Here is a 144,179-nt window from a genome sequence, read left to right as displayed (position 1 = left end):
CAGATGCTATTCAACAGTAGAGTGGGTAAATGGATTTATTTTCATGCAATGAAGATAAATTAATTTCATCTGCATATAACAATATGGATGCATCTCAAATGTGATATTGAGCAAAAGAAGCTGAACACAAAAGAACACATACTGTGAGATTCCCTGGGTGTGAAATTCACAAGCTGCAAGGCAAAACTCAAATTTGGAGATGCATATTTGGTGATGGATGATCAAAAGGAACAGGGGAGTGATTACCTTAAATGTCAGGGTAGAGGCTACCTTTGATGGGGAATGAGGGGTTAGTGAGAAGGGGGGACTGGGTAGTTTCTTGAGTGCTAGCAGTGTTGTGTTTCTTTTTTAATTTAGGCAACGCTTATACGAGTGTTTGCTTTGTGATAATTCTCTCAGATGCATATTTTTGTTTTGTAAACTCTTTCTGTATGTGGGTCATATTTCACCACAAAAAGGCTAAGAAAAAGAAAATACATGTAAAACTTTAGCACGGTGTAAGTTCTCATTAAATAAAGTAGTTGTTGCTGGGGTCATGATGGGCAGCAAGATGGCGTCTGCCAGCAGGGTCGTTCAGGTAGTCAAGCCACATACTCCATTAATAAGGTTCCCTGACAGAAGAGACAATCCTAAACCTAACATATCAGAAGTTTTGAGATCACAGGGCTACTGCCTCACTCTTCTTCAATTTCACAGCATTCTAAGGGAAGTAAATCCCCAGATTTGCTGATGCATCAGGGTCCACCAGACACTGCAGGAATAATAAAAACATTACCTCAGAAATACAGAAGGAAACTTGTATCTCAAGAAGAAATTGAATTTGGGGCGCCTGGGTGGCTCAGTCGTTAAACATCTGCCTTCGGCTCAGGTCATGATCCCAGGATCCTGGGATTGAGCCCCGCATCGGGCTCCCTGCTCTGCGGAAAGCCTGCTTCTCCCTCTCCCACTCCCCCTGTTTGTGTTCCCTCTCTCGCTGTCTCTCTCTCTGTCAAATAAACTAATAAAATCTTTTTTTTTAAAAAAAAAGAAGAAATTGAATTTATCCAACCTGGAGGTCCAGAATAATCACTGACAGTGTGGCTGCTGTTTGTCATCAGACAAAAGACTAGTCTTTACAATAAAGGACTTCCAAAATGGCATAGGAGAAATTATATAGTAAACAACTTGAATAAATACTCTGCAAAAAAAAAAAAAATCTAGAAAATTAGATGGACAATTGTATCTCCTAATATATGTATCTTGGTCTGCTTCTCCACAAGCTTACCTAATTGTTTATATGCTTATTAAAGTATACACTTTTAAATGTTAGCCTATTAATTTACTCTTGATTATCAAGTATTACCGGTGTTGAGCTACTAAAAGCCCACAATATCTAGTAAACTATCACAGGTTTCCCATGATTTCCCTTTTGTTTCAGTTTCTTTTTAGACATGGAAAGATTTATTAGAATTGCTGCTTTTGGAAAGTGATTTTCCTGAAATTGGATGAGGATCAGTGAAAGAATGACTCCATTATTTGTTCTTAGTTTTCTTCCCCTTTTTTCATTCACAAAGTTACTGGAGTATAACTAGTTTAAAAAGTGTATCCTACACTAAGTGATAAAAATATAGTCAAGTTAAAACAGGTGACTTTGTGGTATTAAAACCGGGAGTTAATACAAAAGATTATTTGTAACCTATATTCAGAAGAAAATACCAGAGTAAAATGGAAAATAAGAGATCAAAATGAATATAACCTAGAAATAGGTGTTTGATTAGAAATTGCAACTTACTATGTTATTAGGGGTATTAAGAAAGTTTTATTCTTTATTTTACTTTATTCTTTATTTTATTTGTTTTGATTGTCATCATCTGTGCAAATTCTGGAAACCACTAACTTTCTCAAACTTAATGTCTGAAAGTCTCATAAAATCAACCTAAATATTTATCTTATTAAGGCAATTTGTGAAACTTTAATAGGGTCTTACAGTGCCAAGGGTATGTATTATTGTGAAAGTAAAGCCTCACAAAGCTAAATAAATTTTCTTCCATACCTTGAAAAAAAAATAAAGTAGTTGTTGGTTTTCTTAATATTAATTTGAAGATGCTTCATTGGAACTGCAAAACTAGATGAAATACTTCAAACTGACAACTCTCTTTCTAGTAGTAAAAGCTAAGACAAAAACAGAATGTGCCTAGCCCCAGAGTGCATCAGGAGATGCAGCTGGATAGGGACTTTTTCCCTGGGTGTTAACCAAGCCAGCAGGCTGCAGGCAACTGCAGAGCACAGAGCCTTTTTTTTTTTTAATTTTTTATTGTTATGTTAATCACCATACATTACATCATTAGTTTTAGATGTAGTGTTCCATGATTCATTGTTTGTGCATAATACCCAGTGCTCCATGCAGAACGTGCCTCTTTAATACCCATCACCAGGCTAACCCATCCTCCCACCACCCTCCCCTCTAGAACCCTCAGTTTGTTTTTCAGAGTCCATCGTCTCTCATGGTTCGTCTCCCCCTCCGATTTCCCCCTCTTCATTCTTCCCCTCCTGCTATCTTCTTTTTTTTTTTTTTCTTAACATATATTGCATTATTTGTTTCAGAGGTACAGACCTGAGATTCAACAGTCTTGCACAATTCACAGCGCTTACCAGAGCACATACCCTCCCCAGTGTCTATCACCCATTCACCCCATCCCTCCCACCCCACCCCTGAGCACAGAGCCTTTTAAGGCCGTGTTCAGCAGAAGCCAGAATTACCTAGGCTGTGTAAGCAAGATTTTCTGAAGGTAGAGACAGCTATGGACATTTTATGAAACCTTCCCTGGTGATTCTAACCTGCAGCCAGAGTTGAAAAATCTGTGCCAGTGCTGAGGTGGAGGATGGCAACTGCTGTCAGAGGAACATCGGCTCCCAAGAAGAATAGATACCCCAGAGGTGGAGCAGAAGAGTCCTCAGCAGACCCCACGCTCTTAAGGAATTTTGTGTAAGAGGCCGAGAAGAGTAGTGGTGGGAGTGCCTCCTCTGAGTAACAAGTTGGGAGAAGTTTGTTTCTTAAAGCAGCATAGCTTCTGTGTTCACAGTAGTACCTTATGTCCCCTTCAGTGTTTGATCTTAGAATTAATTTTTCGGAGAAGGACATTGGCATCCCTTGGGTTCAGCATCATCCTGGATAACAACAGACACCAGTTGTTAAAAATATGATTTTCAGACCTCCTAAGAAATTTTGACTTTTTAATCACTTAAAAAGTTATAAGCTATTTCAATGCTCTAACAATAATCAAAAATGTCAACTTATATATTTATGAGTCTCTCCCAAGACACATGTGCCTCTAGAGACAAAAGACATGAAATGAAATGAAGATAAGAGAAACTGAGTTTGGGGCGCCTGGGTGGCTCAGTCGTTAAGCGTCTGCCTTTGGCCCAGGTCATGACCCCAGGGTCCTGGGATCAAGTCCCACATCGGGCTCCCTGCTCGGTGGGAAGCCTGCTTCTCCCTCTCCCACTCCCCCTGCTTGTGTTCCCTCTCTCGCTGTCTCTCTCTCCTTGTCAAATAAATAAATGAAATCTTTAAAAAAAAAAGAGAGAGAGAGAGAGAGACTGAGCTTACCTGAGGGATGTGACTCAGAAACAATCCAGAGGACACCAGGACAGTATAGTTATATCTCTGCCCCTGCCATGAGTACAGCCTTTGTGTATAGCAATTCAGTTCAAGTCTGATGCAAACACTTGGGAGTTAGCATCAGACTCCACAGGCTAGAAGGCACAGTTCCCAATAGGACTGTCCCCACTTTAGATGCCAGCCACAAGTTCAGGGATCCCCAGGCCATCTGCATTTCTGACCAAATGACTACAAGTCCAGGAGGTTCCCATGCCCACCTCCTCACCTTTGTTTCATTAATTCACTAGATCAATTTACAGAACTCAGGAAATCACTGTATTTAAAAATACAGTTTTATTATAAAAGATTCAAGTCAGGGTGAAACATGAAAAGATACATAGGACAAGGTCTGGAAGAGTCATAACACAGAGCTTCCATGACCTCCCAGAAACCAGGACAAAGGCCAGGCAAATTCTTTATTATACAACAAGCTTCATACTTTGGGACACTATGTTGTAGAAGAGGTAAAACAGGATAGTCACACTGTGAAGACTGAGCTTTTGTCTAAGACAAATTCCCATATGGAATGGGATTTTTTTTTTTTTTTAAGATTTATGTATTTACTTGAGCTAGAGAGAGAGACAGAGAGACAGAGCATGTGAGAGCATGGAGGGGAGTGGCAGAGGAACAGGGAGAGAGAGAATCTCAAGCAGACTCCCTGCTGAGTACGGAGCCCAGCTTGGGGCTTGAGGAGATCATGACCTGAGCTGAGATCAAGAGTCAGACACTTAACCAACTGAACAACCCAGGCACCCCTGCAATGGGACTTTAAATAAACCAAATGGTCAAATTCAAAATGTTCTTTTTAAACCAAAATACTGCTAACTGGCAAGTCTAAAATGTCCTGCCACCCCACAGATTGTAGGCTCATGAGCAAGATCAGTTTAAAGGTTATGGAACTGATTAGCACCAATAAAACTTACCAGTTTAAATAAATCAGAATAACAAGGTAGAAATTTACAATAAGGAATATTTTGATTAGGTGATTGAGAATCATTGTACCAGGTTTTTGGCACCTCTTCCACCTGCAGCAAAGCCAACATTCAGATACAAATTAAATAAGAGAATTGTGCTTGGTGACTGTGGAATTGGAACAGAGGCAAAACCCCTCGTATTCTCACCTTTTGACCCTTATCCCTATACTCCAGGTGTACCATCACCCTTCTGTTTTCATGGTAGAATGCTTTCCTTAGACATGCTTATAATTTTTATTTGTTTATATATAACCTTTATTTACATCATATTGTATTTTCTCAAGGACATACAAAGGTCACCTTAATTGACATTTGTCAACCAAGACTTAAGTACATATTTACCATCAAACCTGAGGGGTTATCTCATAGTCTTATCCACTTTAAAATCAGTTATGACCAGTCACTTCCAGAACATCAATTTCTGACCTTACCCCAGAATTTGGCCTGTACACTTTTGTACACTATGAGGGAACTTAGTCTGTGAGTATACATCAAAGTTGCCATTCAAATTAGCCAACATTTACTTCTTCAGGCATGTGTGATTAATCATAGGCATTTATTACATGCTTAGTTGCCTAGATGGTATGTCCTAAAGCAAGAGCCTTTAAAAAACATTGTTTTCTCGACATTTGATTATTAAATTGAAGCTTTTACCTATCTTTCGTCAGTGGGGCATGAATAAAAATGGAGTTACTTCAGAATGAGTCTGGGACAGTCCCAAGATTATGGAGAGGCTAGAGGCAGGAAGGAGAGCTCAAGAATGTTACTTCTGCCTACGGTGGATCTCCACTGTGTATGTTTTTTATTTTCCAAAATTAAATGAAAAAGCAGCTGTTCTAAGGACTCAAGCCTGCGACAGGACATCACATTAATCTTCAGTTATTCATCGTCCAGCTTCTGTTTTATATGCTGATGTTTCAGAAGCACTCATGATGGTTCATCCTTGGATCTAAAGACCAGAGTAGGACACACACATGGCATCCCAGCTGTGTATACTCAACACCCACACCACATACAGTTCAGTCAAGATTCTGTCACAAAGCCAATGTGTCTTCTTTGAGAGCAGCCATTAGAAGAAGAAATTGTTTTTGTCAGCTGCCCAATGGAGCAGGCCAACCTGCTGCATGAGGCAGACTGGGCGTTCCACCTGTTTTCTCTTGGGAGTGGTCCTGATGCTTCCCATGTCCACTGTGAGGCATGTGACAGATGTGCCTCAGGGAACAACACTGTGCTGTGAGCCAGGTAGTAACATCAGAGACTCTGCCAGAAATTAGTGTGGGCCTCTGTGAACTCTGAGTCAACACCTATGCATGGGAGCCCCTGCACTGGCAACTGGAAACCTCCCAAGATCCACAAACTCTGCATGACCTAAACAAGAATCGTGATACACCTCTACAAACTCCTTCTCTCTGTGTTTCCTGTCCCAGTCACTGACACCACCATCCATCAAGAAACATGGAAATCTCTCTTGGGTCTCTTCCCTTGCCCCTGAGGAACCCGTCATGTTTAGCCATTTGCTCCCCAAATCTTCTCAAGTCTATCCATTTGTCTCCATGCCTAATGCCCTAGTTCAAGTGGCACCCAATCTCCCTCCTGAAGAACTCTGACACCTTCCTAACTGCTCAGCCTCGTCTGTGGCTCCTCCACCTGCTCTCCACCCCAGTCCAGGGTGATTTTTTAAAACACAAATACATCACTGCCCTGATGAAAGCCCTCCACAATCTCCCACTGGTTTCAGGACATCAATATCCAGGTTTGATGTGGCCTCTGCCTGCAACTCCAGCTTCATCTTGGGCCACACACCAACCCCCGAATCTTGACAAACAAGTCCTGCTGGCTTTGTTCTCATCCACGCTCCTTCCCACTAGACATTTCTCCCTGCTATCCCCTCTGCCTGCAGCAGGACCTTCTCAACACCACCCCCCTTTATTTTATTACGGTAAAATAGACACAACATAAAATATACCATTTTAAGTATACAGTTGTATGGTATTAAATACACTCATGTTGTCATGCAAAAATGCAGAACATGTCACTAGTTTGCATGTCACTGTTATACAGGGACTATGATAATCTTCTCTGTATTGTTCCAATTTAAAAAAAAAAAAAAAATTTTAGTCTGTGCCACCGAAGTGAGTACTCATCTTCTTTTCACTATAAAGTCTGACTCATCCTGCAGATCTTAGCTTCAACTCACTTATTCAGGGAAGTCTTCCAAGACCAGGCCCATCCCCTGTCAGATAACCCCTTGACTGCACAGTACCCAGCATGAGTGACATGAGCTCCAGAGGGCAGCACTCAGGACCTAGAGGAGGTAGGCACACAGTAGCTCAGTGCATCCTAGTTAAATGAATAAGTGAATGAATGAATGAATGAAGAAATGCAATTCTACCCACAGTAAAGACCACCTTGGCATTATTGTAGAAAGCCATGTAGTTCTACATTGTCTTGAACTCCATTCCAGTATAGGATCTTGGCTTCATCTTTGGAAAACTAAACCAATAGTGAGATAATTTTTTTAACTTTTCTCAAAGAGAAAAATTGCAATTCAGACTTTACCTTTCATAAAAGAAGAAAACACCTGATAGTCTCTAAATTGTGTGTTTTCCTTTAATTCTATTTATCAAGATTTCAAAAGTATTGAATCTAGACTCAGAGCCCTGCAGCAGTTTATAATTTCTAAAAACTAATGTAGAGTAGAGCTTATTTTGCATAAGCTTGCAAGACAGTAAGCATGATCCTGCCCCACAACATCTGCACAGAAGTCTCTATCATCCATCAGGGCTACTAGTGAGGTCTGGAGATGGCTTTCCTCGGAACCCGAGGTTGTCTGCACCCACCATGAAAAGCTTGTCATGCTCACCTCCAGGAAACCCTGCTATGGGCCAGAAATAGCAGATCTAGGATTTCATGGGACCAAGGACTCCAACCCTGAGTTACAGCTAGAACAGCTGACACTCACATTACCCTTCACACTTTATGTGTTATTCATAACAGCAGGAGCTAGGGATCAACATCATCATCAACAACAGTATCCTAATTTTATAGATGAGGGGAAAACATTCAGAGGTCAGGCAGCTGGCCCAAGATCTCTCAGCTGGAGCTGGACCAGATTTGGCATCTAGTTTTGATGCCAAAACCCTTGCTTGCTCTTTCCATTTCTTTTTGCTCCATACAACATTAACTGCTGCATTTTTAGAGGCAACTTCTATTATAATGGTGTTCTTGAAATGGTATAAATAAAGATTCTCTGGCCAGTGTGCACATGGGCAAAGCCCTAGAAAGTAGAAAGAAATGTGGCCTATGTTATAAGACCCTCTATTTTTTTTTAAGATTTATCCATCCACTCAGAGAGGGAGGGAGAAAAAGAGACAGAGCTTGAGGGGAAGGGGCCGCAGGAGAGAATCTTCAAACAAACTTCCCACTGAGCTGGGAGCCCACCTCAGGGTTCCATCCCACAACCCATGAGATCACAACCTGAGCCGAAAGCAAAAGGTGAACACTTAACCAACTGAGCCAGGGGAAATTCTTACATATCCATGTCAAGGTGCCCCTATAAGGCCCTTTAATATGACTGAACACTTAACACTAATAGCACCCTGTGGTTATTCGGTGTGTGTTGACTCACTGGCTGATGAAAAGTCTGAAAGGAGGTATCACATGATGACCAAGACTGTCTGGTAACACACAAAACCCTTTTTTAGGGGCCTATGAGCTGTCCCCCAGGCTCTGCCTCCACTGTAGAGAATGTCCTTGTGCAGACACAGGCTGGGAGCTGGTTCCTGTCCTGGGTATCTGCAGTTTCACTTTATCTTGGGGGAAAAGTTAGAATGCTCTCTGCCTCTAAGCATAGTAGCTTGTAAGCAGGTCCCCCGGGTTTCCTCTAAATCCTGTCTGTCCCCACTCTCTTCATGGAGAACGTGGTGAAGAGCACACTAATCTCTTGGATCAAAGCAAGAATAAAATGCATAACACTCCCACTGCAAGATCAGAGCATGCTTAGATAACCCCATGGGCTCTTGGCTGAGGAGGTGATGAGAGAGAGGCCCCTGTCCTGAGGTCACAGACTGAAACCTTCTGACACCTGTCCCCTTGCCACCACCACCCCTGTCCAGCCTTGGCCCCACTGAGCCAAAGATTCCAGTGACCAAAAATGTCCCTCAGTCTGGCATCTCCTATCTCCCCATTAAGTTTTCCTTTTTTTTTGTATCTACAAATCTGCCTTTCATCACCTCTGCCGAGTGTTCTCAGCACCACACTCCCTGTGACCCTCACCTCCTCTTCCCTTGGCCACAGCTCATTTCTTTTCGTGTCGACCATCAAAACTCCAACTAGAGCAGAATATAGGTGACGTAGTTTTATTAACACAGCAATGTGTACTTACATCCATCCAAACTTTATTATTTACCTTCATCTTACGTTTTCCAAAGCTCCTTTAACAAAGAAATCTTTCCAGGGTTCCTTCATCTTACTTCAGTGGTATCACCTTCCACTTAATTCTGAAAGTACTTCAAATTGTGGGGGGGGGGGGGAGGGGGCAAAGGGAGATGTTTTATATTATTTTCATGATTTTTTAAATTACTGTCACTATCATTATTATTATTAAGCATTAATTCCCACTGTGATTCTTACTTATAAAATTCTCTCCTGACAAAAAATTTCTGCTTTCATATTTCTTGAAATTAATGGTTTTATGGTTGAATCTTAACTTTGTCAGCTTAAGAGTAATTTCCACTGAACTGCATATTACCATCCATACCTGCTCATTTTCCCCCTAAGGTGTGTGTTTTCATAAAAGGACACACTGTGTGTGTAAAAGGCATCAAGAACATGCCTGTGGTCAAGACATGCTTGTTCAGGTATTTATTCCTGTTCTTTAACTTTTCCTTGCTTTTCAGAGAAAATTGATGCTCTGAGAAAACCACAAGTAATTGTAGGGAAATACTAATGATCTTTTGAGGGGAAATTCTTACATATCCATTATCAAGTGCTTACTTGTTTCTAGTACTTATAGTTTAAATCACTTAAAATTATTCATTATCATGAATTTTGAAGGGCTCATTTAACAAACTTACTGTTGAAATTATGGACTGAATGGAAAAGCCGCAGAAAAGGTATTGAAGACTGGCACACTGAGTTGGAAACATCTGTGCTGCTTTCTTTCCACTAATACTGAAAGGACTAATCTGAAGAAGTCCTGGGGCTGCAAATTATGGCATTTTGTTGAGAATTAGATTTCTTACTTTACTGAAATCTAAAAGGATTGCCACACACTGCTATGTGTGATCATTCAGTGTGTGTAGAAGGATTTATGCCTTGTAACAATAACAACAAGCTGTAAATAGTTCTAAAAGCTGAAGGTTGAGGGGCCCATAAGCACAGGAAGCTGGCTAGGGAGGCAGCTGTGGTGATGGGGACACTGTCTTAACCAGACATTTATCATTGTGTAAGTACCAACCTGACTTCTTGGTGCTTCAAAAGTATAAACAAGAAGATGATTTATAGGGACTTGAAATCTAATTTATAAGAACAAACTTAGTATAATGAGATCAACATGCAATTGCTTAGAGACTAAGAACTGTTCCTGGAGAGGAAGCAGTTTCCTTCCACTTCTTTCTCACCCTGTCACTTTGACAAGAGGGGTCCTCAATATATATGCCATGGTTTGCTACCATGGAAAAATTCCCCGAAAGCAACTTTAGTATGATTCTCTCATTCTTGCTCTAGTTTGTTCTGTTACCCACCATGGCTATAAAAAACCTATTCTGAATATGTAGAGAATTTGTATTCATCTGGAGTCCAAAAGTGGGACGAGGCAACTAGAATTTTTTTTTATTTAAATGTTGTTAGTTAGGGTGCCTGGGTGGCTCAGTTGGTTGGGTGTCTGCCTTCGGCTCAGATCCCAGGCTCCTAGGATAGAGCCCCGCATTGGGCTCTCTGCTTGGTGAGGAGCCTGCTTCTCCCTCTCCCTCTACCTGCTGCTCTGCCTACTTGTGCTCTCTCTCTCTCTGTCAAATAAATAAATAAATAAATAAATAAATAAATAAATAAAATCTTTTAAAAAATAAATAAATTGTATTAGTTAACATACAGTGTAATATTGGTCTCTGGAGTAGATTTCAATGATTCATCACTTACATACAACACCCAGTGCTCATCACAACAAGTGCCCTCCTTAACACCCATCACCCACCTAGCCCATTCCCCATCCACCTCCTCCCATCAACCTTCAGTTTGTTCTCTATCATTAAGAGTCACTTATGGGCTTGTTTCTCTCCTTTTTTTTTCTTTTTCCCCTTCCCATATGTTCATCTGTTTTCTTTCTTAAATTCCACATTGAGTGAGATCATATGGTATTTGTTTTTCTCTAAATGACTTACTTCAGTTAGCTTAATACATTCTAGCTCCATCCACATCATTGCAAATGGCAAGATTTCATTCTTTTTGTTGGCTGAGTAATATTCCAGTGTGTGTGTGTGTGTGTGTGTGTGTGTGTGTGTGTGTGTGCGCGCCATATCTTTTTTTTTTTTTTTAAAGATTTTATTTATTTATTTGAGAGAGAGAATGAGAGAGAGAGAGCATGAGAGGGGGGAGGGTCAGAGGGAGAAGCAGACTCCCTGCCGAGCAGGGAGCCCGATGCGGGACTCAATCCTGGGACTCCAGGATCATGACCTGAGCTGAAGGCAGTCGCTTAACCAACTGAGCCACCCAGGCGCCCTGTGCCATATCTTCTTTATCCATTCATCAGTCAATGGACATTTGGGGTCTCTCCATAGTTTGGTTATTGTTGGTAATGCTGCTATAAACATCAGGATGCATGTACACCTTTGAATCAGTATTTTTTTTTAAGATTTTATTTATTTATTTGACAGAGAGAGACACAGTGAGAGAGGGAACACAAGCAGGGGGAGTGGGAGAGGGAGAAGCAGGCTTCCCACAGAGCAGGGAGCCCGACACGGGGCTCAATCCCAGGACCCTGGGATCATGACCTGAGCCGAAGGCAGATGCTTAACGACTGAGACACCCAGGCACCCCTGAATCAGTATTTTTGTATCCTTTGGGTAAATACCTAGTAGTACAAATGCTGAATCATAGAGTAGTTCTGTTTTTAACTTTTTGAGGAACCTCCATACTGTTTTCCAGAGTGGCTGCACCAGTTTGCATTCCCACCAACAGTGCAAGAGTGTTCCCCTTTCTCTACATCTTCACCAATACCTGTTGTTTCTCATGTTGTTAATTTTAGCCGTTCTGACAGGTGTGAGGTGGTATCTCATCATGGTTTTGATTTGTATTTCCCTGATGATGAGTGATGTTGAGAATCTTTTCTTGTGTCTATTAGCCATCTGGATATCTTCTTTGGAAAAGTGTCTATTCAGAGACAACTAGAAATTTAATAACAGTATTACTTGCACATTTTACTATCAGACCTAGATATGTTCTAATTTAAATAATGTCTTATACACAGCACTCAACACTGGTTTTCCAGATTAGAACATAAGATATAAAGAACCTCAAACATTTCAATCATTTATAGTTGTGAACTATACTACTCAAATATAACCACTAACCCTGGAGACAGATATTATCTATTGCTGTATAACAAATTACCCCAAAATTTATTGGTTTAAAACAAGAATAAACATTAATATCTCTTGCAGTTTTGTGGGAGCAGCTTAATCAAGTGGTCCTGGCTCCAGATCTCTCACAAGGTTGTAGTCAAAATGCAGGTCAGGGCAGATCTGATGGTGTGATAGGCTGGAGTCATCATGTCCAGTCCACATTATGGTGGCGAGGCATTAAGCTCCATATATTGAAGGGAGGAGTGTCAAATAATTTGCAGGTATGCTTTTAAAGTATACATGGTTATAAATAAATGTAAATTATTTTTAAATCCTTATAGCTTATTTTTAGGTACAATTTATATAAAATAAAATTCATAAATCTTAAGGGTACAGCTGAGTGACTTTTTACTTGAGTATCTACCTCTGTAACCACCACCTAGATCAAAATACATATCATTTTCAGCTCCATCATGTGAATTCCTTTGATTTTTTTATGTACACAATCACCATCTACAAATAAAGACATCTTTAATTCTTCCTTTTTGATTTATATTTTTCATTTCTTTTTCTTGATTTCTGTACTATCAGGACCTCCAGTACAAGATTGAATAGAATGTGATGTGAGTGGACATCCTTGTCTTTTTCTTGACTTAGAAGGAATACATTTGATATTTCACCATGTTTATCTCTAGGTTGTTTTATAGATAACTGTTATCAGATTGAGGGATTTCCACTCCTAATTTGATTAAGCTTTGGCAGGTACAAGTGTAAATGGAATCACAACTTAGGATTTTACAACTGCCCATAGCTTTAAACATTAGTCAGGGTATATCCTTTATCTAATTTAGAGAAAAATTATGCCAGGTCTTCACATGAAAAAATATTGTGCAGGCAGTCCTCAATTTCCAAATATATTGATCTTCAAATGTACCTTTTTTCGTCAGTTCTTTGGAAATTGCAAGACTTTTTCATATGGAAGCTTAATTATGCTTGGTGCTTAATTATAGAGGTCAACTACAAAAATGTATATTGAATCTACCTTAAGTGCAAGGTATGGTCTGTGCTACTGGTGGGGGTGGCCTTGGGGTTTTGAGGAGAAATGGGAAGGAGAACAGATGAAACCCACCAGCAGCAGCAGCACGTGGGGAGGGAAGTGCTCACCACCACAGGCTCCCAGAAATGCCCCAAAGCTAGATGTGGTTGACATTTATGAATCTGCATCGTGTGAATCAGGGCTCTCTGAACCCTGCCACGTGTGGTAAAGAATTTTTAAGTGTCTCAGTACACAACTCACATAGCTCTAAAAGCAATAAATTCTAAAATGAGACCATTTGAATAGCACTGACAAAATGTTCTCAAACTTATTGTCACACTTAACTCTTCAGAGCAGTCCTGTGAGGTTGACATTTTACAGAAGAGGACACCGAAGCTTAGAAACATTCAGTGACTTGCCCAAGATCTCCCAGCTTGTAAGGACTGCACCCAGGATCTGATCCAAGACTCAGGACATGCAATCTTTTTGCTGCATTCTTTTGGTAACTTTTAATATTTTTTTAATTGGGTATTCATGCTTAAGGTAATTTTGCTTAGCATAAATTGAAGGAAGTGTTTTCTTTTTTTTTCTTTTTTTTTTAAGATTTTATTTATTTATTTGAGAGAGAGAGAATGAGAGAGAGAGCACATGAGAGGGGGGAGGGTCAGAGGGAGAAGCAGACTCTGTGCCGAGCAGGGAGCCCAATGCGAGACTCGATCCAGGGACTCCAGGATCATGACCTGAGCCGAAGGCAGTCGCTTAACCAACTGAGCCACCCAGGCGCCCCTGAAGGAAGTGTTTTAGATTCCCAGCTCTTGATCATAGTTCATTTAGCCATTTGGTTGAACAAATAAATGAATTCTTTCCTCCTCCTCTAGCACATGCACCTTCGTCACATTTTAAGAATTCTGCTCTAGGCACCCAGGTATGAGAGTGTAACAAAGCTGATAAGAGAATAATTCTATAATTTAGCAATTACTCTAAATACAACCCACCTAATAATGAATGAAATGAATAATAATGAATGAAAATCACTCAGCATTATTATTTCACTCATGTCAGTGTATCTGTTTCCCTGTCTTGGCCCTGTTAGAGCCATGACTAATTCTTCAGATAACAAGTCTCAATTTACTAATACTTCCTAATGTAGATGTTGACATCATCCTTGTTTTTCAAATTAAAAAAAACAAAAACAAAAACACACAGAACACACACAAGGACACTGTAGCACATTTTAGATGTCAGATTGATTTTCATAGTAAGTGGTAGTCTGCAGTGCTGCTCGAAGGGCTCCTTTTGATACCAGACAAGCAGGCAGTGGTGAGCCAGGTGAGGATGTCTCAGGTGTCCACGTAGAGTATAAGTCTTGTTTACCACAGGACACTCACATGAGGAGACAGAGGAGAATGGCATCAGGGTGCAGAGGGACCTGGTGAGCTCATCACTAGGTGACCCTGAGGTTTCTGAGGTGACTGCAGATCCATCTGAAGCGCTGGTCAGAGGGTACCTGGCTGGGCTGGATGTGTGCCAGGGGAGCTGTGAGGTACAGACCCAGCAAGGACAACAAAGGGGGCTCTCAGTGTTTACATAATAAATGGTGACCTCTAAGGAAGACAGACTCACATTTTCTCAAGGTTTTCTATTTGTATCAGATGCACTCAGTGTCAAATATGAAAGGGCATCTTTCCAAAGGCCATTAATACTAGTCTTGTTTGCTCTGTAAACAAGGACTAAAGGCTCCAAAGTCATTTTGTCATTACTCCTTGGATTCTGAATGTTCGAATAGAGCTGATTCCTCTGTTTTTATTACTCTTATTCTTAAATCAATGATTGGATCATCCCATGAAACCTCAGGGTTCGTAGCAAAAATTGAGTTTTCCAAAAGTTGCAGCAAGGTTTGAGTTTGGCTTTCACCTCCTTAATTTTCTGATGTTCCCTTAGGGATGAAACCAGTGATCTAAACAGTTGGTAGGTAGGATTTAGAAGGCTCTTTCAGGGCTCTAGATAGTCTGAAATCTTTTTTTTTTTCCATTTCAACTCCTCCAGACATTTATATTGAAGTGTCCCTGATGTGGCTTTTATGACTATCTATCTAGGTTTCAGACTGCTCCCTTGTCTAACATGCAGTCAGGCATAAATCACTTCCCACAGGTAGAAGGGTGACAAGTACCCCAACCCCCTACCCCGGGAGGATCAGAGGATGAACCCTAAGGAGGATTTGGTCCTTACTGGAGGTCATCACAGAAGAGTCTGTCCTTTCATCATTCTCTGACAGGTGATTTCCTGAGCTAATTACTTTCTTTTTAAAAAAAGATCTCTATAAGATATCAGGAGAAATGAGTTTTAGACTCTTCCACCAGGCATTTTTTCAAGTGCTTTCCAATAAAATTTTCATCATTTATCACACTCTCATCTATTTTCAGTTGGTGGAATTCTCCGAGCTCCAGTTTACATTTCTGCATGCTCTATTTTTGTCCTTTGAGATAATGCTTTCAAAGCTTTGCCATTCTGCTGTCAGGGTTATGTCTTACTCATATCAAAAGAATTAATGCCGAGGGAGGCAAGGTTCCGGTTGTTTAATTTGGAAAGGCTTGTTGTTGTTCATTCCTCTGAAGCCCTGCTTGAGACCGGTTTATCAAGTTCCTACATGTGATTTCTTATGCCTCTTACAACTGAGTTCAAAAGTAGGCGTCAGTAATCGTTTTATCAAATAAACTGACTCAGAACTTCAATAAAGACCAATACAAGTATGTTAAGACCTGAATTTTTTTGTACTCTATTACTTTGTTGTTTAATTACTAACTTATAGTTAAGGAGCAGATTAAAAAAAAGTACTATAGAGTCAGATAGTAAAGAAAGTGGTTAAACTCTGGCATGGGAAACCTCTCAATAAACATTTTAAAAGGGCACAGATTAAGACTGAATGATGCAGAGAAAAAACCACAGGCTTTGATTTTTCTCATTATTTCTCAATCTCTTTCCATTTTTTACTGTTTGGGTCTCCTTAGCAAAGGGGTTTTGTTTTGTTCTTCTCTAATTCTCACTCATCCATAATTTCACAATAGTTAAGTCAGAAATGTCTTAAATGAGAAAAAGCTCATGTCTATTTAGATTTCTACTCACTCCACAGAACTTGAGTTTCATATAATTTGAAAGTCTTCTATTACCTACTACTCTGAGTGTTCTCTAATCGCTAATAATGGCTCACTAAATGTCAGATGTTCATCTAGTGATTTATGTTCTTGTTTCACAGATTTCCTTAATCACTTTTACATAAATCCAAGAAATAGTAAGTTGAAGTATTGGATGCTTTGGAAGATTTATCATTAGTTTATAATCTCTTCTGATAAAACCTGAAGTGCTCAACCAACAGAAATGAAGCAGTATGCTTGTCACAGGACCCCGCCTTAGAAGAGGCCATATTTCCTGTGTCAGGCCAATAGATGCAAAAGAGTCCACCTACTTCCTAGGAATGAGTGCTCTGCAGCAAGAAAATGTGTTACTCTCTCAACCTTTCCTGGGGTTTCAAATACGCTAGTTACAAATAACAACATGATATCCTTTTCTGCTTTATTTTTTTTTTTGAAGTATACTTGACATACATCATATTAGTTTAGGTTGTACAACATAATTATTTGTCACTTGTGTATATTGTGAAATTATCACCTGGCACCATACAAAGTTATAAAAAAAATTTCTGTGATCAGAACTTTTAAGATTTATTTTCTTAGCAACTTTCAAATTTGCACTACAATAATATTGACTATAGTCACCATGGTGTACATTACCTCCCCATGGCTTAATTATTTCATAGCTGGAAGTTTGTACCTCTTGATCCCCTTCACCCATTTCATCCACTCTCCCAACTCCCTTCCCTCTAGCAATATGTTTTTTTGTGTGTGTCTATGAGTTTGGTTTCATTTTGTTTTGTGTGTTCATCAGTTTTGCTTTTTATGTTCCACATACAGGTAAATCATATGGTATTTGTCTTTATCTGAGTTATTTCACTTAGCATAATGCCCTCAAAGTCAATCCATGTTGTTGCAAATGACAAGATTTCATTCTTTTTTTATGGCTGAGTAGTATTCCATTGTGTGTGTGTGTGTGTGTGTGTGTGTGTGTGTGTGTGAGTGTGTGTGTATCACACCTTCTTTATCCATTCATCCATTGATGGACATTTAGGTTGTTTTCATATCTTGGCTATTGTAAATAATGCTGCAGAAAACATAGGGATACATATACCTTTTCAAATTAGTATTTTTATTTTCTTCAGATAAATACTCAGAAGTGAAATTGCTGAATTGTATGGTAGTTTTGTTTTTTTTTAATTTTTGAGGAACCTCCATACCGTTTTCCACAGTGGTGCACAATTTATATTCCTACCAACAGTGCAAAAGAGTTTCCTTTACTCTACATCCTCACCAACACTTGTCATTTCTTGTACTTTTGATAATAGCCATTCTGACAGGTGTGATGTGATATCTCATTGTGGTTTTGATTTGCATTTTCCTGACAATAGGGGATGTTGAGCACCTTTTCATACCTGTTGGCTGTTTTTATATCTTTAGAAAAATGTCTACTCATGTACTTCACACCCATTTTGTAATTGTTTTGTTTTTCTTTATTATTGAGCTGTATGAATTTTTTATATATTTTGGATTTAGCCCCTTAACAAATATATGGTTTGCAAATATTTTCTCTTATTTCACAGGTTGCTTTTTCATTTTCATTTTAGATGCCCAGTATGGGCATTGCAACATTGAGTCCCTGGCAGCCCTTCCAATCAGAATACATGTGCCTGATGTTTCAGCAACAACACAGACATCACTCATGAAATTAAATTTTCCCCAAGCCCAAAATACCTTCTAGTTTGGAAGCACCTATACCATTCATTTCTCTAGAGATGTGGTTCTCAATCCTTGTGTAGGATGTTACTAAACATCCTACAATACGTAAGATGGCTCCCACAACAGAGAATTATCTAACCCAGCTAGCTCTTTTAGCTGTGCAACTGCATGCTGCCCACCCAACTCTCATCCAGCCTCCACTGCCATATGCAAACTCATGGCGAAGCCCTGCAGCCAGATCAGTGCACAATGACAGTGTCAATCCTCTGACTTTGGTCGTCTTCAATATTGTGTTGACTATTCTGTGTCTTTTGCCTCTCCATATAAACTTTAGAATCAGTTTGTCAATACCAACAAAATAACTTTTGAGATTTTTTATTGGGATTATATTGAATTTCTTAACCAAGTTGGGAATAACTTACATTTTGACAATATTTAGTCAACATTGAGTTCATATTCCAAACTATGAACATAGAATTTCTCTCCATTTATTTAGATTTTTCATTCCTTTATCAGTTTTTTTGTTTTCCTTCAAATAAATCATATACATATTTAATTTGATTTGTACCTAAGTACTTCATTTTCTTGATGCTAATGAAAATGGTGTCGTGTTTTTTTATTTCAAATTCCAGTTGTTCATTGTCAGTAAATAGAAAAGCAATTGACTTTTGTATATTAACCTTATATACTGTAACCTTGCTATAATTGCTTATTAGTTCCAGGAATGTTTTTGTCAATTCTTTCAAACTTTCTACATAAACAATCATGTCATCTGTGAACAAAGACTGTTTTATTTCTTCCTGTCCAATATGTATACATTGTATTTCCTTTCTTGTCTTATTGCCTCAGTTAGGACTTCCAATACAATGTTGAATAGGAGTGATGAGAGGAGACCTCCTTGCCTTGTTCACAATCACTAAATATGATGTTATGTGTATGTTTTTTGTGAAAGTTCTATATCGACTTGAGGAATTTCCCTCCATTCCTAGTTTGTTGAGAGTTTTTAATAATGAATGATTAAAATCATGGTTATTAAAAGATTTTTCAGCATCTATGTGATCATATAATTTCTCTTCTTTAGTCTATTGATTACATTAATTAATTTTTGAATGTTGAATCAACCTCACATACCTGGAATAAATCCCACTTGGTTGTGGTGTATAATTCTTTGAATTCCCTGTTGGATTCAATGTGCCTATATTTTGTTGAGGATTTTTGCACCTATATTAATGAGTGATATTGGTCTGTAGTTTCCCTTTCTCATAATATCTTTCTTTAGTTTTCGTAATAGGATAATGCTAGCTTTATAGATGGATTTTTTTTAAAGATTTTATTTATTTGACAGAGAGAGAGTATGAGCAGTGGGAGCAGCAGGCAGAGGGAGAAGCAGGCTCCCCACTGACCAGGGAGCCGATGCAGGACTCTATCCTGCGACTCCAGGATCATGATCTGAGCTGAAGGCAGTCACTCAACCAACTGAGCCACCCAGGCATCCACCTTATAGAATGGATTAAGAGAGTCCTCGAGGTGCCGGTGCTCTGTGGTGTTGGAATCTCGTTGCTTGTTGGCCTGTGCGCACATTCGCGGACATGGCCTCAACCGACTATACCCAACAAGCAACCCGAAGCTATGGGGCCTACCCCACCCAGCCTGGGCAGGGCTATTCCCAGCAGAGCAATCAGCCCTATGGACCACAGAGTTACAGTGGTTACGGACAGTCAGCAGACACTTTAGGCTATGGCCAGAGCAGCTATGGTTCTTATGGACAGACCCAGAACAGCTATGGCACTCAGTCAGCTCCCCAGGGATATGGCTCAACCGGTGGCTATGGTGGTAGCCAGAGTTCTCAGTTATCTTATGGGCAACAGTCCTCTTATCCTGGCTATGGCCAGCAGCCAGCCCCTAGCAGCACCTCGGGAAGTTATGGTAGTGGTTCTCAGAGCAGCGGCTATGGGCAGCCCCAGAGTGGGGCTATGGCCAGCAGTCTGGCTATCGTGGACAGCAGCAAGGCTATGGACAGCAGCAAAGCTCCTATAATCCCCCTTAAGGCTATGGACAGCAGAACCAGTACAACAGTAGCAGTGGAGGTAACTATGGCCAAGATCAGTCCTCCATGAGTGGTGGTGGTGGCAGTTATGGCAATCAGGACCAGAGTGGTGGTGGCGGTGGCTATGGGGGAGGCCAGCAGGACCGTGCAGGCCACGGCCGGGGTGGTGGCGGTGGTTACAACTGCAGCAGCGGTGGCTATGAACCCAGAGGTCGTGGAGGTGGCCGTGGAGGCAGAGGTGGCATGGGCGGAAGTGACCATGGTGGCTTCAATAAATTTGGTGGCCCTCGTGACCAGGGATCACGTCATGACTCTGAACAGGATAATTCAGACAACACCACCATCTTCGTGCAAGGCTTGGGTGAAAATGTTACAATTGAGTCTGTGGCTGATTACTTCAAGCAGATTGGTATTATTAAGACAAATAAGAAAATAGGACAGCCCATGATTAATCTGTACACAGACAGGGAAACGGGCAAGCTGAAGGGAGAGGCAACAGTGTTGTTTGATGACCCACTTTCTGCTAAAGCAGCTATTGACTGGTTTGATGGTAAAGAATTCTCTGGGAATCCCATCAAGGTCTCATCTGTTACTCGGCGAGCAGACTTCAATCGGGACGGTGGCAATGGTAGTGGAGGCTGAGGACAAGGAGGACCCGTGGGCCATGGAGGCTATGGAGGTCGGGGCAGTGGTGGCGGTGGCCAGGGAGGATACCCTAGTGGAGGAGCTGGTGGCAGCGGCCAGCAGCGAGCTGGTGACTGAAGTGTCCTAATCCTATATGTGAGAACATGAACTTCTCTTGGAGGAATGAATGCAACCAATGTAAGGCCCCTAAACCAGATGGCCCAGGAGGGGGACCAGAAGGCTCTCATATGGGGGGTAACTATGGAGATGATCGTCGTGGTGGCAGAGGAGGCTATGATCGGGGCGGCTACCAAGGCCGAGGCGGGGACCATGGGGGCTCCTGAGGGGGCCGGGATTGTGGGGACAGAGGTAACTTTGGCCCTGGCAAGATGGACTCCAGATGAGCACAGACAGGATCGCAAGGAGAGGGCGTATTAGCTTGGCTCCTGAGGTTCTGCAACAGCTTTTCATCTTGTACCCAGTGTTACCCTCATTATTTTATAACCTTCCAACTCCTGATCAGCCACAGGTTTTTTGTGTAGGACTATGTAATTGTAACCATCCCTCTGGTTCCCATTAAAAATCATCGTTTTAGTTAAAAAAAAAAAGAATGGATTAAGAAATATTCCCTCTGCTTCTAGTTTCAGAAAGCAATTGTAGGGAATTGGTATCATTTCTTTCTCAAATATTTGGCACAACTCAGTGAAACCACCTAGACTTGGTGCTTCTTGTTTTGGAATATTATTAATTATTGATTCAACTTATTTAGTAGATGCAAGCCTAAGCAGATTATCTGTTTCTCCTTGTATGAGTTTTGGTAGAGTATGGCTTTCAAAGAATTGGTTTATTTCATCTAAGTTATAAAACTTATGGCTATAGAGTTTTCATAATATTCCTTTATTATCCTTTTAATGTCCATGAGATCCGTAGTGATGGTCCCTCTTTCATTTCTTACATTAGTAATTTATGTTTTCTCTCTATTTTTCTTGGTTAGCCTGTATTAAGAAGTGATGGGTATTGAGGAGGGCACGTGTTGTGATGAGCACTGGTGTTATATGCAACTAATGAATCACTGAACACTACATCCAAAACTAACGATGTACTATATGTTGGCTAACTAAACATAATAAAAAAAAAAAGAAATTTAAAGTTTATTTTTACATAAAAACAAGCATAAGTATATTTATTAAAGCAACTCATTTGTGGCAGTTCCAGCTCTATCATCAGACTCCCTGGGGCCCAGGCTCTGCTCTTGGGTAGAAAACTTGAGCAGTACTTCAACATGCACCCACCAAAAGTATTACATTTCTTCTTTCCCCTAAAATGTGGCACTGCAGGAAATCTTTCCACTGAAAGACAGCATTGTCTAGGCCTGCGAATTAACACAGAGAATATATGACATTTCATACTTATTTTGTGGCTTTTGTGATTTTATGGCACTTGATGCAACTGAGAACATTTTGCAGTTTTTGTGACTTTAAGAATCTGGCAAGATTACACAGGCTTCTCACTGAGCATTGGTGTAACAAGCCTTCAACATCCCCAGTCTCAAAAGTCAAAGAAAAACCTGGGTAGGAGGCAGGGTGTATTGGTTAGAAGGATGAAAAAGGAAGTGAAAATCAATCTATCTCACTGCTGGGTGATGAAAGAGACATGCAAATTTGAGCTTATACAGACACTTCCTCTCCACACATTGCTGTAAATACACACAGAGGCTGGACAGAAAACAAGATTCACACAAACCCCAAGAGGATTGGAAAAGTCATCTCTTATCCATTTCATCTTTTCATGTAAAGATAAAACTATGGCATAAAGTTACATCAGCAAGTATTTAAAAAAATTTAAATATTGATTAGTAACATATGGTCCATATATTACTAATATTTTATATGAAAGTGAACATATAAAAATTTATATGGTAATGACTACAACATTTCACAAATATTAAAAGGATCTCATTGTTTTCTTCTTATAATATAATAAGAAATTCTAATATAAGAATACTTTATTACCTGTCTACTGCAATAAAAAATTTTTAAGTAAATTTGAATATTATGAATTAAATTCTGTCTTCAAAATCTTAAGATTTATACAATGAAAGCTTACTATACAGCACTAACTTGCAACCATTAATATAAAGTGATTTCACTGTATATCAGGAATTATTCAGTTATTTGACCTTCTCTTACTTGGAAATTTTTTTTTAATTTTTTATTATTATGTTAATCACCATATATTACATCATTAGTTTTAGATGTAGTGTTCTATGATTCATTGTTTGTGCGTAACACCCAGTGCTCCATGCAGAATGTGCCCTCTTTAATACCCATCACCAGGTTAACCCATCTGCCCACCCCCCTCCCCTCTAGAACCCTCAGTTTGTTTTTCAGAGTCCATAGTATCTCATGGTTCATCTCCCCCTCCGATTCCCCCCCGATACTTCCCCTCCTGCTTTCTTCTTCTTCTTCTTCTTTTTTTTTCTTAACATATATTGCATTATTTGTTTCAGAGGTACAGATCTGTGATTCAACAGTCTTACACAATTCACAGTGCTCACCATAGCACATACCTCCCCAATGTCTATCACCCAGCCACCCTATCCCTCCCACCCCACCCCCCACTCCAGCAACCCTCAGTTTCTTTCCTGAGATGAAGAATTCTTCATATCAGTGAGGTCATATGATACATGTCTTTCTCTGATTGACTTATTTCGCTCAGCATAATACCCTCCAGTTCCATCCATGTTGTTGCAAATGGCAAGATTTCATTCCTTTTGATGGCTGCATAATATTCCATTGTATATATATACCACATCTTCTTTATCCATTCATCTGTTGATGGACATCTTGGCTCTTTCCACAGTTTGCCTATTGTGGACATTGCTGCTATAAACATTGGGGTGCATGTACCCTTTCGGATCCCTACATTTGTGTCTTTGGGGTAAATACCCAGTAGTGCAATTGCTGGATCATTTTACTTGGAAATTTTAATACGAATTTTTCCACCTAGGATCAAAATAAGCACATAAATCTCAACTACATTATAGTTGTTTTTATTTTATTATATTGTACAATCTTTCATACTTTGTTTTTTTTCAAAACGACTTTAAAGTGTTTATTTGCCACTCAAAACAGCTCAGTGAAATGAATATCCTTCATATTTTTTTCCACTCTTGAATGCTCTTGGAACTGAAATACAGTGAAGAATGTTCTCCTGGAAAAAAACAAATATTGGAGAGATTTTTGAATTTTCTGATTTAATTCATTTATTTTACAACAAGAAACTTGAGACCAACACAAATGATTCTTTCTGATGGTCTTCCTACTCTAATCCATGCTTTATTCACCACATTTTGTTAACATTTGTTCCAAATATTTTAAATGTGTGTCATTACTAAGGTGTACAACTTCTATTCCTTATCTAATACATAAACTCTTGATTATTTGGAAGATGATTATCTAGCTTGTATATTTTTCAGGTCTTTTACTTCACCTGTTTAATCACTAATAGTCTTTTGGTCTTTTAACAAAATCTTCATGTTGCCAATTGAAAGGTAAGTTATTTGTTGTTAGTAACACTCTTTAAAGGATTGAGTATAGAAAAGTTTTTCAAACTGATAGCTCAGTAAAGTTTTAATCTATATATGTAGGTTTCATTTAAGTATGATGTTGTCTCTGGCCCCCATTTTCATAGAAAATAGAGTTGACTACAAAGATAACAAATAGTAAACCAAGATATCGGCCTACTGTGAAACACAAAAGCCCTTTAAAAAAAGATGTACATTTTTACTTGCCAAATTAACAAATTGAGAGATGAATGAGTATGGTTGATTACATTAACTCATAAAAGGTATCAATAGTCAACAATTACAATTGTACACTTATATAAAATTGGATTAAAAATCAAACATTAGGGGTGCCTGGGTGGCTCAGATGGTTTAGCATCTGCCTTCAGCTCAGGTCTTTTCTGATTTGTTTAGTGTATATTTTCTGGGGATGTTGTTACCCTGTTAGCATTTTCTTCTCCCATTCATCGATTCTCTTCTGGACAAAATGACAAGAATGAAAAAATCACCTCAACAAAAAGAACAAGAGGCAGTACCAACTCCCAAGGACCTAATCAATATGGACTTTAGTAAGGTGTCAGAGCTAGAGTTCAGAATGATGATTTTAAAGATACTAGCTGGGTGAAAAAAGCATGGAAGTTAGTAGAGAAACCCTTTCTGGAGAAATAAAAGAACTAAAATCTAACCAGTTGAAATCAAAAAGGCTATTAATGAGGTCCAATAAAAAATGGAGGCTCTAACTGCTAGGATAAATGAGGCAGAAGAGAGAATTGGTGATATAGAAGACCAAATGATGGAAAATAAAAAAGCTCACAAAAAGAGAGAGAAACAACTACTGGATCACAAGGGCAGAATTCAAGAGATAAGTGATGCCATAAGACGAAACAACATTAGAATAATTGGGATCCCAGAAGAAGAAGAAAGAGAGAGAGCGGCAGAAGGTATATTGGAGCAAATTATAGCAGAGATCTTCCTTAATTTGAGGAAGGAAACAGGCATCAAAATCCAGGAGACACAGAGAACCCCTCTCAAAGTCAATAAAAATAGGTCAACACCCCAACATCTAATAGTAAAACTTACAAGTCTCAGAGACAAAGAAAAAAATCCTGAAAGCAGCTTGGGAGAAGAGATCTGTAACCTACAATGGTAGAAACATTAGATTGGCAGCAGACCTATCCACAGAGACCTGGTAGGCCAGAATGGACTAGCATGATGTATTCAGAGCACTAAATGAGAAAAACATGCAGCCAAGAATACTATATCCATCTAGGATGTCATTGAAAATAGAAGGAGAGATACAAAGCTTCCAGGATAAACAAAAACTAAAGGAATTTGCAAACACGAAACCAGCCCTACGAGAAATATTGAAAGGGGTCCTCTAAGCAAAGAGAGAGCCTAAAAGTAACATAGGCCAGAAAGGAACACAGACAATATACAGTAACAGTCACCTTACAGGCAATACAACGGCACTAAATTCCTATCTTTCAATAGTTACCCTGAATGTAAATGGGCTAAATGTCCCAATCAAAAGACACAGGCTATCAGATTGGATAAAAAAAATAAGACCCATTGAAAAGCTGTCTGCAAGAGACTCATTTTAGACCCAAAGACACCCCCAGATTGAAAGTGGAGGGGGTGGAAAACCATTTACCATGCTAATGGACACCAAAAGAAAGCTGGGGTGGCAATCCTTATATCAGACAAATTAGATTTTAAACCAAAGACTGTAATAAGAGATGAGGAAGGACACTATAGCCTACTTAAAGGGTCTATCCAACAAGAAGATCTAACAATGGTAAATATCTATTCCCCTAACATGGGAGCAACCAATTATATAAGCCAATTAATAACAAAAGCAAAGAAACACATCAACAACAATACAGTAACAGTGGGGGACTTTAACAACCCCCTCACTGAAATGGACAGATCATCTAAGCAAAAGATCAACAAGGAAATAAAGACTTTAAATGACACACTGGACCAAATGGACTTCACAGATATATTCAGAACATTCCATCTCAAAGCAACAGAATACACATTCTTCTCTAGTGCCCATGGAACATTCTCCAGAGTAGATCACATCCTAGGTCACAGATCAGGTCTCAATCAGTACCAAAAGATTGGGATCATTCCCTGCATATTTTCAGACCACACTGCTTTGAAACTAGAACTCAATCACAAGAGGAGAGTCGGAAAGAACTCAAGTACATGGAGGCTAAAGAGCATCCTACTGAAGAATGAATGGGTCAACCAGGAAATTAAAGAAGAATTAAAAAATTCATGGAAACAAGTAAAAATGAAAACAGAACTATTCAAAATCTTTGGGTTACAGCAAAAGCAGTCCTAAGAGGAAAGTATATAGCAATACAAGCCTTTCTCAAGACATAAGAAAGGTCTCAAATACACAACCTAACCTTACACCTAAAGGAGCTGGAGAAAGAACAGCAAATAAAGCCTAAACCCAGCAGGAGAAGAGAAATAATAAAGATCAGAGCAGAAATCAATGAAATAGAAACCAAAAGAACAGTAGAACAGATCAACGAAATTAGGAGCTGGTTCTTTGAAAGAATTAACAAGATTGATAAACCCCTAGCCAGAATTATCAAAAAGAAAAGAGAAGTGACCCAAATCAACAAAATCATGAATGAGGGAGGAGAGATCACAACCAACACCAAAGAAATACAAACAATCATAAGAACATATTATGAGCAACTATATGCCAGCAAATTAGATAATCTGGAAGCAATGGATGCATTCCTAGGGATGTATCAACTACCAAAACTGAACCAGGAAGGAATAAAAAAACCTGAGCAGACCTATAACCACTAAGGAAATTGAAGCAGTCATCAAAAATCTCCCAACAAACAAAAGCCCAGGGCCAGATGGCTTCCCGGGGGAATTCTACCAAACATTTCAAGAAGAATTAATACCTATTCTTCTGAAACTGTTCCAAAAAATAGAAATGGAAGGAAAACTTCCAAACTCGTTTTATGAGGCCACCATTACCTTGATCCCCAAACCAGACAAAGAGCCCATCCCATCAAAAAGGAGAATTACAGACCAATATCCTTGATGAACGCGGATGCAAAAATTCTCCCCAAAATACTAGCCAATAGGATCCAAGAGTACATTAAAAGGATTATTCACCATGACGAAGTGGTGGTGCAAGGTTGCTTCAACATCTGCAAATCAATCAATGTGATACAATACATTAATAAAAGAAAGAACAAGAACCATATGATCCTCTCAATAGATGCAGAAAAACCATTTGACAAAGTACAACATCCTTTCTTGATCAAAACTCTTCAGAGTATAGGGATAGAGGGTCCATACCTCAATATCATAAAAGCCATCTATGAAAAACCCACAGCAAATATCATTCTCAATAGGGAAAAACTGAGAGCTTTCCCCCTAAGGTCAGGAACGCGGCAGGGATGTCCACTATCACCACTGCTATTCAACACAGTACTAGACGTCCTAGCCATGGCAATCAGACAACAAAAAGAAATAAAAGGCATCCAAATCGGCAAAGAAGAAGTCAAACTCTCACTCTTTGCAGATGATATGATACTTTATGTGGAAAACCCAAAAGACTCCACCCCAAAACTGCTAGAACTCATACAGGAATTCAGTAAAGTGGCAGGATATAAAATCAATGCACAGAAATCAGTGGCATTCCTATACACCAACAACAAGACAGAAGAAAGAGAAATTGAGGAGTCAACCCCATTTACAATTGCACCCGAAACCATAAGATACCTAGGAATAAATCTAACCAAAGAGGCAAAGAATCTGTGCTCAGAAAACTTAAAATACTCATGAAAGATATTGAGGAAGACACGAAGAAATGGAAAAACGTTCCATGCTCATGGATTGGAAGAACAAATATTGTGAAGATGTCAATGCTACTAGAGCAATCTACACATTTAATGCAATCCCTATCAAAATACCATCCACTTTTTTCAAAGAAATGGAACAAATAATCCTAAAATTTGTATGGAACCAGAAAAGACCCCGAATAGCCAGAAGAATGTTGAAAAAGAAAAGCAAAGCTGGCAGCATCACAATTCCGGACTTCCAGCTCTATTACAAAGCTGTCATCATCAAGACAGTATGGTACTGGCACAAAAACAGACACATAGATCAATGGAACAGAATAGAGAGCCCAGAAATGGACCCTCAACTTTATGGTCAACTAATCTTCAACAAAGCAGGAAAGAATGTCCAACGGAAAAAAGACAGTCTCTTCAACAAATGGTGTTGGGAAAATTGGACAGCCACATGCAGAAGAATGAAACTGGACCATTTCCTGACAACACACACAAAAATAGACTCAAAATGGTTGAAAGACCTAAATGTGAGACAGAAGTCCATTAAAATCCTAAAGGAGAACACAGGCAGCAACCTCTTCGACCTCAGCCGCAGCAACTTCTTCCCAGAAACATCACCAAAGGGAAGGGAAGCAAGGGCAAAAATGAATTATTGGGACTTCATCAAGATAAAAAGTTTTTGCACAGTGAAAGGAACAGTCAACAAAACCAAAAGACAACCGACAGAATGGGAGAAGATATTTGCAAGTGACATATCAGATAAAGGGCTAGTATCCAAAATCTATAAAGAACTCCTTAAACTCAACACCCAAAGAAGAAATGATCCAATCAGGAAATGGGCAGAAGACATGAACAGACATTTTTCCAAAGAAGACATCCAAATGGCCAACAGACACATGAAAAAGTGCTCAACATCACTCGGCATCAGGGAAATCCAAATCAAAACCTCAATGAGATATCACTTCACACCGGGCAGAATGGCTAAAATTAACAAGTCAGGAAATGACAGATGTTGGTGGGGATGTGGAGAAAGGGGAACCCTCCTACACTCTTGGTGGGAATGCAAGCCGATACAGCCACTCTGGAAAACAGTATGGAGGTTCCTCAAAAAGTTGAAAATAGAGCTACCATACGATCCAGCAATTGCACTACTGGGTATTTATCCCAAAGATACAAATGTAGGGATCCAAAGGGGTACATGCACCCCGATGTTTATAGCAGCAATGTCCACAATAGCCAAACTGTGGAAAGAGCCAAGATGTCCATCGACAGATGAATGGATAAAGAAGATGTGGTATGTATATACAATGGAATATTATGCAGCCATCAAAAGGAATGAAATCTTGCCATTTTCAACGTCGTGGATGGAACTGGAGGGTATTATGCTGAGCGAAATAAGTCAATCAGAGAAAGACATGTATCATATGACCTCACTGATATGAGGAATTCTTCATCTCAGGAAACAAACTGAGGGTTGCTGGAGTGGTGGGGGGTGGGAGGCATGGGGTGGCTGGGTGATAGACATTGGGGAGGGTATGTGCTATGGTGAGCGCTGTGAATTGTGTAAGACTGTTGAATCACAGACCTGTACCTCTGAAACAAATAATACATTATATGTTTAAAAAGAAGAAGAAGAAGAAGAAGAAGAAGAAGAAGAAGAAGAAGAAAGCAGGAGGGGAAGTATCGGGAGGGAATCGGAGGGGGAGACGAACCATGAGAGATTATGGACTCTGAAAAACAAACTGAGGGTTCTAGAGGGGAGGGGGGATGGGGGGAGGGGTTAGCCTGGTGATGGGTATTAAGGAGGGCACGTTCTGCATGGAGCACAGGGTGTTATATGCAAACAATGAATCATGGAACACTACATCAAAAACTAATGATATAATATATGGTGATTAACATAGCATAAAAAAAAGAGCTACAAAAAAAAATGCCAATAGCATTTTTCACAGAGCTAGAACAAACAATCCTAAAATTTGTATGGACCCAAAGACCCTGAATAGCCAAAGCAACCCTGAAAAAGAAAAACAAAGCTAGAGGCATCACTAGTCTGGACTTCAAGTTATATTAGGTAGTGATCAAAACAGTATGGTACTGGCACAGAAACAGATACATAGAAAAATGGAACAGAATCAAAAACATAGAAATGAACCCACAACTATATGGTCAATTAATCTTCTAAGAAGCAGGAAAGAATATCCATCCAGTGGGAAAAAGACAGTCTCAACAAATGGTGTTGGGAAAACTGGACAGCCACATGAAAAAGAACAAAATTGGACCATTCTCTTGTACCATACACAAAAATAAACTCAAAATGGATGAAAAACCTAAATGTGAGACAGGAATCCATCAAAATCCTAAAGCAGAACACGGGCAGCAACCTCCTTCACCTCGGTCACAGCAACTTCTTGCTAGACATGTCTCCAGAGGCAAGAGAAACAAAAGCAAAACTGAACTATTGGGACTTCATCAGGATAAAAAGCTTTTGCACAGCAAAGCAAACAGTTAACAAAACTAAAAGTCAACATACAGAAAGGGAGAAGGTATTTGCAAATGACTTATCCGATAAAGGGCTACTATCCAAAATCTTTAAAGAACTTCTCAAACTCAACACCCAAAAAACAAGTCAAGAAATGGGCAGAAGACATGAACAGAATTTCTCCAAAGAAGACATACAAATGTCCAACAGACATGAAAAAAATGCATCAACATCACTCAGCATCAGGGAAATACAAATTCAAACCGCAATGAGATACCACCTCACAACGATCAGAATGGATGAGATGAACAACTCAGAAAAGAACAGATGTCGGCGAGGATGTGGAGAAAGGGAAAACCTCTTACACTGTTGGTGGGAATGCAAACTGGTGCAGCCAGTTTGGAAAACAGTAGGTAGGTTCCTCACAAAGTTAAAAATAGAACTACCTTATGACCCAGCAATTGCACTACTAGGCATTTAGCCAAAGGATACAAACAGTGATTCAAAGGGGCACATACAGCCCAATGTTTATAGCAGCAATGTCCATAATAGGTAAAATATGGAAAGAGCCCAGATCTTTATCCATTCATCTGTCACGATAAATGAATGGATAAAGAAGAAGTGGTGTATACACACACACACACACACACACACACATACACACACACACACACGGGAATATTACTCAGCCATCAAAAAGAATGAAATCTTACCATTTGCAACAACATGGATGGAGCTAGAGAGTATTGTGCTAAGTGAAATAAGCCAGACAGGGAAAGACAAATACCATATGATTTCACTCATATGTGGATTTTAAGAAGTAAAAGAAAGAGAGAGGCAAACCAGGAAACAGACTTTTAACTATGGAGAAGAAACTGATGGTTACCAGTGGGGAAATAGGTGGGAGAATGGGTTAAATGGGTGATGGGTATTAAGGAGGGCACTTGTGCTGAGCACTGGGTGTTTTATGTAACTGTTGAATCACTATATTGTACATCTGAAACTAATATTATACTGTATGTTAACTAACTGGAATTTAAACAAAAACAAAAAATAAAGGGATGTTGGGTTAATTAAAAGAGGAATAGAAATAAAATTGGAAATAGAATAGAAACCTGTCAGCCCTGTATTCATGAAATTAACTATTTATCAACGCTTACCAGTAAACAAACAACACTCTCCCTTGCATTTCCTTCTCTGTGGACTCAGAAAAACGTTGTGGAATTGTATTTTTGACAACTCTATCTTTGTGGCATTTCTTGCCCTTTATATTGCATGCACATGCACACACATAGAGACAAAAACTGCATTTCAAGTCCTGTTAAGTGTCTCATCTCTGATCAGAATATCTTGAACTATACTCAACATAAACAGGCTTTCAAAACGCAAGCTCACAGCAGTTTTATAGGGCTGACTGAGATATAACAGGAAGAAACACTTTGGATGTAGTTAGTTCTTAGTGGTGGTCTTATCTATTGACTGTTAAACTTATAATAGAAGACATGTTTTAGAACAACATGGGGATTAGGGGCCATCCTCCACATAAATCCATGTTTACTTTTAACTCCCCCAAAACTTAACTACTAATAGTCATTGTTGACCAAAAGCCTTACCAACAACATAAAATTAACACGTATTTTGTATATGTATTATATACTGTATTCTTATAATAAAGTAAGCTAGAAATTGTTATTAAGAAAATCATAAGGAAGAGAAACTACATTTAAAGTACTGTACTGTACTGTATTTATCACAAAATTTGGGTGTAAGTGGACCCCATGGTACAAACCTGTGTTGTTCAAGGGTCAAAGTATATGACTTTGAACCTTAGTTTTCACATCTTAAAATGGCAATAATAATAGTTCTACCTCATAAGGTTGTTGAGTATTAATAAGAAATATTATGTAAAATACCTAAAACAATGTGAGCACAAATAAGTGTTAGAGCTTGCCTCTTGTGGAAATCTTTTTGGTGTGACAAATACTGGGGTAATTATGGGGACAATGGAGCCGTCTACATGAAGTCAGGGCTATTCTGAAATATTGGGGCCTCTGAAGTCCATCTCAGCTTTTTCCTCCCTCTGTTTTTAAGCCCTCTGTACAGCCATGAGAGCTTGATTTCTTTTACCTGAGTAATTTCACTGTGATTCTTATTTCTCTGTATGCTCTATTTATTAAAGAAGAGCCTGTCACAAATGTCATCAGCTTAAAACAGGTTCAGCATGTGCCATCCCAAGCTGGACACCATACAACTAAGTCTTTCCATGAAACTGTGAGTATATTCAATAACTCACTCTCATGACCACCCTCCTAAATACTCTGGCTGTGCTACTGGCAATTGCCATTCTGGAAGACATGCTCAAAATTACTGTTTAAGAAAACAAGGTATTACTGGGCTTGCCCAAAATAAAACATATGGATGCTGAACCCTTGCACCTTTTTTTTTAATTTTTTAAAATTTATTTGAGAGAGAGAGCAAAAGAGCACAAGGCAGGGGGAGTGGCAGGCAGAGGGAGAAGCAGGCTCCCCGCTCAGCATGGAGCCTGATGCAGGGCTCAATCCCAGGACCCTGGGATCATGACCTGAGCCAAAGGTAGATGCTTAACCGACTGAGCCACCCAGGTGCCCCAACCATTGCACTTTAGATTCCTCAACAGCTGCTGAAGGCAACACACCTAAAGTAATTTTCATCTATCTCCTGAATAAGCTTTTAATCAAAAGTAATTTGGTATGAGGCATATTGAAATAACTTGCCTTTGCAGAGGGTGAGGTTGATTTATTCATATGCCTATGCAAAATATGCTCTTATGCAGTGTTTTACAACACTTATAAGTGAATCAGCAGGTAGGCCACTTGTTTGTATTCTCACAGTGCCTAGAGCTGGAGGGTTTACTATTTCTGTGATTCTAGCTTGTGGGTTAGTATGGCTTTTCTTTGGTTATTACTATTGCAAAAGATACTATTTATCAAATAGAAAAGCAATCTTGAAGTGATGTATGCCAATATCATTAAGATGTCATCAAGGATGTCATTTGTAAACCCACATGAATATTTACCCAGCCCTTACTACTCAAGGGCCTGTGGTTCATACACCACCAGCATTGACAGCACATGGGAGTGTGTTAGAAATGCAGACTCGCAGGCATCACCCCAGACTGAATCAGAATCTACACCAAAATCTCCAGATAATTCATAGGCATATGAATTGAGAAACACTGTCTTCAACCACCTGGGTTTAAACATTTTTGGAACCATTCCTCCAGATGCTTTCATAAACAGGATCTAATTCCATCCTCAAAACAACCTAGTAGGGCAGCTATTATTATCTACATTTCACAGGAGAAAAGGAGAGTCAGTTAGATTGACCCATGCAGGTTAGAAGTGCTGACACATGGAGGATCAAAAATTCAACCCAGGTTTCTGAGAGGTTCTCCTTCCTGCCTAAGGATCAGAATAACCTTGGGGTTTTTAAAAAATCAGTTGCCTAGGTCCCTTTGACCTACTGAATTAGAATCTCCAGGGACTGGGTTGCTGACATCTGTTTATTAGAAATTTTAGCCTTACGCAGTCTATCTAGGGTTCTGTATGCAGGAGCCATCACCCCCATCCAGCTACCCAATGGGCCCTCAGAGAAAGCCAGTTTTTAAATAGCTGATAACATTTGATATGGCAGCCTTCACTCTTTGGTTAGGAGATTTAAAAGCATGTCTGTGTGTTCTGTTCCCACACATCCCTGCACTGAGATGTCTAGAAAGTAGCAACTGACTGAGACATGTTCACCTTTGTGTACTAAGGGCCCAGTACAGTGTCTCTTCCAGCAAGTGCTGGGTAAGTGTTTGCTGATAACTGATGGTCTCCAGTGGCCCTCATTCTACATGGCTTCCCAGCAACCTCTGACACTGTTGACCACCCTCGTCTTCCAAAATGCTCTCCAATCTAGGCCTCTGAAATATCCCCAATCATGATTTCCCTATTGTCTCTTTGATCTAGCCCTGCCTCATCTAATAACTTCTTTTAGGATCCTCCTTCAATATTTACCATGACATGTGGGGCTCACCAAGACTAAGTCCTGGCTCCTTCTCTCATTACCTTGAGCTTTCTTCAACCACTTGCTGATGATCCCCCTTTATTTTATTTATTTTGGTTTTTTTTTTTAAGATTTTATTTATTTATTTGACAGAAAGGGAGCACGAGGGGGGAGGGACAGAGGGAGAGGGAGAAGCAGGCTGTCCGCTGAGCAGTGATCCTAGGACCCTGGGATCATGACCTGACCTGAAGGCAGATGCTTAACTGACTGAGCCATCCAGGTGCCTCAATGATCCCCCTTTATTTTTTAAAAGATTTTGTTTATTTGAGAGAGAGAGAAAGCAGGAGCAGAGGAGAGGCAGAGGGAGAGGGAGAAGCAGCTCCCCACCAAGCAGTAAACCTGATGCAGGGCTCGATCCCAGGACTCTGGGATCACTACCTGAGCCAAAGGCAGACACTTAACCCACTGAACCACCCAGGCCCCTGATGATCCCCCCTTTAAATCTCAAAGCTGGACCTCACTTCTGCCTCAAGACTAAACATCCACCTGAGTAACTCAGTTTTTCAGTGAAATGACATCTAGTCTTAAGTTGCTTGCACACAGTTTCTATGTCAATCCATCCAAAATTGAATCCCTGATCTTTCTTCCTTTACTTGTTTTTTCCCTCATGTTTTCTATATACATGAATGGTACTACCATCTATCCAGTGTACAAGGCAGACACCTAAGAATTTTCCATAATATCTCTCTTTTTCTTGCCTTCTTATATTTAATCTACTTGTAATCTATTATCTATCAATTTTACCTTCTGAATATCTCTCCAACATGTTCACCTGGTGTTCACTATCACTACTACTACCAGCTTGGTCCAAGCTACAATCTGCAATCATCTCTTGCACGGACTCCTACAATAGCCTCTGAATTCTGCTCTCTACATTTGCTCTAACTTCAACCTCCTCCACATTGTTGTAGGCAGCCTCTAAAATGGCCCCCAGTGATTCCTGCCTGCTGGTATCCATATCCTTGTGTAATACCCTCCTCTTGAGTATGGACTTCATTAGATGACTTGCTCCTGCAGATAGAATATGGCAAAAGTGATGAGATGTGACATCTGAGATTAGTTTACAAAAAGATTGTATGTTCTCTCTTTTCTTCCCCACTCTGGAGAAATCAAACTGCCATATTGCCATGTTGTGCATAACCCTATGGAGAGGCCCACATGGCAATAAACAGATGTCTCCAGCCAACAGCCAAGAGTGAAGACCTGAAGCCTGACAACAATGATGTGAGTAAGATTGGATGTGGATCCTCCCCTAGACAAGCCCTGAGATATCCACAGCCCTAGCTGACTTGATTTATAGCCTTGTGGGAGACCCCCAGAGGCAGAGGAACCACTTAAGCCATGCTCAAATTCCTGGTCCACAGAACTATGATATAATAATGTTACTTATTTTAAGTTACTAGAAATTGGAATAATTTGTTATGCAACAATAGATAACTGATATATCTATCATGCCATCCTCTGATTTACTTCAAAACCACCCATTCTTGGGGTGTCTGGGTGGCTCAGTTGTTAAGCATCTGCCTTTGGCTCAGGTCATGATCCCAGAGTCCTGGGATCCAGCCCTGCATCAGGCTCCCTGCTCAGTGGGAAACCTGCTTCTCCCTCTCCCACTCCCCCTGCTGTGTTCCCTCTCTCACTGTGTCTCTCTCTCTCCGTCAAATAAATAAATAAAATCTTAAAAAAAAACACACCCACACACAAAACCACCCATTCTTTAAGAATAAAGACTAAAATCCTTAAGGCCTTTCTGACTTGATATGTGCACCAGGCTCCTCTGCTTCCATTGTTCTAGACATCTCATCTTCTTACATGTTTTTAAAGAAGTTCTACTCCCTCTCAGTATAAGGCCTTTGCACAGCCCCCTCTGACTTCTTTCAACTCTCAGCAGAAGTGTCACTTCCTATGAGAAGTCTTAACTGATTCTGCTGATACAGGCTCGTTCCACTGGTAAATGTTCCTTGACTTTACAGGACTGATTAGCTGACCTCAATTTGTAATTATATACCCATGTTTGGGACTATTTCACTGAGGTCTACTTTCCTCACTAGACTGTAAGTTCCAGAAGAAAAGGAACCATGTAGTAGGACCCATATATGTTTATGCCATCTTCATCTCCCCAATACATGGCACAACAAAAATTCTCAATAAGAATCTAATAAAAGAATGAGTAACTCTATGCCTTTGCCATTCTGGCATGCAAGAATTGTTTCCACCTTCCTCTCCTAATCCAGGCATCAACACTTACACCAGAGTCTTTTCCAAGGACTTTGATGATATTGGATGGGACAAAGGCCAGCCATAGAGCTGTGTGAGCCATAGCAATGGTGCAATGAGCACCTTCTCTGTAGCAGTCATTGGGTTGGGTGGTGGGAATACAGTGGTGAGCAAAACAGACCCAACCCTTGTTCTCATAGAGTTTATAGTCTGGTGGAAGAGAAGAGGATTATCAAATCATCACACCAATAATAATTTGTGATGATGGCAATGTACAGGCACTATGAAAACATCATGAGAAGGATTAGCTAATCTAGTGATAAGGGGTCTCCCTTTATAGGTGACCCCAGTCTTTTACCACCCATCACACAAGTTCACTATTCCAAGCACAATCATTATATTGACCAGCTCTTCAGATTCTCATTCCCACACTTCACTATTCCCTTCCTTTTCATTCCCCATCATTACCAATGCTGTAAACAATTAACCTGGCATATTACAGACAGGACACATTTTCCTTGTCCTCTCCATATATTTATCTGGTACTTTTTTAAAAGCTGAAGACAGAGGAAGGGAGGCAAAGTGGCAGAAGAATAAGGGACCTCATTTTGTCTGGTCCCTTGAGTTTAGCTGGATAACTATCAAATCATTCTGAACAACCATTAATTCAACCTGAGATGTAAGAAAAGAATATCTGGAACTCTACAAGTAGAAAAGTGACCACTTTTTGCAAGGTAGGAGGTATGAAGTGAATCTGAGGGGATATATCAGAAAATAAATGGCAGGGGGAGGGAGCCTCAGTAGGCCAGATGCTGGAAAGTGATATAGCACCAGAGCACAAGATCAGAACCCTTAGAAATCTGCTCCAGTGAGAGACATCCCTGCCTGAAAGGTGCCCAGGTGGTAAAATGAGGCAGAATTCTAGGTGGGACAGTGTGGTCTCAGGATCCCTAGAGTCACAGAAAGAACAAGGGTGCTTGAACCTGTAGAATTCCCAAGCATTGGACCAGGGAAACTGGTTACGGTCAGTTCCATCCACCATAAACCATTAGCTGCATCCTGATCAGGTGACTGTTCTCTGTGTGGGAACCCTGCAAAGGACAGGAACATGGGGACCATCTCCTTCCCCTGAGAGGGGCAGAGTGGGTCCACACACGACCTGGGACAGCTCTCAGTGTGGGGGCCCTGTAAAGGACAGTAATGGGGCAACCCTCTGCCTTCCCCCAGGAGGATCAGTGTGGGTGATCACCACAGGAGTTGTCAGAGTTTGACACAAACAAAAGTGAAGACCCTGAGGGTTTACTGAAGAGAGGGGACCATGACCTTTCAGATCTAGGGCTGGAGATCCTCTAGAGAGGTGCAGAAAGCCTTCAGGGAATAAAAGCCACACAGAGCAATGAGAAAGAGCTTACACTGAGCCAGGGCCCCTAGCAAGGGGCAGTGCAACTCTGGCCAGGCAAAGACTCCTGAGAATCAGCACAACAGGCCCTAGGGGCTTTTTGCTCATGATTTGTTTATCTTTCAGTTTAAAATTTTCCATTTCTTTTTTTCCCCCTTTTCACCTAGTTTCTTACTTTATCAACTCTGTGTTTTTAGGTATTTTTTTAACTTCCATTTTTTACATTTTATAGATATAGTCTTCATTTTGGCTTCCTTTCACTGTATTCAATCTCATTTTTGTATATATATAAATTGTCCTATCTTTACAATTTTGGTATTTAATGTCTTGTAACACACAGACTAAAATACACTCAGGACCAAGTGGATCACCTTGTTTTGTTGACCCTGTGAGATTATATTCTCTCTCACCCCCCCTTTGTTTTCTCTTTTTTCTTTTATGGATTCTGACATCTTTGGATTTTTCTGGTGTGTACTTTGCTTGGGTTGTCGTCGATATTTTGATTCTGTTCTCTCGTTCATCCATTCTTCTCTGGGGAAAATGACGAGAAGGGGGAATTCACAACAAAAGAAAGAACCAGAGGTAATACTCTCTGCCACAGATCTAATCGATATGGATAAAAGTAAAATGTCAGGGGTGGAATTCAGGAAAACAATTATAAAGTTACCGGCTGGACTTGAAAAAAAGCATAAAGGACACTAGAGAATCTCTTAGTGCAGAAATGAGATGTAATCAGGCTGAACTTAAAAATGCTCTAACTAAAATGCAGTCTAAATTGGATGCTCTAACAGCTAGGGTAAATGAGGCAGAAGAGAGAGTAAGTGACACGGAAGACATTGATGGAAAAGAAGGAAGTTGAGAAAAAGGAGAAAAATAACTAATGGACCATGAGGGGAGGCTTCAAGAAATCAACGATTCCATAAAATGAAACAATATCAGAATTTCTCTGGGGCCCTCTGGTGGCTTAGTGGTTTAAGCATCTGCCTTCAGCTCAGGTTATGATCCCTGGGTCCTGGGATCAAGCTCCACATCAGGATACCTGCTCAGCGGGGAGCCTGTTTTCCCTCTCCCTCTGCCACTCCCCCTGCTTGTGCTCTCTCACTCTCTCTCTGTCAAATAAACAAATCTTAAAAACTTAAAAAGAATTATTGGGGTCTGAGGGAGAAGAAAGAGACAGAGGGCCAGAAGGTATATTTGAGCAAATCATAGCTGACAACTTCCCTAATCTGGGGAAGGAAACAAGCATTCATGTCCAAGAGGTAGAGAGGACCCTTCCCAAAATCAATAAAAATAGATCAACACACCCCGACATTTAATAGTGAAGCTTACCAATTTCAGAGATAGAAAATCCTGAAAGAAGCTTGAGACAAGAGGTTCCTAATCTACAGGGGTAGGAATATTAGACTGGCATCAGACCTATCCACAGAGACCTGGCAGGCCAGAAAGGGCTGGCATGATGTAGTCAGGATACTAAATGAGAAGAACATGCAGCCAAGAATACTTTATCCAGCAAGGCTGTCATTCAGAATGGAAGGAGAGATAAAGAGCTTCCAGGACAAACAGAAACTGAAAGAATTTGTGACCACCAAGCCAGCCCTGCAAGAAATATTAAAGGGGATCCTGTAAGCGAAGAGAGAACCCAAGAGTAATATAGGTACTATGATAATTATTTCACAACATATCTGTTTATAAAATAATCACATTGTATGCCTTAAACCTAAACAATATTATATATCGATTACATCTCAATAAACCTGGGAGGAAAAAAAGGAAGTCAGAGAATAAGGTATTTCATTCAAGGAAACAATGATTTGAATGACTGTGAATTTCTTACCAGAAACCCTAGATACCAAAAATAACACAACAATTTGAAAGTGCCAAAAGAAAATAACTGTCAACACAAATTTCAATCTCTTGAAAATTTCCCAGTAATGAGGTGAAATAAAGACATTGTCAGATGAATTAATTAACCCGCAGACATGGTAAATAAAATTCTTCAAGTAGAAAGGAAAAAAAAAAAATACCAGAAGGAAACTTAGATCATAGATTTGAACGATGCAGAGAAAGGGGAACCCTCTTACACTGTTGGTGGGAAAGCAAACTGGTACAGCCACTCTGGAAAACAGTATAGAGGTTCCCCGAAAAGTTAAAAATAGAACTACCATATAATCCAGCAATTGTACTACTAGGTATTTAACTAAAGGATACAAAAATACTGATTCCAAGGGACACATGAACCCCAATGTTTATAGCAGCATTATCAACAATAATCAAACTAAGGAAAGGGTCCAAATGCTTATCAACTGATGGATGGATAAAGAAGATGTGGTATGTGTGTGTGTATATATATATATATATATGTGTATGTGTGTGTGTGTGTGTATATATATATATATATATATATATATATATATATATATATAATGGAATATTACTCGGCCATAAAAAAGAATGAAATCTTGCCATTTGCAACAATGTGGTAAGGCTAGAGAGTATTATGTTAAGCAAAATATGTCAGTTAGAGAAAGACAAATGCCATATGATTCTACTCATATGTGGAATGTAAGAAACAAAACAGATAAACATAGGGGGGAAAAGAGAGAGGTAAACCAGGAAACAGAATCTTTTTTTTTTAACATTAGGCTATTTTATTTGTATTTATTTTATTTTATTTTATTATGTTATGTTAGTCACCACACAATACATCATTAATTTTTGATGTAGTGTTGCATGACTCATTGTTTTCATATAACACCCAGTGCTCCATGCAATACATGCCCTCCTTAATACTCATCACTGGGCTAACCCATCTCCCCACCCCCTCCCCTCTAAAATCCTCACTTTGTTTCTCAGAGTCCATAGTCTCTCATGGTTCATCTCCCCCTCCGAATTTCCCCCCTTCATTTTTCCCTTCCTTCCCCTAATGTCCTCCATGCTATTCCTTATGTTCCACAAATAAGTGAAACCATATGATAATTGACTTTCTCTTCTTGACTTACTTCATTTAGCATAATCTCCTCCAGTCCCATCCATGTTGATGTAAAAGTTGGGTATTCATCTTTCTGATGGCTGAGTAATATTCCATTGTATATATGGACCACATCTTCTCTATCCATTCATCTGTTGAAGGGCATCTCGGCTCTTTCCACAGTTTGGCTATTGTGGACATTGCTGCTATAAACGCTGGGGTGCATATGGCCCTTCTTTGCACTACATCTGTGTCTTTGGGGTAAATACCCAGGAGTGCAATTGCTGGGTCATAGGGTAGCTCTATTTTTAATTTTTTGAGGCACCTCCACAACTGTTTCAGGAAACAGAGTCTTAACAGAACAAACTGAGGGTTGATGGAGGGGAGGTGGGTGGTAGGGATGGGTTAAATGGGTAATGGGTATTAAGGAGGGCACTTGTGATGAACACCAGGTGTTGTATGTAAGTGACAAATCACTAAATTCTACACCTGAAACTAATAATTAATACTATATGTTAACTAACTGGAATTTAAATAAAAACTTCAAAAAAATAATAAATAAATATACATACATACATACATACATACATACATACAGAATGGAAAAAGTATGCCATGCAAACATCAATTGCTATATTTGTATCAAAAATGTTATATTTCCTAGTGAAAAAAAGTTCAAGAGATAAGGACGGACATTAATTACATAGTGATAAGATAGGTCATTCACCAAGAAGATATAACAGTCCATACACATTATAATATGTGTATGCCCCTAACAAAATACTTTCAAAAATAGATGAAATAGAAAATAATACAATTGAAAGGAAAACGGACAAAATAAGGTTGAAGACTTCAAAACCTTTTTCTCAGTAATTGACAGATCAAGTTGATAGAAAATCAGCAAAAGTATAGAAGAACTGAATAAAACCATCAGCCAATTACATCTAACCGACATTTTTAAAACATTCCACCCAACAAGGAAAGAATACACATTCTTCTCAAGTGAACATGGTACACTGAGTAAGAGAGACCTTGGATATTGTCATATCATGGGAAGAAATTCAACATATTTAAAAGAGGTAGAATCATACAAAGTGTGTTCTCTAACCAAAATGGAATTAAGTTTGAAATCAAAAACAGAGGGTAGGCAGGTAATACTGTTCATAAAATGACCTCAGTCTACTTTTTCTGCCTACAGATACCTTACACTCCAGTCAAACCTTGCTACTTTTAAACACATAATATATTTCCAATTCAGTCATTGGGTCAGTGGTCCCCAAGACCACTGTCAGGTTCAATGATTTGCTATGAATACACAGGACTCAACATATAAACATCATTTATTTATTACAGTGAAAGGATATAAAACAAAATTAGGAAAGGGAAAAGGCTCATAGGGCAAAGTTTGGAGGAAACTAGATACAAGCTTCTAAGAGTCCTCCCAGTGTAGTACACAGGATCCACTAATTCTTATAGCAATGGGCGTGACAGCATGTGTGAAGTATTGTTTACCAGGAAAGCTCATTAGAGACTCCGTGTCCAAGATTTGTATTGGGAACTAGTTACATAGGCACTGTATGCCTAACACATACCAAAATTCCAGATTCCCAGAAAGAAAGCAGGTATTCAGCATAAACCATATTGTTTGCACAGTCTAGGCATGATGAGCCATTCCTATCATTTAGGGAAAATTTCATATTAATGTAGAGAACTGTTTACCAGTTAATTTCCCAGATAACCAGCCAAGAACCAGCCTTGTAAGCCAGGCTTCCTAAGGAGAGCAATCTCAACACTACTTCATTAGTTATGCATGGTCACCTTTGTATATACTGTTTCCACAGCTTGAATTGTCTTTCCAATCTTCAAGATTTATCTCAAACACCACATTTCCATTAAACTTTTCTTTTTCTCTTAACAGGAAATAACTCTTCCTCCCTTGAATCCCATTGGCCTTTGAACATCACTCATGGTAATGACCTCACTATATTTTGTATAATAGCTATTGATTACTTTCATTCCTGGTGTCTTTCCACTGTGGCAGGGTATAAGATGACTTTATGGGGCCCAAAACCCAGGCTCTCTGGGATTATGTCCTAGGTGAACTCTAGTTATGGGGAGTTGATAAGTAGCTTCTCTCTTCTTGGGTTTGAATTCTAACTTCATTTAAAGCTGTGTGGTCATGTTTCTTAACTTCTCTGAGCCTCAGTTATCTCACCTGCAAATTTGCTAGAATTAAGCAAAATACTGTATGAAAAAATAGCTTGGCAAATAGTCCCTCGATACATTTCATTTCTTTTCTCTCTCCTCTCTACTTTAGAAGGTCACCAGACACAGATTAATATGTCCCTCTAATTTTGAATTTATTTGATTGCAATTCAGCAGTGTGAACCATGGCCCCTCTTGTTGCCATTTCCCTTTGCTGCTCTGCAGTCAACTCAGGTTTGTTGAGTTGAGTAGCAGAGGTCAGAGATATTGGAGAAAGTTTATCTGATCAGCTCATCCTGAAAGCATTCAAAGCTAAATTGCAGAGAAATCAAATATCTTCAGATTCTACAAAGCATATTCAACAAGCCAAAAGTGATGAGGTGGAGAGGGGTGAGTGTCAGGGGAGAGCACAGCCAGGGAGGCATCAGGGAAATGGTGCAGTGTGAGGTCCAGCCTAATGGATGGAGAGATTTGGGTAAGTAAACCAGACCAAAGAGAACTCTAGGCAAGGGGACTTGTAGAAGCAAAGACCCAGAGCGATGAATAAATAACCTATGATATTGTGAGGATGAAAAAAATCTGTGGGTTAGAACAGATAGTTTGTGATGAAGAGCAATGAACAAAATTTGAGTAGGTGATTTGAGGACATTCCCAAAAGGAAAATAAACATTTTCTTCCATTAAACACATTAACTATTAAATAATTTTATGCAAGTGTGTCTTCCTGTAACAATTGAATTTAAAAGGTAATTATGTGCAGAGGGGGGGAAAGATGTTGGAGTAGTAGGGGACCCTATTCCAACCGGTCCCGGAATTGAGCTGGATATCTACCAGACCATTCTGAATACCCATGAAATCAGCCTGAGATGTAAGAAGATAGAGCTGGACTCTACAAACGGAATATCGCAGGCAGTTGGTTTCGAGGTATGAAGTGGGGAGCCATGATTCCGTGGGCAGATATTGGAGGATAAATGGCAGAGGGAGGGAGCCTGGCTGTGGGGATCCTATACCACTGGTGAGCAACAGCCTCCCACACTGGGGACTAGGCACAGACTCCCAGACCGGTAGCAGTGGGGAAGGGACTTTAGAAGGAAACCAGAGCAGCGGGGCCATGTGTGCAAACTGGGGGCAGCTGGCGGTTTTAGAAGCACAAAGGACAGAGAGGAGCCTGGACCTGGAAGTGAGGACTAGGAGCGCTGCTGAGGGACGCACAACGCAATACACTGCAGTTTATAGCAGCACAGACAGAAATGGAGATAGTGTGCCTGGGAGAGCTCATTGAAGAACAAACTGTGATCTCTCTGCTCTGAGACAGAGGGTTGGAAATGGTTTATTCTGCTCTGACTCTTGGAAGAGATGTGGAAAGCCGCCAGGGAAAGCCACCAGAGAACAAAAGCCTCAAAAAACTGGTTTCCACTGAGGCCATCCCCCACCCCAGGGGGCAGGGCAACTCTGCCCAAACAGGGTTGCCTGAGTAACAGCATGGCAGGCCTCTCCCCCAGAAGACAGGCTGGGAGAACAAGAGGCCAGCAACCCTAAGGTCCCTAGAAAACAGGTGCAACTCGTTTGGGTTGTACTCAATAATTTGGACTCTATACATTCCCTCAAACACCCATCAACAGAATGACTAGGAGGAAGAACCCCCAAAATAGGAAAGACTCAGAGACTATGACTTATGCCACAGATTTCCAAGTGAATACAGATATAACTAAGATGTCGGAGATGGAATTAAGGCTAGCAATTGTGATGACAATGGCTAGAATGGAGAAATCAATTAATGGCAACATAGAGTCTCTAAGGGCAGAAATGAAAGCTGAATTGGCAGAACTTAAAAATGCTATCAATGAGATCCAATCTAATCTAAATCTAACAGCTAGGGTAAGTGAGGCAGAAGAACAAATTAGTGACCCGGAAGACAATTTAATAGATAAAAAGGGAAAAGAGGAGGCCAGGGAAAAACAACTCAGAATCCATGAAAATAGAATCAGAGAAATAAGTGACACCATGAAGCATTCCAATGTCAGAATTATTGGAATCCCGGAGGGGGTGGAGAGAGAGAGAGGACTAGAAGACATATTTGAGCAAATCGTAGCTGAGAACTTCCCTAATCTGGGGAATGAAACAAACATTCGCGTCCTAGAGGCAGAGAGGACCCCTCCCAAGATCAAGGAAAACAGGCCAACACCCTGGCATGTAATAGTAAAACTTGCAAATCTTAGAACCAAGGAAACCATCTTAAGGGCAGTTAGGGGGAAGAGATTCCTTATGTACAGAGGGAGGAACATCAGAATAATATCAGACCTATCCACAGAGACCTGGCAAGCCAGAAAGGCCTGGCAAGACATATTCAGGGTAGTAAACGAGAAGAACATGTAGCCAAGAATACCTTATCTGGCAAGGCAGTCATTTAGAATATAGATGGAGAGATGCAGAGCTTCCAAGACTGGCAGAAACTGAAAGAATATGTGACCACTAAGACGGCCCTGCAAGAAATATTAAGGGGGGTTCTATAAAAGGAGAAAGACCCCGAGTGATCTACAACAGAAATTTACAGGGACAATCTGTAAAAACAACGTCTTCACAGGCAACATGACGACAATTAATTCATATCATTCAATAATCACTCTCAACGTGAATGGCCTAAATGCTCCCATAAAATGGCACAGGGTTACAGATTGGATAAAAAGACAGGACCCATCCATACGCTGTCTACAAGAGACTCATTTTGAACCTAAAGATACATCCAGACTGAAAGTGAAGGGATGGAGATCCATCTTCCATGCCAGCAGACCTCAAAGAAAGCTGGGGTAGCAATTCTTATATCAGACAAAGTAGATTTTAACCTAAAGACTGTAGTTAGAGACACAGAAGGACACTATATCATTCTTAAAGAGTCTATCCAACAAGAAGATCTAACAATTGTAAATATGTACACCCCCAGCATGGGAGCAGCCAACTACATAAGCCAACTGTTAACCAAAATAAAGAGTCATATTGATAACAATACGTTAACTGTAGGAGACCTCAATACTCCACTCTCAGCAATAGACAGATCATCTAAGCAGAAAATCAACGAAGAAACAAGAACTTTGAATGACACACTGGACCAGATGGATCTCATAGATATATACAGAACATTCCACCCTAAAACAACAGAATACTCATTCTTCTCGAGCACACATGGAACTTTCTCCAGAATAGACCACATACTGGGTCACAAATCAGGTCTCAATCAATACCAAAAGATTGAGATTATTCCCTGCATATTCTCAGACTACAATGCTTTAAAACTGGAACTCAATCACAAGAAAAAAATCGGCAGAAAGTCAAATGCTTGGAAGCTAAAGACCACTCTGCTCAAGAATGTTTGGGTCAACCAGGAAATCAAAGAAGAACTTAAACAATTCATGGAAACCAATGAGAATGAAAACACATCGGTCCAAAACCTATGGGATACTGCAAAGGCAGTCCTAAGGGGGAAATACATAGCCATCCAAGCTTCACTCAAAAAATAGAAAAATCATGAATTCACCAACTAACTCTACACCTTAAAGAACTAGAGAAAAAGCAACAAACGATGCCTAAGCCACACATTAGAAGAGAAATAACTAAGATTAGAGCAGTGATCAATGAATTAGAAACCAGAAACACAGTAGATCAGATCAATGAAACTAGAAGCTGGTTCTTTGAAAGTTCTGAGAACTTCCCTAATCTGGGGAATGAAACAAACATTCGCGTCCTAGAGGCAGAGAGGACCCCTCCCAAGATCAAGGAAAACAGGCCAACACCCTGGCATGTAATAGTAAAACTTGCAAATCTTAGAACCTAAAGATACATCCAGACTAATGCCAAGACTGAAACAGGAAGAAATTGACAACCTGAATAGGCCAATAACCAGGAACGAGATTGAAGCAGTGATCAAAAACCTCCCAAAAAACAAGAGTCCAGGGCCTGTGGATTCCCTGGGGAATTCTACCAAACATTCAAAGAAGAAATAATACCTATTCTCCTGAAGCTGTTTCAAAAAAGGGAAACAGCAGGAAAGCTTCCGGACTCATTCTATGAGGCCAGCATTACGTTAATCCCCAAACCAGGCAAAGACCCCATCAAAAAGGAGAATTTCAGACCGATATCCCTGATGAATATGGATTCCAAAATCCTCAACAAAATCCTAGCTAATAAGATCCAACAATACATTAAAAGGATCATCCACCATGACCAAGTGGGATATATCCCCGGGATGCAAGCGAGGTTCAACATTCACAAATCAATCAGAAGAAACATATGGTCCTCTCAATTGATGCAGTAAAAGCATTTAACAAAATACAGCATCCTTTCCTGATTAAAACTCTTCAGAGTATAGGGATAGAGGGAATATTCCTCAAGTTCCTAAAATCCATCTATGAAAAACCCACAGCGAATATCATCCTCAATGGGGAAAAGCTGAGAGCCTTTCCCTTAATATCAGGAACACGTCAGGGATGCCCACTCTCGCCACTATTGTTCAACATAGTACTAGAAGTCCTAGCAACAGCAATCAGACAACAAAAAGAAATAAAAGGTATTCCAATTGGCAAAGAAGAAGTCCAACTCTCTCTTTTCGCAGATGACATGATACTTTATGTGAAAACCCAAAAGACCCCACCCCCAAATTACTAGAACTCATCCAGCAATTCAGTAATGTGGCAGGATACAAAATCAATGCACAGAAATCAGTTGCTTTCTTATGCACTAACAACGCAACTGTAGAAAGAGAAATTAGAGAAACGATTGCATTTACAATAGCACCAAAAACCATAACATACCTCGGAATAAACCTAACCAAAGGGGTAAAGGATCTATACTCTAGGAACTACAGAACACTCATGAATGAAATTGAGGAAGACACAAAAAGATGGAAAAACATTCCATGCTCATGGATCGGAAGAATAAGCATTGTTAAAATGTCTATGCTACCCAGAGCAATCTATACCTTCAATGCCATCCTGATCAAAATTCCAATGACATTTTTCAAAGTGCTGGAACAAACAATCCTAAAATTTGTATAGAATCAAAAAAGACCCCAAATCGCCAAGGAAATGTTGAAAAAGAAAAACAAAGCTGGGGGCATCACGTTGCCCGATTTCAAGCTATATTACAAAGCTGTGATCACCAAGACAGCATGATACTGGCACAAAAACAGACATATAGATCAATGGAACAGAATAGAGAACCCTCAACTCTATGGTCAAATAATCTTTGACAAAGCAGGAAAAAATATGCAATGGAAAAAAGACAGTCTCTTCAATAAATGGTGCTGGGAAAATTGGACAGCCACATGCAGAAGAATGAAACTCGACCATTCCCTAACACCATACACAAAGATAAACTCAAAATGGATGAAAGACCTTAATGTGAGACAGGAATCCATCAAAATCCTAGAGGAGAACATAGGCAGTAACCTCTTTAACATCAGCCACAGCAACTTCTTTCAAGATACCTAGTGAAACAAAAGCAAAAATGAACTTTTGGGACTTCATCAAGATAAAAAGCTTCTGCACAGCAAAGGAAACAGTCAACAAAACAAAGAGGCAACCCACAAAATGGGAGAAGATATTTGCAAATGACACTACAGATAAAGGGCTGGTATCCAAGATCTATAAAGAACTTCTCAAACTCAACACCCAAAAAACAAATAATCAAGTCAAAAAATGGGCAGAAGATATGAACAGACACTTCTCCAAAGAAGACATACAAATGGCTAACAGACACATGAAAAAATGTTCATCATCATTAGCCATCAGGGAAATTCAAATCAAAACCACACTGAGATACCACCTTACACCAGTTAGAATGGCAAAAATTGACAAGGCAAGAAACAACAAATGTTGGAGAGGTTGTGGAGAAAGGGGAACCCTCTTGCACTGTTGGTGGGAATGCAAGTTGGTACAGCCACTTTGGAAAACAGTATGAAGTTGCCTCAAAAAATTAAATATAGAGCTACCCTATGACTCAGCAATTGCACCCCTTAGGGATATTTACCCCTAAGACACAGATGTAGTGAAAAGAAGGGTCATATGCACCCCAATGTTCATAAAAGCAATGTCCGCAATAACAAAACTGTGGAAAGAGCCAAGATGCCCTTCAACAGATGAATGGATAAAGAAGATGTAGTCCATACGTACAATGGAATATTACTCACCCATCACAAAGGATGAATACCCAACTTTTACAACAACATGGATGGGACTGGAGGAGATTATGCTAAGTGAAATAAGTCAAGAAGAGAAAGTCAATTATCATATGGTTTCACTTATTTGTGGAACATAGGGAATAGCATGGAGGACATTAGGAGAAGGAAGGGAAAAATGAAGGGGGGGTGGAATCGGAGGGAGAGATGAACCAGGAGAGACTTGGGCTCTGAGAAATAAACTGAGGATTTTAGAGGGGAGGAGGGTGGGGGATGGGTTAGCTTGGTGATGGGTATTAAGGAGGGCACGTACTGCACGGAGCACTGGGTGTTATATGAAAACAATGAATCATGGATCACTACATCAAAAACTAATGATGTATTGTATGGTAACTAACATAACATAATAAAATTTTAAAAAATAGTAATTATGTGTAAATGAGCACAAGGGATCTTTTGCGGGTGATGAAAATGTTCTAAAATTACTGTAGACGGGGCGCCTGGGTGGCTCAGTCGTTAAGCGTCTGCCTTCAGCTCAAGTCATGATCCCAGGGTCCTTGAATCGAGCCCCGCATCGGGTTTCCTGCTCGGTGGGAAGCCTGCTTCTCCCTCTCCCACTCCCCTGCTTGTGTTCCCTCTCTTGCTGTGTCTCTCTCTGTCAAATAAATAAATAAAATCTTTTTTAAAAAAACCTACTGTAGTGATAATTTAATTATACACTTCAAATGGGTAAATTTTATGATATGTAAAGTACCTCAGTAAAGTGGTTTTAACAAAAAGATAACTGGGCAAAAGGGTACATTAAGTTATTAGCTCTGATTGCCAATTCATGTTAGGTCCATGTGATTTCTAGTAATCTCAGTTGTTCAAAGAGGATCCTTGATCCATATTTTTTGAGTGAATAAATGTTTTATAGGCAACTAAATTAAATACAGTGCCAATTAAATATTTATTTTCTTCCTCACCTGTTTTATACTTAAGCTATTGAGGAAATTTTCCCTTTTAAATATGTCTTTTAAATTCCTGTTAAAATTTTGGAAAATGATTTTATTTAAAGAAAATTCTTTTGTGAGAGAAAAGCTTTGAAGGTACAGTCATGGTATCTATCTACACCACGGATGATTCTGGCTCAGATCTAAACTAACAGTCACGTGTATCTGGGCAAGGCAACTATCAAAAATCCTTCCAACCATTTTCTATAGGATGTTCTTAATCATGGGAGAAGGCAAGTAAGAAAAGGAAGAAACCACATTGAAATGATTACTATGTGGAATAGAATGTCATGAGAAGAAAAAAAATCACAAAACACTTATTTAATAAATAAAATGTATCCTCCCAGGCTGGCAACAGATTGCAGAGCCTGATGGGTTCAGACACCATATAAGAGCATAGTGCTGGGCTGTCATCTAGTGGCTGAATTGCAAATGGTAGATATGAACGTTAAGAAATTGAAACAGTATTTCTCATCAGAATCTACTCTAGAATTGACAGGTCTTAAATTATTGCATTTGTTTCTTTGTGCATTTCAGATCCTCTTATGACTGCTGGTTATTTTTCTAGTGCTACAAACCCTGCAGGTCAAATATCCAAATAAACCAAGTTTATCTTTGGAGAATCTTATATCTCCTTTTTTAAATTTTATTTATTTATTTATTTTTATTTGAAGGGCTCCTGGGTGGCGCAGTCAGTTAAGCCACTGACTCTTGGTTTTGGTTCAGGTCCTGATCTCAGGGTTGAGAGATTGAGCCCCCTGTGGGTCTCCACACTCAGCTTGGAGTCTGTTTGAGATTCTCTCTCCCTCTGCCCCTCCCATGTGTGCTCTCACTCTAAAATAAATAAATCTTTTTAAAAAAATTTTTGTTGTTTGAGTATAGTTGACACCCAATGTTACATTAGTTTCAGGTATACAGTTTAGTGATTTGACAAGTTTATATATTATGCTATGTTCACCACAAGTGTAGCCATCATCTGTTCTGTTATATTGTTATTACAATATCCTTTACTGTATTTTTTATGCTGCAGTTTTTATTCCTGTGATTTAATCATTCCATAACTAGAAGCCTGGATTTTTCCCTCCCCTTCACCTATTTTGCCCAATCCCCCACCTCCCTCTGGCAACCATGTTTGTTCTCTATATTTATTCCGATTCTGCTTTTTGATCATTTATTCATTTGTTTGTTTTTTAGATTCCATTTATGAGTGGAATCATAGGCATTTGTCTTTCTTCATCTGACATTTCACTTAGTATAACCCCCACTAGGTCTATCCATGTTGTCACAAATGGCACAATATCACCCCTTTTTATGGCTGCATAATATTTCATCTTCTTTCTCCATTCACCTATTTATGGACACTTGGATTGCTTTTGTGTCTTGGCTTTTGTTAAGTAATGCTGCAATAAACACAGTGGCACATATATCTTTTTGGACTACTAAGTGTTTTTGTTTTCTGTGGGTAAATACCCATAAGTGGAATTACTGGATTATATGCTATTTCATTTTTAATTTTTTGAGGAACCTCCATACTGTTTTCCACAGTGGTTGCACTAATTTATATTCCCAACACTGCATGAGGGTTCCTTTTCCTCGACATCCTTGCCAACATTTGTTATTTCTTGTCATTTTGATTTCAAATCTTTTTTTCCTTCTTTGTCTTCACCACTGAAACCCCATCCTCTGACCCCTCCATGCAGCAAACCCTGCCCTCCTCCATCCCTAATCCCACACACATTTGTCCCCTTGTTACAGAACCTGGACTGGATCGCCTGACCAAAGAACCAAGCGGCACCAGGAGATCTTGGAGGATCGGAGGTTTATTTAATGCCGGCAGGCTCAGAGGAGAGTGATCTCCAAAGGTCTGAGCCCCAAGCACAAAGGGGGCAATTTATACACTTCTACTTCCACATACTTGGCACTTTTGGCGAGTGCGTGAAGCAGAGCAGGAAGAAGAACCCGGAAGAGCCCCAGGGCAAGGACAGGGACTCTCTCGCTGACTCCGTCAGCCATCTTAGGACACAGATTTTCCTTATCTTTCCTTTCCACCCTTACATGCCCACAGGTCAACCCTAGCTTTAGTGAGGTGTTCAGAGGAAAGCTGCTGACCACAACAAAGTGGGTGTTTATGCTGGCTTTAGATTAATTGGCCTGGTTAAACAAGTAAATCCCTAATCAGAAGTTGAGATACAATGATAAAGTGAAGAATTTCAGGGGGAATATTCAGGGGCAGCAGTTAGTTCCAAGAGCTCCTTTTAAGCCTGGCTCTGCCCCCAGAGTGTGTTTAAGGAGAGGTAGGAGAGGAAGTCAAACCTTCTTTTTCAACTTTGAAAAACAGGCACAGGGAAGCAGACACCCACACTCACTCTAAGGGAAAAGTCCATTCTAAACACAACAGCCCAGCAGTTGAACAAGGTAGGAGCAGTTGTCATTGACATCCATGAAAGGTGCCCAAATCTAGGTAAGACCCAGGGCCTCCCGGTGAGCTTCCTAGTTCAGCCACTGTGTGACCCAACAGGCATTTTTATTTTTCTTATTTCTGTTCTTCCTCTAACAGCCCCCATCCCTTCAGCTCTTCTAAACAATATGAATTGTATCATAAGCCCAGAGGATTAGCCCTGCATATCATGCCCTGTCAGTCATGCAAGTAGAGTCTTGTTCTAATCAAATGGCCTCCACCAGCTGCAGGTCAAGCATTGTATTTCCTTTCCTTTGGTTGTTGATCTAAGCGCACATTCCTAAGGCAGTGGAAGGAGCAATAACAAACATATCTGAGAGACAAGTTTGTGGTTGACTCAGCAGTATAGCATCATATTGACAAAAAGGAATGAAATGCACAGATAATCCTGATTTTTAGAAATCACCTAAGTGGGACTCTTCTCAGGGAGGAATCAACCCACACAACTTAACTGACCCAAAGTCACGCAACAGTGTCAGGGGCCAGAGCAAAACTAGAGGCCAGAGCTCTAGCTACACCACAGACTTTATTTTATTAGATACATGTGTGCTTTTAGCCAACCCTTACCTGTTTATTATAGGAAAATACTATATCTAAAATATATCTTAGTAGGGAATTTTCTTTTCTAAGTTTGGCATGCTGTTAATGAAAACACACTTGACACAACCACATCCAGATATTTTCTCTCATGATCTAACATTCTGAGTATTTTCAGGTGAACTCTTGTTTGCAAAAATCACTGCTTTGAATATTAAAGTGTAAATGTATGTACATGCATTTTTGCATCAAGGTTGAGCTTCAGATTTGTTTGTTTTTTCTACAAACTTCTATTTTAAGCAGACTGTCTTAGCTGAATGTATAAAAATAGAAGTGTCTATTAAGTGGCCTTAATTTTCTTGATGAAGTCCCAAAAGTTCATTTTCACTTTTGTTTCCCTTGCCTCTGGAGGAGATTATGCTAAGTGAAATAAGTCAAGCAGAGAAAGTCAATTATCATATGGTTTCACTTATTTGTGGAACATAGGGAATAGCATGGAGGACATTAGGAGAAGAAAGGGAAAAATGAAGGGAGGAAAATCAGAGGAGAGACGAACCATGAGAGACTATGGACTCTGAGAAACAAACTGAGGGTTCTAGAGGGGAGGGGGGTGGGGGGATAGGTGAGCCCAGTGATGGGTATTAAGGAGGGCACATATTTCATGGAGCACTGGGTGCTATACACAAACAATGAATCATGGATCACTACATCAAAAACTAATGGTGTACTGTATGGTGACTAACATAATAAAAAAATTAAAATTAAAAAAAGTGGCCTTAATTGTAATAGTTTTATTTTTTTATGTGTTATTACATTAAACCATATGAAATGGCTATTGTTTCTGGTCAAAAAGAATCACTGAGGGACACCTGGGTGGCTCAGTTTGTTAAGCGTCTGCCTTCAGCTCAGGTCATGATCCCAGGGTCCTGGGATTGAGTCCTGCCTCTGGCTCCTTGCTCAGTGGGGAGCCTGCTTCTCCCTCTGCCTCTGTCCTTCCTCTCTGCTTGTGCTCTCTCTTTCCCTCTGACTAAATAAATAAATAAATAAAATCTTTTAAAAAAATGAATATCAGCAGATTTTAATGGTTCAACCTAATACATTGGGTAAAGAGTAAAAATTTAGAGAAATTACTTTGCGACAAAAATTACAACACTTTTTAGCAGAACTTTTTTGCTTTTATTCACAAAATTTTGCTCTTATTCTGATATTCTAGAAGTTTTACTGGTGTTACCATAAGAATCATTTTTGCAGAAAAGAAGATACAACATAAATAGTTCCCAGTAATCTCTACATGTTCTTTTTCTCCTCCCAAAAGAAAGTAATGTCTTAAAGAGATTGGACAATCATCCTCCCATCACATTGAGGCAAACATCAACAAATTAAGGAAATGAGAGAAGAAATCTATTTATTTAATAAATAAATCTATTTATTTCAAATGATACCATCCCATTATGTAGTTCCAGTTGAGTCTGCTGACCCTGCCAGGTTGGTGTTAGTTTTTACCTATTTATTCTTATAAAAGTCACAGCTCTTCTCTTCTTTAAGCAATCTGACTGGGATGCTCATAAAACCTAAAATAAATCTAAGAGAGAAAGTTATAAAATTCTTAGAATGAAAAGAGGCAAAAGAATATGTTCTCTGAGCAAGTCTAACATTTTCTGTCACGTTCTGGGTAAAAAACCTGGGCAGTTTCTTTTCACATGAGTGTGCATGCAACTATGTACATAAACCATAAAAAACAATACAATTCATTAAATTTTTTTCATCATTCTTTCAAAAAGCATAATTATTTCATGGGCATCCAGCTATACCAAAATATGGCTTAGGCACCTGGGTGGCTCAGTTGGTTGTGTCTGCCTTCAGCTCAGGTCATGATCCCACCGTCCTGGGATCAAGTCCGCATTGGGCTCCCTGCTCCATGGGGAGCCTGCTTCTCCCTCTGCCTTTCTCTCTCTCTCTCTCTGTCTCTCATGAATAAATAAATAAATCATTAAAAAAATATGGCTTAAAGGTTTATTGATTTGGAGGTAGTGACATAGAAGGTAGTCTATTATTTGAGCAAAAACTCAAGTTGAAGAAAAGACATGCAGTATACCATTTTTATAAAACAAAAACTGCACATAACCAAAAGCATATGTATATAATGAAAGATGTTAGAATTCCTCTCTGAGTGTGGAACTGGGGAGTCATGACTTAAAATACTTCTATATTGGGGCACCTGGGTGGCTCAGGCATTAAGCGTCTGCCTTCGGCTCAGGTCATGATCCCAGGGTCCTGGGATCGAGCCCCGCCATCGGGCTCCCTGCTCGTGGGAAGCCTGCTTCTCCCTCTCCCACTCCCCCCGCTTGTGTTCCCTCTCTCACTGTGTCTCTCTCTGTCAAATAAATAAATAAAATCTTTAAAAAAAATACTTCTGTACTGTTTGCATTTTTTAAATGAACATATATTATCTTGATGATTAAGTTAATATGTTTCCATGTTTCAGTTCCACGGCCTTGAATACTTCTCTTTTCTCTGAACTGATGAAATTCTGTTCATCTCATAAGATGCAAATCAAATGTCTCCTTAATGTCTCATCAGTAAAAAACAACGGCTTCCTGCACCAACTTGGTAGCACCTTGTACTTATTCACCCCTATTCTGGCAGTTATTGAAAGCAGCTGTTATATTTCTATTTTGATATCTCTGCATCCCCTGTCCTTAGCACATTATCTTGTCCTTAGTAGAGGTTAATAAATATTAAGGGAAAGTTTATGTAAGTAGTAGGTAGCTGGATGAAATTCAAATTCAACTCATTTAGACTGTCAGACAATATTAAGCACTAGCCTGTGACAACTGCCCAGAGAGGACAGGAATGAAAAATGTCACCTCTGACCTGCAGGAACTCGAGGTTTATTTAGGGAGATGATCACAACAAACTATTGCAATACATTTTAAAGACTTATGATAAAGATGGGCACATATTTGGGCAGCTAGGCTGATGAAAGAAAAAGACTTGAGAGGGAAGAAATGAAACTGAAGCTAAATCACAAAGGGTAAGTAGAATTTCAACAGAGGAAGATGAGTAGGAAAGGGGTTCTAGGCAGAGAGAACCTGAGAACACACACTCATTCCAAGAGTTCACTGCCCCTGGCTGGAGTGAAGGGACCTACTAGGAAATTGGTTTGAGCTTAGGTCAGAGAAGCAGGAAGGACAAAATCAAGGTGAGTCTTGTTTGTCACTCCAAAGAGTTTGGATTTGATGCTGTTGTCAGTGAAGAGGCTGTGATATGCATAATTTATAAACTATGGAAAGCATATTTGACCCCAAACCATTTCCTATATTTGCTGTTGTTGGACAGCATTGTATAAGGAAAAAGAAACAATTTGTATTAATAAACATGATTTTTCTCTTAAACCTGTGAACATGTTTGCTTCATCATGAATAAACACATTTATATAAACTGCTTCCAAAACAAATGGCTACCAGGCCCTTAAAAGATAAGTACCTGCTATTGATTTAAAATGTAAACAACCCACCACATCAAAAACTAATGATGTATTGTATGATGACTAACATAACATAATAAAAATAAGATAAAATAAAATAAAATGTAAACAACCTTAAAGTTATAAACATGTTTATGTAATATATGATTTGTTAGCAAGTAACATCTCTTATATATACCCTGGTTTACTGGGAGTATGAAGACACCAATAAGAATGATGTAAACTTGAAACAGTGGAAAGGAAGGTATGTTAAAAAAAATAACTGATTTCCAGTACTACCTCGATATAAAAAAAGTCATATATGAAAAGCTCAAAGCAAACATAATACCCAGTGGTGAAAGATGAAACTTTTCCCCTGAGGTCAGGAACAAAGCAAGAATGGCCCCTTCCACCACTTATATTCACCATGTTACTGGAAGTTTTAGCCAGAGCACTTCAGCAAGACCAGAGGAATTTGGCAAGAAAAAGAAATAAAAAGTATACAAATTGGAGAGGAAGAAATTATCTCTGTTTGAAGAGGATGTGTTCTTATATGTAGAAATTCCTAAAGAATTAAAAAAAAAAACTGTTAGAACTAATAAATGAATACAGCAAAATACAAAGAAAATAAATGAATACATTAAACTAAAAAAATATTTTAAATAAATTTAGAAAACAATTCCATTTATAATAGCATTTTAAAAAATTAAATACTTGGGAATTGGTGAAGAATATGAATGGTGAAAACTACAAATGATTGCTGAAAGAAATTAAAAAAGAAATAAATAAATGGAAAGACAGCCTACATTTATGAATTGGAAGCCCTAATATTGTTAAGATGTCAATATAACCTAATAGAGCCACAGATTCAGTGTGACCTCTATCAAATTCCTAGTGGCATTTTTTTTTTTTTGGCAGAAATGGAAAAACCCCTCCTAAAGTTCATATGGAATCTTGAGGAACCCCAAATAGTCAAAAGAATCACAAAGTTGGAGGTCTCACATTAGATTTCAAACTAACTATAAAATCTACAATAATCAAAACAGTGTGATATTGGCATAAAGACAAACATATAGGCCAGTGGGATAGAATAAAGAGCCCAGAAATAAACCCTCATATATATGGTCAAATGATTTTTTTATACAGGCACCAAGACCATTAAATGGGAAAAAGACAGTCTTTTCAACAAATGATCTAGGAAAACTGGGTATACACATGTGAAAGAATGAAGATGGACCCGTATATAAAAATTAATTCAAATGAATCGAAGACCCAAGTATAAAATATAAAGTATGAAAACTCTTCAAGGAAAACATGGTAAAATTTTCATGAAATTCTATTTAGCAATGATTTCTTGGATATGACACCAAAGGCACAGGAAACAAAAGAAAAAATAAACAAATTGGACTTCATCAAAATTAAAAATTTTTTCTGCATTAAAAAACATTATCAACAGAGTAAAAAAAAATCCAAATGGGAGAAAGTATTTGGAAATCATGTGTGATATAGAATTTATACCCAAAATACATAGGCAACTTCTAAAACTCAACAACAAAAAAACAAAAAACCCAATTAAGGTAAGACTTAAATAAACATTTCTCCAAAGAAGATATACAAATGGTCAATAAGCAAATGAAAAGATGATCAACACCACTAATCATTAGGGAAATGCAAATGAAAACCACATTGAAATACCACCTTACACCCATTATGATGGCTACTATCAAAAAATAACAAATCATGGTGAGGATGTGGAGGAATTGGAACCCTTGTGCACTATTGGTGAGAATGTAAATGGTGCAGCCATTATGGAAAACAGTATGGCAGTTCCCCCAAAAATTAAAAATAGAAATACCATATGATCCAGGATTCCCACTTCTGGGTACATATCCAAAATAATTGAAAGCAAGATCTCAAAGAGATATTTACAGACCCATGTTCACTGTAGCATTATTCACAGTAGCTAAGAGAAGAAAGCAACTCAAATGGCCATTGGGAGATAAATAGATAAAATGTTGTATATACACACAATGGAAAATTATTTAGTCTTAAAAAAGAAAGACATTCTGTTACATGCTACAACATGGATAAACTTTGAGGACATTATGTTAAGTGAAATAAGCCAGTCACAAAAAAAACAAATATTGTATGATTCCACTTATATGAGGTGTGTAAAGCAGTCAAACTCATAGAAACAAAAAGTAGAATGCTGGGTGGCTAAAGACTGGGGGAGGGAGAAATGGGGAGTTGTTGTTCAATGGTTATAGAGTTTCAGTTTTACAAGGTGAAAAAGTTCTGGAGATCTGTTGCACAACAATTTGAATAAATTAATGTTACCAAAATATACACTTCCAATGGTTAAAATGGTAAATTTTTTGTTAATTTTTTTTTTTTACCACAATTAAAAAAAATAAAGGAAGGTAATTCTGAAACATGCTACAACATGGATGAACCTTGAAGACATTAAGTTGAGTGAAATGAGTGAAATAAGCCAGTCACAAAAAAAAAAAAAAATACTGTATGATTCCACATATATGAGTTACCTGAAGTAGTCACATTCATAGATACAGAAACTAGAATGGTGATTGCTGGAGGTTGGGGGAGAAGGATAATGGGGATTTTTTTTTCAACAGCAGTTTTAGTATTTCAAGATGAAAAGAGTTCTGGAGATGGATAGTGATGATGGTTATGCAACAATATGAATATACTTAATACCACTTAGCTTTATGCTTAAAAATTGCTAAGATGGTAAATTTATGTTATGTATATCTTATTATATAAAAAAATTGGGGGGCTAAAGGTACAACAAGACCATACCCATCATGCAGTATGATATTTCATACCATTATATATTATTTTCTTTTGTTCTTAACTATAACATAAAGTACCTTTTTTTTTTTAAAGATTTTATTTATTTATTTGAGAGAGAGAGAATGAGAGAGAGCAAGTACATGAGAGGGGGGAGGGTCAGAGGGAGAAGCAGACTCCCTGCCGAGCAGGGAGCCCGATGCGGGACTCGATCCAGGGACTCCAGGATCATGACCTGAGCCGAAGGCAGTCGCCTAACCAACTGAGCCACCCAGGCGCCCAAACATAAAGTACCTTTAAAATAATCTTTTGTTTGGTATGTATGACAGAAACACAAGAGCTTTACAATGAACAATATCTCTCACACACACACTCCTAGCAGGTTCCTAGTTAACATAAGACACCCAGTGTAAAATGTTGAGATTAGAACTGAAGACGTGAGAGTTGTAATAAAGTTGGCTCAATGGGCCAGGGGAAGATGATAGGCCTGAGATGTGGATGAGGAGGAGGGGATGAGGTATTTATGTAAATTTATGAGGTACAACTTACATAATTTACTGATGATTCTAAAGTCAAGATAACTTCCATTAAAGTTTGCTAAATATTTGTTTTACCATCATAAATCTGCTGTTGAACCCATCTGCTAAATTTTTCATGTTGCATATTGTATTTTTCATCTTAAATTTTCTTTAGGTATTTTTATGTCTATTTCTCTTGAAAATCCTTATTTGTTGCTTTGTCATATTATTTTTTCTATAATTCTTTAAACATGCTCTTGTTTTATTATTTTTAAAATATTTTTTATTGGGGCGCCTGGGTGGCGCAGTTGTCAAGCGTCTGCCTTCGGCTCGTGTCATGATCCCAGGGTCCTGGGATCCAGCCCTGCCTCAGGCTCCCTGCTTGGCGGGGAGCCTGCTTCTCCCTCTCCCACTCCCCCTGCTTGTGTTCCCTCTCTCAATGTGTCTCTCTCTGTCAAGTAAATAAAATCTTTAAAATAAATAAATAAATAAATAAATAAATAAATAAAATATTTCTTATTGAGGTGAAATTTACATAACATAAAATTAACCATTTTAAAGTGAACAATTCAGTGTCACTTTGTATATTCACAAAGTTGTGCAACCACCACCTCTATCTAATTCCAAAGCATTTTCATCACCACACAATGAAACACTGTTTAAAAAAAAAAAAACCAGTTAAACATTGCTAACCACTCCCTTCTACCCCCAGTCCCTGGAAACCACCAATCTGTTTTCTGTCTCTATGGATTTACCTATTCTGGATCTTGCTATGGTCTGAAAGTTTGTGTCCCTTCAAAATTCATATGTTGAAGTCCTAACCTCCCAAAATATTAGGAGGTGGGGACTTTGGAATTCCTAGCCCCCTCCACTATGTGAGAACACAGAAAGAAAACACCGTCTATGAATCAGGAGGCGTGCCTTCACCAGCCACCACACTGAACCTGCTGGTACCATGATCTTGGACCTCCCAGCCTTCAGAGCTGTGAGAGATTAATTTCTGGGTTTTTTTTTTATTAGTTACACAGTCTGTGGTATTTTGTTGTAACAGCCTGATTAGACTAAGACAAGTGGCATCATAAAATACGTGCGCTTTTTTGTCTGGCTTATTTTATTTAGCAGAATGTTTTCAAAGTTCATCCACATTGTACCATGTATCAGTACTCTATTTTTCTAAAGCTGAATAATATTCCATTATACCAATACACCACAATTTCCTTACCTCCTAATCAGTTGATGGACATTTGGTTTTTTTTCCACCTTTGGCTATTGCAAATAATGCTGCTATGAACATGTGTATTCATATATTTGTTTGAGTATGTGCTTTTAATTCTTTTGGGTATGTATCTAGGAGAGGAATTTTATGTTTAACTTTTTGAACAATTGCCAAACTGTTTCCTACAGCAATTGCACCATTTTAAATTCCCACAAACAATGTACAAGATTTCTTCCAATTTTTCCACATCACTTATTTTCCATTTTTTTATTAGTGTCATTCTAGTGAGTGTGAAGTGGGATCTCCTTGTGGTTTTGATTTGTATTTCTCTAATGACAATCAATGTTAAACATCTTTCCATGTGCTTAAGGGTCATTTGTGTATCTTCTTTGGAGAAATGACTAAGTCCTTAGTCCATTTTTTAAAAAAAATTTTTTAGAGGGGGTGGGGCAGAGGGCAAGGGAGAGAAAGAATCCTAAGCAGGCTCCATGCCCAGCACATGAGCCCAATGCTGGGCTTGATCTCACAATCCTGAGATCATGACCTGAGCCAAAATCAAGAGTCAGACGCTTAACCAACTGGGCCACCCAGATGCCCCCTTAGTCCATTTTTAAATGGGTTGTTTGTCTTTTAGTTGTTGAGTTGTAAGAGTTCTTTATATATTCTGGGTATTAAATGGCTTATCAGATAAATGACTTTGCAAACATTTTCTTCTATTCAGTGGGGGTCTAAGGTTTTGTTTTTTGGGGCTTCTCCTATTATCTACTTCCAGTGCAGTGAGAAATAACTGTTGTTTTTCCAAGGTGTGTGTACAAGTCAAGATCTAGTCAGGAGAAAGAAACTACACAATAATTTGAACAAGAAAAAATATAAAGAATTATTAGCTATAAAAAAAATTGAAGTAATAATGTATTGACTGAAAAAAAAACAAAGAGAACTCTAAAAAATATCAGAACAGCAAGAATATAAGCAGCAACTATAACTGTTAGGACTGAGACAGAGCACCCAATGAAGATCCCTCTTCCCCAGACCTCAGGGTGAAATCCAGACTTGGTTGGAGAGAGCATAGCTTTGGCTCCCTGAATGGCTGAGAAGTCACAGTGGTGTCATACCCATGGAATGTGCTAGAAAAAAAAAATCTGCCTTCTGGAACTTGCAAAAATTCTCCATCTAAAGAATTCGTGGACAGGAGTTTCACTGGAGATACCCAGGACAACTCTATCTAAAGGGGCCGGGGGGAGCTACTGGCTGTTAGCCACTGTACACTGCAGGAGTTGCACACTGGATGCTGGATCCTGGAGAAGCCACACACACTGCAGGGGTCTGGTCCTGTGGAAAATGGATGCACTGCAGGAGTGGATGCTGGAGAAGCCACGAGTGTTTTAGGAGCTGCACACTGGTAGCCTGCCAACTGAGCAGGAGGAAACTGGAAGGAAAACCCCTTCCTCCTGTAATATGTCTCTGATCCCCTCTCCTGACAGCATAAACATCATGCCAAATGGCAAAGGAAAACTTTTAAAGGACCAGAATTATTTTTACAGATCACACAGTGAAGAATGAATTTGGAGTGAAAAGGTAATACATTGATAATGGGCACAGTGGGACTGGCCATAAAAAACAAAACCAAAACAAAACAAAACAAAAAAACCCAGCAAACTTGCTGGTAGAAGGAGCAGACATGATTTTGTACTGAGGGCAAAAACCCACACAGACAGATTTGTCAGTAAAAGTAGAAAACTTCATAGGAAACAGAGAGAAAACCCACAGCTCTACTAGACTGAGGTTGCAGACCCTGTTGGGCAAATGGTGAAACAGAAATTTTATAGAGAGATTCTGGAAATGAGGGAGTTATAGCAGGGCCACATCCAAAGCTACCTGTAAGCCAACACATTTGTTTGGGGGAGAACCAAGAGAGCTGAATATATAGTAAAAGTCAAGGCAGACTTGGGAACTGGCTGAACTTGAATATACTCCCTGAACCACACACAATTAGCAGAGGGTGGGAGCCTATGGGCTTATGGTATAAAACCACAGTCTCTACCCAAATCACTGGCTAACAACTAAGTTAGGCAGTTACCTATGCAAATTCAAGTAAGCCATACCGAAAAATAAAAATAAGAATTTAAAAGATGAGTAGAGGTATCAGCAGCCGCACATTGCCAGGGAAATAGATATTGTAGTTTAAGTCCAGACAAGTAGCTAAAGATAAATAAGAGCAACAATCAGGGAGACAACGATAATACAGAAGTACTATGATATGTTATCTAAATTGTGTGGCTTTCAACAACAATAACAACAAGTTGTAAGACATGAAAAGAAACAAGAAAGTATGACTCAAACTCAGGGGGAACAAAGCAATCAATAGAAATGACACTGAGTAGATTCAAATGTTGAATTTAGCAAACAATGACGTCAAAACAACTTTTATAATATGCTCAAAGAATTAAAGGGTCATTAGTGAAAATGGCAGAGTAGGTAGCTCCATGGGCCTGTCCCTCCATGAAAACACTGAAATACCAAGAAAAAAAAACTGTCAGAATCAACTTTATCAGAACTCTGATCAGAATAATCAGAGGTCTACAAGTAACCTAGGGGAAAAAAAGTAACCTAGGGAAAAGAAAAAGCCAACTTAAAAACAGTAGGAAAGCTTTGTGGCCTTTTTACCTTCCCTTGCTCCACCCCCTTCCCTGGTTCAGTGGCAATTATGAAGACCATGATCCTAGTGAAAAACCCTGGTCTTTCATTGTGGGGGAACCAGAGCAGACTTTATTCTCAAAACATTGTGTTTGTCTATTCTAATCTGTCTGGGGGCTACTTGAAGGACAGATGCAAGGCACTTGTCTTTTTTCCTAACTCAGAACTCAGGATGGCAAAATCATGGGCAATCCTTGAGAATATTGTAAGGCCAATGAACAATCTGCAGGTGACTGGGAGTACAAAACTAGAGTGTTGAAAGCCAGAGAGGAAAATCTGGGGAGAGAGTTTCTTTGAGAAATTAGGACATTCAAAAGTTCTAGTGTATACTGGGAGGATTTAGAAAGCTACTATGCATGCCTGGAACATGATGCATGCTCAGAAAAAGATCTAAGAAAACCCTAAGTTTTTACCTCTACCTGACCTATAGGCTCAGTGCAAGCAGGAACTGAAGAATAAGGCAGAGTTGCAAATGGCCTATGTGTTGTAGGAAACCCCAATATAGAACTAATCTGCAAAGACTGGGAAGGATTCCCTCCCTCTCTCTCTCTCTCACCTACTTATCTATCTCTATATCTATCTTTCTTTTTCCTGATGTTCAAGGAAATCTATCCAATCACTAGCTGAACACAAAGTAAAGGAACAGGGACTTCAGAAACCCCATATGACAAAGAATATAGACTTCACCAACATAGTTTAGAAAAGTCATTGAACAGACAGCTACAGCCTAAAGCAAGCAACAAAAACAAACTCTGAAGAGGGAGAACAATCACATTTCCAGTATTGCCACATTATAGTATTCAAAATGTCTAAGTTTCAATAAAAAAAGTATGAAGCATGCAAAGAAACACTAGCAATGAGCAACCGAAAAGGAAATTTAAATAGTATCCAAAAGAATAAAATACCTAGGAATAAATTTAACCATGTAGGTGAAAGACTTGTACCCTGTAAACTACAACACAATACTAAAAGAAATTAAAGAAGACACAAATAAACAAAAAATACATGTTGTATTCATGGATTGAAAGACCTAATATTATTAAAATGGTAATATTAGCCAAAGTGATCTACAGATTCTTTTTTTAAAAGATTTATTCATTTATTTGAGAAAGAAAGGAGAAAATTGGGGAGCGGCAGAGGGACAGGGAGAGAAAGTCCCAAGCAGATTGCATACTGAGAGCAGAGCCTGACCTCGGGTTGATCCCATGACCCATGAGATCATGACTGAACCAAAACCAAGAGTCAGATGCTCAACCAACTGCACCCGGGCACCCCTCAGTACAATCTTTATCAAAACCCCAATGGCCTTTTTTTTTCCTTTTTCAGAAATGGAAAAACTGATCCTCAAATTCATATGGAAATCCGATGGGCCAATGGAATAGACTTGAGAGTCTAGAAATAAATCCATACATGTATGATCAATTGATTTTTTTTAAATTTTTTATTTAAATTCAATTTAGTTAACATATACTATATTATTAGTTTCAGGGATAGAATTTAGTGATTCACCAGTTGCATATAACACCCAGTGGTCATTATAAGTGCCCTCCTTAATGCCCATCAACCAATTACCCATCTCCCCCCACCTCCCCTCCAGCAACCCTGTTTGTTTCCTATAGTTAAGAGTCTCTTATGGTTTGCCTCCCTCTCTGTTTTCCTCTTATTTTATTTTTCCTTCCCTTCCCCTATGTTCGTCTGTTTTGTTTCTTAAATTCCACATATGAGTGAATCATATGGTATTTGTCTTTCTCAGAATGACTTATTTCATTTCCCCTTATACCCTCTAGTTCTATCCACATCATTGCAAATGGCAAGATTTCATTCTTTTTGATGACGAAGTTATATTCCATTGTATATATATACCACCTCTTCTTTATCCATTCATCTTGACAGATAAACGGATAAAGCTGTGGGCTCTTTCCATACTTTAGCTATTATGGACATTGCTGCTATAAACATTGGGGTATATGTGCCTCTTTGAATCACTATGTTTGTATCCTTTGGATAAATGCTTAGTAACACAATTGCTAGCCTGTAGAGTAGTTCTATTTTTAACTTTTTGAGGAACCTCTGTACTGTTTTCCAGAGTGGCTGCACCAGTTTGCATTCCCACCAACAATGTGAGAAGGTTCCCCTTTCTCCGCATCCTCGCCAGTATCTGTTGTTTCTTGAGTTGTTCATTTTAGCCATTCTGACTGGTGTGAGAGGGTATCTCATTGTGGTTTAGTATTTGTATTTCCCTGATGCTGAGGGATGTTGAGCATTTTTTCATGTGTTTGTTAGCCATTTGTATGTCTTCTTTGGAGAAATGTCTGTTCATGTCTTCTGCCCATTTCTTGACTAGATTTTTTGGTTTTGGGTGTTGAGTTTGATAAATTCTTTATAGATTTTGGATACTAGCCCTTTATCTGATAAGTCATTTGCAAATATCTTCTTCCATTCTGTAGGTTGCCTTTTAGTTTTGTTGACTGTTTCCTTTGCTGTGCAAAAGCTTTTTATCGTGATGAAGTCCCAATAGTTCAGTTTGCTTTTATTTCCCTTGCCTCTAGGGACATGTCTCGCAAGAAGCTGCTGCAGCTGATGACCAACTGATTTTTTTAAGATTTTATTTATTTATTTGACAGAGAGAGAGACAGCGAGAGAGGGAACACAGGCAGGGGGAGTGGGAGAGGGAGAAGCAGGCTCCCCACTGAGCAGAGAGCCCGACGCAGGGCTCAATCCCAGGACCCTAGGATCATGACCTGAGCCGAAGGCAGCCGCTTAACCAACTGAGCCACCCAGGCGCCCGACCAATTGTTTTTGATAAGGATGTTAAGACCTTTTCATTGGGAAAAATATTCTCTTCAATAAATGGTACTGGGAAAACTGCATATCCACATGGAAAAGAATGAAGTTGGATCCTTACCTCACACCATAGGCAAAAATTAACACAAAATGGGTCAATGATTTAATATAATAGTTAAAAATCATAAAACATTTTTTTAAAGATATTATTTACTTATTTGTCAGAGAGTGAGAGAGAGCGAGAGCACAAGCAGGGGGAACAGCAGGTAGAGGAAGAAGCAGTCTTCCTGGTGAGCAGGGAGCCTGATGCGGGACTCAATCCCAGGACCCCAGGATCATGACCTGAGCTGAAGGCAGCCGCTCAACCAACTGAGCGACCCAGGCATCCCATCATAAAACTTTTAAAGAAAACATAGAGTAAATCATTCTGATCTTGGATTTGGCAATGGATTCTTAAATATGATACCAAAAGCCTGAGCAACAAAAGAGTAAATTAGGTAAACGGGACTTCATCAAAATTAAAAACTTTTATGTATCAAAAGACACCATCAACAGAGTAAAAAGAACTTGTTCAAAATATATTTTTATTAATGACAATGAAAAGAATCAGATTGAATATAATAAACCTGTGTGTGTATGTCTGTATGTTCAACATGATTAGCCTGTATGGAGGGATTTAAAGAAGACTTGCATAAGTGGAAATACCATATTGTTCTCAGGAAGATGGCATCACTTTTGTAAAAATGTCATTTCTCACCAATTAATTCATATTAATTTAATAACGTGATAACCCAAATCTCAACACAATTATTTAATAGGTTGGACCCTAAAAACTTATTCTAAACTTTATCTTGATAGAAAGTATGAGAGAACAACCAGGAAAAATTCTGAAAATAAAGAAATGGTGCAATGATAAACAGACAAGGGAACAGAATACAAAGTCCAGAAATAGATCCAAGTCCATATGGACTTTAATATGTAAGAAAAGCAAATTTTCAAATTAACACAAAAATAATAATAGATTAATAAATATATTATGGTGCACTCTATCAACATTAATTTGGGGGGAAAGAATCTGCAACACTCTTTCAATCAATGCCAAAATAAATTAAACTCACCCAAAGATTTAAAGAAAGCACATATAGTATTAGAAGAGATAATGGGTGAATATTTATATATCTTGAATTTGGATGGCATGATAATAGTGAAAAAGGAAAGACTGACTATGTAAAAACTTAACACTTTTACTGGCCAACAACACTCACAATAAGAAGATAGAAGTAATGCCCAAAGACAATGCCAAAGATAGACTACAGAACAATTGGAACACATATGAGGAAGACCTCATTTATAAAGTGTTTTACCCATCAAAGAGAAAAATTATACAAACACAATAAAAATATGAATATACAATATGAATAGCAAATTCTTTTAGCCTCTCTAATAATATCCAGTGTTGTAAAGTGTGTGAGAGAAACACACTTTGGAAGACTATTTGCTAACATCTTTTAAATTTTTACATAGGTACACATCTCAATGGAAAAATTCCATATTCTTGGCATCTGCACTGCAGAAGTCACACAAATATGCAAAGATATATGGACAAAGATATTCACTGTATATTATCCTTGATAATGGTAATTGCAAAGGAATTAAATAATCATCAAAAAGGCATTAATTACAACTGATGAATCACTAAATTCTACCTATGAAATTAATAATACCCTATGTTAATTAAATTGAATTTAAATAAAATTTTTTAAAGGCATTAATTAAATAAATATGATACACCTCCCACATAGAATAATCTTTTTCCGCAGGTAGGAAAAAGAATGAGATAGTTCCACAAAGCATGACCAGACAACCGGACCACAAAACAATGTTAAGTATAAAAGTAAGTGAATTAAGTGGACATAGAATTTTTTTGAAAAACGTGTGTTTATTTTGCTGCACTGAATAAAGTCCAGTTAACATGGGTTATGTTTGGAAAGTGGAGTAGAGAGTGAAAGGAAACTTCCAATATACCATTGTGCATTGAATTTTGATCAACTGAACATATATTTATAACTTTAAAATAAATATTTAAACAAAAACAAGAAAAACTCTATGAAGTGTTTAAGGAATAGCAGTCTTATTTAACAGACTTGTTCAGCCAGGAGGATGAAAAAAACCAAGTTGCAAAGTGTTGGTGCTCAGGTCAAGCCACCCCAAGATAATGCCACAGTGGAATATTGGTTATTTTTAATTAAAATTACTTAAGAAACAGCCAGTACAAGAAGAACACTCTGACCCTGCTTCCTCTACAGAAAGCAGGAAATAAATCTCCCTGTAACAAGAGGTATAGAGACATCCTTATCACCAGAGATAGGGAATTCAGAACCAGGAAGTCAGTATAAACAAATTCTGCTTAGATTCCTAACTAATTAATACCCAAACCTAAGTTTCTTTGTTTTGCCCATTCCTCACAAATTATTGTTTCTTTTTCTAAAAAGTATAAAAGCTGCCTATCTTGGTCACTTCTTAGATCCCTTATTTATGAGACCTTGATATGTATGAAATTATTTTTTTGTCTCCTGCTAATCTGTCTTTTGTCCATTTCATTATTAGACCAGACAAAAGAACTCAAGAAGGGGAGGAGTGTTCCCCTTCCCACAAAAACTTATTCTTGATTTTCTAAGACTGCGTAAAAACGAAGAACAACCCGTTTGCATAAAATGAATAAATGCTGGTGCGTCCACCTTTATTAAACTGTCACTACTATTGCATTTACCTTTTGCATTAAAGGTTCATGTTTTTGCGTTTTCTGCCTTTCCCAAAGGAAGCCACATGATACCAAGTAGGGTCCATTTTTGCAAAAAACAGAAACTTCAGTCCGATTAACAGAGCAAATCCGCGACCCTGGGGAATCGGCTGACACAGAGGACTCGCTTCCCAACCAGGATAGACCGAGACCCGTTCACCGTGGCCCGGGAGCGACCACGGAGGCACCTCAGCACCCAGGGCTGCGGGAGAGCCTGGAGCGCCACTGGAGGATTTGCCCAATCCCAGCAGAGCGACGTAGCCGAACGCGCCCGGGAGCCGTGGAGACTCTGCCCGGACACCTCCCCTGACCCCTCCCGCCGGCAAGCGCCCGCCCGCGTCCCTAACTTTTGACTGTGAGGGAGGCGGAGGAGGCTGATCGTGGCCCACTCGGGCGGGACTACCGAGCGCCGAGCGAGGCTTGGGGCGGGGTTCCAAGGGCAGAGGGGACGAATGTTTTCTAGAAAAGCTGCTTAGTATTAATGCTTTACGCCTGTTTCACAAAGATTGCACTAATTTCTTGATGGCTATTAATTTCTTCCTCCAGTTTGAATAGGATCCATCTTTTAAAAATCTGTCATCGTCACAGAAGAAATGGTAATGAAAAATAATACTGAGCAAAAACATTCTCAATATACGTAATTAGTAAAAAGACTTTTCTCTAATATGCCCATCTCTGGAAGATGCATGATTGTATGATAACAATTTTCTTACTTTCATTGTGTGTATTTTTGCGTATTATTTCTAGATTTCCGGAAAGATCTTGCTTTTTTTTTTTTCTTTCCTGACGTAAAGATGTTGGTCACAGATGCTGTTATTTTATCATAATGCTGTGCTCCATGTTGTACCCTTTTATTTTCATTTCACAGCTTTATTCCCAATAAATGTGTACTTTCACTTCTTTTGATGGTTTTGATTTTAAGAGGCACACTAGCAGGGCAAATCCATATTTTTGAAGTTTTAGTTCAAGGAAAATTTTGTACTACAAAATTTTTCAAACAATTAGAACATAATGAAATAAGCACCCATATTTATTGCCTCATTTTACAAAATTTTATTTATTTTTTTTTTCATTTTACAAAATTTTAAAATTTTGTTCTACTTTATGTGCCTAATCGTTTGGCTGAGAATTTATAAAATTACAGATATATGGTTTCACACCTAAATACCTCACTTGGCATAACTCTTAAAAATAAGTAAATTTTCCTACATAATACTAACATTATTTTCATAATTAACAAGAGTGATAAAAATAAACTGGAGTAAGCATTTCTGAGTCACCTAAAATAGAATCAGTAGGACACTGATGAAATAAGGCCTATATGCAAGCCTCCTGTCTCAAGTCTCAGAAGAATGATGAATTTGGCTTGTTGCCAAGCTGCAAACATCCTGGATGAATATCAGCAGCGTGTAAGATTTTCTGCCTAGCACTAACCTTACCAACCAATTGTGTATAGAATAGTGTTACTGTAACCCTGCTAGTACCAATCATTAAAAAAAAAAAAAGAAAGAAATTATGTAATGTGCCTAAAAGTCCTCCTTCACCTTTAAAAATTCTAAGCCCCTCGTCTCTTCATAGTGCAATCTAAGTTACTGCCTGAATTTGTGTCTCCCAAATTGCAATTCCTAAGACCCCAAATAAACGCTTTGTTTTACAGCTTTGCTTTATTCTTTTACAGCCTTGCCTTTTCTTACTTGGCAAAAGTAACTGTAATTTTCCTTCATATTTCTAATGTCCAGACCATATGCAAGTTTCACTGACATCTACCAAACGTTTTTAAAATGCAGAAAAGCCATAGCAATCACCTCAAGCTCAGGGGACAAGGTTTATAAAGAAGGTAGTCCTGAATCGCACTGACTCACACACAGAATTCTGGGACCACTCTCTTTGGCTCCTTTCGCGCACGTGCATTCCTCGTTCCCCCTTCCTCCTTCAGAAACTCACGTTTCTGCTGGCTGGGTATCTCTGAGCTTTGGCGGCTTTGCGCCTGTGGAAGGCTGGCACCTCAGCTGAGAAGGCACAAGCTCCACGAGGCCCGGGCGCCACCCGGTATGGTCCTTGGACGTCCCAGTTACCCCTCAGCTATCCCCTGGGACCTTTTTGAGGTCAAAGGTAGGGGGGAGTGACCCCGGCTCTGGGGGTGCAGGTCGGCGGGGTTCTTCCTCAGGAGCAGTTGCTCATGAGAGCGGGGGGTGTGGGGACCATGTGCCTGAATTCCACCTCTGTTAGCTGTAAAGTAGTTGACAAATCCAAAACGACAGAAGGAACCTGGGTAAGTCTGGTTTCTTATCTGAAAATTAGGACATTTATAATGACTGTCTCTTGGCAATTCAAAAAATGTCAATTGTAAAGCACGTAACCAAGTATCTTCACTACGAATAGTGAGCTGATGCTTTTGTTGAGTAGTTATTAAATCTCACAACTATCCTGTGAGAGAGGTATAATTATCAACATTTTTAGAAAATAATGCATTATTTAAAAAACAAACAGGCTCAGATTGGTGAAATGATATGCTCGGGTCACAGGCTAGCCAGCGATGGAACTTACATTCAAAGAGTAGTATGTTTGACACCCAATCTCGTACTCTTTCTAATATCACAGCATTAGAAAACTCAACTGTCCCTAAGTCCCCAGGGGTAAAATCCTAAGTAAATATGGCTGGAATCCCACTATGTGACAATTGTATTTTGAGATTTCTACTGTCTCTTCAGATCCCTTGAGTCATATTAAGGCTCCTGGTCCCTTCTGCTCTAGAGGAGGTTTATGTTTTAAGTCTGTTATTCTGAAAGTCAGGCCTGTGATCTTAAAATTAATTTGATACCCAGGCCCACGTCCAGCTCCCTTGGGACAAAGCCACTGTTGTAGGAAGCAGGGGGCCTCTGGTAACAAGAATCTTACCTGGAAGATAGCACCCTTTTGACCTTAGATCTCTCTCCGGAGCTTCAGAGCAGAGGCAGAAGAGACTCAAAAAAGAACACATCTCAGGTGAGCCCTGTGTTCATTCCTCACTTTGTATTATAATGGACTTATGAGGTTTAGAAGGATCCACGTATTAAGTGGAAAGGTAAGAATAGAAATAGATCAAGTTAATCTTGAGGGAAATCATACACCATTTCCCAGTTAACTCTGATGCTTGCTGTTGGCTCTTGGTAGGTAACCTTTGCCAGGGTAAGTTAGGTTCCCTCTAATTTGCTTAAGTTTCAAATTAGTCATAAATGTACAATGAGTTACATTGAGTACTTCTATATCTATTGAAGGAAAGGTATAATTTATTTACTTTATAAATACTGTGAATAGTATGATGGAATTTCTAACACAAACTTATTCTTGAATTACTGCATAGACCCTACTAGCTACTGACTGTGGTGAGTTGCTTTATATTATATATATATAAAATATATCTTTTCCCCAATACTATTTTTAGAATTTTTATTTCTTTTTTTTTTTAAGATTTTATTTATTTATTTTTCAGAGAGAGAGACAGAGCACAAGCAGGGGGAGCGGCAGGCAGAGGGAGAAGCAGGCTCCCCGCCGAGCAAGGAGCCTGATGCAGGACTCAATCCCAGGACCCCAGGATCATGACCTGAGCAGAAGGCAGACGCTTAATCAGCTGAGCCACCCAGGCATCCCAGAATTTTTATTTCTATACCACAATTTAGTTCACCCTACAATTTTCTAACATGCTTGCCCAACTATCATACCATGTTTTTTAGACTCATAAAAGGAATTGGGATACTTCCCTGCTCTGTTTCTCTATTTTGTTTTTTCTAATAATTTATATGAGAAAATTACCTGTTATTTGTAGATTTTCTGAAACTTATACTGAGAGTCTTGTGGGGACTATAAAATCACACAAAAGTGAAGATTTTGACTATTGAACAACTTTATTAAGTGATCATGGGTTTATCGTTCATTTCTACTTTTTAATATTTGTCATTACAGATTCATAAAAAATTATGGTTTTATATGTTTTAATGTATTTCCTTTTTTTAATCTTTTTTTAAATTTTATTATGTTATGTTAGTCACTATACAATACATCATTAGTTTTTGATGTAGTGATCCACGATCCATTGTTTTCGTATAACACCCAGTGCTCCATGCAGTACGTACCCTCCTTAATACCCATCACCGGGCTAACCAATCCACCCCCCCGCCCTCTAAAACCCTGTTTGCTTCTCAGAGTCCATAGTCTCTCATGGTTCATCTCCCCCTCCAATCCCCGCCCCCCCTCATTTTTCCCTTCCTTCTCCTAATGTCCTCCATGCTATTCCTTATGTTCCACAAATAAGTGAAACCATATGATAATTGACTTTCTCTGCTTGACTTATTTCACTTAGCATAATCACCTCCAGTCCCATCCATGTTGATGTAAAAGATGGGTATTCATCCTCTGATGGCTGAGTAATATTCCATTGTAGATATGGACCACATCTTCTTTATCCATTAGTCTGTTGAAGAGCATCTCGGCTCTTTCCACAGGTTAGCTATTGCAGACATTGCTGTTATGAACATTGGGGTGCATATGGCCCTTCTTTTCACTACATCTGTGTCTTTGGGGTAAATACCCAGGAGTGCAATTGCTGGGTCATAGGGTAGCTCTATTTTTAAATTTTTGAGGCACCTCCACACTGTTTTCCAAAGTGGCTGTACCAACTTGCATTCCCACCAACAGTGTAAGAGGGTTCCCCTTTCTCCACAACCTCTCCAACATTTGTTGTTTCTTTCCCTGTCCATTTTTGCCATTCTAACTGGTGTAAGGTGGTATCTCAGTGTGGTTTTGATTTGAATTTCCCTGATGGCTAATGATGATGAACATTTTTTCATGTGTCTGTTAGCCATTTGTATGTCTTTCTTCAGAGAAGTGTCTTTTCATATCTTCTGCACACTTCTTGACTTGATTATTTGTTTTTTGGGTATTGAGTTTGAGAAGCTCTTTATAGATCTTGGATACCAGCCCTTTATCTGTAGTGTCATTTGCAAATATCTTCTCCCATTCTGTGGATTGCCTCTTTGTTTTGTTGACTGTTTTCTTTGCTGTGCAGAAGCGTTTTATCTTGATGAAGTCCCAAAAGTTCATTTTTGCTTTTGTTTCACTAGCTTTTGGAGATGTATCTTGAAAGAAGTTGCTGTGGCCGATGTCAAAGAGGTTACTGCCTATGTTCTCCTCTAGGATTTTGATGGATTCCTGTCTCACATTGAGGTCTTTCATCCACTTTGAGTTTATCTTTGTGTATGGTGTTGGAGAATGGTCGAGTTTCATTCTTCTGCATGTGGCTGTCCAATTTTCCCAGCACCATTTATTGAAGAGACTGTCTTTTTTCCATTGGATATTTTTTCCTGCTTTGTTGAAGATTAGTTGACCATAGAGTTGAGGGTCCATATCTGGGTTCTCTATTCTGTTCCATTGATCTATATGTCTGTTTTTGTGCAAGTACCATGCTCTCTTGGTGATCACAGCTTTGTAACATAGCTTGAAATCGGGCAATGTGATGCCCCCAGCTTTGTTTTTCTTTTCAATATTTCCTTGGCGATTCGGGGTCTTTTCTGATTCCATACAAATTTTAGGATTGTTTGTTCCAGCACTTTGAAAAATGTCATTGGAATTTTGATGAGGATGGCATTGAAGGTGTAGATTGCCCTGGGTAGCGTAGACATTTTAACAATGTTTATTCTTCCGATCCATGAGCATGGAATGTTTTTCCATCTTTCTGTGTCTTCTTCAGTTTCTTTCATGAGTGTTCTGTAGTTCCTAGGGTATAGATCCTTTACCTCTTTGGTTAGGTTTATTCCGAGGTATCTTATGTTTTTTGGTGCTATTGTAAATGGAATCATTTCTCTAATTTCTCTTTCTACAGTTGCGTTGTTAGTGCATAAGAAAGCAACTGATTTCTGTGCATTGATTTTGTATCCTGCCACATTACTGAATTGCTGTATGAGGTCTAGTAATTTGGGGGTGGAGTCTTTTGGGTTTTCCACATAAAGTATCATGTCATCTGCGAAAAAAGAGAGTTTGACTTCTTTGCCAATTTGAATACCTTTTATTTCTTTTTGTTGTCTGATTGCTGTTGCTAGGACTTCTAGTACTATGTTGAACAATAGTGGCGAGAGTGGGCATCCTTGACGTGTTCCTGATCTTAAGGGAAAGGCTCTCAGTTTTTCCCCATTGAGGATGATATTCACTGTGGGTTTTTCATAGATGGATTTTATGAACTTGAGAAATGTTCCCTCTATCCCTATACTCTGAAGAGTTTTAATCAGGAAAGGATGCTGTATTTTGTCAAATGCTTTTTCTGCATCAATTGAGAGGACCATATGGTTCTTCTCCCTCCTCTTATTAATGTATTCTTATTAATGTGAATTGATTGATTTGTGAATGTTGAACCACCCTTGCATCCCGGGGATAAATCCCACTTGGTCGTGGTGTATGATCCTTTTAATGTATTCTTGGATCCTATTAGCTAGGATTTTGTTGAGGATTTTGGAATCGATATTCATCAGGGATATCGGTCTGAAATTCTCCTTTTTGTTGGGGTCTTTGCCTGGTTTGGGGATTAAGGTAATGCTATAGAATGAGTTTGGAAGTTTTCCTTCTGTTTCTATTTTTTGAAACAGCTTCAGTAGAATAGGTATTATTTCTTCTTTGAATGTTTGGTAGAATTCCCCAGGGAATCCATCAGGCCCTGGACTCTTGTTTTTTGGGAGGTTTTTGATCACTGCTTCAGTCTCGTTCCTGGTTATTGGCCTATTCAGGTTGTCAATTTCTTCCTGTTTCAGTCTTGGCAGCTTATAGGTTCCAGGAAGGCCTCCATTTCATCCAGATTGCTCAGTTTATTGGCATATAGTTGTTGATAATAATTTCTAATAATTGTTTCTATTTCCTTGGTGTTAGTCGTGATCTCTCCCCTTTCATTCCTAATTTTATTATTTTGGGTCCTTTCTCTTTTCTTTTGGATAAGTCTGGCCAGTGATTTATCGATCTTATTAATTCTTTCAAAGAACCAACTTCTAGTTTTGTTGATCTGATCTACTGTGTTTCTGGTTTCTAATTCATTGATTTCTGCTCTAATTTTAATTATTTCTCTTCTAATGCGTGGCTTAGGCATCGTTTGTTGCTTTTTCTCTGGTTCTTTAAGGTGTAGAGTTAGTTGGTGAATTTGCGATTTTTCTATTTTTTTGAGTGAGGCTTGGGTGGCTATGTATTTCCCCGTTAGGACCACCTTAGCAGTATCCCATAGGTTTTGGACCGATGTGTTTTCATTCTCATTGATTTCTATGAATTGTTTAAGTTCTTCTTTGATTTCCTGGTTGACCCAAACATTCTTGAGCAGAGTAGTCTTTAGCTTCCAAGTGTTTGAATTTCTTCCAAATTTTTTCTTGTGATTGAGTTCCAGTTTTAGAGCATTGTGGTCTGAGAATATGCAAGGAATAATCTCAATCTTTTGGTATCGGTTGAGACCTGATTTGTGACCCAATATGTGGTCTATTCTGGAGAAAGTTCCAGGTGCGCTCGAGAAGAATGAGTATTCTGTTGTTTTAGGGTGGAATGTTCTGTAAATATCTATGAGATCCATCTGGTCCAGTGTATCATTCAAAGCTCTTGTTTCTTTGTTGATTTTCTGCTTAGATGATCTGTCTATTGCTGAGAGTGGAGTACTTAGGTCTCCTACAATTAAACGTACTGTTATCAATATGACTCTTTATTTTGGTTAACAGTTGGCTTATGTAGATGGCTGCTCCCATGTTGGGGGCATAGATATTTACAATTGTTAGATCTTCTTATTGGATAGACCCTTTAAGAATGATATAGTGTCCTTCTGTGCCAGACTTTACAGACTTTGGTTTAAAATCTAATTTGTCTGATATAAGAATTGCTACCCCAGCTTTCTTTTGAGGTCTGCTGGCATGGAAGATGGATCTCCATCCCTTCACTTGCAGTCTGGATGTATCTTTAGGTTCAAAATGAGTCTCTTATAGGCAACATATGGATGGGTCCTGTCTTTTTATCCAATAGCAACCCTGTGCCATTTTATGGGACCATTTAGGCCATTCACGTTGAGAGTGATTATTGAAAGATATGAATTAATTGTCGTCATGTTGCCTGTGAAGACGTTGTTTTTACAGATTGTCCCTGTAAATTTCTGTTGTATATCACTCTTGGAGTCTTTCTCCTTTTATAGAACCATTCTAAATGACAGCCTTGCTGGATAAAGTATTCTTGGCTGCATATTCTTCTCATTTAGTACCCTGAATATGTCTTGCCAGGCCTTTCTGGCTTGCCAGGTCTCTGTGGATAGGTCTGACGTTATTCTGATGTTCCTCCCTCTGTACGTAAGGAATCTCTTCCCCCTAACTGCCCTTAAGATGGTTTCCTTGGTTCTAAGATTTGCAAGTTTTACTATTACATGCCAGGGTGTTGGCCTGTTTTCCTTGATCTTGGGAGGGGTCCTCTCTGCGCCTAGGACACGAATATTTGTTTCATTCCCCAGATTAGGGAAGTTCTCAGCTACGATTTGCTCAAATACATCTTCTTGTCCTCTCTCTCTCTCCACTCCCTCTGGGATTCCAATAATTCTGACATTGGAAAGCTTCATGGTGTCACTTATTTCTCTGATTCTATTTTCATGAATTCTGAGTTGTTTTTCCCTGGCCTCCTCTTTTCCCTTTTTATCTATTATATTGTCTTCCAGGTCGCTTATTCGTTCTTCTGCTCACTTACCCTAGCTGTTAGATTATCTAGATTGGATTGGATTTCATTGATAGCATTTTTAAGTTCTGCCAATTCACCTTTCATTTCTGCCCTTAGAGACTCTATGTTGCCATTAATTGATTTCTCCATTCTAGCCATTGTCATCACAATTGCTAGCCTGAATTCCATCTCCGACATCTTGGTTATATCTGCATCCATTTGTAAATCTGCAGCATAAGTCATAATCTCTGAGTCTTTTCTATTTTGGGGGTTCCTCCTCCTAGTCATTCTGTTGATGTGTGTTTGAGGGAATGTACAGAGTCCAAATTATTGACCAGAACCCAAACAAGATGCACCTGTTTTCTTGGGACCTTAGGGTTGCTGGCCTCTTGTTTTCCCAGCCTGTCTTCTACGGGAGGGGTCTGCCATGCTGTTACTCAGGCAACCCTCTTTGGGCGGAGTTGCCCTGCCCCCTCCGCCCCCCCCCCCCCGTGGCGGGAGATGGGCTCAGTGGGAATCAGTTTTGGGGGCCTTTGTTCTCTGGTGGCTTTCCCTGGTGGCTTTCCGTGTCTCTTCCATGAGTCAGAGCAGAAGAGACCATTTCCAACCCTCTGCCTCAGAGCAGAGAGATCGCAGTCTGTTCTTCAGTGAGCTCTCTAGGCCACACAGTCTCCATTTCTGTCTGTGCTGCTATAAACTGCAGCGTCCTGGGTTGTGTGCCCCTCCGCAGCGCTCCCAGTCCTGCCTCCAGGTCAAGGCACGTCTCTGCCCTTTGTGCTTCTAAAACTGCCAGCCGCTCCCAGTTCGCGTGTGCAGGACCCCGCTGCTCCGGGTTTCCGTCCAGGGGGCTGCAGTTCACAGGCGCCACCCCGCCACTCAGGGTTTCCACCCCAGGGGTTGCAGTTCACCGGCGCGACGCTGCTGCTCCGGGTTTCTGTCCAGGGGGCTGCAGTTCGCGTGCGCACGACCCCACCGGTCTGGTTTTCCACCCCGGGGGCTGCCCTAAAGTCCTTTCCCCGCCACTACCGGTCTGCGAGTCTGTGGCCTGTCCCCATGTGTGAGGCTGTTGCTCACTGGCGGTGTAGGATCCCCATGGACAGGCTCCCTCCCGCTGCCGTTTATCCTCCGATATCTGCCCGCGGAATCACGGCTCCCCGCTTCATACCTCAAAACCAACCGCCTGCGATATTCTGTTTGTAGAGATCCAGATCTTCTTACATCCCAGGCTGATTTCTTGGGTGCTCAGAGTGGTCTGGTAGATATCCAGCTCAATTCCAGGTACCAGTTGAAATAGGGTCCCCTACTCCTCCGCCATCTTTCCTTCTCCCCTTAACGTATTTTCTTAATCCAGTCTATAGTATTCTCATGATTTTGAAGTTATTTTATCTGTTATATCAGCAATTCCTATTTGCATTATTTTTGAAATTTTATTTTAATACAGAGACTGAATAAAAAAAAAAACAAAAAACAGCAAAATATGGGCTAGTTGGCCTGATGTGAAATTTAGAACTTCTTTATTTGTGTGTGGTCTTGGAATTTTCTGCTGGGAGCATTCTCTAACTGCTGAGAGTAGAGGGGACACATGTTTACCATTTTAGTGCTCTGCAACTCTGTGCCCCCAGCTGTCAGTGTTTTGTTCTGTTTTGCATAAGTCATCTATTCATAAGGTTATAAAATCTAAAAAGGTATTGCAGTTTGAGAGGTTCACAAGACCACCTGCAAGTTCAGTCATTTGCTAGAAGGACCTACAGAACTCAGAAAAGCCATTATACTCAAGGATATGGTTTATTACACAAAAAAGATATAGAATAAAATCAGCAAAGGAAAGACACATATAGTGCAGAGTCCAGGAGAGACCAGATGTGAGCTTTCAGTTGTCCTCTCCTAGTGCTCATGTGGCTATCGCATACTTCCAGCAACAATGTGCGGCGACGCACATGGAATATTGCTAGCCAGGAAGACCACCCAAGCCTCGATGTCTAGAGATTTAACTGGCAATTAGTCACGTAGGCATGGCTGAATTCCCACATGGCTCACCTTTGTCTCCAGAGATCAAATTGATACCTCACAGCCCAAGGCCCACATCATAAATCACATTGTTAGCACAGACTATAGGGCATATACCCAGGCCCCCCAGGCAAAGAGACTCTTAACAGGCAGGACATCCCAGGGGCTTAGAGAGTTCCTCCTAGGAGCTGGACAAGAACCAACCTTTCTTTGGACAAGGTGAATCCTCTACTGTGAGAGCCATCCCTGTCTTCATCTATCCTAGTGTCCTCTGCCTCCTGAAGGAACTATTTTATTGTTAAGTTTTTTGTATATCCTTCCATTATTTGATTATGAAAAGGCAAGCCAATATGGTTATGTTTATTCTAATTCTTAGCCAACAATTTGTATACTGTATATCCTGTTCCATCCCTTGGTTTTTTTACATAATGTATTTTAGACATTTTTCCTATCAGGACTTAGTGAAATTCCTTATTTCCTTTCTGTAGCTGCATGGTTTTCCATTTTATGAAACTACCATTGTTTTTTTTTTTTTCAATGTATTGCTTAAGAAAAACACTTAAATTATTTACAATGAATGACTTTATATATAAATAATTCCATATATGTGTGTCCAAGGGTAGGGGAAGGGGAAATATAGGTTAAATGCTAGAAATGGGGTTACCTGGTCAGACATAAATGCATTTTTAATTTTGATAAATATTGCACTGTTGTCTTCCATAGAGATTGTAACATTTTGCATGCAAAGTATTTGTTCATTCATCATTCATTTAATTGACACCATTTAATTGAATGCTATGCACAAGGCACTGTTTTAGTCACTGGTAAGATAGTAGTGAACACAATAGACAAAAAAATCTTTCCTCATGTAGCATACATTCTAGTGACAAAAAAATGTAAAATAAACTTTAAAAAATACATCATAGTATGTCAGAAGTTGAAGAATTGCTATGGAAAAATATAAAGCTGTAGAAGTTTCATGGAGAGGTTTAGAAGGATAAGTAATAATTTTAAATAAAATAATCAGATAGGCTTCTATGAGAAGATATTTGAGAGAAACTTTAAAGAAAATGAAGGAATAAGCCACTCAGGTATCTAGAGAATGTTTGATCCTGAGACAGTAATTAGTCCTGGGAGAGGGTAGTGCTGGAGGGGTCCCAGGACAGCAGGCAGGCCAGTGTGACTAGGGCAGAATAAGTAATGAGAGTAATAAAACAGACTAAGAGAGATGGGTCATGTGGGCCTTCAAAGGCCATTACAAGGAGTCTGGCTTCTGCTGGAGCAAGATGTCAAACCAGCCATTGTGAAGGGTGACATGGAATGGATTCCCTCAGACCCTAAGACCACAGCTTGAGTGCAGGTGGTATATGTTAGAGCCAATTCCCAGGGAAACGGTGTGAGGATACAGAGAAGATTCAAACAGGAAAGAGGGGAAACAGTCAGTGATCACAGTGATCACAGTGGGTTGTAAGCTCAGTCTCTGTGGGAACACTCCAAGGAAGTAAGGAGATGCCTCTCAGAGGGTTCTTCCTGGGAAAGGAGGTGGAATATTTATTACCTAGTTTTTGTCCTTAGTTGAGGGCTGTTCCTGCACATTCAGCGCCCTGCACTTGCTGCTGCATTAATCAGTACCAGTTCCTTTGGGCTGGTAAACATACAGAGTGACATCAGTTACCACCTTCTAATGGCTAATGTCTCCTAAATTTTTGTCTTCATCTTAGACATCCTTTGTGAGCTCCAAAATTATATAAACAACTGTGAAGTGGATAATTCCACTTTTTGTTCACAGAAATTTTGAGCACATTTTGAGCATGATTGCTTTACTATGACCCTCTGCCCAACCCCATTCTCCTGTTCTTCCAATCTTAGTTTATGGCATCAGCACCCACCCAATTACTCATGCATTTTCTCTCCATAGCTACCCAAGAAATTATTGACCGATTTTGTTTCTCTCTCTTACAGATTTGGTTTCATGTGCTTCATCCCCATTGCTTTGCCTTAAGATAGCTGGTCATCCCTTAAGTTGGTTTCTTCTGTTTCCTTACTCTTCTTCTAGAGCACTGTTTCTGAAACACAAATCTGTTCACATGTATACTGCCAGGGCTTACATGTGTCTCTTTGTTGACTCCCCATTATCCCAGCAGAGAATCTGAATGGGGTAAATGAAGAAACCTATTTATAATTTTATCTTGAAAAATATAAAGCACTAAGCTTGATTAGTATATTAGTTTTTTGTTGTGCCAGGACCACAAACCTAGTGGCTTAAAACAACATAAATTCATTATCTTAGAGGTTTGAGGGTCAGAAGTCTCATACAAGACTCCCTGGGCTAAAATAAAGATGTTGGCAGGTTTGCATTTCTTTCTGGAGTCTGTAGAGGAGAATTTGTTTCTTTGCAGTTTCACTGTTTCTATAAGCCACCCCCTCTTCCTTGGCTGATGTCCACCTTCCTCCATCTTCAGAGCCAACAATGTCACATTCCCTGAGCCATCTTTTGTTGTCAGACCCAGCTCTGACCAAAGCTGGGAAATGTTCTCTGCTTTTAAGGATGTATGTTATTAGGATGGGCATACCCAGATAATTTAGGATAATATCCTCACTTCAAAGTACTTAACCTTAATCATATCTGTAGAGTCCCTTTTGCCATGGAAGGTATATATTCACAGGTAAGGCCACAAACATCTTTAGGGCACCATTATGCTATGTCCCCAAATCAGTATATTATTAACTGACATTATATGTATATAATATAAATAAATACAATTTAATTAGGGCATAAGAATAATATTTGTACTGTTTGTATGAGTACTCCAAAATATAAAACAAAGTTAGGGCCATAATAATCATCTTTTGTAACATTTTGTCTGAACTCTCAACAGTAAACAGAAGAAGTAGTTCCCAAAGACATTTTCCAGGTCTCCTGTTTCTGAACTCTTCAGGTTGATCAGAAACGTGCTATTACAGGGTGCCTGGGTGGCTCAGTCAGTTAAGCATCTGCCTTCAGCTCAGGTCATGATCCCAGGGTGTTGGGTTGGAGTCCCACATTGGGTTCCCTGCTCAGCGCAGTCTGCTTCTCCCTTTGCCCTTCCCCCCCTGCTCATGATCTCTCTCTCTCTCACTCTCTCTCAAATAAATAAATAAAATTTTTTAAAAAAAGAAAAGAAAAAAAAGAAATGTGTATTACAGGCAGCCGTGTTACACAAAGATGTGACTGCAAAGTTCACCCAAGAGGAGTGGAAGCCCCTGGGCCCTGCTCAGAGGATGCTGTACAGACATGTGATGCTGGAGAACTACAGCCACTTGTCCCAGTGTGTGAGCAGACCTTACCATGTGACTCCCTCAAGAATGTAATCTATTCTTTTTTAATATTTAACAGAAAATGAACTTTTTATTGTACAATTCATTGAGTTTTGAGAAATGTATGCACTTGATTTCTACCACCAAAATCATAACATAGAATATTTCCATCCCCTCAAAAAGTGTCCTTATAGCCCTTTGCAGTCGTTCCCACCCTTCCATCACCACCACCCAGGGCCCTAGCAGCCACTGTTTGGCTTTCTGTCATAATTGTTTTGCCTTTTTTATAATTATATATAAATGTAATGATACAGTATATACTCTCTTTTGGCTTATTTCACTTGGCAGAATGTTTTGTTTTGTTTTTCCAGAATCTTTTAGATTTGTGCATGTTGCTTTGTATATCAGTAGTTTATTCTTCTTATTTCTGAGTCATGTTCATTTGCGTGCATATATACCACAATCTCTTATCCACTTAACAACTGATACACATTTGGGTTGTTTCCAATTTGGGGTTATTTTGAATAAAACTTATGAATGTTTGAGTACAGATCTTTATATGAACATGTCATCTCTCGTGTGTAAATACTGAAGTGTTGACTTCCTGGGTAAGTATATAGGTAATTTTCTTAAAAACCACCAACTGTTTTCAAGGGGCTATGCCATTTCCCATGCCTATTAACAATGTACGAGAGTTCTGGTTGCTCTGCAATCTTACTAACATTTGGCATTCTAAGTCTTATTGTTTTTCACCACTCTGTTGGGTGTCTAATTGTAGGTTATTAGGTTTTAATTTACATTTGCCTAATGACTAATGAGGTCGTGCATGCTTTTTGCATCCTATTTCAGAAATCTCTGTCTAATGCAGAGTCACTAAGTGCAGTTTGGGAGGTCCTGAGGACCCCACCAAATCATTAGAAGGACTCACAGAACTCAGAAAAGCCATATACTCATGATTATGGTTTGTTACAGCAAAAGGATGCAGGCTAAAATCAACAAAGAGAAGAGGCATGAAGAGTAGGTTCCGGGAGACACCAAGCATAAGCTTCCAGTTGTCCTATCCCAATGGAGTCACATGGACAGTGCTCTTTTTTTCCCAGCAATAATATATGGCAGTGCATACAGAGTATTGCCAACCAGGCAAGCTCAACCCAAGCCTTGGTATCCAGGATTTTTATAGGGGGTCAGTCATATGGGCATAGCTGACCATCTGCTTGACTAACCTGTCTCCAGCCCATCCAGAGGTCAAACTGATATCATGTGAACCAAGCCCCACCCACCATAAATCACATAGTTAGCATAGTCCTCAGGTAAACAAAATCTGATCAAACAGGATATTCCAAAAGCCTAGGGCTTACCTCTCCAGGAGCTGGACAAGGGCCAAACATTTATCTGGGCAAGGTGAATTCTCTCTGCACACTAAGGTTTTCTCCTGTTTTCTTTGAGAAATTTTACAATTTTTTTAAATTTAATTTTATTTTATGATGTTATGTTAGTCACCATACAGTACATCATTAATTTTTGATGTAGTGTTCCATGATTCATTGTTTTCATATAACACCCAGTGCTCCATGCAGTACATGCCCTCCTTAATACCCACCACTGGGCTAACCCACCCCCCGACCCTTCTCCCCTCTAAAACCCTCAGTGTGTTTCTCAGAGTCCATAGTGTTTCATGGTTTGTCTCCTCCTCTGATTTCTCCCCCTTCAGTTTTCCCTTCCTTCTCCTAATGTCCTCCATGCTATTCCTTATGTTCCACAAATAAGTGAAACCATATGATAATTGACTTTCTCTGCTTGACTTATTTCACTTAGCATAATCACCTCCAGTCCCATCCATGTTGATGTAAAAGATGGGTATTCATTCTTTCTGATGGCTGAGTAATATTCCATTGTATATATGGACCACATCTTCTTTATCCATTCATCTGTTGGAGGGCATCTCGGCTCTTTTCACAGTTTGGCTATTGCAGACATTGCTGTTATGAACATTGGGGTGCATATGGCCCTTCTTTTCACTACATCTGTGTCTTTGGGGTAAATACCCAGGAGTGCAATTCCTGGGTCATAGGGTAGCTCTATTTTTAAATTTTTGAGGAACCTCCGTACTGTTTTCCAAAGTGGCTGTACCAACTTGCATTCCCACCAACAGTGTAAGAGGGTTCCCCTTTCTCCACAACCTCTCCAACATTTGTTGTTTCTTTCCCTGTCCATTTTTGCCATTATAACTGATGTAAGGTGGTATCTCAATATGGTTTTGATTTGAATATCCCTGATGGCTAATGATGATGAACATTTCTTCATGTGTCTGAGAGCCATTTGTATGTCTTCTTTGGAGAAGTGTCTGTTCATATCTTCTGCCCATTTTTTGACTTGATTATTTGTTTTTTGGGTATTGAGTTTGAGAAGCTCTTTATAGATCTTGGATACCAGCCCTTTATCTATAGTGTCATTTGCAAATATCTTCTCCCATTCTGTGGGTTGCCTCTTTATTTTGTTGACTGTTTCCTTTGCTGTGCAGAAGCTTTTTATCTTGATGAAGTCCCAAAAGTTCACCTTTCCCTTTTGTTTCACTTGCCTTTGGAGACATATCTTGAAAGAAGTTGCTGTGGCCAACGTCGAAGAGGTTACTGTCTATGTTCTCCTCTAGGATTTTGATGGATTCCTGTCTCACATTGAGGTCTTTCACCCATTTTGAGTTTATCTTTGTGTATGGTGTTAGCGAATGGTCGAGTTTCATTGTTCTGTATATAGCTGTCCAATTTTCCCAGCACCATTTATTGAAGAGACTTTTTCCCATTGCATATTTTTTCTAATTTTAGATTTAATATGAGGTTTATAATCCATTGCCAGGTAATTATATGGTATAAAACTAGAGTTGGTGTTCATTTTTCACATTTTGCTATCTAATTATATCAGCAATAATTGAGGCACATATTATTCTTTCCCCTATTGAACTGCCTTGGCACTTTGTCAAAAAATAAATTGACCATAAAGTGTGGGTCTGTTTCTGGACTCTATTTTGTTTCATTGACCTATATGTCTATCTTAATGTTAATGCCACACTCTTGATTAATGTAGCTTATAATAAGTTTTGGAATCAGGAAGTCTAAGCCCTCTGATATTTCAAAAGCAGATCAAAGCACACTTAGTTACAAAGCACCACATTCAGACCAGGGGCACAACATTGCACACAACAGGCAAAGACAGATGACTGACCTGATGATAAAACAGCCAGGACAAAACAAAAGAGCACACACAAGACACTTTAGAGACACTCCCAGAAGAAACAGGCCCTAGAGAACAGGGGACACTATACAGCAGGACACTACAGGACCTCTTCTTCATAAAGCTACTTACTTCAATGAGAGGAAAATGTAGTTGATTTTCTTAACATGCAGAAATAGGCACAGAGACTCAGATAAATGAGAAGACAGAGAAATTTGTCCCAAATGAAAGAACAGGACAAGGCCTGGGCCAGAGATCTAAGCATGCCTGATGGAAAATTTAAAGCAATGATCATAAGGATACACAACGGACTTGAGAAAAGAGTGGAGAACATCAGTGAGACCATTAACACAGAAATAAGAAAAACAGAGCATAGCAGGGATAAAGGGATCAATAAACAAAATGAGAAATATGCTTGATGGATGAACAGCAGGCTGAAACAGAAGAAGAATGAATTAATGACCTAGAAGATAAAGTAATCAAGCTGAACAAAAGAGAGAAAACAGGATTATGCAAAACAAAAATAGAATTAAGGAACTCCGTGACTCCATCAAACATAGTAACATTTGCATTATAGGACTCCCAGAAGAAGAGAGAAAAAAGGAGGGAGAGAATTTAAGAGATAATACCTGAAAACTTCCCTAATCTGGAAAAAGAAACAGATATCCAGATCCAGGAGGTACAGAGAACCCCCAACCAAATCACCAAAAGTAGATACACACTAACACATATTGTAATTAAAATGTCAAAATCTAGTGATAAAGAAAAAAATTTTAAAGCAGCAATACAAAAGAAGACAGTTATAGACAAAAGGAAGTTAACAGTGGATTTTGCAGCAGAAATTTTCCAAGACAGAAAGAAGTGGCAAGATATATTCAAAGTGTTCAATGGGAAAAACCTACAGCCAAGAATACTCTAACCAGCAAGGCTATCATTCAGAATAGAAGGAGAGCTAAAGAGTTTCTCAGTCAAACAAAAACTAAAGGAAATCATGACCACTTAACCACCCTACAAGAAATATTAAAAGGGACTTTGAGTGGAAAGGTAAGACTATAAATAGCAGTATAAAAAGAAGCACAAAAGAAGTAAAACTAAATATATCTGTAAAAATCAGTCAAGGTACTCACAAAATAAAAGGATGTAAAATATGACACCATATACTTAAAACGTGGGGAAGAGGGGAATAAAGAATGGATTCAAGCTTAAGCAACCATCAACTTATTATAGATTGCTATAGCAGAGGATGTTATATACAAACCTAATAGTAACCACAAATTAAAAAAACACTAATAAATATGCAAATAAGAAAGAGAAAGAAATCCAAATATATCACATAAACCTCAACAAAACCAGTAAACTATGAAAGAGAAAAAGGCAAGAAAGGATCAGAGAAAATCTTCAGGAACAACCACAAAACAAGTAACAAAATGGAAATAAATACATGCCTATAAATAATTACTTTGAATGTAAATGGAATAAATGCTCCAATCAAAAGACATAGGGTGTCAGAATGGATAAAAAACAAGGCCCACCTATATGCTGCTTACAAGAGACTCATTTTAGACCTACAGACACCTGCAGATTGAAAGTGAGGGGATGGAGAAATATTTAACACATAAATGGAAGTCAAAAGAAAGCTGGAGTGGCAATACTTATATCAGACAAAATAGACTTTAAAAAAAGACTATAAAAAGAGACAAAGAAGGACACTACATAATTTAAATGGGAAAATCCAACAAGAAGATATAACAATTGTAAACATTTATGCACCCAAAATGGGAGCACCCAAATACACAAAACAGTTAATAACAAACACAAAGGAACTAATTGATATTACAAATAGTAGGGGACTTTAACACCCCACTTACGTCAATGGACACATCATCTAAACAGAAAATCAACAAGGAAATAATGGCTTTGAATGACACATTGGACCAGATGGAGGTAACAGATATATTCAGGACATTCCATCCTAAAACAGCAGAATACACATTCTTTTCAAGTGCACATGAAACATTCTCTGGAATAGATCACATATTAGGCCACAAAAGAAGCCTCAACAAATTCAAAAAGACCAAACTCATGCCATGCAACTTTTCTGACCATAACACTATGAAACTAGAAGTTCACCACAAGAAAAAATCTGGAAAGGCCACAAATACCTGGAGGTGAAATAACATGTTACTAAACAATGAATGGGTCACCTAGAAAATCAAAGAAGAAATTTAAAAACACATGAAAATGAAAACACAATAGTTCAAAATCTTTGGGATGCAGCAAAGTGGTTTATAAGATGGAAGCTTATAGCAATACAGCCCTACCTCAAAAAGCAAGAAAAATATCAAATGACCTAACCTTACACCTAAAGGAGCTATAAAAAACAAACAAACAAACAAAAAAAGCAGAAGAAATGAAATAACAAAGATTAGAGAAGAAATAAATTATGTAGAAATTAGAAAAACAAACCCAAATCAAACCCACAATCAGATATCACCTCAGGCCTGTCAGAATGGCCAAAATCAACAACACAAGAAACAACAGGTGTTGGTGAGGATATGAAGAAAGGGGAACCCTCTTGCACTGTTGGTTGGAATGCAACTGATGCAGCCACTCTGGAATTTCCTGAAAAAATTATAGAGTTTCCTCAAAAAATTAAAAATAGAATTACCCTATGATCCAGTAATTCCACTACTGGGTATTTACCCAAAGAATACAAAAATACTAATTCAAAGGGATACATGCACCCCTATGTTTATAGCATAGCCAAGATATGGAAGTAGTCCAAGTGTCCATCGACTAATGAATGGATAAAGAAGATGTGGTGTGTATATACATGGAAAAAAAAGAATGATATCCTGCCATTTGCAATGACATGGATGGAGCTGGACAGTATGATGCTAAGTGAAATAAGTCTGTCAGAGAAAGACAAATACCACATGCTTTCATTCATATGTGGAATTTAAGAAACAAAAGAAATGAGCAAGGGGAAAAAAGAGGGTGGGGGAGAGAGATAAGCCAAGAAACAGACTCTTATTTTTTTTTTTTAAGATTTTTTTTTTTTAATTTATTTATTTGACAGAGAGAAACATAGCGAGAGAGGGAACACAAGCAGGGGGAGTAGGAGAGGGAGAAGCAGGCTTCCCCGCGGTGCAGGGAGCCCGATGTGGGGCTCGATCCCAGGACCCTGGGATCACGACCTGAGCCAAAGGCAGACGCTTAACAACTGAGCCACCCAGGCGCCCCAGAAACAGACTCTTAAACAAAGAGAACAAATTGCTGGTTACCAGAGGGAAGGTGGTTGGAGGTATGGGTTAAATAGGTGATGGGGATTAAAGAGTGCACTTGTGGTAACAAGCACCAGATGATTAAAATAAAAACTTTAAGGGGCGCCTGGGTGGCTCAGTTGGTTGAGCATCTGCCTTCAGCTCAGGTCACAATCCCAGGGTCCTGGGATCAGGCCCCACATCAGGCTCCTGGCTCAGCTGGGAGTTTGCTTCTCCCTCCCTCAGCTGGGAGTTTGCTCCTTTAAGGCAGCCCCTCACCCACACCACTCATGCTTGCTATCTCTTGCACTCTCTCTCAAATAAACAAGTAGAATCAAATCAAATCAAATCAAATCAAATAAAAACTTAAAAATAAAATTAGTAAAGGAAAATAAATAGAAAGTTAGTAAACAAATAGAAAATGGTGGAATTTTATCCAGTGATATACCTAAGAAATAATTTGGAGGGTTTGAAACAAAAAATAATAAATTATTAAGCTAATAAGACAGAAATAATTCAGGGTTCATTTACTTACTCCTCAAGGTTGAATTTAGGTAAAAAATAATAATATAGAATGTTTAATAGTAAGTATAATATTTAATAGTAAGTAAGCCGGGAGCCCGATGCAGGGCTCGATCCCAGGACCTGGAGATCATGACCTGAGCTGAAGGCAGACACTCAACTTGAATATTGCACTTGAATATTGCTAAAGAAAACAGTTTAAGAAGGAAATATAAAGGTATTGAATATATGTGCACTAAATATGTTATCATCAAGATACAAAAAACCTGCAAGACACATGAGGAAAAATGTGAACATGTGAGACATAGGAGAGCTTAATATACCTTTCTGATTTTTACCAAATCCAGTGAACAACAACTAAGGCTCTAGATTTGGGGGTCAGCAAACTCTAGCAAAACTCCAACCAGCTACCAGTTTTTGTAAATAAAGTTTAATTGGAACTCATTTATTTATATATGGTCTGTGACTGCTTTTCTCTGTAGTGCAAAAGAGAATATATGGCCCACAAAACCTAAAATATTTACTTTCTGGCCCTTTACAGAAAAAGTTAACTCTTCCTCTAGAAGATGTAAGTAGCATAATTTATAAAGTGAATGTAATATATGCCTTTTCAAACTCTATACTCCAAAAAACAAGGAATAAACCTTCTTTTGAATAACATTGGAACACTCACAAAGTGTAAATACTTTACATCAAAAGAAAATTTCAATACCAAAAGGTAGAACTATTATTTCAATAAAACTAGAACTTGGAAACAATGAGAGAAACTAAAACCCCTCTATCTGAAAATCAAAACTAAATGTCTTTTAAAAATCTATTCAAAGAGTAAATAAAAATTGCAAATTATCAAGAAGTTTATAAAAATGAAAAATGTGTATTAGAACTGTTGGGAAGCCCTGAGGCAAGATAGCAGTCTATTTCAAGCTGTCCCCTGAATTTAGCTGGATATCTACCAAACCATTCTGAACACCCACAAAATCAACCTGAGATGTAAGAATATATATCTGGATCTCTACAAGCAGAAAATCTCTGGTAGTCACGAGGTATGAAGGGCGGAGCCATGATTCTGCAGGCAGATATCGGAAAATAAACAGAAGGGGGAGGAAGCCGCCACAAACTGGCGCCAGGAAGGTGCTATAACACTGGAGTGCAAAAGTGTCCCACGCTGGGGACCGGGCACAGACCCACAGACTGGCAGCAGCAGGGAAAGGACTTCAGTGCAGCCCCCAGACAAGATCCGAAAGCTGCAGGTGTGGGCGCGTGAACCACAGGTCAGGTCCCAGTTTTAGAAGCACAAAGGGCAGAGACACACTGGGCCCTGGGATTCACCTCTGGGAGAGTGGCTGTGGGGCACACCACTGGGGAGGCTGCAGATTTTAGCAGTGCAGACAGAAACGGAGACTGTGTGGCCAGGAGAGCTCAGTGAAGAGCAGACTACGATTTCTCTGCCCTGGGACAGAGCTTTGGGTGCAGTCATTTCTGCTCTGACTCTAGGAAGAGATGGAAGAGACGCGGGAAGCCACCAGAGAACAAAAGCTCAAAAAACCGGTTTTCACTGAGCCCACCCAGAGCCCCCCACAGGGGGGCAGAGCAACTCTGCTCAAGCAGAGTTGCCTGAGTAACAGCGCGGCAGGCCCCTCCTCCAGAAGACAGGCTGGAAGAACAAGAGTATGACAAGCCTAGGATCCCTATAAAACAGGTGCATCTTGCTTGGGTCATGGTTAATACTTTGGACTCTGTACATTCCCTCAACCACCCCTCAACAGAATGACTAAGAGGAGGAACCCCCAACAAAGAAAAGAATCAGAGATTATGGCCTCTGCCACAGACCTAATGGATATGGATATTAGCAAGATGTCAAGATAGACTTCAGAATAGCAATTATGAAGTTGATATCTAGGCTTGAGAAAAATATTAGTGCAATATAGAATCTCTAAGGGCAGAAATGAGATATAATCAGGCCAAACTTAAAAATGCTTTGAATGAGATGCAGTCTAAACAGGATACTCTGACAGCCAGGGTAAATGAGGCTGAAGAATGAGCTAGAAGATAAGATGATAGAAAAGAAGGAAGCTGAGAAGGCCTGGAATAAACTCCTGAAAGCCCAAGAGATCAGACTGAGAGGGATTAATGACACCATGAAACGTTCCAATGTCAGAATTATTGGGATCCCTGAGAGGGTGGAGAGAGAGAGAGGACTAAAAGATATATTTGAGCAAATCATAGCTGAGAACTTCTCTAATCTGGGGAAGGAAACAAGCATTCGTGTCCAAGAGGCAGAGAGGACCCCTCCCAAGATCAATGAGAACAGATCAATGCCTCAACATATAATAGTAAAACTCACAAATCTTAGAACGAAGGAAGCAATCCTGAAAGCAGCTAGGGGGAAGAGATTTCTTACATACGGAGGAAGGAACATCAGAATAACGTCAGGCCTGTCCACAGAGATCTGGCAAGCGAGGAAAGGGCTGGCAAGACATATTCAGGACTAAATGAGAAAAACATGCAGCCAAGAATACTTTATCCAGCAAGGCTGTCATTCAGAATGGATGGAGAGATAAAGAGCTTCCAGGACAAACAGAAACTGAAATATGTGACCACCAAGCTGTCCCTGCAAGAAATATTAAGGGGGATTCTATAAAAGAAGAATGACCCTAAGAGTAGTATAGACGAGAAGTTTACAGAGACAATCTATAGAAACAGGGACTTCACAGGCAGCAAGATGGCACTAAAATCATACCTTTCAATAGTCACTCTCAATGTGAACAGCCTAAATGCACCCATGAAACAGCACAGGGTTGCAGATTGGATAAAAAGACATGACCCAGCCATATCCAAGCAGGAGAAGAGGAATAAAAAATATTAGAGCAGAGATCAATGAAATAAAACCCAGAAAAACAGTAGAGTAGATCAATGAAACTAGAAGCTGGTTCTTTGAAAGAATTAATAAGATCGATAAACCTCTGGCCAGACTTATCCAAAAGAAAAGAAAAAGGACCCAAATTAATAAAATTATGAATGAAAGGGAAGAGATCATGACTAACACCAAGGAAATAGAAACAATTATTAGAAATTATTATCAGCAACTTTATGCCAATAAATTAAGCAACCTGGAAGAAATGGATGCCTTCCTAGAAACTTATAAACTACGAAGACTGAAACGGGAAGAAATTGACAATCAGAATAGACCAATAACCAGTAATGAAATTGAAGCAGTAATCAAAAACCTCCCAAAAAACAAGAGTCCAGGGCCAGATGGCTTCCCAGGGGAATTCTACCAAACATTTAAAGAAGAAATAATACATATTCTTCTGAAGCTGTTTCAGAAAATAGAAAGAGGTGTGCCTGGGTGGCTCAGTCAGTTCACTGGCTACCTTCAGCTCAGGTCATGATTCCCGGCGTCCTGGGATAGAGTCCTGCACTGGGCTCCCTGCTCAGCAGGGAGTTTGCTTCTCCCTCTCCCTCTGCTGCTCCTCCTGCTTCTGCTCTCTCACTCACACTCTCTCTCACAAATAAATAAATAAAATCTTTAAAAAAATAGAAACAGAAGGAAAACTTCCAAACTTGTTCTATGAGGCTAGCATTACCTTGATCCCAAAACCAGACAAAGACCCCATCAAAAGGGAGAATTACTGACCAATATCCCTGATGAACATGGATGCCAAGACACTCAGCAAGATCCTAGCCAATAGGATCCAACAGTACATTAAAGGATTATCCATCAAGAACAGGTGGGATTTATTCCTGGGATGCAAGGGTGGTTCAACATTCACAAATCAATCAATGTGAGAGAATACATTAATAAAAGAAAAGACAAGAACCATATGATCCTCTCAATTGGTGCAGAAAAAGCATTTGACAAAATACAGCATCCTTTCCTGATTAAAACTCTTCAGAGTGTAGTGATAGAGGGAACATACCTCAATATCATAAAAGCCATCTATGAAAAGCCCACTGCGAATATTATTCTCAATGGGGAAAAGCTGAGAGCTTTTCCCTTAAGATCAGGAACACGACAGGGATGCCCACTCTTGCCACTATTGTTCAACATAATAGTAGCAGAAGTCCTAGCATCAGCAATCAGACAACAAAAAGAAATAAACAGCATTCAAGTCAAACTCTCTCTCTTCACAGATGACATGATACTTTATGTGGAAAACCGAAAAGACTCCACCTCCAAATTGCTAGAACTCATACAGCAATTCAGTAATGTGTCAGGATACAAAATCAATGCACAGAAATCAGTTGCTTTTCTATACACTGTAGAAAGAGAAATTAGGGAATCGATTCCATTTACAATAGCACCAAAAACCATAAGATACTTAGGAATAAACCTTACCAAGGAGGTAAAGGATCTATACTCTAGAAACTACAGAACACTTATGAAAGAAATTGAGGAAAACACAAAAAGATGGAAAAACATTCCATGCTTATGGATTGGAAGAATAAACATTGTTAAAATGTCTATGCTGCCCAGAGCAATCTACACTTTCAGTGCCATCCATATAAAATAACATTGGCACTTTGCAAAGAGCTGGAACAAACAATCCTAAAATTTGTATGGAACCAGAAAAGACCCTGAATTGCCAAGGAAATGTTGAAAAATAAAAACAAAGCTGGGGGCATCACGTTGCCTAATTTCATGGTATATTACAAAGCTGTGATCACCAAGACAGCATGGTACTGGCACAAAAACAGACACATAGATCAATGGAACACAATAGACAGCCAAGATGGGCCCTCAACTCTATGGTCAACTAATCTTCAACAAAGCAGGAAAAAATATCCAATGGAAAAAAGACAGTTTCTTCAATAAATGGTGCTGGGAAGATTGGACAGCTATACACAGAAGAATGAAACTCAACCATTCTCTTACAGCATACACAAAGATAAACTCAAAATGGGTGAAAGACGTTAATGTGAGACAGGAATCCATCAAAATCCTAGAGGAGAACATAGGCAGTAACCTCTTTGACATCAGCCACAGCAACTTCTTTCATGACACGTCTCCAAAGGCAAGGGAAACAAAAGCAAAAATGAACTTTTGGGACCTCATCAAGATAAAAGGCTTCTGCAAAGGAAAAAGTCAATGAAACTAAGAGGCAACCCATGGAATGGGAGAAGATATTTGTGAACGACATTACAGATAAAAGGCTGGTATCCAAGATCCATAAAGAACTGCTCAAACTCAACATCCAAAAAAACAAATAATCAAGTCAAGAATTGGGTGGAAGACATGAACAAACACTTCCCCAAAGAAGACATATGAAGCTAACAGACACATGAAAAATGTTCATCATCAATTAACCATCAGGGAAATTCAAATCAAAATCCCTCAATGAGATACCACCTTGCCCCAGTTAGAACGGCAAATATTAACAAGGTAGGAAACAACAAATGTTGGAGAGGATGTGGAGAAAGGGGAACTCTCTTATACTGTTGATGCAAGTTGGTACAGCCACTCTGGAAAACAGTATGGAGGTTCCCCAAGATGTTAAAAATAGAGCTACCCTATGAACCAGCAATTGCACTACTGGGTATTGACTCCAAAGATACAGATGTAGTGAAAAGAAGGGGCACATGCAGCCCAATGTTCATAGCAGCAATGTCCACAATAGCCAAACTGTGGAAGGAGCCGAGATGTCCTTCAACAGATGAATGGATAAAGATGTGGTTCATATATACAATGGAATATTACTCAGCCAGCAGAAAAGATGAATACCCACCATTTGCATTGACATGGTTGGAAGTGGCTGGGATTATGCGAAGTTAAATAAGTCAAGCAGAGAAAGACAATTATCATATGGTTTCACTCCTATGTGGAACATAAGGAATAGCACGGAGGACATTAGAGGAAGGAAAGGAAAACTGAAGGTGGGGGGAATTAGAGGGAGAGATGAACCATGAGAGACTATGGACTCTGAGAAACAATCTGAGAGTTTCAGAGGGGAGGGACGTGGGAGGATGGAGTAGTCCGGTGATGGGTATTAAGGAGGGCACGTGTTGCAATGAGCAGTGGGTGTTATACGCAAGTAATGAATCATGGAACACTACATTAAAAACTAATGATGTACTATATGATGACTAACATAACATAATAATAATAAAAAAAAAGAACTGCTGGGCTACAGGTCAAACTGTGCATACTGGAAAATTTGTGGTTTTATATATTTCTTTTATAAAGTGAGAAAGCTTAAAAAGAAGACTAAACAAAGTAGAAGTATCATAATAAAGGTAAAACTAGAAATTAATGAATTCCAAAGGTATAAATGATAAAACTAGGATTTGGTTCTCAGAATCAAAATAATTAAAGTTGTAAAACCTGCTAACCTATATTGAAAAAAAAGGAGACACATAACTATATAAGAAATAACTCTGCAGACATACCTACTATATAGTGGGCCAGATAGTTTGAGACAAATATAGTGAAAGACATGCAAGGTATCCAAATAGAAGTTTTAAAACCTTGAGACATTAAGTCAAAATTATATAAATTCATATACCATATTGAGAGACTGGACAACCGTATTTTATTTTTTTAAAGATTTTATTTATTTACTTAAGAGAGAGAGAGAGCACAAGCTGGGAGAGAGGCAGAGGGAGAGGGAGAAGCAGACTCCCCACTGAGCTGGCAGCCCGATGCGGGGCTCAATCCCAGGACCTAGAGATCATGACCTGAGCGGAAGGCAGACATTCAACCATCTGAGCCACCCAGGTGCCCCTGGACAACTGTATTTTAAAACCCACTTCTCAATTCATTCATATGTTCAATATAATATCAAACAAAATCCCAGTAGGTTCTTTTAAGACTTCAAAAACTGATTTTAAAGTTAATATGAAAATGCAAAGGCACATAAGTAATAAATATATTTTAAGAAGCCAAGGTAGAAGGACTTTCTCTATCAAGTAGGACATGTTGTAAAGCTGTTGTACCCACTGCAAAATGTTACTAGTGTAAGTGTTAGAAGGTGGAGGAGGGTCAGTACAGTATCCTACAGACTGAGATGGCTCTTTAAGACCAAAAAATGAAGCACGCCTCTCCATACTATTTACACAGAGTTTTATTCAGGGTAACTCACCGACAGAGGATCGAATGGAAGAATGACCCAGGCAGCAAGAGGCAAGTGGCCTCCCTCTCCCAAGTCTGGACCTTAATCCCCAGTTTTTATGGAATGATGGTGAGGTCACAGGATGGTTTTCTAAGTGGTGCCATGTGTGCACCAGAGGATCTCTACTAGTTATCTGAAGTGGGACCTTCTGTGCACCAGTCATTTCTGTTATTTATCCAAAGTGGAGCTTTCTGTGTGCCACTTTAAGGAAGATTAGCACAAACCTTCCTCCATTCTGCTCAGGGCATACATTAACTTCCAAGGGCCCTGGAACCTCCAAGCCCGGATGGAGATCACTGTGTGGACATGAGCAAGATGGAAGGCCGAAAATGGAGTCAGTGCTGTCAGAACTCCTACACTCCACCCCAACCTCTTTATGGCCCTACAATCTTTACATGCCATTCTTCTGTGATGACCCTAGAGCCAGCTATCGGGAGGTGACTTGCATCCCTATGCCACAGCAGCAACGTTCGTATACCTATGAGACCAAAGGAAAAATAGAGCTATGGTTTCCCAGTGACTGAGTAAAAAGGTCGTTTCCCCAGACCCAACAGTCAGGGTGATTGTGAATTTTAATGTAAGTCGTGGCCCATGACAGGAAGACATTTCCTGCTGCAACAGAAAAGAACACCAGCAATTGTGAGGCTAGGGGCGATAAGACAAATGTTACACAGACAACAGATACGGCAAATCTTCATTTAGTAACCAAGTGGCAGTTTGGTCCCCTTGAGCCAGTGCCCTTGGCTTAGGTATTTTCCCTGGGGGATGATACCATGTATTTTGCCCCTTAATACTATCAGAGGTGTGTCTATATTGGACAGAGTACCTCAGCTGGCACACAGAGTAACAGCTCTACTTCAGTACCCAGCAGCAGGGGGCAGCAGCAGATATTTGCCTGCGTGTTGGGCCCTGACCAATACAGAATGAGGGGTTAATAACAATACCGGATTTGAGCCCTTGGCCCCAAGGGATTAGGACACCAAGCCATGGGGAGTGGGGGAGGGGGGGCCAAAGGGTGGACTTCAAACCAATGTCCAATGAACTAAAGTCTCACCAGGTGGGAGGTCTTGTAGCAAACACAAAATGAGTCCCTCCTCCAGCCTGGTAGGCCTCAGACCTCCTGAAAATACCTGCTCCCCTAACACCCAAGCTGTGGGGCTGTTATTGGTTAGGCCTTCATATGCTGATGTCTGTCCTGCTGTGGGAATGGTGTCTGTCCTGCTGTGGCCTCTGTTAGTCTTCCAGATGGTCCAATGAGGGAGCCTTCTGGTGACAAAGTCTTTCATGTGTTTTTTATTAGTCCAGTCACCCTCTCAATTAGGCCTTGAGCAGTGGGATTGGATGGCACGTGGAAAGTCTATAATATATCCTGGGCCTCTGCCCGTTCTTGGACCTCATGGCTGGTAAAATGTGTTCCTTGATCACTATCTATCTGAGTCCACATTCCCTACATATTCTGTAGTTTTGTTAATCCCTTATACTTGCTTGTACAAGTCCTAAGAAACTGACGAATACTTGTGCCCTTCTGATGCCCGCAGAGGACCTATGTAATCCGTTTGCCAGCAAGAAATAGGGCATGTAGTCTGTCTAATATGCCTCAAGGTATGGCGCAAAAGTCATCACCTCAGGTGGCACTGGGGGCACTCCTTGTCAGCAGCTTGTGGGTCGGAATATTTTAAAGGCAAATGTAATCTCTTTACTATTTCCCAAGTAGTTTTGGGACCTCAGTGTCCCAATTTATCGTGCACCCATTCTGCTACATCAGATGGGTCAGCAATTGGGGGGGGGTTAAAGGTTGACTTGTATAAGGCAAAACTATAAATATTTTAGAAGATAATTTTATACATATAACCTTTATTACTCTGGGTAGGGAAATATTTGAGACTAAAAGACACTAACCATACAGGAAAGGATTGATAAACTTGACTATATTAAAGTTCAGAATTGTAGACATCTAAAGACACCATAGAAAGAGAAAGAAGTTTAGGCACAGCGTAGCAGAATCTATTTTAGTACATGAATCTAAAATAGGACTAGTATTGGATTATATTTTAAAAACTTCTACAAATCTGTGAGGAAGAAGGAAAGCAATCCAGCAGAAAAATTGGCAAAAGGCTTAATTAGTAACTTTTACAAAGAGGAAATCTGCATGCCCTATAAACATGGAGAAAGATATTTAACCTCATCAGTTATGGGAGAAATACAGAATGAAACTGCATCCTGATACCACTACAAATTTATAAGAATCTGACAACATCAAGAGGGGATGAGGATGTGGAGTATCAGACTTAAAGATATGTGTACCTGTGGTAAATATTTCTTAAGGGTCTTAAGTCTAAATATTTCAGTTACTTGATAGAGGGATTAAGATTGCTAATCAGATGACCTTAAAATAGGGAGACTATCCTGGATTATCCAGATGAGCCCAAAGTAATAACATGGGCAGTAAAAGTGGAAGAAAGCAGAAGCGTCAGAGATGCCAAAAGAGAGGTGGAGAGATCTGAAGCCTGACAGGGACTTGATCACCATTGCTGGGTTTAAAAATGGAGGAAGGGAAGCACAATCCAAAAAATGTGCGTATCCTCTATAAACTGACAATGAACAAGGGAAGAAAGACCTTAGTCCTCCAACCACTAGAAACTGAATTCTGCCAACAGCCCAAATATGCAAGGAAAGAGATTGTCCCCTAAGTATCTCCAGAAAGGAATACATCCCTGCCTAAGGGATGTATTGTAGGGAATACAGGTGAGACCTGTCTCAGTTCTACAGTTCAATTCATATAAAGCAACTGATAAAACCAAGCTGTATTTTTGTAGAGAGGTATATAACTTTTGTGAGAGAAGTGATCCGGAAGCATAAAAAACTTGTGCTCACGAAAGAATACATGATACTTCCCCAAATCTAATCATTTTCTATTTCCTGACCTGGATGGTGATCCCTTAGGTGTTCATTTTATGCTACTTGGTAACCAGCACAGAGGAGTTTTTTGCACATTTGTTAGGTTTCATGTTTGCAAAAGGGCAAAATGAGATAAATCAATGAATGGGAGATGACATTTGTTACAGATGCAACATATTAAGGGTTTGCTTTTATAAAAGACAAAGAATTCGGACCTTGCCATGCTACCTTCTCAGTATGGCCTTCTATAACCACTCTATTTAAAATGACATCCCTCATTTCAGACAGTCTACTTTTCCCTTCCTTTGTATTTATTCTCTGAAGCATTCATCAGCTCTTATTATCCCTGAAATCATATTTCAGAATTTCTAATTATCTGCCAGAATTCAAAATTTTCTATGGCACCACTTCTCTCCCACATACTGTTCTGCTTCATTTGATGGTGCTTATCATGCTTCCCAAAATCCAACCAACTTTGGATGAGTCATGCTTGCCTAAATGCTTTTTCTAATCTAGACTGTCTTGTTTAAAGTTGTATTTCAGTGCCTAGAACAAAATAAAGTACATAATAGGGTGTGGTAGGCTGAATAATATCCCCAAGAGATACCCAAATTCGAAACCTTGGAAAATATGAATGTTGCTTTATGTAGCAAAAGAGACTCTGCAGATGTGATTAGATTTAAAAAACTGGAGATAAAGAGATTATTTCTGGTTATCCAGGTGAGCCCTAAATGCAAGTACATATGTATATTCCAGTTTCCTTATTTATTTTTTATTCTTATTTTTTAAGTAGGCTCCACACCCAGCATGGAGCCCAACGAGGGGCTCAAAGTCACAACCCTGAGATCAAAACCTGAGTTGAGATCAAGATTTAGATGCCTAACCAACTGAGCCACCCAGGTGCCCCTAGTTTCCTTTTTTAATAATTGTTTCCAAAGAATGAGTCTGTAGCCATTATGCACTTCTCATTACTTTATTATTGGAAAACCGGACTGGAAACCAGAGAGTTAATAAAATAATACATAATGGAGGATATGTATATAAGCCCCATTCCAAAAGAAAAGTGTTAAATTTCGTACAGTGTTTCTAATTTTCTCATTTTTAAAATACTGCCAACTTGATAACCTCTTCGGGAGGAGTTCAGAAAATCAAGACAAACATTTGTAGCACATTTCATTTACAACGACAACACATTGAGAAGGCGCGCCTGATAGTACATCAAGAATTCCCACAGGGGAGAAACCCCATGAATGTAATGAATGTGAGGAAATTTTCAGCCATAAATCAAGCTTCACAGATTATCAGAGAATTCACACAGGGGAAAAACCTTATAAATGTGAATAATGTGGGAAAACTTTTGGAGTTAAGTCAACCCTCATAATACATCATGGAACATACACACACAAAGGAAACCTTAAAAATATAATGAATGTGGAAAAACTTTCAGCTAGAAATCAAACCTCAGAAATCATCAGAAAATTCACAGGGAAGAAATTCTATGAATGTAATGGATGTGGGGAGGTTTTCAGCATGACAACATGTCTAAAAACTCACTTAAAAAACATTATGAATGTAATGAATATGGGAAATTTTTCAGTTGGAAGTCATACTTAAGAGAACATAAGAAGACTCACATAGGGGATTAAGCATATGACAATGAGAAAACTTGTAGTCAGAAATCAAACTTCACAATGTATCAGACAACACACATAGAGGAGAAGATCTATGAGTGTATGAGTGGGAGAAAGATTTCAGCCAGAGGTCTGGGCTAAAAGATCAGAGAACTTAAACATAAAAGCAATCTTATGAGCTTAATGTACATAGAAAATTCTTCCACAAGAAATCACTATATAACAGATAACTTATATAGAAGCTAAAATCTTGAAATGTAACTGTATATGTGTGATTTTTCAGCCAGAGTACAATCCTCATTGGGTTTCAGAAAAATTCTCCCAGGAAAGATCCCTTGAAGCCAATGAATATGGGAAATATTCTGTATGAACTCAACCCTCAACAAACTGACACTGTGAAGAAAGTTGTAATAATCTACAAACTTTCTGACAGTGATGAAAGTTTGTTGAACACCACATAAATTACACAATGATTTAAGGAAAGTTATAATGTAATAAATATGTTGACTAACCCAAGTCTATTTGTGGCATAAAATACATAGTTGGGAGAGACCTCATAGTATATCAAAATATACAGGAAAGAAAACATTTCAACATATATAGAGAAGACTATCAAGAAATTATTTTTCTTCTTTTTGAAGATTTTATTTATTTATTTATTTATTTATTTGTCAGAGAGAGAGAGCACAAGCAGGGGGAGCAGCAGGCAGAAGGAGAAGTAGGCTCCCCGCTGAGCAAGGAGCCCGATGCAGGACTCGATCCCAGGACTCTGGAATCATGACCTGAGCCGAAAGCAGATGCTTAACTGACTGAGCCACCCAGGCATCCCAAGAAATGATTTTTCAATGAAAGGTCATTAAAATGTATATGTTTTGGATGTGTGAAACTTCTCAACAAAGCCTCAGACTTTATTATCAATCAATAGTTGTACTGAGGAGAAAACTATCAATTTGTGAAAAATAAGTAAAAGGCTTTATCTGAAATTGTTTTTTCAGAACTCTTGTTTCATATGTAATATAAAAACATTCAATATACAACAAAATATTCATAGACATTCACTAGTATAGGAAACTTTAAAAGGCCAGAAAAAAAGTTGTATAATTAGAACAGCATCAAATTGATATGTGAATATTCTCTGGTTCCTCAGTGTTTGTCTCCATGAGGATGTATGTGTGTATGCCACTTAGCTATCTGTTTGGTGTATATATTGGATCCAACATCATTGCAGAAATTTAGAACTTTTACTTAATTATTATTATAACAAAAACTATGACTTTCTACATATACATTAATAGCAAATTACGCTAATAGAAAATACTTGAAAACTTCAAACATATCACACTCTGTTGTCATCTGGCATGTGTATATAGGAAGAGCTATTGTTGCTGAGCTGCTTCTTCTGCACAAAAGACACTGTTTTCTATATAAGAAAAGCAATGCATTTAGTATAAAGTATTTACATAAAATATTAAAAAGTCACACAATTATTTAAAGAACGAGCCTTATTAATTTTTAGAGAAGCTATGAGCAGTGATGCTCAGTAAGAAAAAATATCCCTATCTCTATATTTCTGATATGCTTCAGTGAGGTGCTTATAAATGTGGGATTGTATAAATCCTAACTCTCTGTCCCCCCCTGCAGTTTCTGTGTTTGTACTTATTTATGATGGAGTGTTATATAGTGACCTCTGTGATTTTCTTTCTATTGTTGATATGACACCTTAGTTGAGAACCTGTACTTAGAGCCACCCCACCTATGCTGAACTCCCAGATCCCTATGAGACATTGAGTAGGTTATGTAAACTTTGTATCCTAGTTTCCTTAGCTGCAAAATGGGGATATCACCTGATCAGATTATAAGAAGTTAATCTAGCTAAATTAAATGGAAGAACATCTGGCACATGGCTACAGTTATGCATATGTTAAGTATTGTCACTGTCACTGCCATCATCATCATGACCAATATTTTTGCAATTTATGTGAAAAAAAAAATGGCAGGTATTTGAATAGATTCAACTGAATGGCTGTCTAGAAACCATCCCCTACTTTTTCCTCACTTTTTCCTGAGCCACCATCCCTCAAAGACAGTAGGGATAAGCCCTTAGCTTGAACTAACCGTGGAAATTCACCCTCCATATATCTGTTTTGCATATAGTAGTGTTTCTCCATTTTTTTCCATCATTACTCCCCCATGGTGCCTTTTTAGATTTCTTTTTTCTAATTGTTCTATCTCAATAACATGTCTGGTCAAAGACGTGTTGTAGGGGCGCCTGGGTGGCTCAGTCGGTTGGGCGGCTGCCTTCCGTTCAGGTCGTGATCCCAGGGTCCTTGGATAGAGCCCCGCATCAGGCTCCCTGCTTCGCAGAGAGCCTGCTTCTCTCTCTACCTCTGTCTGCTGCTCTGCCTACTTGTGCTCTCTCTCTATCTCTGTTAAATAAATAAATAAATCTTTAAAAAAAAAAAAAGATGTGTTGTATATCTATTTATGTACTGTATATTTATGCTTTATACATAAAATGTAAGATTTTTTAAATCCTCACCCCACCCCCCTTCCCCAAGAACCAATTTTTGACTCCTTGACAATATAATAATCCCTGTTGGGAATACTTGGTTTAGAGTGATTGTGACTCAGTTATGTCCAGGGAGGCCTTGAAGAATGTAGGGGTTTTCTCAATGATTATATAAGTTATTTGTAATATCAGTGTGTAAAATAAGTATTTCTGCTTCATAGCTGCTGTTCCAGCATAAGTAGTTTCCTTTGGGAACTTAGCATGGTGTCAAATCCCATGCAAAAGATATGAAACACATTAAATTGAGTTATCCTTTACACTGTATGTTGTGACTTCTTTGATGGGGCATGAGGTAAGTACCACCCTATATTTTCTTTTAGGTGAATAGTTAGTTGTCCTTAAGCCATTAGATTATTTCATGCCATTTCCAGTGACTTGGAAAACTTTATTTCTTATGATGAATTATCAGTTGTAGTGGTATTACAAATGTCTGCTACATACTCCTTACCCACAGTCCACTAATAATGGATCCTGCAACAGGGCAGCAGACAACCCACATGGGCCAATAATTAAATCTCATCCTCCTGCTTCCTCATTAATTCCAGAGAAGGGATTTAACCCAAGATGTGCCAATGAGTATCCCCCTTGGACTTCTGAAATGCAATAGAAGAAAATAAAGTTATATGTAGTGAAAAACAGATATACCAGACAGTGTTTAACTCCCTGAGGACTGCAACATCCATGGTCTTTCCATGGTTTTCTGATATAGACAATAAATTCTGATAACTTCTATATACCTTGATCCACTCCTAAGTTCTTTTTACTAATTTTTTAAAAAAATTATGATTTATAGAAAAGTTGGAAGAATACAAAGTATGACTTACACCTTGACTCCCCAAAATGTTAACATTTTACTACATCTGCTTTACACACACTCCCTTAGACAGATGAATGGATGAATAAATGGAGTTTATAAGTTTTCCTGAAACGTTGAAGAGTAAGTGGCAGACAAGAGGCCCCTTAAATACTTCAGTATAAATATCCTAAAAACAATTAATTTTCTTAAATAATCTCAGTACATTATCAAAATCAAGAAATTGATATTGGTAAAATAGCATTATTATGTAATCTACAGAACTAATTCACATTTTACCAGTTCTTTTAATAATGTCCTTTATAGCAAAAAGAAAAAAAATCTAAGATTATTTGTTGCACACTGTAGTCATGTGTCTAGTCACTAAAACAATCCCTCAGCCTTTCTTTGTATTTCACAACATGAGCATATTTGAAGAGTTCAGAATGTGTTCTGCTGAATGCTGTTCAGTTTAGCTTTGTCAGACGTTTCTTTGTGATTAGATTTAGGTTATGCTTCTCTGGAAGCAATGCCATTATAGTGCTGCTGGGTTCTCACTAAGGGTGAAGGTGTGTTCCATCAATGCCATTACTTGTGATGCTAATTTAAAACATTGTTGGGGCGCCTGGATGGCTCAGTCTTTAAGCGTCTGCCTTCGGCTCAGGTCATGATCCCAGGGTCCTGGGATCGAGTCCCGCATCCAGCTCCTTGCTCAGTGAGGAGCCTGCTTCTCCCGCTCCCTCTGCTGCTCCCCCTGCTTGTGCTCTCTCTCTCTCTGACAAATAAATAAATAAAAATCTTTAAAAAAAAATAAAACATTGTTAAGGTGATGTTTTCTAAGATTCTTCACCATGAAGTTACCATTTTATTCTTTGTATTAATAAATAGGAGGAGGGAATTTTAGGCTAAAAGTGTTCTGTTACTCCTCAAACATTCACCCACTGGTTTTAGCATTTATTTATGATCCTTGCTCAAATCAATTTTTATAGTTGCCAAAAATGATTTTTTTTTAATTCCATCATTCCTTCTGCATTTATGATGGCAAGGAAGTTTTCCTTTCTTCCCCATTTATTTAGTCTGTAGACTCAGAGATTTTTGATTTTTGCTTTATTTAATATGTTATAATCTTTGACTTTTTTTAACACTCAATTTGTCTCATATTTGGCCAGAAGGAGGCTTTTCAAATTGTATCCAGTTTATCATGTGTTTCTGATCTTTTTTATCTTACCTGTTTGTTTATACTTGTTCTGACCACAATAATGTTTACTCTGCCTTTGTAATACTTTGTATTGTAGAGTAAGTCCTTCATTCTTTTATTTAAAATTTTGTGGATTTGGGTTTTTTTTTAAATTTTTGTTTATTTAGTAATCTCTACACCCAATGTGAGGCTCAAACTCACGACCCCAAGACCAAGAGTCATATTCCTCCAACCAAGCCAGCAAGTCACCCCTGTTTTTTTTTCTTAGACATAATATTTAGACATTTCTTTCTTCCTTAAAGAAATACTTTAAAATTCTTATTGGATTTGCACTGAATTTTAATGTTATATGTATTTACATACATGTATATATGTTACATATATATATACACATATATGTAACAGAATATTACTCAGCCATAAAAAGGAATGAAATCTTGCCATTTGCAATGATATAGATGGAGCTAGAGAGTGAAATACGTCAGTCAGAGAAAGACAAATGATTTCACTCATATGTGGAAGTTAAGAAACAAAACAAACAAGCATAGGGGAAAAAAGAAAGAGAGGCAAACCAAGAAACAGATTCTTAACTGTAGAAAACAAGGTGGGCGTGAGGGATGAATTAAATAGGTTCTGGAATGGATCACTGGACAACTGGCAGAATCCCTACATTGGTTCTCTGACCTGAGGAGTGAGAATTATTATGGTTGAAAAGACCAAGTAGAAGCCACTAAAACTGCTTCTACCTAGAAAAATAGTAAATCAAAAATAACATGGCATTCCTGGAGGGATTGCAGAGATTAGTACTACCATCCAGGACATAAAGGATACAGGGGTACTGATTTGCACATCACCATTCAATTTGCCTATTTGGCCTGGGAAACAGATTTTAGAGAATGATACTAGATTATGTTAAGCTTAACCAGGTGGTGACTCTAAAGCAACTCTACCAGATGTGGTTTCGTTGCTTAAGCAAATTAACACATCCCCTAGTACCTGATATGCAGCTAGTGATTTGACAAATGCATTTTACTCCATACCTACTGTTAAAAGATCACCAGAGCACTATGCTTTCAGCTGTTAAGGTTGGCAATACATCTTCACCTTATCACCTCAGGGGTATATCAACTCTCCAGCCTTACATCATAATTTAGTTCTCAGAGATCTTGATTGCCTTTTCCTTCCACAAGACATCACAGTGGTCCATTATATTGATGGCATTATGCTTAATGGATCTAGTGACCAAGAAGTAGCAACTACTCAACTTATTGGTAAGACATTTGCTTGTCAGGGGGTGGGAAATAAATCTGATAAAAATTCAGGGGCATTCTACCTCAATAAAATTTCTAGAGGTCTAGTGATGTTGGGCATGTCATGATATCCCTTCCAAGGTAAAAAGATCAGTTATCACATCTGGCCTTACCTACAACCAAAAACAAGGTACAACGCCTTCCAGGCCTCTTTGGATTTTGGAGGCAATATGTTTGTTCCTCATTTGTGTGTGCTACTCCAGCCCATTTAACAAATGACTAAAAAAGCTGCTAATTTTGAGTAGGGCCCAGAACAAAAGAAGGCTCTGCACCAGGTCCAAGCTGCTATGCAAGCTGCTCTGCTACTTGGGCCACATGATCCAGCAGATCCAATAGTGCTTGAAGTGACACTGGCAGATAGACATGCTGTTTGGAGCCTTTGGCAAGTCCCCAAAGTGGACAACAACACAAACTCAGGATTTTTGAGCAAAATCCTGCCATCCTTTGTGGACAAGTACTCTCCTTATGAGATATAGCTCTTTGTTTACTACTGGACTTTAGTAGAAACTGAAAACATAATATACTTTACTTTCTTCACTCTCTTATCCCTTATTATATAAGAGGCATTACATTTACGTAATAGTATCTGAGTTACAGGATATCAAAGAAAAGAGTGAGCATCACCCAAGGACTTTGCATTCTCTTCTGGAGAAAAGGTTAATCCATTTTCAGTTGTACATAGGACGGTTATATCATGTTAAGAGGAATCATGAAATTGTTGCCTTTATTTGGAGATTTGGTATAGTTTTAGGAGATGTCTATGGGTGCCAACTTGACAAGGGGTGAACAATGATGGTTAATTACATGTGTCAATTTGTCTAGGCTGTGGTGCCCAGTTTCTTGGTCACACTACTCTAGATATCGCTGTGATGGTATTTTTTAGATGTGATTAACATTTAAATCAGTACACATAGAGTAAAAAGATTGCTCTACTTATGTGTGTAGGCTTCATTCAGTCAAGACTGCCTTCAGTCTCAAGACTGAACCTTCACTCCTGCCAGAATTTCCAGTCTGCCAGCCCCATACAAATTTCAGACTTGCCAGTTCCTATAATTATCTGTCCCGAATTCTTTTTTTTTAATTTAAATTCAATTAGCCAACATATAGTTGGTTACATTGGTTTTTGGTGTAGTATTCAATGATTCATTAGTTGCATATAACACCCAGTGCTCATCACATCACGTGCCCTCCTTAATCCCCATCACCTTGTTGCCCCATACCCCCACCCACCTACATTTCCACAACCCTCAGATTGTTTCCCAGAGTCAAGAGTCTCTCGTGGTTTGGCTCCCTCTGATTTCTTCCCATTCAGTTTTCTGTCCCCTCCCCGATGGTCCTCTGCGCTATTCCTTATATTCCACATAGGAGTGAAACCATAGGATAATAATCTTTCGTGAATTGACTTATTTCAGCCATCATAATACCCTCCAATTCCATCCATGTTGATGCAAATTGTAGGTATTCATCCTTTCTGATGGCTGAGTAATATTCCATTGTATATATGAACCACATTTTCTTTATCCAGTCATCTGTTGAAGGACACCTTGGCTCCTTCCACAATTTGGCTATTGTGGACATTGCTGCTATGAAACATTGGGGAGCAGGTGCCCCTTCTTTTTACTACATCTGTATCTTTGGGGTAAATACCCAGTAGTGCAATTGCTTGGTTGTAGAATAGCTCTACTTTTAACTTCTTGAGGAATGTCCATACTGCATTCCAGTATGCATTCCCACCAACAGTGTAAGAGGGTTCCCCTTTCTCTACATCCTCACCACATTTGTTGTTCCCTGTCTTGTTAATTTTGGCCATTCTAACTGGTGTAAGGTGGTATCTCATTGTGGTTTTGATTTGTATTTCCCTGATGGCAAGTGATGTGGAGCATTTTCTCATGTGTCTGTAGGGCATTTGTTCATCTTCTTTGGAGAAGTGTCCGTTCATGTCTTCTGCCCATTTCTAGACTGGATTATTTGTTTTTTGGGTGTTGAGTTTGAGAAGTTCTTTATGGATCTTGTATACCAGCCCTTTATCTGTAGTGTCATTTGCAAATACCTTCTTCCATTCCGTAGGTTTCCTCTTAGTTTTGTTGACTGTTTCACTTGCCGTGCAGAAGCTTTTTATCTTGATAAAGTGCCAAGAGTTCATTTTTGCTTTTGTTTCCCTTGTCTTTAGAGATGTGTCTTGCAAGAATTTGCTGTGGCCAAGGTGAAAAAGGTTACTGCATGTGTTCTCCTCAAGGACTTTGATGGATTCCTGTCTCACATTTAGTTCTTTCATCCATTTTGAGTTTAACTTTGTGTGTGCTGTAAGAGAATGGTCCAGTATCATTCTTCTGCATGTGGCTGTCCAATTTTCCCAGCACCATTTATTGAAGAAACTGTCTTTTTTCCATTGTATATTTTTTCCTGCTTTGTCAAAGATTACTTGACCATAGAGTTGAGGGCTTTTCTGGACTCTCTATTCTGTTCCATGATCTATGTGTCTGTTTTTGTGCCAGTACTATGCTGTCTTAATGATCACAGCTTTGTAATATAGCTTGAAGTCAGGCATTATGATGCCCCCAGCTTTGGTTTTCTTTTTCAATATTCCCCTGGCAATTCGCAGTCTTTTCTGGTCCCATAAAAATTTTAGGATTGTTTGTTCCAGCTCTGTGAAAAATGTCGATGGTATTTTGATAGGGATTGCATTGAATGTGTAGATTGCTCTGGGCACCATAAACATTTTCACAATGTTTATTCTTCCAATCCATGAGCATGGAATGTTTTTCCCTCTCTTTGTGTCTTCCTCCATGTCTTTCCTAAGTGCTTGGTAGTTCTAGAATACAGATCCTTTACCTCTTAGGTTAGGTTTATTCCTAGGTATCATAGGGTTTTGGTGGAATTGTAAATGAGATGTATTCCTTAATTTCTCTTTCTTCAGTCATATTGATAGTGTATAGAAATGCAACTGATTTCTATTCATTGATTTTGTATCCTGCCACATTGCTGAATTGCTATGTGAGTTCTAGCAATTTGGGGGTGGAGTCTTTTGGGTTTTCCACATAAAGTATCATGTTATCTATGAAGGTGAGAGTTTGACTTCTTCATAGCAATTTGAATGCCTTTTATTTCTTTTTGCTGTCTGATTGCTGAGGCTAAACTTCTAGTAATATGATTAACAATACTGGTAAGAGTGGGCATCCCTGTCATATTCCTGACCTTAAGGGAAAAGCTCTCAGTTTTTCCCCATTGAGAATGATATTCATTGTCGGCTTTTCATAGATGGTTTTTATGATACTGAGGTATGTTCCCTCTATCCCTACACTCTGAAGAGTTTTAATCAAGAAAGGAAGCTGTTTCTGCACCAATTGAGAGGATCATATGGTTCTTGTCTCTTCTTTTTTTAATGTGCTCTATCACGTTGACTGATTTGTGAATGTTGTACCACCCTTGCATCCCAGGAATAAATCCCACCTGGTCGTGGTGAATAATCCTTTTAATATACTGTTGGATCTTACTGGCTAGGATCTTGGTGAGTATCTTGGCATCCATGTTCATCAGGGATATTTGTCAGTAATTCTCCTTTTTGATGGGGTCTTTATTTGGTTTTGGGATCAAGGTAATGGTGGCCTCATAGAACGAGTTTGGAAGTTTTCCTTCTGTTTCTATTTTTTGAAACAGCTTCAGAAGATTAGGTATTATTTCTTCTTTAAATGTTTGGTAGAATTCCCCTGGGAGGCCATCTGGCCCTGGAATCTTGTTTTTTGGGAGGTTTTTGATTACTACTTCAATTTCCTTGCTGCTTATTGGTCTATTCAGATTGTTAATTTCTTCCTGTTTCAGCCTTGGTAGTTTATAAGTTTTCAGGAAGGCATCCATTTCTTCCAGGTTGCTTAATTTATTGGCATAAAGTTGCTGATAATAATTTCTAATAATTATTTCTATTTCCTTGGTGTTAGTCGTGATCTCTCCCCTTTCATTCATAATTTTATTAATTTGGGTCCTTTCTCTTTTCTTTTGGATAAGTCTGGCCAGAGGTTTATCAGTCTTATTAATTCTTTCAAAGAACCAGTTTCTAGTTTTGTTGATCTATTCTACTGTTCTTCTAGTTTCTATTTCATTGATTTCTGCTCTAATCTTTATTTCTCTTCTCCTGCTTGGATTAGGCTTTATTTGCTGTTCTTTCTCCAGGTCCTTTAGGTGTAAGGTTAGCTTGTGTATTTGGGACTTTTCTAATTTTTTGAAAGAGGCCTTTGCTGTATCCCAAAGGTTTTGAACAGATGTGTTTTCATTCTCATTAGTTTCCATTAATTGTTTAAGTCCTTCTTTAATTTACTGGTTGACCCATTCATTCTTTAGTAGTGTTACAGAACCTGGACTGGATCACCCGACAGAAGAACCAAGCGGCACTCAGAGATCTTAGAGGACAGGAGGTTTATTTAACGCCAGTGGGCTCAGAGGAGAGTGCTCTCCAAAGGTCTGAGCCCAAGCACAAACAAAGGGGGTAATTCATACACTTATATTTCCGCATACTGGGCACTCTTGGCACGTGCGCGAAGCAGGGCAGGGAGAGGAACCTGGAAGAGCCCCGGGGCAGGGGCTGGGACTCCCTTGCTGTCTCGGTCGGCCATCTTAGGACACAGATTTTTCCTTATCAGTAGGATGCTCTTTCACTTTGAAGTGTTTGAATTCCAAGTTTCCTCTTGTGATTGAGTTCCTGTTTCAAAGCACTGTCGTCTGAAAATATACAGGGAATAACCTCAATCTTTTGGTATCGGTTGAGACCTGATTTGTGACCCAGTATGTGATCTATTCTGGAGAAAGTTCCATGTGCACTGGAGAAGAATGAGTATTCTGTTGTTTTAGGATGGAATGTTCTATATATATCTGTGAAGTCCATCTGGTCCAGTGTGTCATTCAAAGCCCTTGTTTCTTTGTTGATCTTCTGTTTAGATGATCTGTCCATTGCTGTGGGGTGTTGAAGTTCCCTACTCTTAATGTATCAATGTGTTTCTTTACTTTGGTTATTAATTGGTTGATATAATTGACTGCTCCCATATTGGGGGCATAAATATTTACAATTGTTAGATCTTCTTGTTGAATAGACCCTTTAAGTATGATATAGTGCCCCTCTATATCTCTTACTATAGTCTTTGGTTTAAAAACTAATTTTGGGGACACCTGGGTGGCTCTGTCAGGTACACATCTGCCTTCGGCTCAGGTCATGATCCCAGGGTCCTGGGATGGAGTCCCGTATTGGGCTCCTTGCTCAGGGGGGAGCCTGCTTCTCCCTCTGCCTGCCACTCCCCCTGCTTGTGCTCTCTCTCTGATAAATAAATAAATAAATAAATAAATAAATAAATAAATAAATAAAATCTTAAAAAATAAATTAATCGATTAATTAATTAAAATTTGTCTGATATGAGGATTGCTACCTCAGCTTTCTTTTGAGGTCCATTAGCGTGGTAAATTGTTCTCCGTCCCTTCACTTTCAATCTGGAGGTGTCTTTACATTCAAAATGAGTCTCTTGTAGACAGCATATGGATGGGTCTTGCTTTTTTTTATCCAATCTGATAGCCTGAGTCTTAATTGGAGCATTCAGCCCAACTACATTCAGAGTAACTATTGAAAGATAACTATTAGTGCCATTATATTGCCTGTAAAGTCCCTGTTTCTGTAGATTGTCTCTGTTGCTTAATGATCTATGTTACTCTTGCAGACATACTGTTTACAGGATCCCCCTTAATATTTCTTGCAGGGCTGGCTTAGTGGTCACATATTCCTTCAGTTTCTGTCTGTCCTGGAAGCTCTTTATCTCTCCTTCCATTCTGAATGACAGCCTTGCTGGATAAAGTATTCTTGGCTGCATGTTCTTCTCATTAAGTATCCTGAATATATCATGCCAGCCCCTTCTGGCTTGCCAGGTCTCTGTGGATAGGTCTGATGTTATTCTGATGTTCCTCCCTCCATAGGTAAGTAATCTCCTCTCTGTAGCTACTCTCAGGATAGCTTGTTTTTCTCTAAGATTTGCAAACTTCACTATTAAATGTCAGGGTGTTGATCTATTTTTATTGATTTTGGGAGGGGTCCTCTCTGCCTCTTGGACATGAATGCTTGTTTCCTTTCCCAGATTAAGGAAGTTTTCAGCTATGATTTGTTCAAATATACCTTCTGGCCCTCTCTCTCTCTCTCTCTCTCCACCCCCTCAGGCACTGCAATAATTCTGACATTTTTTTCTTTTCAGGGCAGCATTAAATTCTTGAAGCCTTTCTTCATGGGCTCTGAGTTGTCTTTTTCTCTTTTCCTCAGCTTCCTTCTTTTCCATTAGCCTTGTCATCTAGATCACTTATTCTCTCTTCTGCCTCACTGATCCTAGTTGTTAGAGCATCCAATTTAGACTGCATCTCATTCACAGCATTTTTACATTTGGCCTGATTAGATCTCATTTCTGCCCTTAGAGATTCTCTAATGTCATTTATGCTTTTTCAAGCCCAGCTATTAACTTTATAATTGCTATCCTGAATTCCATCTCTGACATCTTACTTATATCCATATTGATTGGCTCTGTGGCAGAGAACATTGCCTCTGGTTCTTTCCTTTGTTGTGAATTCATCCTTCTAGTCATTTTGCCCAGAGAAGGATGGGTGAGCAAGTGAGCAGAGTCCAAAATATCATCCACATCCCAAGCAAAATACAACCTAGACAAATCCAAAGCAGTCAGAAACCACAACAGAAAAGCAAACAAAACCAAACCAAAACAAACCAAGGGGGGGCAGGGCGGAGAGGAGTCCAAGAGACCCGCGTTACTGCTCTTTATGTGTCCAGGTACTGAGAGCAGTTGTGGGCTTGTGTGTGTACTCACTCTGCCGCTCCAGGGGGAGTGCTGGGTGTCACCCTACTGTCCTTTCCAAGGCCACTGCCACCCTGAGAGTTGTTGCCTTGTCGTGGGTGCAGCTATTTCGCCCCTCCCAGGGGATGGTTAACAGCCTGCATGTTCCTGTCCTTTTCAGGGTGCTCAGGCAAAGAGCAGTCACCCGACTGGCCTGGCTCGCAGTTTATGGTGACCTAAGTTAAGAGTCCCCTCCTGGGCTTGCTGACCATAACCAGTTTCCCTGCTCCACTGCCTGGGCACTCTACTGGTTCAGGCACCCACTGTTCATTCTGTGTCTCCTTGGATCCTGAGACCACAATGACCTACCTAAAATTCTGCCCTTTTCATCTCATTAGCCCCTTTCACAAAGGGATGTCTCTCATAAGAGCAGATTTCTAAGGGTTCCAATTTTGCTCTCTGGTGTTATATCACTTTCCAGTAGCCAGCTTATGGAGGCTCCCTCCCCTCTTCGCTTATCTTCCAATCTCCCCCCACAGATTTAAGACTCCTCACTGCCTACCTTGCAAAAAGCAGTCGCTTTTCTACTTGTAGATTTCCAAATGTATTTTCTTACATCTCAGGCTGAATTCGTGGGTGTTCAGAATATTTTGATAGATATCTAGCTAAATTGGAGGGACCAGATGAAACGAGGTCCCCTACTCTTCTCCCATCTTGCCTCCTCCCTCGTGTGTCCCAATTTCTTAAGATAAATGTTTATACATCCCATTTCTCTTGAGAACCCTGACTAATACAACACTCTTCTCTCAATAATGAAAAGACCAATGAAATAAAAATTCTATAAGGCTATCAAAGATTTAAAAAATATTTTCAGTTGACTTGACCTAACCAGTCTTTCAAATGTAGGTAGAACATTTACAAAGGCAGTCCATATTCTGGGCCACAGAAGTCTCAAAAAATTCTCAAAGACTGAAGTTTTAGAAACTTTTCTGAGGACACCAGAATTTTAAAATCTAAAATCTTGTGTTACTGTGACTTCTAGATTTTAGATATCCAAATATATTCTCATGTACTGTTTTATGGCACATTCCACAGGCAGTCTCTTTCTTTCTTTTCTTTTTTTTTTATTGAAGCACAGTTGACATAAAATGTTGTATTTGACAGCAGTTTCTTGATCAAGAGTCAGTAAAATAACAAAACTGTGTTCAAAGTGTTTATTCTATGTGGCTGTTTCTGAAATGCCCCAACCACAACTGCTAGGTAGGGCATCTCTCTCCCTAGTAGCAGCAGTACCCCTCCTGTCTCTTGGGAAGTAAAAATGCTAAGTGTATATACAGAAGCTTCATCATTGGTGCTAAAGTTATGCTTCAAATAATAAATAACATTGGGAGAAACAAAACAGACAACTTCATGTATTCAAGCCTTAATCCTGAGGACCACACCAAGCCTTTCTCCCAAGTCTATTTTAGGATGGAGAAGGCTTTATGGAGGGGCCATCTATGTGTCAGCCTCTTATTTTGCCTATACAAACACAAAAAGCCAAGATGCCTCTTCTTAAGGACTCTTTCACATCCTGGGGGTATAATAACTTCCTGAAAATACTGGTATTTTATGGAAAATCACATAGTTGCTTATATAGCTGGTCAGATCTATTACTCTGTTCCAAGAAAGGAAAACACTGAAATCAAGCTACAATTCCTGAAATAAAATAAAAACTTCTGAGTTGGGCTACAGAAAGAAAAAATTCAAATCTATATTCTAGTAGATCCATGAGAAAGTGTCCTTTTTAGGTCCTTACTGTAAAGAGTCTAATAAAATGCTGAAATATTTGAAGTACAGTTTTAACAACTGAAGGATATAGCAAAAATGAAAATGCACAGAAAGCATAAAAAAAGAGGAAAGACAGTTTCAGGACATGAGGAGGGGGGCTCTCCAGAGCCTGCTGACCAAATTCACTGAGCCCCTACTTAGGCTCTATGCAGTATGTACCATCTTTGCATTTGCCACTGAAGACCACAGCAAGACATCTCCCTCACAGCAACCAACCCCAGAGATCCAGGCCCAGAGAAAGATGTCCTAGAGAAAAAACTGCGTCAGCCTGCTTGTAGACCCACCTGATGAATTCCAGCTTCCTTTCCTGAGTCTGCTCCCCCTGGGAGATGAACACTGGGAATATCCACTCTCTTTGTGGGCCACAGCACTGGAGCTGGGCTTCAATACACAGCCATTTCAAACAAGCATAATATGTCTTCATCCATACAAGACATATCTACATCTCCGGTCTTACTTAGTTCTGCCTCTGGGTATGGTGCCTATTCTCAGCCTGTGGCCCTTATTATAATCGAAGGCATCATCATGTTAGGACTAGGGCCAGAAATTAGACAACAACTTTTCAGTTCTTTTTAGAACTGTTGTTCCAAAACCTGCTTTTTATTTTTTTGTTGTTGTTTTGGTTTGGGTTTTAGAGGAGGTTATATATTTTTATTAATGATAGCACTACTGGGCTTAAAACATCACACTTGTCTTTGACTCTTCCTAAACATGGTTCCAGGTTTATCCCCATGTGGATTTCTTACCTCGTTGTCTTCTATTTCCATTATTTATACCTAGTCAAGGGCTTCATTACCGGCTGCCTGGATTGTTGCACCATTTACCTCCTAATTAATTGCCAGTGTTTTCTTCCTTAAAATCAATTTTTTTTTTCTTTTTAGAGAGAGAGAGAGAATGCACGTGAATGTGTGCAGGAGTGGGGTGGAGGGAGGGGCAGAGGGAGAGAAAGAATCTTAATCAGGCTCCAAGCCCAGTGCAGAGCCCAAGGTGGGGCTCAATTTCACAACCCTGAGATCATGACCTAAGCCAAAATCAGGAGTCAGTCACTTAACCAACTGAGCCTCAAGGGCTTCACACACCAAATGCACTAAGATACTCAGCATTTGCCAAACTTTACCTTAAGTTTGCATCAACTTTGGCAAGTAGTTTGACATTACAGGGGTAGAAACATAGACTTTGGGGGTGGAAAGGTTGAAATTACAATTATGGCATCAGCTGTGCTTGCATGAAAACTATTGAGCCTTGGGTTTATCTTACATCATCTGTGAATGATAACTACTTTGAATGGTTGTTGAGAGATTAAATGAGATGGCAAGTAGCAAGCATCTAGAATAATTCCTGACATATAGTAAATGTTTAATATGTTCCACTGCCAGATGTCTCCTTGCTCCTGATGTCCTTCAGCTGGAGTGCTACCTGTGTGATTCTGCTCCAATATGCAAAGGCTTGTTTTATGTAGTACTTATTTGTGGACTATACCCTTAATTCCTCATTACTGGATTTAATAAATCCTTTCTTTATTGACATTCCATAAGCACATCTTAGTCCTATTTTCAGCATTTTTCCTGTTCTATATTGTGTTGTGGTTCATTTTAAAGGAGACTAAAGGTAGAGAAGTGGACAGTGTATTCTAGATTGAGAATAGAGGATAAGCAACTATTCAGAGGAGGGAAATGCAGAGTGCTTAGCAAACAGAAGGTTACAGCGCTCAGTGGGATCGATGTATAAATTGGTGGTAGGACACAGGCAGTGAGAATAAAAAGTAAATGAAAACTAGAATCAAACTTCCTTTCATGCCATGTAGTGGATTTCTGATTTTATTCCATGAAGCTGAATCCTGATAGGTTGTTGCTTCATGTTTTTGCAGGCCTCGATGTTGTTGCCTGCATTTGTTATACTCAAACCCAAGACCATATTTTGGGTGACAAAAAATACAATTATTTAACAATTTTGTTTGCCCATCTCACAGCTCTCCCAACTGTGCATGTTTGCCTGTACTTTTTTAAATATTTTATTTATTTATTTGAGAGAGAGAGCACAAGCAGGGGAGAGGCAGAGGGAGAAGCAGACTCCCTGCTGAGCAGGGAGCCCAATGTGGGGCTCGATCCCAGGACCCCGGGATCATGACTTGAGGCAGACACCCAACTGCCTGAGCTACCCAAGGGCTCGGCTCTTGCCTGTTTTTCACCCTACTGTTCATTCTTGCCTGGAAGTGGCTTACTAGCTTCTACTTTCAAGACAGCCAGTTCTAGATCACCAACTTGTTCAAAATAATTTGTGAGATATCTCTTCATTTTCTTATAAATGAAAGTAAAGTCAAGATGACAAGAGTAGGAGACGTCCCAGCTTTACATTAAAGCTGCAGTCCCCACTCACTTTCACTGGCCATGTGTAATTCTCGTCAGCCAGCCTTCTCAAACTTTAACCCAGTATTCCAAAAGTCAAAATATGATAACCAGAATATGAAGTTGCCTATCATAGGTACAACCTTTTTTAAATTTTTATTTATTAAGTAATCTCTTTCCCCAACGTGGGGCTTGAACTCACAACCCCAAGATCAAGAGTCGCACGCTCTACTGACTGAGCCAGCCAAACACCCCTCCTAAGTACGACTTCTAATGAATTGAGATACTTCATAGTCATTACTCATTGTACAGATGAGAAGCCCCTAGCCCACACTCTAATACTACATTGCTATCCAAATCACCTAGAACATGTTTAATTCCAAAAGAGAAAATTGTCACTGGGGTGTTCCTAGAAATTACAGCAGCCATATTAGAAAAAACCAGATGAGTGAGGATTTTTTCTGTGGGTTTCGAATAAGGATGGATTTAGGGGCTTCTTATAAGTTGAATTGTGTTCTTCCCAAAAAATATGTTGAAGTCCTAACCACCAGTACCTCAAAAAGTGACCATATTTGGAAAAAGGATCTTTAGAGGTAATCAAGTTAAAATAATGGGCCCTTATCCAATGTGACTGGTGTCCTCATAAGAAGGTGAAATTAGCACACAGAGATAGACATGCACAGAGGGAAGACAATATGAAGACATGCAGGGAGATGGCCATGTGACTGGAGTGGTGGATCTACAAACCAACGAATGCCAATGATTGCCTGCAAATGCCAGAAGCTGGAAGAGTCAGGAAGGATTCTCCCCTAGAGCTGTCAGAGGGATCATGGCCTAGCTGACACCTTAAGTTTGGGGAAATACAGATAGTTTCTTCTGGTATTTATAAGATCACTAAAGGGAGATATTATTGAAAGGTGGTGTGTTTTTCTTTTCTTAATGATCTGTGAACATCACAGAATTTCATATAATTCTCAGAAAACAAACAAACAAACAAAAACCACACAGGCTTAGAGCAAGTCCTCTGTGTCAGATTTCCAAGATCACCTCCAGGCTTGATGAATCGAAGATTCACTTGAAGGACTCACAGGACCCAGAAATTGTTATATTCCATAATTACTGTTTATTACAGCAAAAGACACTGAGGAAAATCAGCAAAGGGAAAAGGCACATGGGAAGAAGTCCAAAGGAATCCAGTCACAAGCTTCCAAGAGTTCTCTCCAAGTGGACTTGCATAGGATATGCTTAATTCCTCCTGCACTGATGTGTGACAACAGGTTCAGAGTGTCGCCAACCAGGATAGCTCATTAGAGACTCAGTGCCCCAAATTTCCAGACCCCCGGAAGGAAAGCAAGTATTTAGCATGTACTACACTGTTTGTAAAAAAAAAAAGTTTAGGTGGAGGGCACCTGGGTGGCTCAGTTGGTTAAGGGACTGCCTTCGGCTCAGATCATGATCCTGGAGTCTTGGGATCGAGCCCCACATCGGGCTCCTTACTCAGTGGGGAGTCTGCTTCTCCCTCTGCCCTTCACCCTGCTCTCGCTCACTCTCTCTCTCAAATAAATCTTAAAAAAAAAAAAAGTTTAGGTGGAACTAGAGGGTATTATGCTGAGTGAAATAAGTCAATCAGAGAAAGACAATTATCATATGATCTCACTGATACGTGGAATTTTTTTCTTTTAAGATTTTATTTATTTATTTGACAGAGAGAGACACAGCGAGAGAGGGAACACAAGCAGGGGGAGTGGGAGAGGGAGAAGCAGGCTTCCCGCGGAGCAGGGAGCCCAATGCAGGGCTCGATCCCAGGACCCCGGGATCATGACCTGAGCAGAAGGCAGACGCTTAACGACTGAGCCACCCAGGCGCCCCTGATATGTGGACTTTGAGAAACAAGGCAGAGGATCATAGGGGAATGGAGGAAAAAATGAAGCAAGACAAAATCAGAGAGGGAGACAAACCGTAAGAGACTCTTAATCTCAGGAAACAAACAGGGTTGCTGGAGTGGAGGGTGGTGGGAGGGATGGGGTAACTGGGTGATGGACATTGGGGAGGGTAAGTACTATGGTGAGCGCTGTGAATTGTGTAAGACTGATGAATCACAGACTTGTACCCCTGAAACAAATAATACATTATATGTTAATAAAAAGAATAAATAAAATAGATTTCAAATCTGAAAAAAAAGTTTAGGCGGAGTGAGCCACTCTTATCAGTTAGGATTGATGAGAACTGATGCAAAATCCAAGTTCTCAGATGCCAGCCAAGGGCCATCCTCAAAAGCAGACCTTTCTAAGGATGATGTCCCAGGCCTGCTGTGGTAATTCTCTTCAGTAAAGTCCATCCCTTGGCCCTTGGCCAAACTGTCTTTATAGCAAAATAATTATCAGTAGGTCCCAATGCAGGAGGATGAGATCAGTATTATTATTGATCTCAATTATGCCCCTTGAGATTTAACACAAATCCCATTAATTATAAAGCTCTATCTTAGAAAGCCAGGTGGCTTCCTCCCCAAGTTTTTGTATGAATCTTTTTTATGTGACCTGAGGCATCAATTCAGTCACAGAATCACCTGGCCATAGGTTGAAGCTAACCTAAATGCCTTCCAGTTGAGACAGTGTCATAATGATCAGGGGCCATACAAAATAAGTACAACCTCTGAGCGCATACTTCAACTGTTAGTGCACCCTAAGCAGGACACACAGTAGGCCCCCAGGTTAACAGAGCACCCAGTGGACCCCCACCAGGGCCTCCAGCCCCAGGATTTCCAGTTTAGTTGGAAAACTTTAGTTGAGTCCTTTGTTTTAGAGGGACTGCAAGAAGGCAGTCCAGTTCCAGTTTTGTTTAGCTGTGACATCAGCTCACCCATCCTATGACTGTGTTTTGCATAAAAAGTGCAAGAGCTGGGGCCACCCAATGTGTTCCAGAGCCAGCACTCCTGGGTGTGATCTAGCGTCAACAGTCAGTCTGAATCAGGACATTCTCAGCAGTTTGGAAAGGCAGCACAGGGAGTTTCCTTCTGGAGGAGGGGACAGCTTCTGCGAACAGTTTTAAAAAAACAAAGGTCATTAATGCCGGCCCCCTCTCCCATGCCTTCCAAATACTAGGGTTTTGTTTTTTCTCATTGTTGCAAAATCAGTGTGTCCTTTTCAGCAATCATGACTTTATGTTTTTTAATCATCACCTACTCTTATATAGACATTTCATCAGGAAGGGTTGTATGCAAGAGAAATAAATGTATTTTCACAGGAAAAAATATTTTTAAACAACTCAAGGAGAAAGATCTGGCATGTTCAGGAATCCATCAGGAGAAAATCCTGAAATTTTAAAAATCTCAAAATGGGTTTTCTTTTATCCTGATGATGTATCCAGTGAGCATCTAGAAAAAATTAATCCCTTATGAGGGATAGCTGCACTTAATGATCAGTTTGCTTTACTAAAGCTTACTTAATGATCAGTTTGCAAACCGCAGCTAAGCCAGAAAGCCAAATATAATCAACAACAGTGAGCTGTCCCTGAGAGGGGGTCAAGAGTCCATTCCGCTAGGAGTGGGCAGAAAGTTTACAGTCCTGCAACATGTCCTCCCTGAACTTGTACATAGTTCTTGGCAGAAATCACAAGTTGGAATGCAATTAGTTTTGTGTCAGAAATATAGAGCTGATCATCAGCCTGATTCCAGATGATCCCAGTAGAGAACAAGCCCTTTCCTGTGGACATTTGCATGTGACCCAGGCAGTGCAGACAGCGTCCATGATGTTTTCATCATGTTTTGTGGCCCCACGCAGGGGTGCTCTGAATCTGCAATGATACCCAGTCTGAGTGATGTCTGCTTTTAGCCCAGCACAGTTTGTGCTGAGGCTGAAATAGCCCACAGCAGAAAGTTTCAGGTTTCAGCTTACAGACAGGTTCAGGCAATTAGGACCTGTGAGTTAAATTCCAGGAAAAAGCCAGCCGCATTTGTTCTGCTGGTAGCAAAACAAACACCCCGCACACGAGCAGCAGGTGTTCTAAGTGCCTGGGACAAGCAAGGCTTTCCTAAACCCTGTTCATCTTGTCTTCCTAGAATCCAAACTGACCCATTCAAAAATATGCGCAGAGGCCAAAAAACTAACAGTCTCTATCAGAGGTCTGATTTTACAAGAGCCCATTAGTAACTAAAAACAGCTTTTTAAAATTATAAAAGCAGGGCGCCTGGGTGGCTCAGTTGGTTGGGCGACTCCCTTCAGCTCAGGTCATGATCACGGAGTCCCAGGATCAAGTCCTGCATCTGGCATCAGGCTTCCTGCTCGGCAGGGAGTCTGCTTCTCCCTCTGACCCTCCCCTCTCTCGTGCTCTCACTCTCTCTCTCAAATAAATAAAATCTTAAAAAAAAAAATTATAAAAGCGCATCCCCATTTAGAGATTACCTCTTTTCACGGTGCCTCCCTTGTTTCAGACTCTAATAGGCAAAAATTAGAGCATATACCTCACATGTTACACAAAAATTAAATCAAAGTGGATCATAAAAATATTATTCTAAGTGAAAGAACCCAGAGACAAAGGGCCAAATATTATATGGTTTAATTTATATGAAATGTTCAGAATAGGCAAATCCTATTTAGACAGAAAGTAGATTAGTGGTTGTCAGTAGGCAGGATGAGGTGTGGCAGCTAACAGGTACTGCATTTCTTTGGGGGAGGATAAAAATGTTCTGCAATTATGTAGTAGTGATGGTCCCACAACTTTGTGAATATAATAAAAACGGAATTGTACACTACGGTATGTGAGTATCTCAATTTTAAAATACCTGGTACTTAAAATAAGTTCTCAAGGCAGTGTTTCTAAGTAAAGAAAATTAGGAAATAATCTAGAGATAGGAAACTCAGAATAAATTTTTCATGTTAACATGACGATATTTTCAGATGTTAAAATTCTGTTTAAAAAGATCTTCTGTGGGGCACCTGGATGGCTCAGTTGGTTAAGCATCTACCTTGGGCTCAGGTCATGATCCCAGGGTCCTGGAATTGAGCCTTGTATCAGGCTCCTTGCTCAGTGGGCAGCCTGCTTCTCCCTCTCCCTCTGCCGCTCCCCCTGCTTGTGCTCTCTCTGTCAAATAAATAAATAAAATCTTAAAAAAAAAAAAGATCTTTTGTGGGGTGCCTGTGATGTAGTTTTGGAATATAGGTGAGGTTTGGTGGGGTGAGGTCCGGAGCTGATGACCAAGAAAGAATTCTTGAGATGTCTTTAGTGCAAAAAAGTGGCTTTATTAAAGCAGGGAGACAGGACCTGTGGCAGAAAGAGATGCTGTCCCAGGAGTTCAGGAAGGTAAGAAAAAGGGAGGTTTCAAAAGGATTTTCGTATGTTAAAGAAGACTCACAGGATACCCGGAGGCCTTGCCATTGTCAAATTAAGGTTGTTTTTCCCTCTAGCAAGGCATTAACATTAAGATAGTTGGGAGCTTCCTGGAAGAATGTCACGCATGTCCCACTCAGGTGTGGGGGTGGTGGGGTGGGTTGCAGGGTGTCCGCTTGTGCTTTGTCCTTAACTAGCCTTCTGCTCCCTCATCACCTGGGCGGGTCATTTGGTTAAGTGTCAAGTTTGGCAAATGCTGAGTATCTGAATGCATTTGGTGTGTGAAGCACTTGAGGCTCAGTTGGTTAAGGGATAGACTCTTGATTTTGGCTCAGGTCATGATCTCAAGGCTGTGAGATGGAGCCCCGTGTGGAACTCCACACTGGGTGTGGAGCCTGCTTAAGATTCTCTCTCCCTTTCCCTCTGGCCCTCCTCTCTCTCTCTCCCTCTGGGGGAAAAAAAAAAAGACCTCTTGTACAACACCAAAGGCACAATCCATTTTTAAGAAAGTAACTGACAAGCTGGACTTCATTATAAATAAAAATGTCTCCTCTACAAAAGACACTGTCAGGAGAATGAGAAGACAAGCCACAGACTGGGAGAAAATATTTGTAAAACACACACCTGATAGAGGACTGTTTTCCAAAATATACAATGAACTTAACAAAAAAAACAACAACTCAATTTAAAAATGGGCCAAAGACCTTAACAGACACCTCACCAAAGAATATATACAGATGGCAAGTAAGCATATGAAGATATGCTCCACATCATGTCATCAGGGAAATGCAAATTAAAGCTACAGTGAGATACCACTACACATCTATTAGAATGGCCAAAATCCAGAATACTAACACCATCAAATTCTGGATCAACAGGAACTCTCATTCATTGCTGGTGTTACCTGCTAGACCCCAAGACCTGACTTTACTGCCTGCCTGCTGGTACTCACCGATGCTGTCCCACATTTTTCCTTAAGCTCTTCTTTCCAGTTTAGTCTCTTAACTCAGGTGGATGTAAAGTGAAACTGCCCCCTCGAGTGATAGCGACTGCCCTGACCAGACCTCCAGCTGGCCCAGACCACCCAGATCAACTTGAGCTTAACCCCTGACTCACGCCTGTGTAGATGGATGATGGAGTGACCTCTAGAATGACTGACAACTACTTTCACCTCATTCTAATACTAACATCTCAGCCCAAGGAGGAACACAAGCCTCACTTACATAACATTCAATGTGTGCATAGGCACGTTTCCTTAAGGCGCATGTGTGACCTTATGCCCACCTCTACATATGATGACAAGCCTTCTCTACCTAAATATTCATCCTAACCCTAAATAAAAGGAACCCATCCACCCTTGCTTGGGGAGTCATGGCTTTGGAAGCCATTCCCCATGATCTCCTTACTTGCTGCAGATAAAGTTTTCTTTGTGCCACTCAACCCGGTGCAGTTTCTGACTCACCAAAGAGTGAACTCGTTAGTTTGGCTACACTGGTAGGAATGCAAAATAGTACAACCACTTTGAAAGAGATTTTGGCAGTTTCTGACAAAACTAAATATATTCTTACCATACCATGTGGCAATTGAGCTATTTGGCATTTACCCAACAATTTAAAAACTTACGCCCACACAAAAACCTGCACATGGATGTTTATGGCAGTTTTATTCATAATTACCAAAACTTGGAAGCAACCAAGATGTTATTTAGTAGGCAAATGAATAAATTGTGGTACATCCAGACAATGGATTATTTAGCACGAAAAAGAAATGAGCTCTCAAGCCATGGAAAGACATGGAGAACCTTCAATTCATATTACTAAGTGAAAGAAACCAATCTGAAAAGGCTGTGTAAGTATATGAACTCAACTATACGACATTCTAGAAAAGACAAAACTATGGAGACAGTAAAAAGATCAGTGGTTGCCAGGGGGTTGAGGGCAGGGAGGAATGAATAGGTGGAGCAAGAGGAATTTTAAGACAGTAAAACTATTCTGTATGATACAATCATAGATATATGTCATTATAGTTTTTTCAAAACCCATAGAATATACAACACCAAGAGTGAACCCTAATGTAAACTATGAACTTTGGGTGATAATGATGTGTCAATGTAGGCCCATGGATTATAACAAATGTACCAAACTGGTGCAGGATGTTGATGGTGGGAAAGACTTGCATGTGTGATGGTGGGGGTTATATGGGAACTCTCTACACCTTCTATCTTCTGCTCAATTTTGTGGTTGACCCAAAATTGCTATATATATATATATACACATATATATATACATATATAATATTAAAATATATATATTATATTAAGCCTGGGTAGCTCAGTCAGTTAAGCATCTGCCTTCAGCTCAGGTCATGATCCTAGGGTCCTGGGATGGAGCCCTGCGTTGGGCTCCCTGCTCGACATGGAGTCTGCTTCTCCCTCTCCCTCTGCCCCTCCCCTTCACTCGTGAGCTCTCTCCCTCTCTCTCTCTCTCCCTATCTCTTTCTCACTTGCTCTCTTTCTCAAGTAAATAAATTAAATCATTTTTAAAAAATAAAGTATATATATATACCCACACACATATATATATAAAGTATATAAATATATAAAGCATATAGCCCCATTTGGTCAGCATATATTCTTTTTATGTATTTCTGGATTCCATTTACTGTTATTTCACTGAGGATTCCTGTATATATTCACAAGGAATTTTAGTGAATTGATGATTTAGTGATTTGGTGATTTTAGTTTTATTTTCTTGGAATATCTTTGTCTGTTTTTGCTATTAGGATAATGCTGGCCTCCTAAAATGAATAAAATATACAACCATACAAAGGAGTAGCACATAGCAATGAAAAGGAACTACAAATACATGTAACAGTATTGATAAATCTTAAAAGGTTATGTTGAGAGAAAGAAGCCAGACACAAGAGAGTACAACTCTATGATTGTGGTTATACCAAATTCTCAGAAAGACGAATCTAGAGGGATAGAAGACGGATTAGCAGTTGCCTGGGGGTAGAGGTGGGGATTGACTAGGTAGGGAATCAGGGGACCTTTTAGGATGATAGAAAGGTCTAAATATAGATGGTGGTCATTACACAGCTGTCTAAATTTTCAAAACTCATCCAAGTACATGGAAAATTGCACACATTATAGTATATAAACTATGCCTTGATTGATTTAAAAAATTATATAGGTGAGTTTCAGGACTTCATTTTGTGCTGAGACAGTCAATTCTGAACTAACCAAATTGCTTATTGACCTCACTTGGTTATTATTCCCTGCCCCCCCCTCCAGATGGCTACATGATCCTCGGCAAGTCATGTCTCACCGATAAAATCCAGTTTCCTCCTCCATGAAATGGTAGATAATGATTATTATTAACTACAGTTCTTTTACGGAATGCTTTCTAAGGTATCCTATACCAGTCACTTAAAACAATGCCTGACAAGAGTAAATGATCAGAAAGTAGTATCTCTCACCATTATCTATTTCATTAGTGTTATTAAAAATCATAGCAATAATCTGTGTTCCTTAAAAGAGCTCAAAGTACGATCATGGCTCATAATAAAACAAGAGAGTAAAATTAGGGCTAAAAGAAGACATCCTTGGGGCGCCTGGGTGGCTCAGTCGTTAAGCGTCTGCCTTCGGCTCAGGTCGTGATCCCAGGGTCCTGGGATCGAGCCCCGCATCGGGCTCCCTGCTCGGCGGGAAGCCTGCTTCTCCCTCTGCCACTCCCCCTGCTTGTGTTCCCTCTCTCGCTGTGTCTCTCTCTTCAAATAAAATAAATAAAATCTTTAAAAAAAAAAAAAGAAGACATCCTCGAAGGTGGACACCTGTGCAAAAAGTCCTCACACCATGGGGCATCAGTTTTTTTAGAGCACTCAATACTCACTCCTTCCTGAAATCTTGAAACCTTAGACCTTATGTCCTTCCGTCAACAGGCTGACATGATTCACCTCAAAATGATGCAGGAGAGCTAGATTCTTATCTCACCGAGTCAAAGAATGAATCTCGGGGACAATGGAGAGGGAGTAAAGCCATAGAAGTTTACTAAGTGAAGATACAGAAAAAGCTCTCAAGAGTGAGAGGGGTCTTTTGTAGAAAGCTAACCAGGGAACTTAAATCCTTTTAACATCTCTACTGATAACACCTTCAATGGCTTACTTCCTTTTTAGGGTCTGGTCATTCTTTGTTGGTCACAGGTGATTATCATAAAGACACCCACCCCACAGGACCCACTCCACATGCCTAGGGTAGGGTGGTCCAAATTATCCCCTTATCTCTGGTTTTCCCACACCTCCACATTTTTGGGATTTCCATGAGTCTAATCACATAGCCCCCTATCTATCTCTCCCTACCTAGCCCCACCTGTCCCTTACTAAAAAATACTTTGAATAGACTAGCTCCCCAGAAGCTGATTTCTCATAAAGGTAAGAGAAGCACCCTCCCTATAGGGCATTCCTCCCCTGGAAGCTTTTAGAAACCAAAGGGAGCCTGGTGGACCATCAGCCCTGGGTTCTCTGTGATAGTCCAGGATAATAGCTACACACCAGATTAAAAGATTTTATCATTATTATTTATTATTTCTTTTTGAATTACTAATATTTTTTTAAAATCTTTTATTTATTTGAGAGAGACAGTGAGCATGGGGGGAGGGCAGAGAGAGGAATAAGCAGACTCCCTGCTGGGCAGGGAGATTAAAAGATTTTAGAGTGCCAACACACTTGAGGATCGTGCTTATATCAGTAACATACACACACCCTAAATGCCCCAACTTGTAATGGAGGTGATTTTGTTTCCTGTGGTTCCTTTTAACCCATGAACTTTGTCCTGAGTTCTCTTGGCCAGTGGAATGACATTACAGTGCCTTCCATAGCAAAGGAAAATTCAGTGATTGACCACTGCTTTGGCTCTGACTCATTGTCAAAAGTTGTAAAATTTCACAACTTTAGTAGTTATCTATTGTTACATAACAAATTACCACAAAATTAGCGGCTCAAAACAACATACATTTCTTATCTCACAGTTTTTATGGGGAAGGAGTCCAGACACAGCTTAACAGTTCCTCAGCTCTGGGGCCTCTCCTGAGGCTGTAATTCTGGAGTCTGACAGGCTTAGCCACCTGAAGGCTTGGCTAGGAAAGAATTCTGGGTCATACTCACATGGTTGTTGGCAGAATTTCAATTCCACAAAGGCTGAGGGACTCAGGGCTTTTGTTCCTGGTGACTATTGGCCCGAGGCCGCCCTCAGCTCCCCACCGTATGGGTGTGTGAGATTTCTCATTCTTGTGCAGGGCTTGCAGAAAGCATGTGAGCAGAACACTAGAGTGCTTTATAGAGGTACTCCAGGGTAAGGAAGCACTGGCTATCTAATGTGAAACTGTCCATCTAGATGGAGCAAAATCGGGGCGCCTGGGTGGCTCAGTTGTTAAGTGTCTGCCTTCAGCTCAGGTCATGATCCCAGGGTCCTGGGATCGAGTCCCCCGTCGGGCTCCCTGCTCCGCGGGAAGCCTGTTTCTCCCTCTCCCACTCCCCCTGCTTGTGTTCCCTCTCTCTCTGTCAAATAAATAAATAAAAATCTTTAAAAACAGATAAATAAATAAATAATAACTGGAGCAAAATCAATACTGAGAGGGCAAATTCGTTATCTACTGATATATAGTTCTTTGCCCAAAATAGCTACTTTGCCTCAACGTTTTAATTATTGCTTATTTTCCCAACTGTTGGAAGTGGACTGACCATCATTGTGAATGAAATGAGTAAGTCCTTCCTACAACTGTAATTCTCTCCCAGCTAAGGCCCAGTATTTCTCATTTGTTTTAATTTCAAAGGAATACATTGGAAAAAAAGAAATGTAATACACCAAAATACAAAATAACATAAAAAGAACCTTCTAATCCCCCCATCATTACTAGCAACAGTTTACTACATATTCTCATAGACCAGGGTTTCTCAACCTCAGCACTAGTCATATTTTGAGCCAGTTAATTCTTTGTTGTAGGAGCTGTCCTATGCACTGTAAGGTGTTTGATAGTATCCCTGGCCTCTACCTACTAGATGCCAGTAGTACCCTTTCCCAGTCATGAAATTAAAAAACGTTTGTAGACATTGCCAAATGAGCAAAGTTTAGTACCACTGTTCTAGACTTTATGCATATACCTACATCTACATATCAAAATATAAATACACCATTATCTTTTTTTTAATAAAGTCATATTATGAAGTGTTCTGAAGTTTGCTTTTTTGCACTCAGTTATATCCTTGACACCTTTCTATTATACACAGATACATCTCATTCTTTTAAACTTTTTTTTTTTTTTTTGAGACAGAGTGCATGTGCAGGAGTTGGGGGGAGCAGAGGGAGAGGGAGAGAGAGAATCTCAAGCAGACTCCATGCCCAGCCCGGAGCCCAGTGTGGAGCTTGGATCTCACAACCCTGAGATCATGACCTGAGCCAAAACCAAGAGTCAGACGCTTAGTGGACTGAGCCACGCAAGCGCCCCCTCATTCTTTTAAACCATCATATGTAACCATAATCAAACATTTCCTTACTGATAAATATTTAGGTTATTTGCAGGGGTTTTTTGTTTTTATTTTTTGTTTTGCTATTACAAACTATGCTACAATTAAAGTCTTCTAATATGTGAAATGTGTACTCTCCATACTTATGTGACTATTTTTGTAGGATAAAGTGGATTTGCAAAGGCAAACAATATGTACATTTTTTAAAAAAACACCTCCAATTTTTTGATGAAAAATTGCATCAGTTTACCAGGAAATTTCCATTTCTCTATACTCTCACCAACCCTAAATATCATCAATCTTTTTATTTTTGCAAAACTGAGAGATTAAAAATAGAAAGATAGCTTATTTTATTTGCATTTCTTTCATTATGAGAAGGTAAGCATCTTCTGGTATTTTTGTCTTCTTTTGCTCATACTCAGAACAAGACAGACCATGAAGTGGAATCTATGGTGGGAACAGGGTTTCCCCTCTTAATTCCTTGACTCAGAATGTTTTCATCAGAGGAGCAAAAGTAATGAGACATCAAGTCATCTAAGACCAAGAAGCAAATTGAAATGTTTTGGAGGACTCTGCAGGAAAATGTAAATAAATTCTGAAAGGGAATCAGTAGAGGTTGATAAGTGCTTTGATAACTGGAGAGTGATTATGTTATTCACATTTTTTAAAAGTGTTAATGATTATGCAGACTGAATATCATCTGTCTATGAGTCAGATCTGGCCATGGATTTGCAACCCCTGATCTAAAATGATAGAGTCTGATTATCCAAAGAAATACATCTAAGTACTAGATTTTGCATTTTGTAGAAAAAAAAAAATCCTTATGTTCAAAATTCTAATATTTAGCTAAATCTTTTTGTTTTAAATGTTAAGTTTAGGTTTACATAATTTTGTTTAAAAATTAAGATAAAACTAAAAAAATAATTAAGATAAAACTTAGTTTTTTAGAAAACATATAAAGCGCTTTTTTCTTTTTTTTTTTTGCCTCACCTACACCCATAAAGGAAGATCAACTGAAAGTAATTATGAATTTGCCAGGAAGCAAATACTAGGAATTTGCTTCTTTGCTTTAGTATTTATCTATATTTATATAGACACATTCCAATTAAAAGAATTCTTAAATCTTCTATTAAGTTGAACTACATGAAATTGCCATTTTGAAGGTCAAAAATAGTTGAATGTCAGCAATCTCCTATACAAATCAAAAACTTTTCTGTAAACTTGTCTATGCCACACCAACTTATTTTAAAAGGTCCAGACCTTTCAACAGGAGAGTAGGAACAATACCATTGAAGTGATAATATTCATATGAATTAGTTTGTTTTTATTCGCTGATTCAAACTTCTTGCTTCATCTTTTTGTTTATTTGATTGCCAACTCATGAGAGAGCCAGGTTTTAGTCGTAGCTTGCACCAAAGGAAACAAGCTGTATCTCTTTAAGAGTCTGCTTACAGGGTCAAGATCATTCACAAGTTCTACTCTCTTCAGGGATGCCTGGGTGGCTCAGTGAGTTAAGCATCCAACTCTTGATTTCAGCTCAGGGTCCTGGGATCAAGGCTGCACCAAGGCCCATGCTCAGTGGAGAGCCTGCTTGAGGATTCTCTCTCTCCCTCTGCCCTCCCCCCGACTCATGCTCTCCCTTTTTCTCTCTCTAAAATAAATAAATCCTTAAAAAATGAAAAAGTTCTACTCTCTTCAAAGATGCCTTCTTGGCTCTGACTGGAAATAGTAACACTGACAGGCAAAATACTTTGTCTTGCTCTGAGGTATGAAACATTACCTGTTAGGTGAAGCCACATTACATAACTGCTGTACCCAGCCTCTTCCACCAAATGATTCATCAGTTTCGTGGAGTCATTTGTCAACATCATTATCCTGATCACTACCAATTAGAGTTTGTAGAGCATCCACACAGAGATGACACTGTACTTGGTGCTTGACAGAGTACAAGGAAGACAAAGAGTACAACTTATAAAGTAAACTACTGGAACTGTGCATTTGAATATGAAACATAACACAAACATACCTATAAGTCCAAGCCTACCTGGGTCACACATGGCAGAATAAACTCACTGAAACTCACCGTTGAGCTTCACAGTGATTATTTGTGTTGCATCAGAGGATGGAGCAGATGGTCTTTCCACATGGAAGATCCTGAGAAAGGTTCCCAGTCTCTCTGGGGATCACAGAACCAGACTAAAGGTTTGGGATGGCTTTTGCTGACCACTAATCTGAAATCTGCAAGATCCTTTTACAATGAGTGACCACCAAGTCTCTAAAGATTTGGGGAATTTGAAGATTCCAAAGAAGATTCAGTAGGTTAAGCCATGGGAATTTCAAAGAGTTCTATAAAAAAAACAAACAAAACAAAAAACCTAGAACAAAAACATGCTTGAAATTATCAGAAGAGAACTGTTACACAAATGTTTTTACTTACTAGCTTTAATTAGAGATTTGAGGTGGGCACTGGAGTTGAACCAAGACTATTTTTCGCCATTGTCACCATTCTGATTTCAAATTATTTCTTGCTGCTGTATATCTTCCATTCTATCTTGTACTAGATAGAGGCAGAATTAAAAAACTGAACAACAGAGTCCACTAGTGCCTGTCTGAGAAGCTCACTCAAAGCTTACTAGGAGATTAAAACAGGGTAGCCCCAGTTGACAGGCAGGTTGTGTGCCCTTAGGTGTCCAATGGGCTGTTTGGAAAATAAGATGTATTTTCCCCAGGGACTGAGCTCTTGGTGGTTAGGCACTGAGACTGGTACAGGACAGCCCACTTACCAGGTGGTGCACCTGAAGTGGTATCACACGATGTCACCTAATAGAACCTAACCTCCCTGGGAAGCCAGGTTACAAGACCTCCCTGGGAAGCCAGGCACACATCTGTCCCAGTGCAGTTGATCAAGCCTTGCCCTTCGAGCTGCCCAGTGTGGGGGGCATCAGGAAACATGGGCTCTTCCTCGGCACCCCGACAGGACAGTGCAGCCTGGGAAAGGGGAGATGTTGTGGGGGCATCGGCAGCCTCTGGGGCTGGAGTGACCTTGCCTGTCCCAGTAGTTCTCCCATCACCCTTTTGTTCTCCAGGCCCCCAGACCTGCACAGGGTTCCCTTTTCACTAAGGATTTGGAAATGGCCACTTTGGAGAATGCCCTGCCCTGTGGAGGCTTCCTGAGTGTTTATGGCAAATGATGAGCCAGAATGAGATGAAGGTGACAGTTCCTCCCTCGCCCCTTGGTACATCCTAGTGCACAGGAATACAGGGAGGCTTGGCTGCAGGTTCCAGCAAATCCAGGCTTTGGCCATGAAGGGTCTCTGGTCCCAGGGCTGGGGGCACAGGCTCAGGGACAATAAGCAGGGCCAGGCCTATACCTCTGCTACTGGGAAACCACCCCCCACATGGATGCCAAGGAGCAGGGGTAGAAGCAGGTGCTCTGTCCTCTCCTTTCCCTCCCAAGGCCCCACCTTATTGGGCACGTGAGAAACAGGCCCATCATGTGTACCTCCACGGCAAGCTGACAGGTGGAAAGGAGGAAGCACCTCCAGGGGGCAGAGAGAGGAAAAATGGCAGTGTGTATGGCCATCAGTTTCAAGTGGGCCATCTGGTAGGAGAAGACACTCAAGCAGGTTTAGAAAAAATAAAGTCAACTTCCATATCATTCACTGACTTTTTAAAAATGTACTTCTATAAATTTATAATGAAAAGATCAATGACCAAATAGAACATGGGCAAAGGATATAAACAGTCTATTTTAGAAGAAATACAAATAAGCAATATGAAATTATAACAAAATACACTAATAATCAAAGATCTGAATCTCAAAAGTGTTGTGCTAAGTGAAAGAACCCAGACACAAAAGAATATAGACGGTATGAGCCATTTATATGAAAGCTATGGTGGCACAAAGCCGTGACTGCCAAGTGCAGGCTGCAGGGAGGGGATGGGTGGCAAGAGGCAGGAAGGGAACTTTGTGGGGTGATGCAGTGGTTACACTACTGGATTCATTTGTTAAAACTCATCCACTTAAGGGGCGCCTGGGTGGCTCAGTCAGTTAAGTGGCTGCCTTTGGCTCAGGTCATGATCCCAGGGTCCTGGGATCGAGCCTCACGTCGGGCTCCCTGCTCTGCAGGGAGCCTGCTTCTCCTTCTCCCTCTGTCTGCCTCTCTGCCTACTTGTGCTATCTCTCTGTCAAATAAATAAATAAAATCTTAAAAAAAAAAAAACTCATCCACTTAAAATTGACAAATTTTATTGTTTGTAAATGATACCTAAAAGTCGACAATAAAATGATTTTAAAGCCTACTTGTATAAAAAGCAAACTCGTAATTTTAGACTTTTTAGCCTGAAAAAGTCTTTAGAGACCATCTGGTGTAACTTCTTCCTTTTACGTCAAATAAGTAAGGAAATGAAAGTCCACAGAGAGATTATGTCACTTATTCAAAATGACACAGCCTGCTAGTGGTAGAACCACACCCCAGCACCCGGTCTTTTCAGATTTCTTTGTATTCTGCCATCCTCCCCAGCACATTGAAACTGTGAATGTACCATTTACATTTACATTTACATTTACAAATGTCATCACACCACTCACAGGCACCATAAGATACTTTTCAGCTATATAGTACTTTTAATTCTTAACACACCCCATTGTGTTCAACCAGAGAGGCAGAACCAGTAAGAGGTATATATAGTAAGAGATTTATTGTGAAGAATTAGTTCCGCAATTGTGGGGCTGGCTAGGCAAGTCCAAAATGTGTGGGGCAGGCCATCAAGGGAAACATGCTACAACTCTCTGGCACAACTAAGCCCACAGATGGGATTTCTTTTTATTCAAGACGGACTCAGCTCTGCTCTTAAGATCTTTCAACTGATTGCCTATCAGGTCCACCTAGGCTATCTAGGATCATTTCCCCTATTTAAAGTCAACTGATAGGGACTTTTATCAGCACAGCCAACACCTGGGTTAGTGTTTAATTGAATAACTAGGGACAGTAGCTGATCCAGATTGGCACATAAAACAGACCATCACCTCCATATAATAAAGAGGATACTACCACTTCTATTTTTCCACTAGGGGAATGGAAGCACAGAGTACTTAAATCATTTACCTAAGGGCACACAGCTATCTCACACTTTGTTTTTAAAATTGTAAAATGGTTAACAATTCTTACCTCACATGATTGTTGTGAGGAATAACTAAATTAAATCCGTTCCTACTGTGTATGTAAAGTCTCTCGAACAGGAGTGCCCGGGTGGCTCAGTCGGTTAAGCATCTGCCTTCGGCTCAGGTCATGATCCCGGGGTCCTGGGATGGAGCCCCACATCAGGCTCCTTGCTCAGCGGGGAGCCTGCTTCTCCCTCTGCCTGCCGTTCCCCTTGCTTGTGCTCTCTCTTTCTCTGTCAAATAAATAAATAAAATCTTTAAAAAAAAAAGTCTCTGGCACATTGGGTTCTCAATGTTATAAAACAGCAATTAGATCACATTTTGCTTATAAATGAGATGGTTTACAAATTCTGAGGAAATGGACATTTTCATTTACTACTGGTGGGAATACACATTGGAATAACTTTCTTCAGCAAGTAGTTCCATTTTCAGAAGTTAGTTTTATAATATTTGCACACACTCATAAAGACACATGTGCAAGGGGCACCTGGGTGGCTCAGTCAGTTAAGTGTCTGCCTCTTGATTTCAGCTCAGGTCATGATCTCAGGGTTGTGAGATCAAGCCCCATGTCAGCTTGTGCTCGGCATGGAGCCTGCTTGAGACTCTCTCTTTCCCTCTCCCTCTGTCCCTCCTCCCACCTCTCTCTCTCTCTTCCCCTCTCTAAAAGAAAAAAAGATACATGTGCAAAAATATTCATTGCAGTAGTGTTTGCTTTTTGTTTTTTTTGTTTAGTTTTGTTTTTGTTGGTTTTTTTTGCAGTAGTGTTTGTAAATGAAAAACCAAAAAAATCTAAATGTTCATCAATAAGAGAAAAGGAAAATACTAAAGTATTAAAGTCATTATGGTATGGGTGAACACTGGAATGCTCTATGTACTGTCATGGAAAGATATCTATGCTATAGTATTAAACCTAAAATAGAAGAGTTTATATTATTTGATACCATTTATGATCCTAGACATTTTACCAATTCCTTTGGTGGTGGGCAGGGGATGGATTTCGTGCCCATTCTGTTCAGATGAACATTTTGCCTCCTGAGAAACAACTCTAAGCTACTAATGTTGTTTTGGTTAAAACTTCAAAGTTTGCACCACATGCCTCTGCCTGTTCTCTACCAATCCTTGTTTTCTCTGTGAACACAGGAGGGCCTGAAAAAGTTAATAGTGAGGTCACCACAGGGACTCTTTGGGCAGAGAGGCAGATAGGATCAATGGTGCAATGAGTCGACTTCTTGAAAATAGAGACCAGACAGCAGGTCACAATAGAATGAGCTAGAGCTGAACCAGGTGACAGATGATGGGTCCTAGAGTTTGAGCAGAAATACCTGAATCAACCAGGCACATTTGATCCATGATGGAGAATACTGTGCAGCCTTGTCTTTTGGGACTTCTCTTTTTCCTGATGAAATCTGGAGGAGAGGAGGCTGTTACAGTTTCTCAGTCTCCTGCTATCAGGGGGATGGGATGGCTACATGGAAACCTCACTACTTGGGGACCCACAAGATGAGAAACTGCCAAGATTTTTAGGTCAATGGCAAAGAAAGAAAGCCCAAGTCTATATATTATCCAAAGGTAATATTCGATTCATACCTACTGCTTCATTGGATGTAAGCTTCCCCAGTGCAGGGAGTGTATCAGTGTTTGTTCATCTTTGATTCCTCAGCACAGGACCTGACATAAAAGGAACTCAGTAAGGGTTCATAAAATGAATGAATGGCAAAACATCATTTCCTGAATCCAGCTGATGGGGGAGCAGAAGGCAAGCTGAGGACAAAGCACAAGCTGACACCCCACAACCCCCTCCCCCCAACTCCCGGGTGGGATCTGTGTGATATTCGTCAGGCACCCCTGGCTGCCCTAAAGCTAAGGGAGGGAGAAACAAATGGTTAACTTTATAGAGATTATAGTCCTGCAAGACATGAGTCTCCCTCAGTTTACAAATGTCTTAGTGATTTATAAGAAAAAAGCATTCTTATCAATAACCTAACTTCCAGAAGGAAATGTAGATAAAATTAAACATCCTTATAATCTGCAGCCCATTGACAAATACTTGAGGCAGCCCAAGTATAATGTTCCTCCAGGAGGCTCCCAACTGTCTTTATTTATTTATTTATTTGAGAGGGCTCAATAACTTCTGCACTGAGCCCATGAAATTTACAAACTGGGAAAGTGTTTGCCGTGGGGTAGGGCACTGTGCAGAGTGGTGGGTAGATTTAGAAGACACGCACATGCCATAGCCACAGTGTAGATGCTAATTAGCTCTGGAATCACCACCTTGTGTGATCTTGTTCCCTGGATGAGAAACCTGGGATGATGGGCAGGGAAACACTCAGGCAGGACAACCAGTCTCCAAGCCATACTAATTCAGTGTGCAGTGGGGCTACACGCTGGGCAGAGCTGGGCATTCAGCAGTGTGCCTGATTTATCCTCCTAGTGTAAAAGAACATCATCTGGGCACAGGATTCTGTTAATAATAAAACGCACTTTAAAAGAAGTAGTTGTTGCTTCGTTGGATCAGAACTGTCTATTCTATACTGAACTCTTACATGCTAGTTCATCTGACCATGTTAGCAGCATCTTGAAGAAAAATCAGATTCCTTATTTTTTTTTAAAGATTTTATTTATTTATTTGAGAGAGAGAATGAGATAGAGAGAGAGCACGAGCAGGGTGAAGGGCAGAGGGAGAAGCAGACTCCCCGCTGAGCAGGGAGCCCGATGCGGGACTCGATCCCGGGACTCCAGGATCATGACCTGAGCCGAAGGCAGTCGCTCAACCAACTGAGCCACCCAGGCGCCCTCCTTATTTTTTTTTTTAAGATTTTATTTATATATTTGAGAGAGAGGCAGAGCACGGAGCAGGGTGAGGGGCAGAGGGAGAAGCAGACTCCCCGCTGAGCAGGGAGCCTGATGTGGGGCTCGATTCCGGGACTCCAGGATCATGACCTGAGCTGAAGACAAAGGCTTACCCAACTGAGCCACCCAGGCGCCCCAGATTCCTTATTCACAGGGTGAGTGAGTTCTCAAAACTAAAAGCTTGGTTCTTCAGTGGATGCTATGGATTTGAGGATAAAGTTTAGATGTACTCAAGACCACAGTTACAGGTCTGCTTTGAGGACAATGAAACCAAGATAAGAAGGCAGCAACGGTTGGTTGGTGCGGTGGTGGATGGGGGAGGGTAGAGAGGGAACACACACACACAAGAGAAAACAAACGTAAATTACCAGAGTGGAGTCAGTGACTCAGCAAAATTACCAAAGCTTCTCTTGAAAAAATTTCCCTGGTTTTGGTTTTGAGGGAATCATATAGGGAATTAGGAATGTTTGATTGCACAGTTTTATTTCCTTTTTATGGTCTCAAATTTTTTTAAAAAAGAATGGTTTTTTTCTATGTGTGTTTCTAGAATTAGTGAATGAATGAACCTCACTTTTTTAATACATTAGCTTCTGAAAGCCATTGAGTCACTGAAGCATTGTCATCAGAGGTAGGCTTAAAATCTGACAATGAATTGATCACAGCTAAGGTAACAGAGCTTTTGTTTTCGAGAAATGATCAAGTAAGGAAACACCCAGGAGGTACAGGGCAAAATGTCTTCCTGGAAGCTGGCTGGGCAGGAAGATGTGGAGGCCCAGCCCAGTGAGGGCAGCAATGCCTTCTGCATGGCTCACCTGTCTTCCCCTCCTTTCAGCCTGATGCCAGGTAAACCTACACTGAAGTCCAAGTGGAGAGCCTGGCCCTAGGGAGCTTTGACACTTTATCTCACTATGGCCTCTGTGCTCACTTTCCACTTCTCCTGCTGCCCCCTGGCACCCAGAGTCCAGTTTGCCAAGTAACTGATGGGGGCTAGGGCTGAGGGAAGAGGGCAATGTGCCCCAAAGCCCAGCTTCCTTTTCTAAACCCTGCTGTCCTAAAGTACATTTAAGCTCTTTCTTCACTCTAGAGAGGAACCTGAATCACCCTTGATTTTGCACACCCCATGCTGTGACCACCTTCATCTATAAAATGGGGTGTACAATAGCACTCATCTCCTAGGGCAGGGGTTCTCAAAGTGGGTCCTCTGACCAGTGGAGTCAGCACTGCTAGGGAATTTGTTAGAGAAGCAAATTCTCGAACCCCTGCCAGACCCACTGCATCAGAAACTCGGGGGATGGAGGTCAGCAATCAGTTTTCACAAACCTGCAGGTAATTCAGATACTCACTCAAGTTTGTAGGTGCCTGGGTGGCTCAGATGGTTAAGCGTCTTCCTTCTGCTCAGGTCATGATCCCAGGGTCTTGGGATCGAGTCCCGCATCAGGCTCCCTGCTCAGCGGGGAGCCTGCTTCTCCCTCTGCCTCACTCTCTCTCTCTCATGAATAAATAAATAAAGTAAAATCTTAAAAAAAAAATGTTTGAGAATCACTGTCACAGGGCTGTTGTAAAGAATAAATGACAGAGCAGCTAGAACATGCTCAGAACAGTGCCTGGCACCTACATGTTATTTAGCTGTTGCTCTCCTCATCGTGGTCACTATCATCATCACAATTATCATCATTGCAAGAATCTTTTCTAGTAATACTTTAGTTTCCAGGAGTAATGCGTACTCTCATATGGAGATGCCTTTCCTGTGGAACAAACCCCTGGCAGATGTATGTGCAAGCTGACTCTTAATAGCACAAATGATATTACCATAGGGAGGGGATCTTACCAAAATGATTCAGGGTGTCAGGGGGAAAAAATGCAAGAACCTACATTTGTAAGGAAAGACTATTAATGGGGACAATTGCCCTAGGGAGATGTTCAAAGCTCAAACCAGAAATGTCTTCAGGAAGGGATGGGTGAGCAATGCTTTTATATGCAGAGACCCTGGAATAGGTGGCTGTGGAAAGAGTAAGGGGGGCTAGGGAAGGAAGAGGTAATAAAAACTGCTGTGGGGGAGTCTGGAAACGTAACAAACTGTATCAAACATTGCACTACCAGGAGGGTCAAGGCAGGAAATGTCTGTAGTAAGGGACATGAGCAAATTTAGTGTGGGAAGTTCACATAGAGTTTAGGGCCTAGCTGTCCTAGTCAAGCCAGTCTAAAGATGTTAAACACAAAGTTTTGATCAGCCTTGTCAAGAAACTAGTTTTTATTTATGCCATGTTGCAGTTGACTAAATAATGGCCCCCAAAGATATCAGATCTTAATTCTTGGAACCTGTAAATGTTACCTTACCGTGGCAAAGATTTCGCAAATGTGATTAAGGATTTTGACAGGGATTATCTGGATAGGCTCTAAATGCCATCACAGGGGTTCTTATAAGAGGGAGGTGGAGGGAAATTTGACACAGACAAAAGAGGAGAAGGCAATGTGACCACAGAGGCGGAGATTGGGTTATGTGCCACAAGCCAAGCCAAGGAATGGCTAAAGCTGGAAGAGAACAGGTTCTCCCCTAGAGCCTCCAGAGGGGGCACAGTCCTAGGACAACCGGTTTTCTTTCTTTCTTTCTTTTTTAAAGATTTTATTTATTTATTTGACAGAGAGAGACACAGCGAGAGAGGGAACACAAGGGGGAGGGGGTGGGAGAGGGAGAAGCAGGCTTCCTATGGAGCAGGGAGCCCTATGCGGGGCTTGATCCCAGGACCCTGGGATCATGACCTGAGCCAAAGGCAGAGGCTTAACGACTGAGCCACCCAGGCACCCCGGTTTTCAACCCACGTGATGCGATTCTGTACTTCTGCCCTCCACAACTGTGAGAGAACAAATTCCTGTTGTTTTAAGCCACCAGCTTTGTGGAAATGTGTTACAGCAGCCATAAGAAACTGATATATCTCGGGGCGCTTGGGTGGCTCAGTCTTTAAGTGTCTGCCTCCAGCTCAGGTCATGATCCCAGGGTCCTGGGATCAAGCCCCACACCGGGCTCCCTGCTCAGCAGGAAGCCTGCTTCTCCCTCTGCCACTCCTGCTTGTGTTCCTGCTCTCGCTGTCTCTCTATCAAATAAATAAATAAAAACCTTAAAAAAAAAGAATAATTATCTTAAAAAAAAAAAAGAAACTGATACATCTTGTTTCATGAAAAGACTGTTTTTTTTTCAGATTTGAGGAAAAGATCCTCTGGCAACCAAAGGAGAGTTTGTGGATTATAGTCTTGGTGGTGGGGAAAATCCCCCAAGGTCAGCTCTTTTGTTACCCACTACATCAAGATGCTTTGCCATAATCTCATTTCAATGATATTGGTCATGGCTGTGCTCATATGCTGTAAAATCAAGATTATTGTAGTTAATCTCAGATTTTAAAATGGAAAGGCTGAGCTTCAGTAAAGCTGTTAGTTAAGTTACAAACAGCATGTGTCTAAGTAAATACACAAACTACACCAGGAGAGGACAATGAACACAAAGGAAAAGTTTAATTAATTCTTGTTAATTGATTTACTTAAGGAATTGGCTATTTAATCGTATAGGAAAGACAAGGTTACAGTAGCTCAAAAAAAAAAAGAAAAGAAAAATTATTTCAAAAGTGGCTTCATATGAACATCTAATCATAAACAGCCTCTTTTTCATAAAATTATAAATTATAATAAATCATTTTACAAATGGACAGTTGTCTGGACAATGTTTTTAAAAATAAATCTTGGCTCATTGAATTGAAACAAATTGGAGAGGTTGTTATTTTGGGGAGAGGTGTTAAGTGGCCCCAGGGTCTTGAATAACATTACTTTGGATTTGCTCATTGCCCCATTGTTTAAAACTTCCAGAGATGAGGTAAAGAATTATATCCACTGGTGAGCCAAAGAAATCTAGACAGGCACATGAGAATATACTTTTACAGAGACTGCATTTTAAATAAGAATTGGGAAATTCTGACAACTGAATTTTATCAAAGGCAGAGCTAAGTCTTGGTTGCTTGACTAAAATGTGACTATTTTAATATTAGCACCCATCTAAGTTATTTTGCAAAAGAATAGCAATAGAAGAAAAGGAACACAATGGTTAGTAATATACATTTTTGTAATGCATTCTTTAACAGATTATGTATAAGCACAGGTTATGAGTTGGAGCAGTATCTTCCACTCTCTTGCTTAAATGGCTTTCTCCTATACTTCTCCCGAATTTAGATTTTTCTTGATTTAATTTTAGGTTTTGAGCATATTTGCAATAGAGACCATTTTATCCTCCATTGATTTGTATCACATTCCAACAAGCAAAGGTGATGCCGTTCTTTGGAGCCGCACCTGGCAGGCAGCCTCCCGCCAGACTATTGCCTAAGGTGCAGACATTCACACCGTAGCAGGTTTTTCCACCCTGTGCAATCTTATGGAGCTGTGACCCCAGGGCAGCTGTAAAACCCACGTACTAGAATAATTTAGATTTCTTGTGATTGACTGAGTAAACAAGCAAACAATGGCCAGACTTTACATGACAAAGAACTCTGACCCACAAAAGAAACCTCTCAGGCAACCTCTCAGGACTTGCTGAATGGCTATCAATTTATCTTTGCCTCCACTTCCAACCCAGGACAAACCAGAGAAATCCAAATATTCTCCCCAAACCAATCACATAAATGAGGTTCCATTTCTAGTTATTCATCCTCCAGCTTCCCAATGACAACAGCCTCTTACAGAAGCCTACCTCTTTTTTCATAATTAAAGCTTTTCCTCACTCTGTTTTTGAATTGTCTCCTTTTTGTATCATGTGGGTGGTCTTCATTTATTTCCACATGTGGATAACACTTGTATGGACCACCATGATTACTTTTTTTTTTTTTTTTAAGGATAAAACAAAAACCCAAAGTCCAGCCATATGCAGTACA

General features: G+C 39.6%; 1 long non-coding RNA gene, 1 other non-coding gene and 2 pseudogenes across 2 annotated transcripts; 2 read left to right on the top strand and 2 right to left on the bottom strand.

The window, feature by feature from the left end:
- Window positions 1-533: 533 nt before the first annotated feature.
- LOC144380140 (alpha-ketoglutarate dehydrogenase component 4 pseudogene) lies at window positions 534-849 on the top strand (annotated as a pseudogene).
- Window positions 850-6,630: 5,781 nt separating this feature from the next.
- On the bottom strand, window positions 6,631-6,730 carry LOC118550622 (U6 spliceosomal RNA). The gene has a single exon (XR_004924664.1). It is a non-coding gene; the product is annotated as a U6 spliceosomal RNA (small nuclear RNA).
- A 12,853-nt stretch (window positions 6,731-19,583) lies between these two features.
- On the top strand, window positions 19,584-21,165 carry LOC118550604 (RNA-binding protein FUS pseudogene; annotated as a pseudogene).
- A 2,625-nt stretch (window positions 21,166-23,790) lies between these two features.
- On the bottom strand, window positions 23,791-133,814 carry LOC118550606 (uncharacterized). Its single transcript, XR_004924659.2, has 4 exons — window positions 133,693-133,814; window positions 133,339-133,601; window positions 133,036-133,190; window positions 23,791-23,940 (listed from the first exon to the last, which is right to left on the bottom strand). It is a non-coding gene; the product is annotated as an uncharacterized LOC118550606 (long non-coding RNA).
- Between the last annotated feature and the right edge of the window lie 10,365 nt (window positions 133,815-144,179).

Source organism: Halichoerus grypus, chromosome 14 (assembly GCF_964656455.1).
Source record: "Halichoerus grypus chromosome 14, mHalGry1.hap1.1, whole genome shotgun sequence".
Lineage (NCBI taxonomy): Eukaryota > Metazoa > Chordata > Mammalia > Carnivora > Phocidae > Halichoerus > Halichoerus grypus.
This window is presented reverse-complemented; position numbering and strand designations above follow the sequence as displayed.